The sequence below is a fragment of the Rhinolophus sinicus genome, linkage group LG15 (genome assembly GCF_036562045.2).
Source record: "Rhinolophus sinicus isolate RSC01 linkage group LG15, ASM3656204v1, whole genome shotgun sequence".
Classification (NCBI taxonomy): domain Eukaryota; kingdom Metazoa; phylum Chordata; class Mammalia; order Chiroptera; family Rhinolophidae; genus Rhinolophus; species Rhinolophus sinicus.
In genome coordinates, this window is record NC_133764.1 from 11,407,934 (window position 1) to 11,529,815 (window position 121,882).

Sequence of the window (121,882 nt, forward strand, 5' to 3'; positions counted from 1 at the left end):
CAAAGGGCAAAAGTTCTCAAAGACCGGCACTCATTTGCTGAGCAGCAGGACAGGGTTACCCCTATAAGCCACCGGTTCCTCCTCCGGACAGTGGAGACAACAGGACAGATATGGAGGCACTCGGGGAATGCTACGAATACCTTGAAAAGCCCCAGACAGTGAGGCTTCTGGCTGGGGACACAGTCGTGGCAAAAGGCAGAAGCAGCAGTCGATATCCAAGGACATAACTTTATTGAAAACGAGGCGCGCGGGGTGTAGGAGAGGGCTAGGAATCAGGCTCTGTGGCCGGTGGTGGCTTCTCGTCATCAGGGGGACAATCGATGAAGTCAGCCAGCATGGCAGCTGTGTCATCCTGCTCCTTTTAAGGACAAAGACATAAGATTCAAGTCACACACAATGACCAATCATCCCAATAATTTAAAAAACGCCCCCCACACACACACATACACACGAGTGGGTAAGGCTGCGGACAAACCCCTTTCCTCTCCTGGCCCCCCCAGCACAGCCCCTAGCTGCCCTGCCGGCCTGGCCCACTCACCTTTTCCTGGAGAGCTGTGGCATCTTCCTCCGTCTCCATTTCTTCTGTTGCAGATGTCTCTGGTGGGGGTAGTAACTTGTCACCCCCAACTTCAGTCTCCTCTTCCAGAAGGGTTGGTGGAGCACAGGGGTCCTCTTCCATAAGCTCCTGAGGGGGTGGCCCTGCTGGGGGGCTCCCCGCTTCCTTCTCCAGCTCCCCCTGGGAGGGGAGCACCTCAGGGGCCAGTGTGGGTGCCGTCTCAGCCCCATGCTCCTCCTCCTCCACCCCGGGCTCCTCCACTTCCAATAGCAGCCCGGGCTCCGGCTCTGGCTCTGGCTCCAGCTCCGGCTCCGGCTCCGGCTCCGGCTCCGGCTCTGGCTGCACCTTGGGGGACTCAGCGGGGGGCAGGGCTGGAGGCAGGCTGGGGGGTGCAGGGCCTCCTTCTTCTACCTCCCCCACTGCTGAGCCAAATTCCAACTCTTCCACCTCTTCCAACTCTTCTTCCTCCTCCTCGTCCTCCTCCTCTTCTTCTTCCTCTAGCTCACCTTCCTCTTCCTCAAATTCCTCCTCAAACTCTTCTTCCTCTTCTTCCTCTTCAAAATATTCTTCTTCATCCTCTTCTTCCTCAAAATCTTCCTCCTCCTCTTCTTCCTCTTCTTCCTCTTCTTCCTCCTCTTCCTCCTCCTCATCACTGCTATTGATATTAATAACTGTCAAATCTTCTTCCAGGGCTGGGGGTCCTCCCCCACCGGGAGTCCCTTCAGGGACCAACTGGGGTGGTGGGAGTGTCACAGGGCCGGGGACAGGAGGGGGTGGGGGTGGAGGGAGAGGCCCCGGGGTGGCAGGAAGTTCTTCAGGCTCTTCCTTGGCTGGCAGAGGAGGGGAGGCTACTGGCGGCCCAGCTGGGGCTACAGGGGGTGGTGTGGTGCCTGAGGGGGGTGGGGGCGGCAGAGGCGGAAGCCCCTCAGGCACGATCACCACACTGTCATCAGAGTCGCTTTCCAAGGAGATTTCCACATCGGACGCCTCCTCCTTATCATAGTGAACGAAGGCTGGCCTGGGCACTCTCCCCCCAAAAGTTTCATCTGGAGGTATAGTAGGTGGAGGAGTGCCACTAGGGGCAAGGATGGGGTCCTCATTTGAGCCTGCCTGGTGGTTCTCAGGGCCAGGAAGGAGCCGGGGCGGTACAGACACCAGGCCTGGGACAGAGAGGCCTAAGTGGTTGGTTGTGGCTGGAGGTCCAGGGCGTGCTGGGGGCATAGGGCCTGCGGAGGGCATCGAGCCCGCTGAAGGCATGGGGCCCGCTGAGGGCATGGGGCCCACTGAGGGCATGGGGCCCACTGAGGGCACGGGGCTGGCTGAGGGCATGGTGCCTGCTGAGGACATGGGGCCCGGGGGATGGAACGGAGGGGCCCTGAATGGAGATGGGGCCTCAGGAGGTGGAACTGGAGCAGGGGTGGGGCAGGTGGGGCCCATGGACTGCAGAGGAGGAACCCGGGGATGGATCAAAGCAGCACAGGTCACCAGGGCCTCTGAGCAGAAAGAAGAGACCTGGGGAAGGAAGAAAAAGCAAGTGTGAGCATCAGCATTGCAGGGTTTCATGGTACCAGACAGGAGAGCCTGCCAGGATCAGAAATGAGAATCCTGAAACCCAAGAGGTGGACTTAGCCCTGGTCGGCAGTTACCTCAATGCTGTCTTCTCTCTGGCCAAGGGAGAAGGCTTGCAGGGCACAGGTAAGAGGAGGTGGGCAGCGAGGAGAAGGTGCCAGCAACAGAGCCAGCAGCAGGCGGTAGAGCTCACGGCGGCAGCGGGAGCTGGTGTATGGGGAGCTGCCTATGACCTCGCCCTGCTGGACACCCATGACCAGGGGCAAGACCAGATCGTGCAGCCTCTGAAAAGGACACAGGGCACACCTAGAGACACCACTGAGACTACCCCGCCCTTGTCCAGGGCCTCCTCCCAGGGAGGATGGAGGCCCTCTGGGGGCCCCACCCCAATCTCCATGGGCGCCAGGTCCCACTGACCCTGTGAGTCTCCTCCTTGATGAGAGGTCCGCACATGAGGATGGTCTGGCTGAGGCCTGGGGAAGGAGAATGGTTTGTAAGAGGCAGGCTACTGGCAAGACAGAGCGAGGGCTTCTCAGCACACAAGCCGAGGTGAGCACCCAGCTCTGCCTCTGCCTGACTCGCGGAAGTCACTTAGCGGCTCTAAACTTGTTTTCTCCACTATGAAAAGGGGATCATTCAAGTACCTCTACTGCACAGGGCTGATGATGACTCAAGTGCACATGAGAAGTGTGCATTTATATACTTGGGGAGCACTGGCTCGCCTCTTCACACAGGGTGGGGTGGCAGGCAGTGACAGACAGGGGACCCAAAGGAGTCACCCATCAACTGCACCACCGATTATACATTTGCTTCCAGATTAGTGAGCATGTTGGAAGCAGGAAAGCCCACTGAGCAGCCTGCCAGGGGACCATGTAAACTCCACAGGCAGGATTCTCCCCGTGCTGTAACAGTACCTGGCATGTAAAGAGGATGTGCAAACAAGATAACTGAGGGTCTGGGGAGGGGGCAGTGAAAATGACCAGAGCCACGCCACCTATCAGCAGGATTCAAGATTCCAGCCGCAGTCTTGGTAGCTGCATGCCTGCTTCTGCTCCTTTTGGCCTTTCTGCAGGCTTTTACCCGGTTCCGCATTTTATCTAAGCCCTCCACTTCAACAACTGGTTTGGGCTATGGCCCCAGGCCATCCCAGCGCCCCGAGGCCTCACCTACCTCTCAGCGCAGCTGCACACACATCGCTGTTGGCATTGCTATCTCCTTTCCGGTGGCTGGGCGGGGCCACAGCCTCCCCCACGTCCAGTTTTAGCTTCTTGGGGGCGCTGGGCTTCCCTATATGCAAACTCCCATCAGGGCTCCCCCGGGGACTGCGCAGCTGATGGTAAAGGGAAATAAAAATCACATTCTCAGGCAAACATGAAGGCAGGACAGAGTCAGGACACGGTGTCTGGTGAGGAGGTGCACTTGGGTAAGGGGTGCAGGACGAGAGTCCTGCCATAGGAGAGGAGGAGCAGAGGCCACACTCACCTTAAGGGCATCAGCCGACGGGGAGATGTCACTGAGCAGGTGGGTGAGCAGGGCCTCTCCTGAGGCTCCTCCCTGCAGCACACCTGCCGAGGTGCCACACACCTGCACCCACAGCTCTAGTATCGCGTACACCTTGGTCCGCATGGCGCTGTGGAGTGAGCAGAGGGCAGCTGGGGAGGGGAGTCAACATGCCCGATCCTGCCCTCTCCTCCCTCAGTACTCCCAGCCCACCTGCATCCCCTCACCCACCCTCTCCTCTTTATTCCCATCCTTAATGGTCACCTGTAAGGCTTCTCCTGGCCTGGAGACAAAGTATCCCTACCAATGCTCCACGCATTGAGGACCTGGGGAAGCAGGCGGCTGATCAGGGCACCAAAGCGCAAAAGCCGGCCTCTACACCTGAGGGCGAAGACACAACGGTGAGCCCCATTCCCAGCACGTCCCAGTCCCGTCACCCCACGCTGCCCAGTCCTACTCACGCGAGGATGAGCGCAGAGAGCAGGTCCAAGGCTTCAAGGTGGATAGAGGGCAGCAGCAGCAACCGCAGGGGGCCATCTCCAAGTAAGCTCTGCAAAAACGTTGGCAAAAGAAAGAAGTGGGGGAAGAAAGTGAGACAGAGAGTGAGAAATGGAGAGAGTAGATGTGTGTGACTAAATACGTATGTACACACAGGTAAGGAACCCCTACCCCAGCTCTCCCAACAAAATCAAATCCCTATCATGTAAAAAAGACCCTGGAAGGAGGATGAGGGGAGGGATGGCTGAACCTCCCAGCAATGACTCAGTTGACCCTCTAGTTCATTGTCCCCTAGGGAAGCACGTGCACTACATGAGCGAATCCACTCTGACCTGCATGTGTGTGGGGAGAAGCACAGGGAATAATGGCATTTGGATAAAAGGAAGGAGCTATTCAGGACAAGCTCAGGGATGACAATCGTTCTGGGAGCTTCAGATCCCACACTACTTTCCTGGTGGCCCTGGGTCCTGAAGAAGGACTATAACCAGAGGACAAACTCTACTTACAATATTCTTGGCACTGATGCTCAGGGTCCGGCAGACGATATCCAGGATTTCCTGCACAGGGACGGACACGGGAGCCCCAAACTCAGAGCTAAAGAGAATCAGAGCAGGGGAACCCTCAGCGTAGGTTACCCCGTGTGACTCCACACCCACCCTCAGTCTCCTTCCTCATGATGAAGACGATACCCCAGTCTCAACCCCTCACTGCAGGCGCATGCTCCCTCCAACATTCACTCACACACCTGAGCATGAGCCCCAGGCAGCGGGCCAGGCCAGAAAACCTCTGCCAGAGCCGGAGAAGGACATGGGCATCACCATCTTCTGAGGGGGAAAGCAGCATTTCCACTCCAGGGCCTTCATACTGCATAGGAGCTGAACAGAAACACAACCACCTTCACTCTCTAGGGCTTTCTTCCATCCCCTCCTTTTTCATTTGTGGTGGATGACCCGTCTATATTCTAATCCATTCTGCCTAGAAATCAACTGCCCCGCCTCTCTGGGCCAACCTCCTTTCCCTCCCACCATGTTCCCCAACCACTCTGCCACTGATTACCAGCCGTGGCCCCTACCCGGTTCTGCGCCCTCGTACAGGGCCCCTAGCAGGCTGTGCAGTGAGGCCAGCAGGCTGTGCAGCTCCTGCTCCCAGCTCTCGGTGTGCTTCAGGCCCTGGGAAAAGCCAGCCCCTAGAGAGGGTACCCGGGAATAACACTCACAGGCCAACTGCAGAAGAAAGGTCAGAAAGCTGGTCAAATGAGAATCCAGCCCAGCCACAGAATCCTCCAGCCCCACCAATGCCAAGAAAGATGGCCGTCACAGAGAGCTCTTAGGGAACACAGAAAGGGACAGTGGAGCCGAAGGACACAGATGGACACACGGAGACGGAAGTCATGCCTTGTGCACCTTATGTGTGTTAACAGGGAAGGAAGTGAGAACATGGTCCAAAAGCATTAACAAGAGAAACGCTAAGAATGAGACATAAGTGAAGCTCCAACTCAGATCCCCAGGCTCTCCATCCCCCTCCTTTCCCTTTACCTGCTGGAGCTGAGGGCTCAAGGCATCCACCCGAGACAGGAAAAATGAGGCCAACTTGCCCTGGGTTAGGGGGAAAGAGAGGAAAAGCTGGTGGGTCAGCTCCAAGGGCCACAGATATACACCCTGTCCATTCCCAGCAGCGGAACCTAAGCCCTGGCCTGTTTCTTGACTGCAGACACAGGAAGCAAAGCCCTCTAGGGGGCAGCACGCCTGGAAGCCAACATGTTCTCTTGGGTAGAAAGACATGCTGAATGTCAGCTCTCATCCTTAGCTTCCCTGTTTGGTGGGGAAAGGGTCTGGCCTGTGCCCGACACTGGGCTCCCTGCTGCCAATTTTGCAAAATGATGGTCATCTCCCTCAAGCCAAAAGGACACATAGTACTGAAAAGCAGCAATCCCCACAACCAACTCCCTACCAGCTTAGACAAGAAACGAGGGTTCAAGCTGGGAGTTGAGGCACTAGCCAGAGGGGTGAGGGCAGTCCAAGGTCAGACCACAGGGCAAAACTAAGACAGCACACCTCAGAGCCGTGACCTGTCAGCCAGCAGACATTTACTCTGCTTGCTGCGTGAAGGTACCAGCCCAGGAATGTTTCAACTGGGCCACAATTTACTTGGGGGTAGAATCAAAGGGGCCTATGAAGTGGCTGGGGGGTGGGGAGGGAAATGATGTCATTTCCACTCACCTGTAAGTGAAATGTAGTGTTTCTTTCAATTATAAATGTCAACAGAAGCCACAGTAGTGTTAGCAGTACCTCTACTGTCACCAATAAAAACCACTCACTTTTATTTCACATTATAACAGGTACCTGAAACATCATTCACATGTATCACTAATCTGAAATTCAGTAGTTTATAGACCCACTACGAGATCTTGTGATTTAACACATTAATGAAGAAACACACACTACTCTATCATAACTTTAAAAAATACATTATTTTGACAAAATCGGTTTCCCTTAGAATTTCACATATTTTATTTTATAAATTTAAAAACATTCTGAGAAGGGGTTCATGGCATAAAAAAGGGTAAGACACTGAAGCAGACCTATACAAAGTAATGAGACGGAGTTCACCTTCAGTGCATTGTGAGTTAGGCAGGAAGACAGGTGTACGGGAAACACAGCCTCCAACCAACAGTGGCACTGTACCCTGAGGGGACAGAGGGAGGGTCAAGAGGGACTGCTGCTGGCAGGCAGGACTAGGGAGGGCAGGACCGAGCTGGGCTAAGAAGCACGGAGAGAATCCCCATAAAACCAGAGAGGGGGAAACACTGTGGAAAGCTACAGCCCCAGGAGATACCATGGAGAAGCAGGCTGAGACCCTAAATCCCAGCCTAGCAAGGATGGACTCTATCTAGGGGGCAGCGGCATTGCATGCACAAAGGAAACTTTCAGAAGACAAATCAGCAATGGTACCAGACACATGGCAGCGGTCTTACGGGGGCAAAGTAGGAACAGAAGCCTGTCAGTGTGTAGTTCAGAAAAACCCTCCAAGGACTCCCTCCCACCTACCCTGTGGCAGGAACCATTTAGTTGCCCACGTTACACTTCAGGATTCTCACTGACCATGAGACGAGCACTGTTACCTAGCGGATGCCAGGATAGGAGAAGACCAGGAACCATTTCCCTTGGGACTTGGACAGCACTTTCATGTCCGATGTGGCAGAACTCAGAACACTTCAACCTGAATACAGTAACCACCCACAGGTCTCCTGATTCACCAGCTTCTCCAAAGGTGAGATTTCTTAGAGAGCTGCCAAGCCCCAACTACAGAGGCACTCAGCCCTTTTGGCCAACTAACTGTTCACACTTTTCCTGAGACTCTGGCTCCACACGCTGGGCTGAGGCCAACAGAAGTGTGTTTATGTGACTGCAGTACAGTAGAGCACAGAGACATGGCTCTGACGACAGGTCCGCCCAGGTGACCCACAGGCCCCCTTGAACATTGTACTTCAAATGCAAAGCATGTGTACGGCACACACACACACACACACACACACACGGCATGTCCTGGGTATTTCTCAAGAATGGGATTAGTCTTTCCACTCCTTCCAAGGAACTCCTAATCAATTTGGCCAGAAGCAGGAGGTAAAGCCTGTATCGGAGAGACTTCACGGGCTCAGAATGCTAGAGATAGATCATTTGGGAGGAGGAATTCTGAGCAACTGTCCTGGGAGCTTCTGGGGATGGTACAGAGAACAGATAAACACTCCAAAACGGCAATTATCGGTTTCCTAAGCACTGGTCTGCAAGTACAAATTGCCCCTTGGGACCTTTGTACAAAACAGATTCTTAACTGACATGTTGGCAACAGAAAAAGCCGAAATCCTGAACAGCTGGACATTCTCCAGATGACACTTCATTCTTAAGAGAAATAAAGGCATATGCACCCTGTTAACAACGTATGAAAGCTCTGTTGTTTGGTTTGAAAAAGATACTCAAAACACGAGCCCTAAGTTCAAAAGCTACACGTCTGACAAAAGGTTGTGAATTATGAATGAATTCTCCTGGTCACTCACAATGAACATTTTAGAAGAAAGGCAATTTTTACTAAACTTAGTAAAACTTTAGTTACAAAAGAAACTTTTTGAAACTTTCATAAAATCCATGAGTTACTCCAAATGTCTTCTTAACAAAAGTCTTGCACTGCCTATTCAAAGCTTCTATGATCTGTCATTAGTGGCGTTCATATGAAAACAAAGAATCAACAAGGACACGACCCCACATTCACTGAGAAATGTCATCTGCAAGGGGACTTTTCAGATATTGCAAGTAACCAGTTACTAGCGCCACTGCAGACAGCACCCCCAGATCACAGCACGTGTGCTCAGAGCTCCGCATCTGGCTCACAATCCTCAAGCCACTAACAATTGATCAGAGGTGGCGTTAGTGAAGCCTATCTGCCAATCCTGTCTATGTTCTTAGAAGTTTATAGGGAGTTTGGTTAAGTGGAAAAAACACAGGCTTTCAGGGCAAACAGATCTGGCCCACACTCTGGTTTCACAACTACCAGATATGCAACCTTGGGTTACGTTAGTTAAACCCCTCTGGGCCTGTTTTCTCTGTATAGTTCGGTGACACCAACTCCACACAATTTACTATAACAACAAAATGACATGTCTCAGTCAGAAGGGTGCCTGTCACATTGTGGATACCTACTAAATACCAGTTCCCTTTTCCTTTCTTGATTTAATCATAGAACCATGCAATCTCACTTCCAAGACAATTTGAATCGCAAATGGCCCATACAGTTAACCACATCAGTTATACAAAAAAATTACTAATTTGTCACTAATTCCAGTTCTCTGTGTAGATTTGCTTCCATCTGAGCAAGGGGATGCCCAATGGTTTGTCAAGCAATGATGAGTATAACAAAACAAGAGAAAACTTAATCTACGGGAGAATGCCTATTTATTCTTAGGTACTAGTTATATTACAAACAACAGATGTGCCAATTACAAGGGGCCCTATTTAAGTGTTACTACCTTGGCAGAATTTAACCATTCGTATCTGTTATCATATCTCCTTGAAAACAACTAATTCTTTCCCTGACCTCCTCCCTCACCTGACCCACATACACCCTACCTGACCCACATACACCCTACCTGCTGACCTAATAAGGCTCTGCTGTACCTGCTGACCTAATAGGGCTCGCTGTACGGTCTCTAGAGGTGCAGAGAAGGCAGGGCAGAAAGAGGAAAGAGCCCTGGTTAAGAGCCTGGGCTTTGGCATCAGGTTTGGTTTCTGTCTCTATGGATCTCAGGCAAGTGATTTAATTTCAATTTCTTCACCTGTGAGGATTAAATAAGATAATGCACAGAAAGTGCTACAAGTTGGTATAATTATAGCTGTGGACACTGGCGATAGAACAATCAGAAGACAGGTGCTTGGAAGTCTCAGCAACAGAATCTGAATCAAGACAGCTAAAAGGCTTATGTTGGCGGGAAGAAGAATTTCCATGGATACTTACTTTGAGAGACCCACAAGCCCGAGGAAAATAGGTCATACACGCCTTCATTCCCTCCAGTGCCGAGAGCTCACACTGTGGGAAAAACAGAAAGGAAGAGGTAAGAGCCCACTGCCCCCCGAGACTCCATCTACACCCTACCACCCCTCGAGGCCCCTCCTCCATACATTTTCTCTTGGCTTTCCCCTCTTCTCACTTCTTGGATCCTATTCCCCAACCACTTCCCATCACATTCTTTAATCCCAGTGTCTGAGGGAGGCAGGCACTGCGAGGGGCCCAGGGGTGGGGGCTGGGGAGGTGTCTCACCTCTGGTCGGAGGCCCAGCAGAGAGGTGAGAAGGCCAGGGAGGTGGTTCATAGAGATGTCCCGGAAGAGTGTAGGGAGTTGGGCTGCATATCGAAGCAGGTCCCTCAGAACAGCCACAGCCAGCTCCATTGTGGGGGGTGGGTCCTGGGACTAAAGAGCAACAACACGTCAGCCTTCCAATCTCACTCTCATGGTCACCAAGAGGAGGAGGAATGAGAGGTATGACAACATGGGGTTTCTGAGAAACACCTCAGTAATGTCAATATTACCCTCAGATCCACTAGGAGTAGAGTGCATTAAAGATATGGAGTATCCATAAGTAACGTATCTGCCTACAGAAAGGACATGTGTTTACATTTTAGTATTAGGGGATCTCGGGGGTCCTAGGAACCTGATTGGGGGGGAGACAGTAACAAAGCCACACCTTAAAGATCTAACTGGAAGAGCTCAAGAGCTGGACTCCCCCATACTCTATTTCCCTAGAATGGAATGGAGAAGCGTACTCTCAGACTGAAAAAAAAAAGTCTCAGCCACAACTAAACTACTCCATCTCTCCAAGCTGGCTGAAACCTACCCTTGAACTCACAGAGAAAAAAGGTTCAGATTTAGAAAAACTTCGGAAAATTACCATATATCTAAGGAAAAAGCATTCAGCACTTATCCCCTGCTAGACCAGCGGCGGCCGTATGTCAAAGAGACAAATAAGAATGCTTATTAAGAAAGTAAGACTAGGTGGGCCTACCGACTACAAATGGGTCCTCAACGCCGTCCAGTGATCCTACTGCTCTCCTCTCTGGTTAACTCTCCATGCTACTCAAACCTTCTCCCACCACTGTCATCTCTGCATAACCTAACCTACAGCTTCAGAGAAAACTGAAGCCCAAAGACGGGCACTCCCTCAGCTTCCCACTACCAAACTGAACACTATCTTCATCCTCACCCACCTTCTTCCCGCCTCCTGTCACACTAGAGGAGGTAGGTCCTCTTCTATCCAAGACAATCCCTCCACTGTGCTTTAGAGACAATCCCCTCCCTTCTTCTCAGAACCCTACACCATTAACTAGGCCCCTCTCCAGTCTCTCTTAAATGGATTCTTCCCACTGACATTTATGACATTTATGCTCAAGTCTCTCCCATCTTGAAATCCTTCTTGCAAGCCCATGCTCCACTCTTCCTGTTATTTCTCTTCCTTACCAGTCGAGCCAAACATCTGGAAAGGATTGCCTATCTTCCCTATTTCCATTCCTCCTCCCACTCACTTCTCATTCCAGGCAATCTGACCTCAGCGCAGACTGCTCCACCAAAAACACTTTGACTACAGTCCTATAACCGTTTGAGTTGCTGAATCTGATAAACAATTTTCAGTCCTCGTCTTGTTCCACCTCAGAGGGGCATAAACAGAAAGGACTTCTCCCTCTTCCCGTGGAGTCCATCCAACCCACAAGCCTCGTTGTCTCCCTTCTGCTGCTCTGTCTCGTTTTCCTCGGTAAGCTCACTGTCCTCTATCTGACCGTTAAAGGCGGAGTGCCTCAAAATCCAGTCCGTATAAGGACTCATCTTGATCATCCTGTCCTCATCCTCACCTCCAACTGTCATCTAAATGCTGAAGACGCTTCCCCTTTATAAACGTACTGACTAAAGTCCCCCCACCCACTGAACCCTCAAGGTTAATACTCTGAGACACCTGGCCACTTCCGCTCACACCGGATCAGGGGTATGCTTACGAAGGGGGCTTCTACTGAATTCCCAAGGCTACGCTTGTGGTATTTGTACCCCTCGCCTCTGACCCTGGCTGTCTCCCAATGTTCTGAATCCAGAAGTCCTCCTGGACACGTCCTCTCCCTGCCCGCACTCCAGCATCAGGACCTGTCCGCTTGGCCTCTAAATCTCCCTCACACTCATCTACTTCTCATTTCTGCTACCACCACCCGAATACAAGCTACTGTGCCTGTCCCTAGATTCCTTCAGCAGCCTTCTGTGTGGTCTTTCTGCTTCCATTCTGGCTCCTCTTTAGTCCTTTCTCCACAGAGCAGCCAGAGTGGTATTTTCAAATGAAAACTTGATCATGTCCCCACCACCACCGCCTCTTCCTCACCCCTACTTAAAACCTTCCATGAATTCTCCCAGTTTCAAGAATAAAAACCAAACTTCTTAACATGCCTACCACACCACAGATGGTCCCATCCATCTACCTCCCAGGTCACCTGCCATCAGCCCCAGCCGCAAGAGCATGCTTACCATTCTTCAAATGGGCCAAACTCCTCTTCTCTTGGGGCTTTTGCACACTTAGAACACTTTCTTAGCCCACTTTATTCCTACTCATCAGTTCAGAAAAGCCCTCTCTGAAACACGGACCCTGCTCACCGCCACCCACACCACTCCAGTCTGGGTCAGAGTCTCCCGTTACATGTTCTCAGACGACTATATTCTTTACCTCCATAGCACCTACCTCGGTTTATCATTTCACACTCATCTGTATAATAATTCAATTAAAGCCTCTTCCACTACAATAGGGATCAGCAAACTATGGTCTGTGGGTGCCTGTTTTTGCATGGCCTACAAGCTACATGTTTAAAGGGCTGGAAAACTAACAAAGAAAATAATATGCAATAGAAACCATATATGGTTCACAAAATCTAAAACATTTACTATCTGTAAACATTTACTTCATAGAAAGTTTCCCAACCCATGCGCTAGACTCTAAGCACCATGAAAGCAGGGTCCAAGTCCATCTTACCACTGACTCCCCAGAACTTAGCACATGTCCTCAGAATGTTCTTGTTGAAGAACTAAATGGAGAGGTCATCAAAGAATGTAAAAGTAAAAAAAAAAAAAAAAAAAAAATAGTTAAAATGTTAAAAAAAAAGAAGTAGGCAAAAATATATAAATCAAACAGCTAGAAAAAGGAACTTTAGAGATGTCACTCGTTAGAAAAGCTAACGAGAAGTGAAACAGTCAGAGGTTACAGTGTGTGAAAGTGAGTTAAAATAACCCAGTAGATAAAAATATCAAAAAGTTGAAAAGGATTTCTATTTGAAGCTTATCCTCCCTGCTATCAGGAAACTGCTTCTAATTATTCTGTCCTCAGTTAAATGTCCAAGCCGCAGAATATACCACATCCAGAATGGAGAATAAGGGATGGTTGGGGGGGAGGGGTAGCCGCTAAATCCTTACCTGCAAGACCTGCTGAATGCTCCGGAGCCACGAGACACAGTGCTGCTGGAACATCTCCGTGGAGCTCTCCCCCACCAGCAGGGACAGCAGACAGAGGCCATCAAACCTCATAAAAAGAAGTGAGTGACAACAAGTGGGTAGAGGCTCGACTTCAGAGAAAGCTACCTACGACTCTTTTCCTCTCACTGGACTATAACAAGCCTTCACCTCCAGGTCACGGCGGTTTCTAACTCCTGAAATACTTGGAGGACTTGGCGTGAGGTGCCAGCAGCAAGGAAAGAAGGGAACAGGGGTAATCCCAGGTGGAGCATGGGAGACTTGGGAGCTGGAATAGGAGCTGGAAGCTTGCTTCAACTCAAGCAAGCTTATGAAAAGAATGACTCTTCAGCCTCTTGAGAATGGAGAAATCTCTTGAATCTATGGGGTGGTGAAAATGGATGGACAGATGTATAGATCACTTCCTAAGGGAACGTCCCCCTGGACAAATAAATGGTTAAAAACTTACCGAGTTTTGATAGAACCGAGACGTGCATTACTGAGACCCACTAACGCCCCAACAGCTGAAAGGTTCTGGAGGAAAGAAAACAGGGAAGCAAAGTCAGGAACAGGATGCTAAAGATGCAGAATTTCTCCAAACCCTTCCCTGTCCCAAGACGATGAAGCCTTTTCTGAAGTCACACCTCCTTTGAGGCCAAAAGACCATTCCTCTTGAGGCCTTCAGCCTTTGCCCTATTTTCAGGAGGTGGCAGACACACTGCCTGTTCCACAGGCTTTCCTCATGTTACGTCTCGCCTGACCCCCTCTCCCACTTCCCACCCAACAAATTAGTGCTATACAGAGGACAGCCCAACCTATCCCAGCTAGCAGACCTCAAAGACAGGTCTGTTTCACCTGTGCATCCCTGAGCAGCACCTAGCACAGAGGAGTCTTCCACGTATGCTTGCTGAATGGACACGGAATAGACTCATCTGTTACCCTTCCTCCTTCACCCCCACACAAACCCCCTCCTCCTGTCCCTGGCTGCCACAGAGCTGTGAAGAATGCCAACGTAGACCTAGCTAATCAGAGCCTCCTTCCAACCCTCTCTCCTCACATTCTGAGAGCCCCAAAAGTGGTTTCCTCCTCAGCCCTCCCACAAGAAACCTCCCCATCCACTGAGTGGTCAGACTCCTCCCAGGGACTCTGTATCACCCCAACGGCACTGACTCATTCTTCCAACAAATAAATACCATGTACTGAGTCAAGTGAAGGAACACAGAGATAAATAAAATAAATAAGGTCTCTGCTCTCATGAAGGGAAATGTTCATTTACTCAAAAAGTATTTATTTAACATCTACTTTGTGTGAAACATTGTTTCAAATGCTGGGGAGCTTATATTCTAGTTAGAGGAGACAAAAAATAAGCAAATGGCCAAATATAAATAGCATGTTGGATGGTGTGAAGTGCCTTGGGAAAGAATAAAGCAGACTAAGGAAAGGAAGGAACGGCTGGAATAAGGGAGACAATACTGTATGTACAGTGGGCATAAAAGCCCTCTCTAAAAAGGCCACTGGAGCAGAGACCTAAAGCAAAGTGAGAGCAAGAAACACTGATACCCTCATACACTGCTAATTAGAACGTAAAATGATGCAGCTTATTTGGAAAATAGTCAGTCTAAGGTTGCCAGTTCAACTCCTCGAGTCCCGCAAGGGATGGTGGGCAGCGCCCCCTGAAACTAAGATTGAACACAGCACCTTGAGCTGAGCTGCCTCCCAGATGGCTCAGTTGGTTGGAGCGCATCCTCTCAACCACAAGGTTGCTGGTTCGACTCCTGCAAGGGATGGTGGGCTGCGGCCCCTGCAACTAGCAACGGCAACTGGACCTGGAGCTGAGCTGCGCCCTCCACAACTAAGACTGAAAGGACAACAACTTGACTTGGAAAAAAAAGCCTGGAAGTACACACAGTTCCCCAATTAAGTCCTGTAAAATCCTTGGGGAAAATGAAGTCCTTCCCCAATAAAAATCTTTTAAAAAAAAGAAAAAAAAGAAAAGAAAATAGTCAGTCTAGCAGTTCTCAAAAGGTTATAAATAGTTACCCATATGACCCAGCAATTCCACCCTAGGAATATGCCCAAGAGAAATGAAAACACATTCTCACAAGAACTTGTATACAAACACTCAGAGCAGCATTATTCATAATAGCCAAAAAGGGGAAACAACCCCAATGTCCATCAACTGATGACTGGATAAACAGAATTTAGTACATTCATACAATGAAATATTCAGACATAAAAAGAATGACGTTCTGAGACATGGATGAACCTTAGCTAAGTGAAAGAAGCCAGACCCAAAAAGCCTCATATTGTATGATTCATTTATATGAAATGGTCAAACCTATAGAGACAAAAAGTAGATCAATGGTCACTTAAGTCTGAAGGGCAGAGAGGGGGTGAGGGGAAATGGGGAGTGACTACCAATGAGTAGTTTCCTTTTGGAGTGATGAAAACGTTCCAAAACTGATCATAGTAATGGCTGCACAACTCCACAAATATACTTAAAAATCACTGAATTGTATACTTTAAATGGGTGAATTGTATGGTAGTGAATTACATTTAATAAAACTTTTTTTTTAAAGACATACTGAAGAAAAGATTGTTCTAGGCAGAGAGAAAAAGAGCAAAGGCTGTGAGATGACAGCACACTTGGCATATCTGAAGACTGACAAGGAGGTGAATTGTCACTGGAGAAAAGTAAGATAGGGAGAGGGGAGTAACAAAAATGAAGGTTCCAGTAGCAGGGCCAGACCTTGTGGAGCTGTATAGGCAACTGTTGACTTTTACTCTGAATAAAAGTCATGGGGGGAGAGGGGAATGGGGCAAAGGTACTGTTTGACTTATGATTGATTGATTGATTGATTGATTTTTAAACTTTTATTTATTTAAGTGTGTTTTTGCAGGACCCGTCAGCTCCAAGTCAAGTAGTTGTTTCAATCTAGTTGTGGAGGGCGCAGCTCACAGTGGCCCACGCAGAGATTGAACGGGCAACCCTGGTGTTATGAGCACCGCACTCTAACCAACTGAGCTAACTGGCCACCCCCACGATTTATTTTTTAAAACACGTCAACAACACTTGACTTGCCTTCTTGAGAAGGCAGAAGCAGACAGAATTGTAACAGGCTGTTGTAATAATCCAGGAAAGAGACGATGCAGCTAAAAGAGCATGGTAATAGTGGGGATACAAAGCATCAAATTCTGTGTATATATTGTAAAGGTAGAGCCCAAAAACTGGATATGGGTGTGAGATAGAGGCAAGGATAACAAGGTTTCTCACTTCAGCAATTAACATTTACTAAGAAGAGGAATACTGCAGGAAGAGCAAGTTTTGGGGGTGAGAATCAGGAATTCAGTTTCAGTTATGTTAAATCTGGGATGTCTACTTAACATTAAAATGTAGAGGCCAAATAAATGTTGGGTAAATGAGTCTGGCGATAAGAGAAATCCTGGTTAGAGTATGAATTTGGGAGTTGTCAGTCACGAAGTTCAATCAGCTCACCAAGGGAGTGAAAAAAAGCACTACAAGAACTGGATTTTTAGGCACGCAAACATTTAGCAGTCAAAGAAGTGAGGAGGAACCAGCAAAGACCAAAAGGCCTGGAGGTGGGAGATGAGGGTAAGGGGGATCAAATATATGGTGATGGAAGGAGAACTGACTCTAGGTGGTGAACACACAATGGGATTTATAGATGATGTAATACAGAATTGCACACCTGAAATCTATGTAATTTCACTAACAATTGTCACCCCAATAAATTTAAAAAAAAAATGACCAAAAGGCCAAGGGAGACTGGTAAGAGGAGAATCAAGAGAGAGTGGTATCACACAAGGCAAGTGAAGAAAATTTTGCAAGGAAGGAGTGACCAGCTCTATAATGCTACAGATAGGTCAGGTAATATGAGGACCCAAATTTGACCTTTGAATTTAATATTTGGATGCTCACTGATGATCTTCAAGAATTACCACATGACCCAACAAAGGGGTGTTTGGGTGAATGGTTAAGTTGAAAGCCTAACTGGAATGAGTTCTATAGGACAACCATTATAGTATAAGTCATTCAAGGAAGAAACAATCTTTAATGGATGCTAAAAGAACTGGGTGAAAAGTTGACAAAACGTAAGACATTTTATATATCTCACTACAGAGCATTTATTAATTAAAATGGAAAAATTCTAACTTTACAATGAAGAAACCTGGCAGATACCAACTTATGCCAGTTATCAAAGTTAACATCACCACTAATGGGACAAAGAGACATCATGTGCCTCCTAAAATGAGGTACCAAGAATGTCATTTCTCTAGTGTTACTGCCAAAAATGTACAACCTGAATCAACAGGAAACAACAAACAAACCAAACTGAGGGACATCCTATAAAATAACTATCCTGTACTCTTGAAAAATGTCAAGATCATAAGACAAACACTGAGGAATTACTTCAGATTAAAGACTAAACAGACATGACAAATAAATGCAATGTGTGATTTTCACATTGAATCCTGGACTAGAAATTTTTCTTTTGCTATAAAAGACACTTTTAGGACAATTTACAAAACTTAAATAAGATCTACAGATTAAATCATGTATTGCATCAATGTTAATTTTCTGATTTAAAATGTCCTATTTTTAAGGAAATACACACTGAAGTATTTAGAGGTAAAAGGCATTATGTCTGCAACTTACTGCTACATGGACCCAGAAAAAATATATACAGAGAATGATAAAATAAATAATGCACTTAAAATGTTAACATTTGGGGAAAGTGAGTGAACGGTATACAGGAATTCTTTAAACTATTCTTTCAAATATTCTATAAATTTTAAATTATTTCAAAGTAATGTTATTTAAAAAAATATGGGAGAATAAGCAAAGGCAGCAAGTACAAACAAGAATCAAAGACAGCAAGTTTCTCCATAAAGAAATGGGGCAGGAGCCAGAGTGGGATTTTTTTAAAGCAGCTTTGAGCTGTATGCTGATAAAAATGACCCAAAAGAGAGGGAAAATCTGATGATGGAAAAGTGGCGGAGAACTACTGAAGCAATGAACTTGTGTAAAGAGACGGGACAGACCTGGGGCACGAGCAGAAGGATGACCTTAGATCGTAGCATGGATCCGTTCATCCCTCGTAATGGGAGAGAACACAGAGCACATGGACACGGATGCAGTAAAGCTGGCAGATAAGGTGGTGGAAGCCTATGGGAATTTCCATCTTACTGTTTCTACTTTCTCAGTGAAATGGGAAGTGAGGTCATCAGCTAAGAGCAAGGATGGAGAGAAGTAACCAGAGGTTTCTGGGAAAATGGAGATGTAACAGGATTGCTAGGCAACATTAAGGGTCCACCAGAGGTGATGATGGCCATGAATTTAAAGTGAGACCAGTCAGCAAGGATACATGTTTTTCTCAAGCTATACTGAGCTGTGCAGGTGCAAGCAAGAATGAACAGAGTTGGATTTAACACAGACAGGGTATTGCCCGGCAAGTTCAATGAAGGGAGAGGGATAAGGAAGTGATTGTAATGGAATTTAAACTGAATAAGAAAGGGAAGACAGAACACGACAGATAATAAATGAGTTAATTTCTTTCAAATAGTGATAAATGCTAAGAAAGAAACAAAACGGTAATGTGAAAGAGAATGAACTGGAATAGGAAATAGTTTTATTTTAAGAAGGGGTGGTCAGAAAAGACTTCTCTGAAATGGTGACATGTAAGTTGAAATATAAATGAGCTCACCTTCCCATGAGTTTCCCAGCAAAGAGTAAAGGAACTAATGAGCAGTGGCCTCGGCACGCTCAAGAGATTAGCTTGGGTGACGAGTACAGTTAAGACAGGCAGGGAGTCATATGAGAGGAGGTCAAGAGGTAAATACAGGCCACATTATGTAGGCCCTGGTGCAGTGCTAAGTTACTGTATGGTTTTAAGCAGGAAAATGCTGCAATCTTATTGATATTTTTTAAAAGATCACTGGCTACTGGCTGGAGAATGGGACAGTACAAAGCCCCAGATACAAGGGAGAACAAGACACTCCATCCCTCAAAGCACATGCAGTTATAGGGGAAATGAGATCTAGATTTGCTTTAAAATGCTACAGGGGAAAAAATAAAAGCAGAGGTGGGATGAAACAAGCCTGGTAAAATGTTCATTGTTAAATCTGGGTGATAGTGTGGCTGGGGTGGTTCAAAATACTATTTTCTCTACTTTTGTATCAGCTGAAATTTTCCGTAAGTTTTTCTTCTAGTTACACACAAATCAAATCAAAGCCAAGTTGTGTGGCTGTGGAGGAGGGAGGCTGTATGTACACATAAAATGAATAGATACTTTCAATATGGTGCAGTAAAGAGCAGTTAATCATAGCTGATTTGGAAAGGTTTCCCGAAGGCAGAGACAAATAAGCAGAGAATTGAAGATTTTTGGAGGCAGGCAGCACAGGAAGCAATTCCAACCACAACAGTAAATATAAAGGCCCAGAGGCAAGAAAGCCCAAGTATTGAAGGATTTTAAAATTAAAAGGCGGCAAACATGATCAGAATTTTCCTTCAGAAACCTCACTCTAGCTGCTGTGTGGGAAATAGATTAAAAAGAGCAAAGAGTGAAGGCGAGGAAACCAGTTAGGAGGTTGTTGCTATAAACCAAGCCAGAAACTGTGAACTGTGCTGAGGTAGCTGCGTTTTGGAACTTGAGTGTGTAGTACCTGTGGGAAAGCAAAGTTGGTGATTAAGCCTAGATGGATGGACCAATCAATCAATGGACCTCTTTTTCTCTCAAGCTCCAAGATATTTACTTACCTTCATTACTCATCTAAACTAGAAATTCTCTGAGGGAAAAGACTATGTCTTATGTATCTACCTAGAGATGAGGAATAGTAGGTAGTAACACATAACAGATACTCAATAAATGTTTATTGAATGCAAATCTATGGGGAAGCAAAAACTATACAGTTCCATGTATTGAGGACCAAATACAAGAGACGCAGGTAGAAAAAAATTCAAGGCAGGATATACCCAAAAATGTGGTAGAGGTAACATTAAAGGGGAGTCTAGTTTCGCACATCACCTTAGCTTCTTTACTCAAAATTCGACTAGACTTTTAGACCCTTGGAGAAAATAAGCAAGACATTAAGTTCATGTAGTTCACCTTGAGGAAGACTCCAAAGAGATGATGAAAGAAATCACACATTTACAGGCAGAATAGATAATATTTAAGAAATATTTAGGAACCACATGAATCAGAAGAGGAAGATTTAGAAGGAAGAGAAAATATATAATTAGCTCTTGCTTCTGAAACTGGGCTGAGACTACAGAGGCACAGTTTTGTCACCCTCAACAATGAGGAGTGATGTTAATATAAATAGCGAGGTCATCCCTCATAAATTTGGGGCTAATTGAACCACCCAGTACTTGTGACAACCCTCTTCCCGGAAGGAAACATGGAGCTCGGAAGGTCTCAGTAACAAAGCCTGGACAAGAAGGACCTCAGGCACATACTCGTAGATCTTCAAGGATGGGTGGAATCTGGGGGAGTGTTGAGAGGATGGAGGGCAAGAGATATTAAAGGAGCACTTACTTAGACATGTTATATCTTCATAGAATTAGTACCTTCACTTGGGCAAGATGGGGGTTCAAGCTAGGATGGGGTCAATGACAAAGATACAGCAATGAGTGGACGGATCTAAAACTACTCAGAGGATAAAATCAACAGAACTTGAGAAGGCTGCATATGGAAGTGTGTGAGCAAGAAAGTGTTTAGGACGGATAATACCTGGGTTTCTAGCTTGCAAAACTGAATGCGTGTAAGATTCTACTCTTAGTATAATCGAAAGAACCCTGCTAAGCCAATCTATTAAGCTCTGCACGATCTGTCCACTACCTACCCACTTCACCAGCCTCATGGCACCCACTCTCTTCCCTTCCACCTCTAAGCACAATGCCCTTCTTTTCAGTTCCTTCCTACCAAAGGGTCTTCCCACGACCTTTCCACTGACTGAACCGTTCCTCTCATTTTCTTTCCCTACCCAAACACTACTCATCTTTGGGGGGGGGGGAGCCTCATCTTAAACTCCAGTGCCTCAGGTAAATGTCCACAACTCTCCAAATTAGGTTAGTGGTCCCTACTATACAATGCTCATAGTGTTTTATAACATATTGTTCAACACCATTGTATCTGCAAGTAACAAGCATCCAGCACCTGACTCTCAGCACTTGGCTTTCAGTAAGAGCTCTGTAAATATTTGTTGAATACGTGCGTTCACTCAGTATCCAAAAAGCGATACCTCCGGAGGGAAAAGAAGCTAAAGATCATAGATCTAGTGAGTGACCGGACCTGGAATCGAACCCATTCGTGTGTGACTACCGATAGGCCAGCAATAGAGAAATGAGGCCCATCCTTTCTTCTGAGTTCCTACCCGTGGCTGATAAAGAAGAAATGCGTGAATCTCGACCAGACTGATACCCGGATACTCCGTGCCCCCATCTCTCCTTCCCTCCACCTCCCTACTGCAGCTACAGTTCACCGTGAACCTGACGCACAGGTGTTGTGCCAACCTTCCAACAGGGCCGCAGGCACGCAGGCCACAGACTCACCTGGGCCCCGCCCACCGTCCCATGCAGCCGCAACAGACACATGAGTCCGGGTAAATGTGAGGCCGAGCGGACATGGTGATGCACAGGAGCAATGGCAGACCCCGCTCGCGGCTGCAGCAACCCGGACACGCTCTCTAGCAGCAGCAGGCGGAGACGCGGGACCGAGCCCACCGCCGAAAGACCCCCGGTCCCGCCAGGAACCCCAGCCGCGGAGCCCGCAGAGGGCCCACTGAGAACGGCTGCCGCCATCTTCACCGGGGCTCTAATGGTGGCGTGGCGCGATGACGCAAACACACTGCGCCTGACGCCGCGTTCGGAAGGGACGTGGGGAGGGGGCTATACCCCTGCGCATTGGGCGAACAAACGTTGGACTCCAGGATCTGGCTAGGAGGGAGCATGCGCGGGGTGGAAGGCTGGTGCGGGGGCGCCGCGTTTAGTTCCGGGGGTGGGAGCGGCTGGCGGGTGGGCCGGGAGGGCTGGTGGCGCTTAAAGAACACGTGGTCAAGACAAAAGGCGCCGAAGTCCGAAAACTGTCGGTTACAGTAAGGGAGCCTCCGGACACTTTCGCTTTAGGCAGCACTGCTATCTAAGGAACTGGCCCCCTTGTCAGAAACCATAGACATTTTTAACTACGTTTACAACTACAGAAATGATACAACACACGAGCCCTGCAAATTTAAAAAGATAAATAAGTCTAGTATCGGGATGATGTATAAAGTATAGAGTACTATTCTACATGGTTGGCAGGGAAGTTGACACAACTTTTCTAGACAGCATTTTGCCAGTTCCCGTCAAAATTAAGACATTCTCTTTCATCCTACAAGCATTCATTTGTTCACTCAACAAATATTTATTGAGCACCTTTTATGTGCCAGGCACTGTTCTCAGTGATAAGAATAAGACAGTGAAGAAGACAAGAACCTCCTTAAGTGATTTGTACTTTAGACGGAAGAGATAGTCAAATAAAATAAATGAATTTTGGATAGCAGTATGAGTTACTTAAAAAAAAAAAATTAAGCAGGGTAATATGATAAAGGGTGATGTGGGTTGGAGTGGGGACTTCTTAAAAAGAAGCCCAAGCTGAGGATGGCAGGATGGTGTCAGTCATACAGAAGCAAAGGAAGGTTTCTCCAGACAGAAGCAGCAGCATGAACAAAGGCTCTGAGGTGGGAATGTGCTTGCTGGAGGGTAGAAAGAGGGCTAATTTGGCTCTAGGATAGAGAAAGAGTTGGAGAGTGATAACATGTGGTATGTGTTGAGGTTAGAGAGGTGGGTATAGATCAGATCATGTGGATTCTAGTAGGCCAAGGTGAAAAAATGGGATTTTATTCGCATCACATTTGGAAGCTGCTTGAAGGGCTTTAAGCAGGGAGTGACAAGAACTGACTTACATTTGAAAAGACCACTCTGGTTCCTGTGTGGCGAAGAGGCTAGAAGGCCAGGAGGGAAGCAAGGAGAGCAATGAAGAAGAGGTGATGGTAAGAGACTATCACAACAGGCCAGGTGAGAGAGAATGGTGGATTGGGACCACAGTGTCACTGAAGATGGAGAAATAGAGAAAAAAATAACGCAATGGGTTAATGTATTTTGGAGGCAGAATGCCAGGACTTGGAAAAAGATTAGATAGAGGACAGTACAAGAGGATAAAAGATGACCCTTGGATTTGACTTTTATTCAAATTATTAGATTATCTTTGTGTGCAAAAAATTCTTTATTATTTTGATATGGAGTTAAATTTACAGACAATTTTCAGAGAAATTGATGATGGTTTTTCTCACCTAGAATATGGTATATCTCACTCTTTCTGGCCTTCTTTAATACTTTTCTAAACTTGTCTTTCTGTTAGTATACTTTAATACAGTAGTTTTAATTCCATGCAGACCACTTACCTTTCAGTTCCAAAAGCACTTTAGATAGGTAACAATACAGATCTCATTACCTTCTGGTCATGACCCTTTAACAAAAGTGATTCATGAGTCTAATAGAAATCGTTGAATCTTGAAATGGGTGAAGAGTGAGCTTAGAAAGTAGTGATAGAACTGAGGGGTGGGGAGGTGGTAGCTGGTGAGCACGGCCTGTATTTGAACCTTAAGGATATCAGAAAATGTCTTAGGTGCTTATTACTTTTTTTTACATAAGAAAGTGGAAGGGGGAGTGTGAAGTTAGTTCATCTGGGGAAAGCAGGAGGAGTGTGGGGAAAAAATGGAAGAAGAAATACTTTAGCTTCTTACATCCGAAATGTCAGTCATCCATCAACCTTCCCAAGTCCAGTCAATTTTGCCCTAGAAATGGCTCTTCAGCCTGGCCCTTCTCCCTTCCACTCTGGTTCATCATCTCCCCTGACTAGTTTTAGTCTACAACAGCCTTGCCCCACTCCCTCCACCCATCACATTGCTCAGAATTATCTTCCTAAAAGAGAGATCTCATCATGCCACTCCTTTGCTTAAAAAACTACTACTGGATCCATGTCCTCCAGGGAAGGGCATCAGTCTCATACCTTCACCTGCTATACAAAATCCTTCACATTCTGTTCCAGTCTTCCTCTTCAGCCTTATCTCTCGTGCTGTCTAATCCCACAAACACTTCAGAACAGAATGTTCCTCCCCCTTCTCCCTCTTGGGGATACCCTTTCTCATCCTCTGCTCACCATTCGGAAAGATTGTCCTCAAATGTCCCCCTCTTTAGACAGCCTGCACTCCGCCACCCCCATCCCAGCCAAATGCTGGTAGTTGCTTTGTCTTCTGAGTCTTACCTCCATTTGTAGCACTCCTGGGATCTTAATACCTATTTATGCGTCTCCTCAACTAAACTAGGAAGGCAGGGTCTATGTTAATTCATGTCTGTGTCCCCATCGTCCAGTGTAGTGACTAGCACAAAATAGGCATGGAAGGATGGATGGATGGACGGACGGATGGATGTTAGCCGCAATGAGTGGATGGAGGCGATGGGTAATCAGAGAAATTAGGAAAGGTAACCCTGCAGAGATCTAAGACAGACACCAGGGGGAGCTGACACACCACAATAAAGAAGCAGGAGGACGGGCCAGAGGCCGGGGCAAGCACTTGGATGAGCGGCGCGCACTAAAACAAGCATCACGCAACTGGAACCGCTCACCCACGTGTGCATCCCCTCACCCTCCTTCCCAGACTTCGCTCGAGCTCGTTCCACCGCCCCTACCACCCCCATCGCCTCCGCCGCCACAGAGAAAGCAAACAAAGAGGAGGGGACCCCCCCTTCATGCAAGGAGCCAATCAGAGGACTCTAATTCTGGAAGGCGGGCTTCTTCGTTTAAGGAAGCCCAATCAGTTCTTAAATGGGGTGAGGATGGGTGGAGAGATGGGCGGGAATTGCAGGGAGTTGGGATCCCCGGGGAGAGGAGGGGCTGGAGTACGGGGGCGGAGCCAATCATGGCGCGTGTCTGTGAGAAGAGGGCGGGCAGCGTGGCGGCGCGCGCGATCCGGGCTGACGCATCTGGCCCGGGCTCCCGAGGATTCGAGGGAGGGGGGGCGGGGAGGGGGGCGGGAGGGGGGCGGGGAGGGGGGAAGAGGAGAAAGAGCGGAGGGCGCGCGTGCGCAGTGGTGCGGGGAGGAGCAGGGACCTGGCTGCGGGCTAGGAGGCTGCGAGCGTGCCGCGAACCGGGCGGGCGGCGGGCGCGCGCACCATGGGGGAGAAACCCGGGACCAGGTAAGGGAGGTGGGGCCACGCGGCGGGACGTGGGCGGCGGCTCGGGGCGGGTATCGGGATCGTCTCCAGACAAGGACACCGCAGAGAGAATCGGGAGCCGGACGCCTGGGTCCCTAGGGGGCAGCCATCTGGAGCCGCACGCCTAGGTCCTCCAGTATAATGAGGGGGACGCATGCCAGGGCCCCTGCAGAAAGCGAGTGCTGAAGAGGATTGGGACACCGGCGTCTGGGTTCTCGCAGGGATGTGGGAGCCGGACGACTGGGTTCTCCCGTGCAGGCTGCGATGCAGGGGCGGAGTAAGGAGGAGCAGGTGGCCGGCCCCTAGGGGTTGGGTATGGGCAAGCTGGATACCCGGAGAGGGATTCCCCCCTTTGACTCGTTGCCCAGCCACCGGAAAGCCTCCTGTCCAATATCCCACAGGCAGTGGGGCTGCCCCCACCTGTCCTTAAGGCCGGGTAGCACCGCTCCCAAACTTCTGCCTTCCTTGAGGTTGCTAGGAGCAACAGCCTAATTTTGGGGGAGTAGAGTGCGTGGCGACCCTCCCCGAGTCTGAGTCTTATCGTTCTTACCGAGGGTGAGAGGAGGCAATATCTGCCTTGGGCACGCCATCCACTCCCCGGATGTTTTCTGTGCAATCGAGTCTCCTTCCTTCCACTGACACCCGAGTTCTCTTTTTTGGTCTCTAGCAAAATCCACTTCCTGTTGTGACCCAACACCCCCAAGGAGGCAATAGGTGAATGCCTAAGTCCCTGGGGGAGCTGGAGCAAAAGAGGAAAAAATGAGGCTGTATATCTCTATCCACAGTGAAACAGGAATGGGGGCCTGGTCCTGAGCTGTCACTTGTTCTGCAAAACATGATCATATCAGCCTCACCACTCCCCACCCCCGTAGAATAGGAGAACCCAGGTTTCTGAGCACCAAGTCAACCAGTATTAGAGAGATGATCAGAGGAAGGAATGGTGTCCTGGATTAGGGGTTAAACACCCCAGAGAAAGGGGAAGTCACTTGAGGGAGGCCCCGATTTCCGTTATGTGGTTCAGGGAGGAGGAAGGATGGACCAAAGGGGGACTGCTGACTTGGCACAATTCCCCCAACCCCCATCAAATTCTGGGCCACAGGAAATGGAGAGAATAGCAGGAAGTGTGAGGGGGCATCTGCTTCTGTGTCCATCCCCCCCCCCCCCAGGCACCTCCCTGTCACCCCTACACTCCGCCTCCTTGACCAGCCTCAGTATATTCAGGCTACTCCTCCCTAGTGTGTCAGGAGGTTGGCTGGGTTAGGATCCAGAGGGCAGGTGCCCTGCAGTTGCTCCAGGGAAATTACCCCAAAGCCACATTCCAGTTGGCCAACTGATTATGGCAGTCATAGCCCTCTGCCAGGGTTCCTAATAGAAACAAACACTGGGACAAAGAGGAAAACCAAAACAGAGGATGGAGAGCTGTATGATGCCATAGCAATCAGCCCCCAAGCTAGTGTAAGAGGTGGGGTGCTTATTCTAGCTGCCACCGTATCAGTGTTTACTCTCCTTTATTGGATGGGGATATATTGGGACCTTCATACCCTTTGCTTAATGGCCTTTGAATAGCTTGGCCTTCTGGAAAGAAGGGACAGGTAAAGTTAACAGCAGAAACCGGTGGTAGGGTTGGAGGAGGCATGGGCCAGTTGGCAGGATTTCAGTTTCTATCTGGCGACCCTTCCCAGGGATTACTGCTGAGGCAGAATGGATTGGGAGGTGGTACAGCAAAACACAAGCCCACAAGTGGCCAGAGCATTGGAGTTGCCAGACACTTCCCTGCTCTTTCAGCAGTAGGTAGAGTCTAGCCTTAGTTGTCTCAGCAACTAGGAAGTGAATCCCCCTCAATTTAACAAACTTGATTCCAATTGCAGAGGCAGGGTTGTATAATTGGTGACTAGGAGCATGGATTTGGAGTCAGACTGCCTGTTTGTCCACTATTTATACTGTAACCTTAGGCAAAATACTTGATCTCTCCTGTGCCTCAGTTTCCTCACCTATAAAATAGGAATATTAGGACGTCCATCATTGGGTTATGAAGAGTAGTAAAACACACATGAAACACTTTAAACCGTGCTGGGCGTGGAGTATTCACCCGATAGATGTTAGTTAGCCTCGTCCTCGTTGTATGGCTGGCATTGTGCTGGGCCTGCCTAAGTGAATAAGGCCTCTGATGCTCATTATCCATCTAGTGCAGTACACAGTACACAGCTAACTGCCCTTGCTTGGTATCACACAAGTAAAACATAAACGAGGCATGACAAGAACCCCCCAAAAAGGAGCGACTTTCTAAAGGAGGTGATATCTGAGCTGGGCCTTGAAAGACAGGCTTTTAAGCTAGAGATCAGAGATGGGGACAGTAGGAAGTTAATGGAGTAGGGTCCCAACTTAGTGCCTATAGTATAAACCATGTTAGAGGCAAAGGCCAGGGCCGTTACTCTTCCAAGTACTCCAGCTGTCTTTGGAGCTGCAGACCAGAGAAGATGGGAAGAGTGTTAGGTCTTACAGATAATACTGCAACCTGCCCATTCAGGTCCCCCTCGGGGAGGTCCCTGGGAAGAGCCAGGGTGGTTCCTGTGGCAACCAGTGGCCATTGCCATGGGAGGAGTGGAACTAGTGATGGGAGGGGGATTTGACATGACAACCAGCTTTAGGGGATGCCATGTTGGGAACATTTAGGACCTGTGGTTACCTTTCCTTCTGGGAAACAGTGGGAGGGGGGTAGTGCTGGGCAAAGCCCCAAAGCCTCCAGGCAGGAATCCTGGGTGAGCTCTGTTTCTCAGGCTGGGGAGGGACAAGGTCCTGGTGCTGGGGTCCCTGCTGAATCTGAGGGAGGCAGTGGGGTTTCCCTTTCTGTTTTGTTAGGGTCTTCAAGAAGTCGAGCCCTAACTGCAAGGTGAGTGTCCCAACAGTGCTTCTCTTCCTGACCCTCCCTGGGCCCTTACAAAGCCCAGCTTACCCCAAGACGATCCCCAACCCCTAGCTCCCCACTTCCTGTGACAGCTAAGAGCCGACTTCCTTCCCTCCCGAAGCCCCTTGCCGCAAAGGCTGCTCTGCCTGAGCCAGCCACACGGCTGGGTGGGGACAGGCCTGGGTCCCTAAGCAAGACCAAAGGGGAGGAGCCAAAAGCCCATGCCTATAGCCCTCTTAGGAACCGACCCAGGGTGCCTGGGGCTGGGAACAATTAACAGCCCCCCCAGGCTATGGCCTATTTAGCTTAGAGCCCCTAGAGGGCTGCCCCCACTCCACCCACAGCCCCTCCCTAACTGGCAGTTGACCCACAAACCCACACACACCCAACTGGTAGGCAGAGGTGTGAAAAGATATTAGGGAACAGCTAACAAGTCTCATGGTTGGGTAGTCTGGGAAGCCCCATCACCCTCCCTTTCTAGCCCTACTGTGAGGAAACCAGGAAAAACTCCTGGACACCCCAGCCTGGGAAGACCAGGGGTAGGGAAGCCCCCTGTGAGGCTCTGATGCCCTGCCACCCTCCTACCCAATCTTCCCTGTGACCCTCTCCATCCTCAGCTCACTGTGTACTTGGGCAAGCGGGACTTTGTAGATCACCTGGACAAAGTGGATCCTGTAGGTAAGTGTACCCAGAAAGGGGCGTCTCATCCCCCAGGAGGGAAGAAGTTCCTGGGCCCAGCCACAGAGGAGAGGCCCTGACAGGAAATGAGCTCATGTGTCCCTTTCCTAGATGGCGTGGTGCTTGTGGACCCTGACTACTTGAAGGACCGCAAAGGTACTGGCCCCAACTCCACGTGTCCCAGGGGGTGTGGGGAGGTGGGGAAGTGAAATGGGCTGGCATTGAGAGGGGCCCCAGAGACATGGAGGGCTGAGGCAGAAGCCAGGAGTAGGATCCAGGCAAGTCTTTTGCTGCCGAGGAAAAGCAGCTGCTGCTAGGTACTGGAGGGACTGGGGAAGGGGGGGGCTCCTGACCACCCCACCTTGCCCTCCCTTGCCAGTGTTTGTGACCCTCACCTGCGCCTTCCGCTATGGCCGTGAAGACCTGGATGTGCTGGGCTTGTCCTTCCGCAAAGACCTGTTCATCGCCACCTACCAGGCCTTCCCCCCAATGCCCAACCCACCCCGGCCCCCCACCCGCCTGCAGGACCGGCTGCTGAGGAAGCTGGGCCAGCATGCCCACCCCTTTTTTTTCACAGTGAGGATGCCCCCCACCCTCTGCAAAGCAAGGGGTTTGGGACTGTGTTTGGGGGGTAAAGCACCTGTTACAGGCAGATTTGGTAAAAACAGTAAGGAGGGTGCTCTAGACCCACCTCCCTTCAGGGTCACCCTGCATTCAGGAAGCCCTTGCCTCTCTGTCTCCTCCCTGGGGCCCCTTCTTCATGTCTCATCCCCAGAACTTCTCCAGCCTTTTAAGTTGAGGTTGGAAGGAAGATTTGGGGGCTTGCGGAGGAACTGAAGCCTCTCCTTTCCTCTGCCACAGATCCCACAGAATTTGCCCTGCTCCGTCACCCTGCAACCAGGCCCAGAGGACACAGGGAAGGTATGGGAGGAACAGTTCTGAGGGCTTATGGGGCAGAGCGGGGTCCAGCAGGAGTTGGAAGCACCTGAGATGGGAGTGGGCTGTCGAGGAGAAGCCAGGGTGGGACAAAAGGTAGGTAATGTCCCCAGTAGATGTGGGGTGTGTATGGGATGGTCACTGCTCACGTGTGACACTGCTTCCTGCTCTTAACCTGCATGTACCTGGGTACAAAGGCTCCCCTTGCTCAGCTAGGACCAAGCTTCTGCCAGATGCCAAGCCTCAGGGAGGCAGAGGAGGAAGGGCCAGGCCCTATGCTCCTCAAACCAGGATGGGGCAAGCATCCCTGCCCAAGACCAAAGAAGAGGGAAGGAAGGGAGTGGTGGTGGTGGCAGGGGCCTTGTATAAGACGTGACCTTTTCTCCCCCTCCCGAGGCCTGTGGGGTAGACTTTGAGATTCGAGCCTTCTGTGCCAAATCACTAGAAGAGAAAAGCCACAAAAGGTGAGGGAAGCCATCTCCCCTGTGGTTTGCCCATTCCCTCCACGCTCCAGGAGCCCCAGCCCCTGTGGGAGGTGGAAGTGGGTGTTTGGTGTCTAAGGACTGACCCCTCCCACTCCCAGGAACTCTGTGCGTCTCGTGATCCGAAAAGTGCAGTTTGCCCCAGAGAAACCTGGCCCCCAGCCTTCAGCTGAAACCACACGCCACTTCCTCATGTCTGACCGGTCCCTGCACCTTGAGGCTTCCCTGGACAAGGAGGTGGGGTGTGAGAGGGTGATGTAGGCGCTGCAGTGCACGCCAGGCCCTGGGGGAGGTCACGCTGGTATCTTCAACGGAAGCTGTCTTAGCTGGCTGTGGAGAGTTGCTGTGGGCTTGGGTTTAGAGGGAGGCGGCCAAGCGGTGTGTGTCCCCGACACACTGATAATAGAACCTGTGAAAACAACCAATTAACTTGATCCTCTTCCCCTCAAAAGCTGTACTACCATGGGGAGCCCCTTAATATCAATGTCCACGTCACCAACAACTCCACCAAGACCGTCAAGAAGATCAGAGTCTCTGGTAGGAGGTGGGGGTTGGAAGGAGGTCTTGTGGGAGGGAGTTGCCCCCTTGTCCAGCCTGGCCATGCCTCTGTGGCTTGGGCAGGATCTCAGCCCAAGGACATACCCCAGTGCGTGAGACCCACCAGGGCATAAAGAATTTAGGCTGGCCCACAATGAGATACAGGCCAGGCGATTATGGCTACGGGGAGGGCCGCAGGTCAGGGAGTGGGAGGAGTGTGGGCCTGGGGCCCTTGCCACGTGGTCTGGAGTGGGGCGGGATTCTGTGCTCTGGCCGAGCTGCTTGATCCCACCCCATTCCACAGTGAGACAGTATGCCGACATCTGCCTCTTCAGCACCGCCCAGTACAAGTGTCCTGTGGCTCAGATCGAACAAGAGTGAGTATCAGTCAGCACAGCCCTGGGTCCCAGTCTCAGGGGAGAAGATTGTAACATTCAAATATACCCTCTACCCCGTTTCTTTCTGTTTTTTGGGGGGGGAGGGATGGTTAAAGCATCAAATCAATGATAACTTTGTGAGCTTAGTTACATTTTAGGGGAGGGAAGACAGACAAATCGGATAAATGATAAAATATATAGCGTGTTTCGTGACCAGTGTTATACCTATTATACGGCCCCTTCCTGCAAATAACTGCAGTTCCACTGCCGAGAAAAGTAGGCCCAGGAGAATGTGAGGTGAGGGTGGAATTCTTCCCAAACTGTCTCCACTTTCAAGGGCATTCCCTCCACAGTTGGTTGTGTCTGAGCTATTAATTTCCTTGAACGGGTTGAGCCAAAACCTATTCCCTTGTGACCTGTGCCCAAAGAGAGAAGGGGCAAGTGATGGGGGTAGGAGCTGCCCCCTTGCCCAGCCTGGCCCCTCCAAGAGTCTCGTTCTCCTGTCCCCACCACCCAGTGACCAGGTATCTCCCAGTTCCACGTTCTGCAAGGTGTACACCGTCACCCCACTGCTCAGCGACAACCGGGAGAAGCGTGGTCTTGCCCTGGATGGGAAGCTCAAGCACGAGGACACCAACCTGGCTTCCAGCACCATGTGAGGGTGGGGCTGGGTGTGGAGCAGGGGGTCTCCTGCAGCCCAGGAGACAGACATTCATTCAGTGCCAGCTGTGTGCCAGGCTCGTCCTAGGTGCCAGGGCTCTATCATTGAACAGAAGAGACGAAAAGTAGCTTACATTTTAGGGGAGGGAAGACAGACAAATCGGATAAATGATAAAGTATATAGCGTGTTTCGTGACCAGTGTTAAGGAGAAAAACTGAGGCAGAGAAGGGAGATAGAAAGTAGAGAGAAGGGCAGGGCAAGGCATAACCCAGAGGTGAGTTTTGAGTAAGGACCCAAAGGAAGTAGGCATGTGGACATGCAGGGAGACTGTTCGAGGCAGAGAGAGCTGCAAACACAGACCCGGATGTGGACTGGGCCAGTGTGTCTGAGGCAGTGCGAGGAGGCCAGCAGAGCCGCTGCTGGCCGCTTTGGTGCCATTGTGTCTTTGGGCAGGAGCAGCCCCGGCGTAAGGGCTTCACAAAGTAAGGGCTGGATTTCTCCCCTACTGGTGCCTTCGTCCAGGGTACACACTGCATGACCACACACAGCAGGCCTGGACGCCAGCGTGGTGAGAATAAACTACAAGAAGAGTAGGAGGTGGGGTCGGAGGGCTAATGAAGAGCAAGACAGTACAGGGCTGTTAGGTAACCAGGACTTCAGCTTTGACTGAGCAAGATGAGAAGCCACGGGAGGCTTCCATGCAGGGATGGTGTGGGGTGCTTTACTATGACGACAGAACAGTCTATGCCGCTGGAGCCTCGGGGGCTGGTGCAAATTTGTGCTGCTCAGGGTCCTGATGGGAGCTCCAAGGGTGGGTTAGGGTGCAGGCAATGGGCCCTGGTCCAGCTTCTCCCCCCAATTGTAGCGTGAAAGAGGGTGCCAACAAGGAGGTGCTGGGGATCCTGGTGTCGTACAGGGTCAAGGTGAAGCTGGTGGTATCTCGCGGCGGGTAAGTATGGTGGGGCAGCCTGGGGTAGGGTTCGCAGTGGTTTCCTTCGGCTCTGCACTGTCGGCATCTCTTCATGCTGCCGCTTCCCTCCCCAGGGATGTCTCTGTGGAGCTGCCTTTTGTTCTTATGCACCCCAAGCCCCATGACCACATCATCACCCCCAGGCCCCAGTCAGGTGAGCGTGCCACCGACCCCAAGCCCCCAAAGGGAGGGCCTGAAACCAGGCCAATGGAGAAAAGCTGGTGCTTCCTGCAACCACCCACCCACCCACTTTCCTCCTCCCTTTAGCTGCTCCTGAAACAGATGCCCCTGTGGACACCAACCTCATTGAATTTGATACCAAGTAAGAGCCTCATCCCCTCCCTACCTTTGACTCTGGACAAAGATTCCTGTAACGTTCTCTACCCTATTTCTTTCTTCTGGGGGAGGGGTGGTTGAAGCATCAAATCCGTGATACCTTGTGAGCTGCTTATTACTGCCCCTTCCTGCAAATACCTGCAGTCCCACTGCCACTCTAATACCTGTCTCTGGAGGGGGGTGGGAGGTCAAGAAGAGGGTCTGAAGCGCTCACCTCACCTCCCTCCTTTCTACCACGAAGCTATGCCACAGATGACGACATCGTGTTTGAGGACTTTGCCCGGCTCCGGCTGAAGGGGATGAAGGACGAGGACTACGACGACCAGTTCTGCTAGGAAGGGGGGCTGGAGGAAGGGAGTGGATGGTGCTGGGAGAGGTAGGGGCAGGACCAAGATCCCCACTGTCATTGGCGGTGGGTCCCAGCCTCTTCCCTTCCCCTCCATCCAGCAACTTCCTCAATGAACCCCCTCCCTTTCTCCTTCTCCCATCCCCATCAGATACGCACTGGATCCATCTCTTGTTGAACGTGGGCATTAATTTTTTTATTACAGCTGTGCTTCCCCAACCCCCCAATGGGTGGCAAGCTGTGTTCATACCTACATTTCTTGGAGGGGGACACTGAAAAGTGGATAGTAGGAAAAGGGGGGAGAAAAAACTCCCACATTCAGTCTCACACCAACACCCTCTCCTGTCATTATCTCTGCCTCCCATTCCTTCAAGATGACACCCTTTTTGGGGGGAAGGCCACTTCTTTGTTTCTGAGCGTAAAGAATAAACCTCCTAATAGGCATGAGCGTGTGTGTTTTCTATGTAGCGTTTAAGGAGTATACATTGTGCTCATCCCCGAGTGTGTTAGCTTGTGGGTGAGGACCTCGTCTCCTCTGCACCCACATGGCACCTGACGCACAGGCTGTCAATAAATGTTTATTGAATGACTGGGCTGTACCTGTTCCAAGGTAAACATCGAAACTTGATTTGGTCCGTCCAAACACAAGGGTACAGTTTAGTAAAGCAACAAACTAATTCATTCATTTATGGGGGGGGAAAATAACCCACTTCCCTGAAGGTTAGAAGCTCGGGAGCTGGGCAGGGCAGGCCCTTCCCTGTTGCGGCTGACACACATGACCGCGTGGTGACCTGTTGTGACAGAGTGTGTTCCTTTCCACTGCATCTTATGGTTGCTCAAGCAGTCCATTCCTGGGGCTCAGTGAGACCTCAGCTGCAGGCCTCCCCAGACACAAGTCACACAGCATCTCCGTGGAAGCTGGTACTTAGATTCCAACACAAGCCAAGGCTTTAGGTAGCCAAAGAGTCATGCTGCTGTGGGCGTGTCCAAGAAACTCCATCCAACTGCTGCCCCTCTGCCCTTCCTCAGAGGCTCCCTGGCCCAAGCCCCAGGCGGAGCTGACTTTCCTCACCACCACGCACTCCTGCTCCTGTAGCCCAGCCTTTCTCTCCTTTTCCTCTTAAGGCTCGTTCTTTCATTCCATGAACAATCTTGATTTTAAGTCCCTATTATGTGCCAGGCATAGTATAGAGACATAGTAGTGACTAAAACAAACATTAAATCATTCCCCAATTATTTAATTACAATAGCTGTGCTTCAAAGGAGAAGTACAGGAGCTATCAGAACATATGACAGGGAGTTCTGACCTAGGCTGGGGTTTGGGGATGATTTCCCTGGAGGAAGTGACCTTTGAGCACAGAACTGGAAGACAGAGAGGCATTCCAGCATTCCGGGTGATAGCAACACTACCAGGTGACCCGTGAAGGCAGGAAGGAACAGCAGTATTTCAGGGGCCAGAAGGACTGCAACAAAGACAGCCAGGGGTAAAGTAGTTCCAGATGAGGCTGGTAAGGCAGACGGGACAGTCCATACAAGACTTTAGTCTATGTTACAGCTCATGACATCTAATTAAATCATTAGTTACCCACAAGCTTTAAGTACTGTCACAATGCCAATGACCTTGCTTACCCCTCCACAGTAGCAGCCTACGCTGCACCCCAGTCCTTATCTCATGGAGCATCCCTCTAACTCCTGTGAACCTGCTCCTTGACCACTGAGCTCTTGGCCGATGGACCTCAAACTTTTTCAGATGAATCAGAATCCTCTGGGAGGCAAGACACAGAGACCCTGGCTCTATTTGCCCAGATTCTGACTCAGTAGTATCAGGAAGAATCCATGAAATATGGATTTTGAATTAGCACACACTTTAAGAAACAATGCCTTTTTTATGTTTTTAATAAAGTACAATGTGCACATGGCTTAAAAAAAAAATTCATTTCACTGTTTGGGTGAAATGAAGGCTCTCTCCTGTCTCTGATCCCCAGCCTCCCATTTCTCAGTCCCACAGGCAACCTCTCTCACCAGTTCCTTGATTATTCTTCCAAAGATATTCTTCAGACTCGGTCATATTCATGACTATATTTCCCCCCTTTAAATACAGGTAGTAGCATACTATGAATATTCTTCTACACTCTGCTTTTTTCCCTTAATAATACAGCTTGGAGAGCATTCCTCTAACAACACATATAGATCTACCTCATTCTTTTAAAGAGCTGCATAGCTTTCCATCACCTAAATATCATTTATTTTTACCAGTTTCCTACCAATGGACATGAAGGATGTCCACTGTTTTGCTAATTCAAACAGTATTACAACAATTATCCTTGAAGTTATGTCCTTTTGCCCAAGTATATCTGCAGGGCAAATTCTCAAACGTAGAATTGGTGGGTCAAAGAGGGTGAGCGTCTTTGATCATGGCCGGTCAAGCAGGTGACATGTTTTACTATCCTAGTTTTAATTTGCATTTCTTTGTTTAGGAGTTCAGATGAACCGAATTTATTGGGCTGATGTTATCTTCTTAATGTAAGAGCTCTTTATGTAGTAAAGAAATCAGCCCTGTCATATAGTTTGCAAATATTTTTCCCAGTTTGTTGTCTTTTGAATTTGTTTCTAGTTTTGTTTTGTTTTGCTTTTTACTGAGGTCAAATTCATGACATAAAGTTAACCATTTTTTAAAGTGTACAATTGGCCAGCCCGGTGGCTCAGGTGGTTGGAGCACCTGCTCCTAACGCCCAGGTCGCCAGTTCAATTCCCATATGGGCCAGTGAGCTGCGCCCTCTACAGCTAAGATTGTGAATAACGGCTCTCGCTGGAGCTGGGCTGTGGTGAGCAGCCGGAGGTTGGCGTGAGCTGCGGTGGGCTGTGTGCTGCTGCCGGCTGTGTGCTGCCATGAGCAGGTGCTGTGAGCTGGCAACCGACTGCCTCAGCCGGGGGAGCACAAGGCTCATAACACCAGCATGGGTCAGGGAGCTGTGTCCTACACAACTAGACTGAGAAACAACAGCTTGAACTGGAGGTGGGGGGAGGCGACAGAGAGGGGGGAGGTGGGAGAAAGGGGGAAATAAATAAAAATAAAATAAAATGAAGTGTACAATTCAGTGGCATAACATTCAGTACATTCACATTGTGTAACAGTCACTTCTAGTTTCAAAGTGTTTTACTTCTGGTATTTTTAATAATTCATAAGTTTTATTTTAATGTAGTCTAATATAATCATGTTTTTTATGGCTTCTTGATTTTTTTGTCACAAAGCTCTTGGCCTTTCTATTTCCTCACAATTTCACACTTCCTTTTAATTCCAAACTAAACTTTAAGATCGTATCAATCACTATCTTATCAGCACCATCAACTTCTCCTTTCATAAGACCTGCTCTCAAACCCCACCCTTCTCCACTCCAACCCTGGGCTGCTGAGCACTGCCAGAGAAAAATCACACAACCGTATTTATTCGTTCATTCTTCAAATATTTTTTAACACATCCTATGTGCCAACACTGTGCTGGGTATGGATTTGAGGCCACTACAAACTTATGGTCCCTAACCTCAGCTGGGCCCTCAGTACCTGATAACCCTGTCTGCCCCTCTCTATGTCCCCGGTCACCTCCCTCTCCTGCTCCCATCCTATTCACTAATTTTTTAAACCTTCCTCACACTCATAGTGACCGCCTTCTGTTTTTCACAGAGATTAAGCTGAGGGATGAGTGATTTCAATTTCCCACCTCCTACTGACAAACACTGATGTCTATACCAAGTCTCCTAGATAACCAAGGTAAAATGCCTTCTCCGGTTCAAGCTAATCCCTCCACCTGTCCTCAGATTGCTCCCCTCCCACCTCCTCTGAGACCTTGATTCATCAAACCACTCCCATCTCTTCAACCTCTGCCTCTCTCTGCTGGTTCTTCCTCCATGGTAAATAACCCACGCAAGTCTCTTCCACTAAAGGAAGAGAGAAAGGGAGGGAGCATTGAGCGAAGAAGGGAAGGAGGGAAGGAGGGCAGGAGAAAGCAAACCAAAGAAAAAACACCCTTCCAATGCTTAAGTCTCTTTCACAGTAAAGTATATCTTTATTTCCCCTCTCACTTTTCATTTTTATTGTATTTATTTTCAAAGCTATATATGCACATAGTTTAAGGAGTCAGATAGTAGGACTACAAGGCCAATAAAGAATACATCCTCTCCCTCTCCAGTTTCCTTCTTAGAGGCAACTACTTTCACCTCATTTAGATGTTTCCTTTGGTTAGTTCCCTCTATATCTCTAAACAACATGCTCATTCTGCTACTTCTTGGTTTTTGTTTTAAGCACCATATACTGGCTTCCCTTCATGTAAGGTGAAAACTGAGCCCCCTTTCTTCCCTCTGCCCCACCATGACTCACTTTCTATCTCACCCCTGCATCCCACACTGCCAAGAGAATTACATCAGTTGGGGTTAGGTCAATATTCACTATTTACATTACTATGCTTATGCAAATGTCATTCATCGCTAAGTCATGTGATATCGATCATCTTTCTCTTCTTGCACAACTTTATTTTCCCTAAATAACTGTCACTTAAAAATTTGCAGGCGACCAGATGGCTAAGTTGGTTAGAGTGAGAGCTCTTAACAACAAGGTTGCCAGTTTGATTCCCACATGGGCTAGTGAACTGCGTCCTCCACTAGATTGAAAACAACAGCTTGAGCTTGAAGCTGAGCCACTGATGGGCAACCGGTTGGCTCAGTGGTGAGAGCATGGTGCTCATACCACCAAGGTCGCCGGTTCAATCCCCACATGGGCCTGTGAGAGACAACGGCTTGAGCTCGGAGCTGAGACATAGTGGGTGGCCAGTTGGCTCAGTGGTTGGAGCGCAGTGCTCATAACACCAAGGTCACCAGTTCAAGTCCCACATGGGCCAGTGAGCTGCACCCTCCACAACGAGACTGAAAACAACGACTTGACATCCTGGAAAAACACTGTTCCCCAATACTCCCCAATAATAATAAAAAATTTTTTAATTTGCTTATTCTCTGAATTTATCACTAATTCTGCCCTGTACTCTCTTCCAAAAGTTATCGTCTCAATTCATTCAAAAACAAAACAGATGTTTATCTCTTTCATCTCCTTGAAGAAATCGCTCGAAGAGCCTTCTAATCTGGGTCTAACTCTACTAACCTGAGAAAAAGTACTTAGGAGAAAATTTTGAGACTCTGTACATATCAAAATGTCTTTATTCTATCTTCTTTATTGATAGTTTTGCTGTTGTGAGAGTCTAGATACCCACTAAAATCTACTCTTCTGTAGTGCTAGAACAATAGCTGGCCACCTAGGTAAAGACTGGATTGCCCAGAACCCCAGAGTTGGTTGAGACCATATGACTAAGTTTTCTTCAATGGAATGTGAGCAGAACTTATATGGGCCACTTCCTAGCCAGAAGCACAAGTCCTTTTTTCCTCTTCATTTTCTCTGATCTCTTATAGAATTTAAGCTTCTTGGACTGATACTCTTATTTTCTGTCTCTCTTCTCCCCCCCCCCCCATATGTGCCATCTCTTTTCTTTTGTTTAGTTGCTGGGAATGTTCCTCAATTTCTCTTTTAACCCTTTGCTAGATTTTTCATGGTTTTATTTTTCAAGTGTGTTTTCTTGGATTCAATCCTTTATTACAGTACCTCTTATCTGAAAGTGTCAATAGGTTTTTTTTTTCCTTAAGTTTTACTTTACTCTGTCTAAAGTGTTGTGTGTGTTTTTTCCTGTTTATTTTGGTCTATGCCTTTCATGTTAGAAAGTTTCTTCAAATATCTAGAAATCCTTTGCCTTATGTCTGCTCAGATGTAAGGATGAGGTGCTAAGAAGTCAACTAGAAGATCTAGGGACACAGTTGGGATTTACCAACTGTGCGTTGTCACTATGGGGCGATCTGGCTAACTGCTTTATTGGAGGACCTCTAACATTAAGACCCATAGGTCTTTTTTCTGACTAGTCAAATTCCCCAGATAAGAGCCTTCCCGTCTCTAATTGGAAGGTATAAGCCTGGCTGGAAGAGTTGTAGAAACCACTACTCAGCAAATAAGTTCATTTCTGTTTTCAATACAAAACAATGCCCAGGTGCCCCCCATTCTAAAGCCCTTCTGTTGTTTTCCATCTCCAACAAAGAAAGTTCCAGTATTACGACGGATTAGGGGTGAGGAGTTGCTGAGATATATGGAGTAAAGGAGAAGATGGGGGGGGTGTCAAAGAATCTTCCTTATTTTAGTACCACCTACACCCCAGTTGTACATGATGCCACTAATTTAAGGGTATATCAAGTTTCTAAGCTTCTAAGCTTTCTTCGCTGCTGGCTTAGTTACCACTTCACTGCTAAATCAGTTCCGCTTATCCTTCTATTTTCCAGTCTCTATCTAAAGTTTTGCTATTAACTCCTCTTTTTTTCTTGTTGACCCCTTTATAAAATCCCCTATTGTTATTTTATTAGGATTTAGGAAAGGAATGAAATTAAATGCCAGATCCCTCAACTTTAACTGAAAGTCTCCATTCATTTGCCAACTCTATGCAAACTGGCTTCATTCTCAATCATCCTGAGCTGTCAACATTGGTCTTTCCAAAAGGGTCAATATGGTCATAACACACATCTTGAAAATCCTTCAAAGGCTCCCAAATGCCTTCTCAACAAAGTTCAATTTACTTAGTTTGCAAGCCTTTTCCGAACCTGTCTCCCCATTCCTCTCACTAGTCAAACCTAACCACCTACATTCACTCCAAACTGAATCCCTTAGCGCACTTCAAATGTGCTGGACCCCTTCACAGCACTATCTGCTTGCCTATGCTAGTTCCTTTTACCTCCCCAACCAGGTAGACAGATACCTGTTAACCCTGAAGACTCAATTCAAGCAGCACTTCCTCTCAGAATCCTTTCTCTGTGCTCTTGGCGATACACCACCCTGGGCATATCTCTACAAAACGCCTATCCCACCAACGCGTTAAGAGTCCATCTCACTCATCTTTGTATCCCCCAAAGATCCCATCACATAATAGACAACCAGAAAGGGGGAAAGGCTCAAATAAGCCGCTTCCGAGAACATATAGTCTATGTTTCAGTTGGTCTCCAGTTCAGGGGAATCGCTAGGGCGAATAATTTAACACTCACCAAATCAGTTTTTCCCCTGGCCCCGATAGATGGCGGAGCGGGGTTGGCAGAGAGATTCCATGGCTGTGTAGTCTGGAGGAATACCCCAGAACTCCCACCATCATCACCTAGCACCAGCACACGCTCATTAAATTCTTGTAGAAGGAATTAACTATAGACCACAAGATAAGTGTCATGAAGATGGACAGGTCAGAATAGCCTCTTGCTAGGGAATGTTCCGATACTGCCTCTTACACAGGTAGTCCAGTAGCGGTGGGGCAAACCTGGGCATGCGCAAGACTCCCTGGGAATTACAGTTCACCAAGTGAACCGAGAAAGCAGAGATTGCGCTGAGCATCCTGGGAATTGTAGTGTCAACTAGAGGGTGCTCTCTGCGCAGGTGCAAACCGACAGTCCCTTCCGGGCTTAAGCGTCGCATTTCGCAATAGGAGAATATCCGGTGGATTCCCGGAGTGATGATGGCTACCTACAGCCTGGCCAACGAGAGACTACGCGCCCTGGAAGACATCGAACGGGAAATAGGCGCCATTCTTCAAAATGCAGGTTCAGGATAAGACGACTGGAGACAAGGGAGCGAACGAAGTCGAGCCCCCTGCAATGCGCCCGCCCGACTGGGAGCGGGTTAGGGAGGGATCCTAAATGCCCCGGCGGCGCCTGCGGGGGTGGGAGGGGCTGGCCCTTGGGCGGGGCTGTACTGGTGGTGTCTGAGTAACCCTGCCCTTTCTCCGCCCCCGCAGGTACCGTGATCCTGGAACTCTCCAAGGAAAAAACCAATGAGCGGCTGCTAGACCGACAGGCGGCGGCCTTCACCGCGTCGGTGCAACACGTGGAGGCGGAGCTGTCGGCTCAGATCCGCTACCTCACTCAGGTGTGTGGCTGGTGAGAGGTGCGGTACACCCCATGCAGCTCTCTGCCTTAACCTGAGCCTTGAGAGGTCCCGGGCGGAGCCTTGGGACCAGGCCGGCTAAGCTGGCACCAGACGCACGACTCTGGCGGGACCCCTCGCTTCCAAGGTCGATTTCTTCCTCAGAGAATTAAAGGCGGCCCCGCCCACTTTACTGGGCTGCATCATATGAGCCACTAGATGGGGAACTCCTTGGAGAGGGCTTCTAAACAATCCATAGCCACAAGACTTGGCCCCTAGAAATTTGACCTGACCTCAGGGGCATGAAGCCCCAGATGGCTACATCCTGAGAAAAGGGACAGGATTGAGAGGATTCTGAAGCTATAACAACCACCATTTACCAAATTTTTTTACAATGTGCCAGACACTCTGCATTATCTTATTAATTTGTACCTACAACAACCTCCATTTTCCAGATAAGGTTAACAGAGGTTAAATGATTTGCCCCAGGTCATCCAGCTACCATTTGGCATAATGGATTCAAACTCAGGGAAGAAATGAGACAAGAGACCTGATGCCTGGTTGGGGAGATGGGTGAGGGAGGGCATGCTTCATTGACCAATTGAAATGTCCTGTAGGTGGCCACAGGGCAGCCCCATGAGGGCTCCAGCTACTCTTCAAGGAAGGACTGTCAGATGGCCCTGAAGCGAGTGGACTATGCTCGCCTCAAGCTCAGTGATGTGGCCCGAACCTGTGAGCAGATGCTGGAGAACTAGACCAAGTAGGTAGAAAGCTTGGAGGGAGACCACCACCTGCACCCCGGGACAGACCTGAAGACCTGTAGGATGGGGAGCACAGGCTGCTGCATACATGCTGGTCAGAATATATGAGGACAAAGTGTGTGAGGGCAAAGGGTGTGAACGGAGAAACTTAAAGACCAAGCCTACCTACAACTATGCACTGGCTCCTCCAGCACGGTCTCCTGCTCGGCACTTCGAAAAAGTGCTGACAAGCTCACACAGCAGATGGAGATTCAGACACCTTACCCACTTCCTCACATACTTCATGTCCCTGTCCCAGACTTCCACAAACTTGGGCCAATGAAAATACATTCTTCTTCATTGGAAGAAACAAAACAAGAACTAAAGGTTTTAATAATAAAGAACAATAATAATAAAAACAAGGAGCGCAGACTTTCACTGGGGCATATGTGGGGGATGATGCAAAGGATTAAAGAAGTAAAACTAGCCTGTATGGCGTCTGCTGAGGAAAGTCCAGGCCTTCATTGTGGCGTCGGGAGGAAGCAGAAGAGGGCTGAAGTTGGGGAGGAACAGCTGGTGTCGTGTGAAGAGAGACTTGGAGTGGGGGTGGGCAGAACGGGATCGTCAGCAGTGGAGCTGAAGCCAGGAATCATGGTAAGGGGACAAGGGCATGAGGTGAATATATGCAGAAAGAAGAGCCATAATTATAAAAATAATTTTTAGTAAAAAAAACATAATTTGTCCAAGATTTCATCCTCTGTAACAAAGATTTTATGCAGTGAAAAAGGTGGGTTTTGTAGCATAGAGACCTCTACCCTCACAAGCTTCCATTCTTAGCTCAAATGTTGGAGTCTGTTGCCATTGGTGTATAATGAAGCCGCAAATCTGAAAAAGAGAAAGAAATTGAGACATGAGCTCTAAGAGCAAAGAAAGTTTGGGGTGAGGGGGCAGTAATAGCTTGAACTGGGAAATCAGACTCCAAAACATCAACCATACAACCTGGTATACAGTAGTTGCTCAGTAAAGATTTTTTGATTCAATGGATGGCTCCCACTTCCCACTAGCTTGCTCTAGCTGCCATCTTGATGTTGCTCCAAGCACTGCCTGGCTTTGAAGGCCAAGCACTGGTCCCTGACCCAATGGTGGCTTCCCTCCCCATTCTGTAGTCTGGCTAACTCTTCTCTTACGACCTATGGTGCACGGTGCAGACAGTCTTCATATTTGTCTGCCTGGGTTAGTTTTCCAGCCACATAGGAGCTACTGGGGTCAGGATTCCTGCTCGTCCCTGGGGGAGGGCTTCAGAGGCCCAGTTTACCTGGAGAGCGCTGCAGTGACTGCTCCCTTCTCCTCTTGCACAGCACAAACAGGAGCACTCCAGTGAGGAGGAAGACAATGCCCAAGAGGGACAGCACTGGTACCATAGTTGATGTCTGAGCTGTAGGACCCACATTTTCTTCCAGCTGCTTCTGATTCACTCCAGCCTCAGGACCAGCCTCCAGATTGTGGCCCACAGAGGAAATAGTGGTTTCATTGGCGTGGGTGAGGTTTTTGTTCAAGGACAGTACTCCCGCTGGAAGGGTGGGCTGCTGGGTATGCTGCAGCAGGATGGGTGGCAGGTATGGCTGGGCGGAGGTGCCCACGTCTGAAGGTGCCCTTTCAGTGGGCTTAGGAGCTTGGGTGCTGGGGGAAGGTAAATGCTCTTGGTGAACCATTCCCTTGGAGTTAGCACGTCCACATTCTGGAGAGGCAAGAAATGAGGAATCAGGGCTATGAGGGAACAAGGTGGAGAAATAGACAGAGGGAAGGGTGGTGGGTCAAGGAGAATATCAAGAGAACAGCTGAAGGCCAGGAGAGGAAGGCAGGGGGTTGGGGAAAGGTAGGAGAAGAAGGAAGTGAGCCAACCACAACATGAAACCACTGAGACAAGCGTGGATTCTCATCTGGGAAGTAAAGAGACCTAGGTTGGCACCCTGGCTCTGCTGCAAAATAGCTGTGTGACCTTAGCTCTTGTTTCTTAACCTCTCTGGAACTCATTTCTTTCAGTTATGAAGTGTGGATAATTTTAGTACCAAGGCCCAGGGTAGCTGGGAGGATTACATGAAATTATGTACATTTGTGAAGCCCAAAGGGCAGTAAGCATACCACTAATGCTACACCAGACAACTTTAGGTGAAACATGGAAAACATTTTGTTTTTTAAGGGTTGTATATTTATTTTAGGAGAAAAATACAACCAGTGCATGAAATTTGTGATTTCACAGGTATTATTGCTTAGAATCAGTGCTATTTAAGTTTTCCCAAAGTGGACTGTGTATATGTAAGATTTATTCATTTTATTGTGTGTAAATTTTACCTCAAAAGAAAAAAGTAACAATAAAATATTGAGCTCTACTCAATAATATGCTTGTTGAAATGTATGCGGATGAAGTATAGTCATGCCTGAACTTGGAAATGCATCAAAAACTAAGGTGAATTGATGATGGATAGAGGGATGGATAGTCAGATGGAGGTGCAATAAAGCAAATGTAGTTAAAATGCCATAAACTTGACATTGTAAATTATAAAATATATTTGCTTTATGTACATATGCAAAATATATAAGATATAAACAAAAATCAAATATTGTAGAATCTCGGTGGTGGGTATATGCATGTTCACTACAATTCTTTCTACTTTTGTATACTGTATGTCTTTAAATTTCCATAATAAAATATTGGAAAACAAACATAGTGCCTTGATTTCAAGGAAAATATTAAGCAAATTGTTGTCACGCAGCAGCCTAGCCGACTGTCCCCTCGTTCCTGTCCCTAAGGAAAGAAGAGTCTGTGAGACTGTGCCTTTCTGGGACTTTGCTTTACCCTTGTGCTTGCACCTCAGGTCTCTCTGCTTGGCCCCCAAAAGATGGTTTGTCAGCCAAAGACGCGTAAGATTTCTCACGGGAGAGACAACCTAAGCCAGGTGGAACCATGTGGGGACCCCCATGAGTTACCATGAAAAATATGGAAAGGGGCATTGTCTCTTTCCCCTGTTCAAAGAGAGCCACTGCTGACACTGGCTTTCCCTCTCACCTGATTGTGAGAAGTTAGGAGAGCGATAATATCAGCTCTCCCTGTTTAGCTCAGCAACAACGTTTTATCATGAGAGACTTCTCCCCAGGAGGGTACATACCTTAAGTAAGCCATCATGGGACTTTCTATATCAGCTGCTTGCCTCCTGGGATAATTGGTTTGAGTCACCTTTGTGACATAATGTATGAGTTTCACAGACCATGGATAAAATCATTTTTACTTCCTTGTATAATCATAAAAGCCACCAGTCGGCCTGATTCTGCGCTCCAGTCTTTCACGACTGCGAGACCCTTGGCTCTCTGTGATTTAACTGCATTAAGTCTCTGTTTCTTTCTTTCTTAAAACTTAACCTAATGCCGCCCCTTCTCATTCCGTCACTGCCTGTGTTGCGCTGGACGCGACAGCAAATAATAGCACAGCACAGGTGATAGGATGAATTGGCAAAAATCATGAAAGTAGTGGTGAATGATGTTTGGTAAACAGGGGCTTAAGTGAAAGTACTTTGGCCAGCCTCAGAATAGGAATGTGAACTGTCACAAGGGAAATGGATGAGGCAAAGAAAATTGAAAGGTGGGGGCCTCTGAGCCCTGGAGACAGCTGGGGAGGAGGGGCAAAGCTCTCACCTTTGTGATCAAAGCAGCTCACCAGTTTAGTGACCCATGGGTCTTTGCTACCCCCACATACAGTCCGCTGAGGTAGGCGGAACCTGTGGAGGAAGGACCTGGTTTCAGCTTCTCCTTCGTCCGCACCCGGGTCTTCCCCAGCTCTTTCCTCATTCCAAAGACCTGAGGTCACCACCCAGTGTGATCCATATCAGAAAGGTCTGGGAAATTCCCAAGTAGATGGAAAAGGGAAATGGCTGGGGAATTGAGGCAAACATCACCTATAGAGGGGGTAGGGCCTCCCAGAGGGAGTTAAAGTTTGATCAGTGGGGGTCCTGGAGGCACCTGGCAGGGACAGATTGTGCAGGCGCTGCCCTCCCAGGGGTCGGTGAGATTACCTGATGAAGAAAGGACAGCGATCATAACCTTTCAGCTGTTCTCGTAGATGTTTCACAATTTGAGCCCTTGGAGGGGATTCGGAAGAATACGTTGTGGTACAGGAACAACTTCCAGCGCTGCTGCCCTCGTTGCCATCCCCTGAGTGGGACAGAGGCGGTCAGCAGTCAGCACAGGTTCCCAGGCCAAGGGGCTCTCCTAGCTATGATTTAGCCTCCAACCCACTGCCCTATTACAGCCTCTCCTCGAGACCCCGAGACCCCGTGGTCTGACCCCCAGTCTCAACGCATACATCACACACACACACAAAGACGTTCATAATCGTACCTGGACCCAGATGTTCCCCCACCCTGACCCCAACGCCAGGCAGCTAACCCTCCCCCTGCCCCGGCTGCCTTGGGGACGCTGGGACGGCTGGTCCACACTTACTCAACTCAATCCCGCAGCCCTAACAGCTCCCGCATACACACAATCTCTTTCCCAGATTGGAGTATCTGGGCCCCAGCCCAACCCCTGACGAACCTTGCAGAGCCAGACACGCAAGCAGAAGAAGTAGGAGCGCGAGAGACTGGGGTCCCGAACCCCGCCTCATCTCGGGCCGCCTGGCCGGTCAGACTCCTGGACAGGCTCCGGAGGGTGACGTCCGCCTGGTTTATCTAAGGCTTCTTTCCCCGGCTCCACCTGAGATTCCTGGGGAGACAGCGGCCGTGGGAGTCCAATCCCACCGAGAAGGAGGCGCGAGGTGGCAGCGCCCTCCCTCCCTACCCGCGCTCGCAGCGGGTCGAACTGACAGCGTGATCAGTACGGTCCACCCCGCGCGGCCGCCAGCCTCCGGCGACGAGGAAACCCCCAGAGGCGGAGCTCCTTCGCCCGCTTCTCTGGGATGGGCCCGGCGCCTTCGTCGAGGAGTTAGCCAGAAATGTTTGAAGAAAGCGAAAGAAAACTCGGGTGGCGAGGCGAGGCAAGAGGGCAGTCAGGGATGCCAGCCATGCCCAACCACCATCACCCACCCCAGGTCAGTCCGCGGGAGCTGTGACACGGGTGAGCAGCTACACCCGCTTCTTACTCCAAGATGCTTTCACTTTCCCAGCCGGTGTCCTGGCTCAGCTGTGTTCAGTCACATGGCCGGGGTGATGCCCTCAGGAGAGTCCGCGCGCCCAGACGCACGGACGCTGGCCAGGGCCAACCTGGGCACACGCTGCCGACTCGCGGGGCCCTGGCCACCCGAGGGGCTGGCGGTGGGCTCGGCAGTCCTGACGTCACGACCGCCCCCTCCCCCAGGTGTTTACCTTCGAAAAGTGGTGGCCGCTGCAGGTACTGGAGTAGTGTAGTGGAGCGGCCCGGAGGGGCTAGGTCTACTGGGGCTCACGGATCCACGAAGAAGGGATGCTCTGGTTCCTTGTCCCTCCTCCCACACCCCACAGATGGATCCAAAATTCTTCGCTCCTTGCCAAATCCTTCCCGATAGGATTCGCCCTCCCTCACCTCTATCCCAACTCAAACCCTGCTTTTGAAGGTCTGAGCCTCAAATTTTGAGCCTCAAATACCATCTCACTCCTGAGTACATCTTTAATCCTAATAGCCCACTTTCAAGTCTAGCCCCCCAATTCTCATCCCTGGACTCCCATCCTCAGGCCTGAAAACCCTTTTCTCAGCTCCTGACACTCATCCATAGATCCCACTCTAGGTGACCCTCAAACCCACCCTCCCCTATTTTGTGACCCAGCCCCAGTTTTCACCACCACCCTCTCTCCCTGACCATATATCCCTTTCTCTGCTTAGTCTGGGCCCAGGCCCTGTGCCCCTGAAGACATGGAGTTTGTGTCTGGATACCGGGATGAGTTCCTTGATTTTGCTGCCCTCCTCTTTGGCTGGTTTCACAAGTTCGTGGCCGAGCGAGGGGCTGTGGGCGCCAGTGTTGAGGGCCACTGGCAACAGTTGGAGGCCCAGATCAGAAGCCTGCCCCAGGACCCTGCCCTTTGGGTGCTCCATGTCCTGCCCAACCGTAGTGTGGGCATCAGCCTGGGGCAAGGGACAGAGCCAGGCCCTGGACCAGGCCTGGGGGCTGCCAGGCTCCTGGGAGACGAACCTCTACTCCACCTGCGAGACCTAAGTCCCTATGTCAGCTTTGTCAGCCTGGAGGAAGGGGAGGAGGAGGAAGAGGAAGAGAATGGAGAGGAGGAGGGTGCAGGTATGGAGAAGGTAGAACCTGAAGAGGATGGGGAGCCAGCCCATAACAGCAGGGAGTCCCCCCAGGAAGCAAATCCTCCAGGGGAGCCAGAGGAGGCTGAGCAGGAGGCAGGAGGTGGCGTGGATGGCTGCCGAGAGGACAAGGCAGAAGACGAAATGGGGCCTGAGAGGAGGAAGGGACAAAGAAGTGGTAAGAACCCAGGGCTGGCCCTGTTCTGTCCCCTGCTCAGGCATGCTCACCCTCTGAAGCCCTGCTCTGCCACTCAACCCAGCTAGGAGTCACAAACAAAAGTGTGGCTTCAGGCCAATCTGACCGGAAAAGTTGTTTGCATTGACTCACGATTTTTTGGTTTTTCAATTTGAGCCAATATTTAAACATTGAAAGAAAAAGACTCCTGAAGTCTGGAGTTATACCTTCTCAAGAAAAATCTAAAGTTCTGACAGCAGACCCACATTTATTCGGGGCAGCAAATGCTGGTACTATGCAGTACCTCTCCCCTTCATGTGAGGCATACCTTCTTTACCTTTACTCACTTCGTTTACTTGCCTAGCCCCTGAAGGCATTTGAGTTTGGTACCCCTGACCCCGATCATCTTTCCCACCCCCACCCTTGACTTTTCCCTTCTTCACAGAAGCTGTCCCCCTGCACCTTTCCTGCCTCTTACTGGTGACAGATGAACATGGCACCCTCTTGGGCATTGACCTGCTAATTGATGGAGCCCAGGGGAGTGCAAGCAGAGGCTCAGGGACAGAGAATCTGGCTCCTCGGGCCTATACTCTCCTCTGCCACAGCATGGCCTGCCCCATGGGCTCTGGAGACCCTCGAAGGCCCCGACGGCTTACTGTGGGAGACGCCCAGCTACATCGGTACAGAAATGTAGTATCTGAGAGTGGGGAGGCCTGGGGGGCCTGGACTTCTGAGCCCCTTAGCCTGATGCCCTTTTTACCCCCATTCAGAGAGCTGGAGAGTCTGATCCCAAGGCTGGGTGTGAAGTTAGCCAAGACCCCAATGCGGACATGGGGTCCCCGGCCAGACTTCACCTTTGCCTCTCTTCGAGCTCGAACCTGCCATGTTTGCCACCGGCACAGCTTTGAAGTGAAGCTGACACCTTGGTAAGCAGCCTGCAAAGATGGAGTGAGAGGGAGGAAGACCCCAACAGTCAGGCAAATAGAGAGAAAGCAGGTCGGTGGGGTACCCTGCATATAGACAGAGGAGAGAAATAAGACAAAGAAAACAACAAGCTGTTACAGGCAGAGAGAATACAGACAAAAAGACCAGTGACATCTGGGCAGCTGCAGGGCAGATGGACAGCGGACAGGACTTAACAGAGATTAATACTGAGTGCCTACCATCCCCTGTGACCCAGCCCCCAATGTAGTGCTGTCTTGTACTGTGGAGAGGCCTGTCTCCGGGCCGACTGGCGGCGATGCCCAGATGATGTGAGCCACCGATTTTGGTGCTCAAGGCTTGCAGCCTTCATGGAGCGGGCAGGAGAACTGGCAACTCTGCCTTTTACCTACACTGCAGGTACCACAAGGAGGTCAAGATGGGGAGGGGAAGCTGGGACCAGGTCTTTGCATCTGGGGCCTGGGTGTCTGGAAACAAGGTCCTGGGGTTGAAGGTTAAGTACTGGAGCTGGAGTCTGGATCCCTGGAAGAAGGGCCGGGTACTGGGTATTTGGTTTGGGGACAAGACCCCTAGGAGACAGGGTCTCTGGAGCTGAGAACTGAGCATCCAGGTCCCTGGGAGAGCTTGGGGGATTTGGGAGTAGGGATTTATACACTTTCTTCGCAGATCTACCACTAACTGGTGACCGTAAACATATCGCTTTATTTCTTAGCACCTTCCTTTCCTCATCTGTAAAATAGGGGTACCAACAAAATGTTCCCAGGGAACTGTTATAAGAATTCTATAGGCTGGATGCCTACTATACTACAGACATTCAGAAATGTTAGCTCTCTCCCTGAGTAGACTCAGACCCAGGGTCCTTGGGAGAGGCTGAGGAGAGCTAAAGTCACTAGGCCCTCAACCACTCTCCTCCTCCTCCAGAGGTGACCAGTGAAACCTTCAACAAGGAGGCCTTCCTGGCTGCGCGGGGCCTCACTCGTGGCTACTGGACCCAGATAAGCATGCTGATTCCAGGCCCTGGCACCCCCAGGCACCCCCGGGGTAGCACACCATCCCTCAGCCTTCTTCTCAATGGTGTGTGGGGCCTCTCTTCAGGAATGGGCCTCTCAGACTAGAGGAAAGGATGGGAGAGAAAAAAGTTGTCCGGGTCCCAGATAACCCCTCTATATACACACACGAAAACCCACTACCACCACCAGGGTCATTTCAGTCCCTTCCCCAACCCTCTAAGAAGTCACCCTGTCCAGAAACTCCATCCCTAGGAACTGCCCCATTCCTCTTGCTGCAGTTCCAGGTTCTCTCTCAGGGAAAACAGCACCTTTGGAAGGGAGAAGGGATGGGCCAGGTGGGGGGTCTCCCTGACACCAGGCCCCTCTTCCTTTCTTCCTCTCAGGAGATCCCTACCAGCTTCTCTCAGGAGATCCCCACCAGGGGGACGGGCCTGCCTTGATGCCTCCTGTGCCCCCAGATCCACCCAGGGGCCTCTTTGGTGAGCTGGAGGGGCCCTGAAGGAACTGGCGGTAGGGACAGGGACTGAAGAGCCAGCAGTCTGGGCGGCTGAGATAAAGGGGGCTGTCAGACTAAAGGGGTTGGGGTCCAGGCCTAGGGCCAGGTCCCCCACTAACCTACTCTTCCCAGGCTCATGGCAGGATTACTACACATGGAGGGGCCTCAGCTTGGACTCCCCCATGGCTGTGCTTCTCACCTACCCACTGACTGTATACTACGTCATCACCCACCTGGTACCGCAGTCCTGTAAGGAGGGCAGAGGCAGCGGGAGGGGTGCCTGGAGCAGGGGGACAGGAAGCTGGTAGGGGACAGGAGGGAAGAGGAGGGAAACCATATCATTAAACAGCTAGCTTCTCACCCAGTCCCTGAGCTCAACATCCAGAACAAACAGTCGCTGAAAATCCATGTGGTGGAGGCCGGGAAGGAATTTGACCTTGTTATGGTCTTTTGGGTAAGCCTCTCTAGACCTGAAGTTTGGGCATACAGGTGTGAAGGTGGATTGGGGGTGGGGAGGACCCAGATCTGTCCTCTCTATCCTTTAGGAGCTCTTGGTCTTGCTCCCCCACATGGCCCTAGAGCTGCAGTTTGTGGGTGATGGTCTGCCTCCTGAGAGTGACGAGCAGCACTTTACCCTGCAGAGGGTAAGGACTGAGGGGGCTCCTGCTTTTCAGCCCTGATCCTCTTCCTGTCCCGATTGGGACCTGCCTTTCTGCTCCTTCCTCCTCTTTCCCCTGTCTTGCTTCCTCCAGTACCCTAATTTCCAGTGGTTTCTCCACCCCATTTGTGGCTCCCCAGGATGGCCCTGAAGTATCTGTCCGTCCTGGTTCTGGGGTATCAGCACGGCTCAGCTCTGGGACTAAGGAGAAGGGAGGCCGCAGGGACCTGCAGATCAAAGTGTCTGCAAGGCCCTACCACCTGCTGCAGGGACCCAAGCCTGACTTGGTTATCGGTAAGAGCCTGGGATAGGCGTGTGGGGAAGGTGGGAGAAGAAAACCATGGGAGCCCACTTCTCCCTGCTCCCCCTCTATCCACAGGATTTAACTCTGGCTTTGGTCTCAAGGACACTTGGCTGAGCTCACTGCCCAGGTTACAGGTGGGTAATGAGGCAAAAGGGAACTTCTCCCTCCCCCCCCCCCCCCCCCGGCCCCCAGCCCGCGTCCAGTCCCTCCTCTTTTCGTGAAAGACTCTGCTTTTTCCACAGATCTGGGGAGGCCCACGGGTTCTCTGGCCCTCTGTGTGTCTGCCTCCTGCCTCTCCCCCATCATGGTCAATCTAGGTCCTCAGTTTTCAACCCAGTCTACGACCCTTCCTGCTCGGGATGTCCCTGGGGAAAGGAGCCTCTACGAGAGTGTCTGAGACCGCCCCCCCCCCCGCGCCCCCCCCCCAGTCTCTCCGAGTGCCAGCCTTCTTCACCGAGAGTAGCGAGTATGGCTGTGTAATGGATGAGCAGACCATGGCAGTGGCCACAGGAGGGGGCACCAGCCTTCCACAGCCCAACCCCTTCCGCTCCCCTTTTCGCCTCAGAGCAGCCGACAATTGCATGCCCTGGTAAGGGCCTGCCACCCTCCCTATTTTCTTCCCTGACCCCTAACTTCTTACTCTCTGGCTGTGCATACTAAATGGCCCACCCCAACCCTCACCTCTGATCTCCTGGGACCCTCCTTGCCCCAGCCTTACCACCCACCTTCTTTGTCCCCACTACTCACCACCCCCCTGGTGGGTCTCGACAACCCTAACACACGCCTCTTTAGTTAGGTCCAGCTCAGAAAATCTCTCCATCTCCTCGCCCATCCCCAAAAGACTCCTATCCTCTGGCTGGCTGAGCCCTAAGTCTAGCCCCACTCCTCGGAACTTGGGGAGCACAAAACCCGCAGTTGACCGTGCCACGCCCCCCTCAGGTACTGCAATGCCTTCGTCTTCCACCTGGTCTACAAACCTCCGCAAGGGAGTGGGGCTCGCCCAGCACCCGGGCCCGGCCTTGCAGTCCCAACTCCTGCCTCTCCTCCCGCCCCGGCCCGAAGGCGCCGAGGAGAAAAGAAACCTGGGCGGGGGCCCCGCCGGCGGAGGTGAGGGCTGAGAGGTAGCAGTCCACCCTCTTCCCCAGCACCCCTCCGAAAGACACTCAAAACACCCAAGGCCGAGGGTGATGCGGGTTGGCAGAACACAGAAAAGATAAATAAAATTGCTTGTTTGAAACCACTGAGTCTAACGCTTATAATTGGGTCACTAATCGGGGAGGGGAGAAAAGGATTTAGAGAGGACTTATTTTCCTCCAGCTTCTTTCAGTCCCTCAGTGGCTGTCCCCTCTTACTTGGGACTCTGACCCTCCTTGGTATTCCCAAGCTATTTCTAGTGGATATGTGAATAAGTCATTTTCAGACTTTAGGAACCCTCAGGGACCTGCCCAAGGCAAGACAAAAAGCAGAAAGTAGCTTCTCACTGAGGGTCAAGGGAAGCATGGAGCCTCCGAGGGGCACACAGACCCCTAGGTTTAGATTAAGTGAAAGGCCCCAGCCACCCAACTGTCCAAGTTAGAAACCTGGAGGCCATCCCTTCTCTCATTACTCATATTCAATGAAGAACCAACTCCTGCTGAGTCAGACTGCTAGTCAGTCAGTCCACCAGTTTATGTCCAATCCCACTGCAAACTCCACCACAAGCTCATCTCCACATTTCAGCCAGCATATTGCATCTAAAACAGACATTCGAACACATTACACCCCCTCCCCAAATCCCTTCAGTGACTTCACTCTGCTTTTAAAGTCCCCTAGAATGTGGGCTGGAGTTAGTGACTCTCACTAAGTATAGAAAGGGAAAAATGGTGGAGAAACCTGACAGACACCACCTAAACCAAGTGATTAAGGTTAAATAAATAATAAGTCATGATAATATAATGTGCTCCCTGACATGATGCAATGAGAAGGCCACATCACCTTTGTAGTAGTCTTCTTAAAAATCCATCATCTCAGTCTAATTGTTGCAGTCACAAGGTCTGTGTGCTCGGCACATCAAATAATCAATATCCGATAGATGAGAGTTTGGAATAAGGAAAGGTTTTATTTATTATGGGAATGGTGATACGGAGATTTCTGGTTTTCTCAAATCCACTTTAAGAGAGTCCAGAATTCAGGCTTCTCTTATGTCAAGAGAAGGGAGAACAGGCAGTGCAAGAGGTGCAATCCAAGGAAAGGGTGGGGGGAATCTCCAAATCTCTTTGTTCCCAGACCGTCTGACCAGAAGTTACTCAATTCTCTGGCAGAACTCCTTCAGTTAAGTAGAGTATCTAGAAATTCAAGCTGGAATTAAGGTGGATTCAGGGAAAGAAGTGTTACTGTTACATAATCATGAGAAAACATCAGAGAAATCCAAATTGCGGGACAGTCTACTAAATATCTAACCGCTATTCTTCAGAAGCCCTAATTTCCAACAACAGCAACAGCAACGACAACAGCAGCAACATTCTTGGGGACTAGCAAGCAGCAGTGGGAGACACCTCAAAAGTCATGAGAGGCAAGGAAAGACCAAGAAACTGACAGATTGAAAGAGACTAAGGAGACATGATTAAATACAATGCAGTATCCTGGATTGGACCCTGGAACAGAAAAAGGACATTAGTGGAAAAACTGGACAAATCTGAATAAAGTCTGCAGTTTAGCTAATGGTATTTATCAATGTTAATTTCTTAGTTTTGATAAATATGCCATGATTATATAAGAGGTAACATTAAAGAAAGATGGGTGAAGGATATATGGGAATGTTCTAATATCTTTGCAATTCATCTATAAATCTAAAATAATTTCAAAATAGAAAGTTAAAAATCATGTTCAGACTCCTTAGTATGGCTTATAAGGTGCCTCTTTCTCTTTCTGCCGTTCTCTTATTATCTAAGTTCCCAAATATTCACAAAAGCCCAGAGACTTAGTATAATGAGTCCTATGTACCCATCACTCAGCTTCAACTATTATCAACATTTTCCCCATTTTGGTATTATCAGTGATACTGTGATGTAATAAGAAATACAGAGGGTGCCAAAAAAATGTATACACATTTTAGAAAGGAAAAAAACTATTAAAATTGTAATACTCAATATATACCAATAACAAAAGATGACTACAAATCACGTTTGACTTCTGCAATTACAGGAGGTGCTCAAAGTGGTTATCCAGACACTTCTGATTATGGCGAACTACTGCTCAAGCAACACTGACCAAAGTGTCCGCTTACATACATTTTTTTTGGCACCCCGGGTATATATTTGGTCTTTCCAGGTTTCTGGCACAAGAGCTTCTAAAACCCTTGGAATTTCCTGAGTGATAGGAGTGTCTTTTGTTATTCATAAATTCCTTTCAACAGTACCTGTGTTTATGCTAATGAGTGACCCTAGCTAAGCCCTTATTTAACTTCAGGATGGGGGAGCTTGTTGCCAGAGGAACCAGTCATATGATTATATGGCTGGAAATTTCAGCCCCACCCGTCAATCCTCTCTCCCCAAGAGGTGAAGGGCTGGAGATTGAGTTAATAACCAAGATTTAATCAATCATGCCTCCATAATGGAACAGCCATAAAAACCTCTACCCACCCAATGGGGTGCAGAGAGTTTCTGGGTTGGTGAACACACTGAAGTGCTGAGGATGGTTGTAGGGAAGATGTTGAGGAAAATTTGCCTTCATTGGCTGATGTGAGTTTTTGTTAGTTTTTGTTCCTTTGTTTCCCCACATGAGAGACTGCATGTGGGGTACCCTCATGTGAGAGACTGCACATGAGGTATTAGTTTTCAGTTGGCTTTCTGTTAACCCACATGAGAAACTACATGTGGGGTTCCCTCCCATGAGAGACTGCATGTGAGGTATTGGTTAGCTTAGGTACAAGAAAATTGCTCCCTCATCTTGTTCCCAGCAGAAGAGATATAGGAGGATGTTGTTTTCTGTCTGTTTTGCCCACATCAGCAGATGATGTGGAGACGTGACTAAATTATATCAGAATGACGCGACAGGCACGTTGCCAGGCTTTGGAAGGCCTTGGGCTGATGGTCCCAGGCGAGAACAGTAGGTGTTGTTTGTCCTAATTAACTGACCCTTCAGCTGGACAAGCAATATTCTTATCACAGTAACTGCCGGATCCTCCCGGAACCGGCCATTTCCTGAGTGGGAGGCAGGAACAAGGAGCTTGGCTCTAAGGTACATCTGAAAAAATACATAAGAGAGACCTCAGTTGGCAGTGTAATTTCATCATTTTGTCTTTTGTCATTGGTAAATCTTCATCATTCTAACACTTTGAAAACTCATATACAACATGCAGTTTACAATACCAGGAGATGCCCCTGACTTCCACCCACGGACCTGTGAGGTCTGGCTGGTTCCCGGCCTCTCCAGTGTTGTGCCCTACAGTTAGCCTTCTTGAGAACTGGTTAGCATTTAGAAAATTTGTATGCCGCTTGCAGCATCAGAAAATGCCCTAATTTCCAACAACAACAGCAACAGCAACGACAACAGCAGCAACATTCTTGAGAACTAGCAAGCAGCAGTGGGAGACACTCACCTTTCCCAGCTGCAGACCTGGCAAGGTTTTGATTCCTGACCTTTCCACTGTTGTTTTTCCTAAGGTTTGGTGAGCTTTTGGCATCTACTGTAATAGTTGCTATCCTATAGCATTTATTACTGCTTTTGGATACTCCTTATTGATGTTATTTGTGTATTTAGCCAAGTGATTTTTGATCAATAGTAAACATATGTTGGGATCTCTTAAACCTGTATGTATGCTCCTCCTTTTCTTTTCCCCACTTGTCATTACAATGGTGCACCTAGAAAGAGCATGGAAGCTCCACACCACCCTTGCTCCCTATACCTTGACCTATGCATCTCTTTCATTTGGTTCTTCCTGAGTTGTATCATATATATATATATATATATATATATATATATATATATATATAAAACAGTAATAGTGATACCATGCTAAGGTCCAGCTGCATGCTGCTTGAAAAAGTTAAAAATCGAGAGACAAATTTGGTGGAAAGAAAAGTAGGTTTATTCAGAATTCTGGCATCTGGGAGGATGGCAGACTCCTGCCCAAAGGCCACCTCCCCGTTCCTAGACCTAGACCGGGCAGAAGGTTTTATATATTCACAAGAAGAACAAAGGAAAGGGAGAGTCAGTCAGGCAGGTCTAGAGGGCTGACATCCTTCCTGGGGTCTGGTCTGTTTTAGGATAATGTTATCTCTGGAATCCACTTGACTGGACCACCATGGCCTAGGGCTTTATGTGTATTCTGGTGTATGGTCACCTGAAGATTAAGAAATTGTCCTTTCCAGGTTAGGATTCTGTTGATTAATTGGAATAACGAAGTATAGGTAGTCTTGAAAAAGGGGAAAAACCAGAGTTCTTTCATTAATCAGTGAGGGGAGAAACAAAGAGAAAGTAGCTGAATATCAGGGTGGATCTATCTGCCAACTGGCTAGGTTTAATTACAGGTGGCTAGATAGCAGGCTATGTGGTAAGTTAAACTGCAAACTAGCTAAGTCTAACTACAGTATTGATTCCCGAATAGTAAACTATTTTCCTGAGTTCTGTGAGCTATGTTAATAAATTATCGAACCTGAAGGGGGGGCGTCATCGTAACCCCCAATTTATAGTCAGTTGTTCAGAATTACGGGAGGCTGAGGATTTAGGATTGCATCTGAAGTGGGGGCAGTCTTGTAGGATTAAGCTCACTCTGTGTATTTATTGTCAGAACTGATTAAATTGTAGGACACTCAGGTGGTGTCTGGGTAGTTGAAGAATTGGTTGCTATGGGGAAAAAATAACCCATAAATTTGGTGTAAGACGTGCTGGTAGTAAAAACAGCTAATAGCTGATGTCAGAAGTGAGATTTGCTAGACTGATACTGGCTCAGAAATAAGTGGTTTGGGAAGAGAAAGAATGAAAGGGTGGGAAATAAGGAACCTTTGGTTCTTGGGTGGTCACATGGTCACCATGATATGGAACAGCAGTTGTGCTGCAATCAGTTACTGCAAATAAAAGTTACAAATGTAATTTGGAATTGGATCCAACTCCCAGGAGTCGGTTCACTGGTAAGGAAATGCAAACTACTAAGAAAGAAGTGAAACATACAACCAACCCCTTGGTTATTATCTGTAATAACTAAAATGCAATTAAAAAATAGTTCTGGTTTGGATTTTGATACTAGACTAAGTTCAGATTTTGATCAGTCTAAGCTTTGGCCACTAGCCTCAAAGCTGTCCACAAAATGAAACATGATGCCGGGACAACAGAAAGTACCTCTAAGGTCTTTGGTCACCAAGGAGGTAGTCAACGTGGGAGGAGGGCAAAACCAAGAAAGCACTGAAACCAGGAGATATAGTGTGAAGGAGCTGCTTCATTTAGTATCATCAGCTTCCTGAAGAACCTTTACTAAAATGGACTAATTTAGGAGCAATAGCTTTGGTGTTAAATGCTGCAGGGTAGAAGGGCATGTTTGGGTTAATACAGGACCTACAGATCCCTATTAAATAATCACAGCTGGCCGTAAACAATCCAGACACACAGGAGGTTATTCCTGAGACATATTCCTGAAGCTATCTAGGGCCTCACTAGGAGTCCCCTCATTAGCATAAAGGCAGGTAGGGTTGAAAGGGTCTTATTATGAATAACAAAAGATACTCCTCTCATCCCTATCACTTAAGATACTCCAAGGGTTTTAGAAGCACTTGTGCCAGGAAACTGGGACGAAGACCAAATATGTATTTTTATAATATGACAATATCACACACTCCCAGCTTTTTCCCAGAGTGTTTTAAAGCACGCCCCAGACAACAGCCCTCTCACTTATGTGCATCTATAACTAATAAGGGCTTTTAAAAAATATATAACTGTAACCAGAGGCCAAATGAGTCCGGGGCTCGTGTTGCCTGCGCCGCTCAGCCAATAGACTGACACAGGAGCTGGGCCGTGGAATAAGTGTTTATTATCAGAGCACTGGTGGTCCAAGAAGGCAGCGGGTTAGAAAAACTGTTCTACATTCTCAGACCGGCTGGGGGTATTTAAGGGAAAATCAAGGTACTCTCCCAGAGGCTGCATGACATCCCGCAGGTCTGTTCTCCTTTCATGATGCCTCCCTCTGTCGTTGGATCTCTTGTGGCACCAGTGGTCCGGGAACAGTGGGGGAGTAACCTGGGAAAATGTTAAGCAATAGAGTTTATAATTAGCAAACATCTACAAGGGTGATCTTCTAAGATAAGGAGAGGGAACACGGCATCCCTGAGGCATTCTGAGCTCAGCTACAGGGGTGTGAAGCCTACCTGGATGGGGGCAGGGCATCCCAGAGGTATTCTGAGTACAGGGGGGCCACCTGGGCCCTGCTTCAGAACCACCATGCCATTATCATACCCAGTAAAATTAATCATTATTCTTTAATATCTTATAATACCTAGTTCATATTTAAATTTCTTCAATTTCTCAAAGAAGTCTTTTACAGCTGGTTTGTTCCAATCAACAAATAAACAAGATCTACATATGACTTTTGGTTGTTTTGTCTCTTAAGTCGCTTTTATTCTATAACAGACCAATCTCCCTTTTCTTCCTTCCTTCCTTCCTTCCTTCCTTTCTTTCTTCCTTCCTTTCTTTTTTCAGTGGCAAAATTTTATTAAAAATTGAAATGGGGGACATCAGTTTATGGTTCCACATGTAAGGAGCTTAGAAGTTGCCATTCTGTCCTAACCAATCTCCCTTTTCTTTTGTATGCCACTGATTCAATAAGAAATTGAATTGTTTGTCCTAGAGAGTGTTCCTCATTATGGAACACTGATTACTTCCTCGGAGTGTTTTTTAATTTGTTCATTTATCATCTTTAGTTCCTGTAAACTGGTAGTTAGATCTAGATGACAAGGCTCTTTTAATGTGGTCCCTGCCAACCTCCACAGGCTGATCTCATGTCACTTCCCGCCCCCGCTCTGCCCTCCAGCCAGACGCCACTAAATGAATACACAACATTCTCTCATTGTGGAACTTCCCATTTTGCTCAACTAATGCTTTCGCAGCTTCCTGTCACTTCCTTAAAGAGGGAGGACTTTCTTGACCCCCTAGATGAGGGTAGAGCCCCTGCTAAGTCCTCCGGTAGCCTTGTAAATTCCCTACAGCCATAAAAGGGAAATCTAGGTCCCTGGTGGACAGAGGGGAAATGAAACTTTTCACCACTCGCTTGGCCAGAAAAATAACCTTTCCCTAAATTCCTGCCATCTACTGCATAAAAGTATGAAAGGATATGATTCTCCCCGAGGAGCGGGATTACTAAAAATGTGTTTACTCATTTTGTTTAGCTGTACTGCTCATTTTCCCTCCATGAACACATAGTACGTTTGTAATAAAAATGTTTAATTCAGATAACGGTCCCTACCTCCATGAAGCTTACTTACAGTCCATAGCAGGGGTCCGTAACTATGGCCTCTGGCCAATTCCAGTCCCCTGCCTGTTTCCACATGGCCTGCAAGCTAAACAAAATCAAAAGAAGAATATTTCATGATGTGAAAATTATGTGAAATTCAAATCGCAGTGTTCATAAATGTGTATTGAAATAGACCCACAACCATCTTTTTGTGTATTTTATCTGTGGCTACTTTCATGATATAAACTGCAGGGTTTGAGCACTATACTTGTGACAGAAACCATATGGCCTGCAAAGCCTAAAATATTTATTAATACTAATAGGCCCTTCAGAGAAAAAGTTTGCTGACCCCTGGTCTAAGGCAAGATTTTCAAAATGCAGGTTAATGAGATTTTGTGTGGGTCATGAAGTCAATTTAGTGGGCCTTAAATAGCATTACTTTTTAAAATGAAATAGAATAGAATAAAAATATTAGGTATATCACATGTAGTAAGAGTAAATATCATTTTGTTGAAATATTTGTTTCTCTTGTATGTACAATATATGCTGATATGTGTGTATATATGTTGCATCATAATATAAAATTTATTTCTTACTGTAGGCCATGGTCAAAACATCTGAAAGTCACCAATTGGAGGGAGGCTTGGAAGAAACAGAGAAGTAACAGGAAAACCACAGTACAGGGGCGGCTGGATGGCTCAGTTGTTTAGAGCGCGAGCACTTAACAACAAGGTTGCTGGTTCAATTCCCGCTATGGAATGGTGGGCTGTACCCCCTGCAACTAGATTTAAAACGATGACTGGACTTGGAGCTCAACTGTGCCCTCCACAACTAGACTGAAGGACAATGACTTGACTTGGAGCTGATGGGCCCTGGAAAATCACGCTGTTACCCAACAAAAAAGAAAAGAAAAGAAAACCACAGCACAATGTGATTGGTGTGATAATAAGAGTTACAGACTCTTACAGACATAGAGGAGGCATTTAAGACACCTCTACAGTGTCAGGGAGGGCTTCCTGGAAGAAATGACATCTAAGCAGTGACCTGAAGAACAACTTAGCCAGGTAAAAAAGAAAAGAAAGAAGAGAATAAAAAGAATAATGGCATGTGCAAAAGGCCCTGGGGCAAAAGTGAGCAAGGCTCTGGGAAAAAACTACAAGAAGTTCAGTACGATTAGAGTTTAGAATGAAATGAGGGACTCCCTTACCCCCATCACTCTCTATCACATTACTCTTTTCTTTTCTTTTTTTCTTTCTTTTTCTTTTTCTTTTTTTGTTTTTTTAAAGATTTGATTGGGGAAGGAGAACAGGACTTCACTGGGGAACAGTGTGCACTTCCAGGACTTTTTTTTCCCCAAGTCAAGTTGTTGTCCCTTCAATCCTAGTTCAGCTTCATGTTGTTGTCCTTTCAGTGCTAGCCCTGGAGGGCGCAGCTCAGCTCCAGGTCCAGTCTCCGCCGCTAGTTGCAGGGGGCGCAGCCCACCATCCCTTGCGGGATTCGAGGAATCCAGTTGGCAACCTTGTGGTGGAGAGCCCACATTCCAACCAACTGAACCATCCGGGAGCTCAGCGGCAGCTCAGCTCAAGGTGCCCTGTTCAATCTTAGTTGCAGGGGGCAGAGCCCACCATCCCTTGCGGGACTCGAGGAATCGAACTGGCAACCTTGTGGCCAAGAGCCCACTGGCCCATGTGGGAACTGAACTGGCAGCCTTCGGAGTCAGGAGCACGGAGCTCCAACTGCCGGAGCCACCGGGCCGGCCTCTTTTATTTTCTTTGAGCACTTGGCACAGTTATTTTATCTCATTCATTTACTTGTGTTTATTACTCCCTCCCCTTTCAACACACTAAAAAGTAAATTCCATGAAAGGGAAGACCTTGTCTGCCTTGTTTATAACTATGTCCTAGCACAATACCTAGGATATAATAGCCACTCAGCATTTACTAAAGGAATTTTAGAAAGAAATTCCTGCTCTACTGGGGTGGGGTGAAGGAAATAGACTATGAGAGGGTAAGACTTGAGGAAACAGATCAGCTAGGAGGTTTTGGTAATAATAATACAGGCAAGAGGTGATGGTGCCTTGATGTTGGAGTAAAAATGGATTCCAGAGCTAATGAGAAGGTAGAAATAACAAGTGGTGATCAATGAATAGATATTGGGGCAAGGGGAGGGCAGGGCAGGAGCTGAGAAATGAAGGATGACTCCCTGGTTCCTAGCTAGGGCAACTAGATAGAACAAGTGCCATCTGCCCACAGTGGAAAGAGGAGTGAAGGTACAGTAGTTGGAAGGGCGTGGGAAAGGTAATAAATTCAGGATGTAATTTGTTCAGTGTGAGATGTTTGTGGGGCCTCCTGGTGGAGATTCTGTTGATCTATGAGATGGAACACAACGAGGAGAGTGAATGAGAGCACCTGGAGAGAATGAGAAGAGGCCTTAAAACCAGAATCCTGGTGAAAGCCAAAATACCAGGATGGTCAGAGGAAGGGAGCGAGGAAGGAGAAGGAGAAATCCTGAGGGTAGCAGGAAAGCCAGGAGAGTTCAGAAACAAAAGAAAGGGTGGTCAGCTGTGTCAGATGCTGCTTAGGTCAGGTAAGATCAAGGTAAAGAAGTAACCCCTGTCTCTTTTCATGGATGGCTATATATTACTTTATTTTATAAATGTAGCATGCCCAATCGGGACATTTAGGCCGTTCTTAACTTTTCTCTATTATAAATGAAGGAGGAAGTAGCTGTCCCACTTGGAACCAAACCGAAATCCAAGATAGTCTGGGACTGCCTGGTGGGTGGGAGTTGATTTGCCTGAGATGCTTTGCATGGAGATGCTTTTCTGGTGAAGACAGGAGAAAGGCAGTTTGTAGGTACTCAGGTAGAAGTGTGGGATGAGGAAGGCAACATGAGTCTGTGTGGGGTGCTAGTCCCAACCCAGCCTTATGGACTCAGATCTGAGCCTGAAAGAGAGGAACCATAGGCAAAGGCCAACAAAGCCACTGTAAAGCCACCAGACACATAGAGCATAGCACCTGGATCCCAGGACACAAAGTCAAACTCAGAAGGGGCTTCCACTTCTTGGGAAGGTAAGTGAAAGGGAGGTACGTGAGAGGAAGGCTAATTGGAGGCAAAAATACAGAAAGTGTTCTCTAAGTGTAACATTGGGGGCACTGAGACTCCAACAAAAGAATGGCCCCAGCACATGATGACTGGCAGGTATGGAAGCTTTCACTTTCATATTAGGAGCATTACACAGGTGAGACAAGAGCCAGAAAGCCATAGGCTGTTACCATTTATGGCCCTGTTAGTACCCACATGCTAATGAGGCCATGAGTTTTGTTTAGTTTCCAAGTGTTAGGAGACTTTCCTGTTAACTTTCTGTTAATGATTTCTAGTTTGAGTCCATTGTGGTCAGAGGACACACTTTGCATGATTTCAATTCTTTTAAATATGTTGAGGTTTGTTTTATAGCCCAGTGTACAGTCTATCTTCGTATATGTTCTGTGGGTGTTTAAAAAGAACGTGCATTCTGCTATTGTTGGGTAAAGTGATCTATAAGTATCCACTATATCCTGTTGGTTGATGGTGTTGAGTTCTTCTATATCCTTGCTGATTTTCTAATTGTTGAATCAGTTGCTGAGAGGTAAGCCATGGGTTATGGATTTAGACAAATCTGGTCTGAACCCAAGCTGATTCAGATCCAGAACCCTGGAGAAACTCTTCTGAGATTCACTCAGTTGACATAAGTATGGAAAGTACAAAGAGCAAATATGCATACAGTGCTTACTCTGTGCCAGACTGTTTTAAGCACTTTATATATGTATATGTATCTCACTTCAATCCTCACAATAAACCTACAGGTTAGGCATTACTACTACAACTACTACTACTACTACTACTATTTCTACTACTATTTTACAGATGAGAAAACCAAGGCACAGGGAGATAAGCAACTTAACCAAGACTAAGTAGGGTAGCCTGGAAATAAACCCAGGTAATCTGGCTCCTGAATAGGTGCTTTAACCTCTGTACCATACTGCTTCTTGGAAAATGACCCAATTTCCCAGGACAAATAAGAAAGACTTATTATGAAAGCCCTTTTTTCCTTGATGATTGGATGGGCAATCAGAAACACTTCTGTCAAGTTTTCTTTGAAATACATGGAAGGATTGAAGGGAGACCCACAGAGATAGATTCATGAGCTCCTGGTAAGATGACTACTTCCCTGTCCTGACACTGCCCATCTCACCACTACAATGAGAAGTAGAATGATGAAAGCCAAGGCTTAGAAATGAATACAGTACCATCAGTCACTTGTGGCTATTGAACACAAGAAATGTGGCAAGTCTGATATGAGATGTGACTCAAGTGTAAAATAAAAACCAGATTTTGAAGACTTAATATGAAGAAAAGAATGTAAAATATCCCACTAATAACTTTTATATTGATTACATGTTGAAATTATAACATTGTAGATGCATTAGGTTAAATAAAATATACTCTTAAAATTAAAAAAAAAAAGAAAAAAGACAAGGCCTACGGGGTCAGACAGCCTGAGTCTAAATCCAGGCTCCCCACTTACTAGCTTCATGACTTTGGGAAAGTTATCCAACCTCTGTGTCTATTCCCTACCTGTAAAATGGGGATAGTAATAAGGTTGTTGTGAGGATGAAGGAAATGAATAAATGTAAAAGCTTAGAAGAGTCTTCAGCATAGTTTAATAGATGTTATATGTTGTTATTTTTTATCATTGCAAACTGCCTATGAGACCAATCCCAAAACAGAGACTATAACTAATACTAACTTCTTGCCTTTCACAAAGAGAAGAGCATGCCTTACATTCCTATTCATTGGAGGCACCCTTGCCAGAAGTCTACAGTTGCCAGGGCATCCATTGTCATGTTGACTTATTCCCAAATGACATTGTTCCCTCGCTCTTGGGTTCAGTCTCCTACTTCTTCCCCACACTGCCCCAAATCCTTTCACTGGACCCTCTGGAACAAAATCCCCAAATCATCACCTCTTCTCTCAGTTTCCCTTTGTCTTCTTGCTCTCATAAAAACTTGGCTGTCCTCTGAAGTCACTGCTCCCTGGCAAACCTTTGAGGAGGTAGTTTTTTTCTCCCACACTCCACATACCCTGAGGTGAGGCACGTGTCTTTCTTACTCACTTTGCTGTTTCCGAAAGCTTTCTCTTCCCTTCAAAACCTCAGCCTCTTTGAAGCACATGCCAATAGACAATATACCACCCATTACCCATCCTTGTTGCAATCACTTTTCACCATCAACCAACTTCATCAAAGGCTTAAACATTTGGCTTATGTTGACTTCTCCATTAATCATTTCATTCATGTAGTCTAAGACAACCCACTTAGACAACCCATCCAACACCCCAACTTCTCAGTGCCTTGTCCTCTGCAATCTAGTATAATCTCTTCCACCTCACCTCAGCCACATACTCCCACAGCCAAACCCTAGTACCCTGTTATTATCAGTAACTGCACCATTTCCAATATCCTGATTTCAAGCATCCATCTTTCCAGTCTACGCTCTGGTACCCTCAGTTCAACAATCCTTCAACGCTTCAGGCTCTTTAGTCCATTGACCAGTCCACATGTTTATTGTCCACACCCTCTTCATGTCTTCACATTCCATCTCAGCCAGTTTAGATCCAATTGTTCATTACTATAATCATTCCTTTGCACACACTCTTAATTCTCTTGTCCTTCTCCCTCCATCTTACTTGCAAAACTGAAAGCATGATTAAACCAAACTTACAAACAATGAGACTTTCCTTGAGCTACTGAGCATAGCTGGAGATAAACAACTATGCTGACAGATCTCACTTTGAATTTATAATGAGAAGTCACAAGTAGGCTCTTAGTACTGCCCAACAATCCCACTGTGTCCCTATGCAATTCTCTTTCCTACTCTCTGACATGATGACTTCATACCCCTTCTCTCCTCAAATGGCAACCGCCTCCCATCCTCAGCTAATGATCTTAATTTTTATTTTATAGAGAAAAGAGAAATAACCAGAGAAGAACTTCCTCATCTTTCCGCCAGTGATTCTTACGTCTATTCCCTGCAAGTTCCTTTTTTTTTCTATTGTTTTTAGGTCTTTTGTGTTGAATGTGTTCCTCAAATGTCTAGACATCCTTTCTTCCCCGTTCACATCCTCACCACTCCAATGAAAGCACCTTTGTTGAGATAATAGCAAATCACACAGACAGTACTCACCCTCTTAGCAGTGTTTAATGAAGTTGTCACTTCCTCCCTGAAATACTATCTTGGCCTGGAGAACAGCACACTCTCCTGGGTTTCCTCCTACCTTGCCAGGGGATTACTTGCTGGCTTCTCCTCTTACCAGTTTCTCTATGTCTACCCTTTTCTCTGACTACACTCACTCTCCCACTCCTGCCTCATACGCCATCTTCCCTGTGTTCCTCATGTTCATAAATGAGGAACATGATGGTTCCTCATGCCATCACTGGGTCCAAATCTTAGGGTTTGCCCGTACATGCAGACCCTCAGCAGGTCTCAACGTCTCTATCTTCAAACTGTATCTCCTATCTGATCACTCTTCACCGTCGCTACCACTATCCCTCACCTCAGCTGCTGCAATAACCTCCTTACTGATCTCCCAACTTCTGTCTTGCCCTTCTATGATCCATTCTCCTCATAACAAAAGATAACAGTATGCCAGATCATGTCAACCACTGCTCCAAACTCTCTCCAGTTGGCTTCCCCATGACAACTATGACAACACTCAAACTCTTAGCATGACCAATATGGATTAGAGCCCTACATCACCTCTCCACTCTTTTGTTCTCACTCACCATGCTCTAACCACTCAGTCATTCTTTGTGAGCCTACAGCAGGCCAAGCTCATTCCCTCAGCCTTTGCACTTGCTATTGCCTTCACTGAAACACTCTTCCTCTTAAATCTCACTTCCTGAATGTCACTCCTCAGAAACACCTTCCCTGACCTCCTGAGCTAAAATAGACCTCAATATCTGTAAGTCTATCTTCTTACTTTGTTTTGTCTTCATAACACTTATTACCACCTAAAGTTGTGTATTGATTTGTTTATTTATTTGTCATCCTCTCCTAACTGAATCCCCAGCATGTTGAACAATGCCTGGTATAAAGTAAGTACTCAGTAAATCTTTGGGGTGGTAGGTTTGCTCAGTGGTTAGAGCACGGTGCTCATAACACCAAGCTCACCGGTTAGATTCCCACATGGGCCAGTGAGCTGCGCCCTCCACAACTAGAATGAAAACAACGTCTTGACAAGGAGCTGATGGGTCCTGGAAAAACACATTGTTTCCCAATATTCCCCAATAAAAAAATTTAAAAAATAGAATAAAATAAATCTTTGTTGTATGAAAGAAAGAAAAGGAAAAAGGGAAGAAAGAGAGAAATAACAAGCAGATATGCAAAAAGCCTTGAAAAACTGGTTTTGTCTAAAGCCAGCTTAAATATCAGCTCTTCCCTCTGCATATTTTATCAGTTGTGTTGATCGCGCAGCACAGCAATGACAAGCACAGGAATTAGAGTTTGACAGGCCTGATTACAAGTCCCAGATTGACTAGTTTTAGCTGGGTGGTCTTAAGGAGGTTAGTTCATCTGTCTGGGCCTCATACACTCACTCAGCAAGTATTCACTGAGTGCCTACTTTGTAACAGGGCCACTAAGCTATGCCTGTTGTGAGAATTATATAGGGTAATATATGCTAACTCTCTAACACCAAGCCTGGCTAATCATTAAGTACTCAATAATCTGGTGTTATTTATGCCCATTTTTCAAGTTCTGCCAGGATACATTCTCATTGTCTGCTTATAATCATCTACGTTTGCAATTTGGATGTTCTTGTCGATCGAAGAATTATTTAGGACTGTTTTGGGGGTTTTAAGAGGTTGGGTTTTGTTACTTAAACATTTGTGAATTTCTGGTTTATTGTATTGTGGTCAGAGAATGTGACCAGTGCAATTTCAGGTTTGGGGAATTTGGTATTTCTTTTAGAGCCTAATATTGGACCAATATTTGTAAATGTGTTATTGGCATTGAAAAAGGTGTGTTCTCCATTTATGAGATACAAAGTTTAACAAATATCATTTGAATGCAAGCTCTAGGAGGGAGACTTTATGGTCACTGCTGTATTCCTGGTATCCACCAAAAGGGCCTGGCACACATCACAGACATTCAATAAATATTTGTTGAATGACTGGCTAATTAATCAATCAACCTTATTCTCATTTAGATTCTCAATATCTCTGTATATTTTTTCTTATTTCATCTGCCAAAGACAGATGAGTTATGTTATAATTTCCCACTACTATTATATTTCTGAGAGTTTCCCTGTGTATTTATAACTGTTTTGGCTTCACATATTTTAATACAATATGATTTACTACCTGAAGGTTTATGGCTGTTATATCACCACTGTAAATATACTCTATGTCAATATAAAGTGATTGTTTAACAAAACATTATCTATACAATATGGTTTAATTTTATTATGCATTCTTTTTTTTTAAATAACACATAATAATGAAATTCAAAAGATACAAAGTGAAAAGTAATTTCCCTTCCTGTCTTTTCTCCCATCACCCCATTCCCCTCTTCTGAGGCAACCAATGTTAACCGAATTTTGCTGATTAGCTCAATCTGAAAACTTTAATTTTTTCATAGAGTTTAAAATATTTACATGAATTGTTCTGAATCATATATTTAATATAATTAGTCATCTTATTTTATGCTTTCTGTGTTTTATGCTTCCTTGATGCTTTATCTTCTGCTATGTGGATTGTTTTCTTCCATTTTATCTTCTTTGGTGTTTGGAAGACATATACCCCATCTTTCAATTTCTCCAATGTTTTCCTTTAACATTTTCAAAACTATACCTAACTTGTATTTCCTGACTTGGAGTCAAGAATAAAACAACATGCTATGAATCTACCCAATTAAATCCAGAAGTTAGGCATATCCCTTTTTCCCCTCCTCAGATAATATTGATTAAATTAGGGGGGTACAGATATAGATTATTATAGTTCTAATCTGGCCCTATGGTTGTAAGGAAGATTTATCCACCTATTGTGGGCTCAGCTGTGGCTCCCCAAAATTCCTATGTTGAAGTCCTAACCCCTAATACCTCAGAATGTGACTGTATTTGGAGATAAGGCCTTTAAATAAACTAAAGGGAGGTCAGTACAGTGGGCCCTAATCCAAAATGACTGGTGTCCTTAGAAAAAGAGGAAATTTGAACACAGACATGTACAGAGGGAAGATCACGTGAAGACACAAGGAGAAGGAAGCTCTCTATCTATAAGCTGAAGAAACCAACCCTGCTGACATCTCAATCTCGGCCTTCTGGCCTCCAGAACTGTGAGAATATATTTCTTTTGTTTAAGCCACCCAGTCCATATTGTGGCAGCCCTAGTAAACTAATACATCACCCAAAATATCTCAAAGAAAAGGGACCATGTGGCAAGCCCCCTCTCATCTTCCCGCAGGGTGTCTCTAATGACACCCTAGAGAGGAAACTATGGAGAGAACAGAGCATCATGCGCTCCCTGCTGGGCTACCATTTGCTGGTAGTTCTTCCTTGATACTTGGTGGTCCCTAATGAGGACATAGTGACTAACACCTCTTAGATGACATTGACCAGAGAGTGCCCTCCCATGCTCAGGATTCCTCCTTGCTAGCCCCTCCTGAAGTGAATATACACTACATTAATAAGGAATTAAGCAGTCTTGACTGCAATGTTTAGATATCTTCTCCTGGGGGTAATGAGGAGAGACACTGAGCAAGGAGTCCTGCTCTAGCAACTTTGTTCCTTGCACCGCAGCCAATATTGTGACTCACTCGTAGATAATCATAGATGGTTCCCTATTCCTGATTCTCCACCTTTGCCTATAATCCTCTCTTAATCCTGCTGAGTTGGGAAACACAACCCCTTCCTGCCTATGGAAAAAACCTATTTCCATACCTTGTTGGACCTTGCAAATATTACAGTCAAATGCATTCATTCCCCCTCACCCCCGCTCCTGGTATCTCAGTATCTACTCACCACAAACATATAGTAAAATGTGAGGGGGGACAGTCAGCTCTGGTCCCATGGTCTCCATTGGTCTCAGCTGTGACAGGGAAGAGGAGAGAAATGTTGAGGGGTTATATTCACAAGTTTTCTACTGAAAAATCTGAATTCAAACACTCTTCATCACCTGAGAATTACTTCCCTTCTAAAGACTCCATCTGGTCCTCATTTGGACCTTCTCGGAGATGATAACCCAGGCCTTCCCGTGCTAGGAGAGCATTCCACCCCCACCGCCACCCAAGGTTACATTACAAAATAGCCTTAATGACAATTCACAGGGTGCTCTAAAAAGCTTCTTTCTTATCCCTGGGTCTCCCTTCACATTTTTCACTTCCATGCTTTTGACTTCCTCACTTCAGGAAACAAAATCACTGTTCAATCAGTTACCCAAGCCCAAGATTTAGAAACCATCGTTGGTTTCCTTTTTTCTTTCCATTACCTCCACATTCAATGTATCAGTAACCCAGTGCCCTCCCTACACATCCCCCTGGTCCACACCTACATAATTTCTCACCTGAACCACTGTGATAGTCCCTAACACCTGGTCTCCCTGCTTCTACCCTTCCCCTCTACAATCCACTCTCTAGATACTACCAGAACAGTCTTTTAAAAAATAAATAAAATCATGTCACTCCCTTGTTTAAAACCCCCCAAAAGTTTCAAAAGGCTCTGTATGATCTAACCCTTGCCTACCCCTCTGCCCTCATCTTGGACCTCTCTCCCCCACCCTAATCACACTGGCTTCCTCTTAGTCCCTTAATGCAACTCTTCTCTCCCAGAGCCTTTACCTATTCTCTCAACCCAGAACATGCTCTGCCTCCAGCTCACCACATGGCTCTCTCCTCCTGGTTTTCGGGCCTCCTCTAAGAGGCTCCCCTCCTAAGTGGAGGCAGCAGAGCGTCATGGTCAAGAGCACAGATCCTGGAGCCAAACTGCCTGGATTTGTATCTAGGCACTTCCAGTTTCCTCATCTGCAAAACAGGGATGAAAATAATCATTCCCATTCCTCATAGGTTTGTTATGAGAATTATGGGAGTTAATACAGGTTAAATACTTAGAACAGAGCCTGGCATACAGGTTAGCCATTATTATTATGTTTGTTGTTATTGTTATCCTGCAGGCCCACTAATACCATTTGTAAGGCCCAGGATAGTGGCTCAAACGGAGACCCACACATACCATAAATCTGAATATTTTAATGTATTTTGATCAAGCTATGCCCAAGGCCTGGCCCACAGTCACATCATAGCCTGCTCACCTCCTCACAGTCCAGAGGCTAACGGAGCCAAACTCTTCCTTGAATAACAACTGCCACCTGCAAGCCTGAGGGTTAACCTAGAACAGTTGGGCAGGGTGAGCTGATGCTGCTTAGACCCCTATGTGGTAGATGAGACCCACCCACTGACACACACACACACACCTGCAGACTCAGCCTCCCATCCACTTCAGTTGACACACTGCTCTCTCATAATTCCTATTTGCTCAGTCAGTTACTGAACTTTCCAAAACTTCCTACCAAGGCCAAAAGAGGGGGAAAGGACTTTGCGTTTCAGTATTTGTGATATGCAGGGCTCCCCACAGCCTTGCTACCCATAGTGCAGTCCTTAGAACAGGAGCATCAGCTATCAGCTGGGAGCGTGTTAGAAATGCATCCTCTCTGGTCCCTTCTCAGCCCTCCTGAATTCTAATCTGCTCCTAACAGATCCCCAGGAGATATGTATGAAGGTAAAGTGAGAAGCACTGAACTAAGCAGAGAACCAGGTGGGGGCCCCTCTTGCCCATGTGTCAGTGTGGTTCTGACTCCCTAACCACTGAATCTAGATTGGCCACCCTCCCAGTCACTCTCTATCACATCCTCCTGTTTATTTCCTTCATAAAATTTAGTAAAGTTTCTAATTCCTAGTTGATTGCGTGTCTCCCCAAACTATAATATGAACTATAATACAGGGAGGAACCCTGTCAAATTTAGTGCTGCATCCACTGGGTCCAGAACTGGGCCTATAAAGAGAGGGTACTCAGTACTGAATTCACTAAATCTAATACACCTTCAATTGTAACACACACTATTTTTTTATGTACCACAAAGAAAAAAATGCTGCCAGTGAAATTATAACACACTGCTTTCTTAACACTTAAAGTTTTTATTTTATGCTAATTAAAAGCGCTTTTAGACCCTTTAAAAAATTATTCTGGTACATACAGGAAAAGAACACTCTAAATAAAATAAGCTAGTTAAAATATTCCAAGTTTCTTAGGGTTTGACTCTTCTGAATCACTTTCTGACTGAGTTATCAATGTCTGTGCTTTCCCACACAATACTGTCCTCCGTGCCATCAAGGGCACTGGCGATAGATACAGCATTTCTCAGGAGTGTACCACTATTGTCTCCAAGATTTTCTCCCAAATTGCTGGTACTTTCTTGTTTTTACCAGATGGGGTCAACAGAATTGACCTCTTCGCTCATGTCAAATTTTGTCCCACTATTTTGTGTCCGTGACTTCCTAAATACATCATTAGCTTTTTGTCTCAATTTTAAAACACAACATAATTTTTTGGAGATTTTTAAAAAATTGAGTGTAATGACGAGTGGGGAAAAGATGGAAGAGGGACACACGCTAGAATGGGGCTAATTAGCCTATTTAGCAATATCTAATCAATTTATTTAGTAATATACAATAGCAAAAGACAAAGGCAATGAATAGAATGTGCTAATGACAGAAAATAAGGGTGGTTAAGACTAAACTATATACATTGATAACGATGTCATGTCAAAGGAGTATACATACATATAAGTTTAAGAGATCTCAACATATGTTTACTATTGATCAAAGATCACTTGGCTAAATATACAAACGACATCAGTAAGGAGTATCCAAAAGCAATAATAAACTTTATAGGATAGTAACTATTACAGTAGATGTCAAAAGCTCACCGAACTGGGGGAGAACAGCACTGGAAAAGTCATGAACCAAAATCTTGTCAGGTCTGTAGCTGAGAGAAACTCAGGCGCCTCCCACACCACTGTTTGTTAGTTCCCAAGGATGCTGCTGCTGCTGTTGTTGTTAGAAGTCAAGGCGTCCTCTAATGCTATAAGCTGCAAGCTGCATGTAATTTTCAAGGTGTTAATCTGAAGAATGTTGCTGTTGTCGTTGCTATTATTGTTGTTAGAAGTTAGGATGTCTTCTGATGCTGTAAGCTGCAAGCTGCATACGAGTTTTCAAGATGCTAACAAGTTCTCAAGAAGGCTAACGGTGGGGAACAACACTGGAGAGGCCGGGAACCAGCTCGCCCTCACTGGGTTAGTGGCTGGAAGCCAGGATATCCCCTGGTGTTGTGAGCTGCATGTTGCTGGAAGTCTTCAAAATGATGAAAAATCACCAATGACAAATGACCAAATGACGAAATAATAATAATAATTACACTGCCAACTGAGGTCAGTCTTATATATTTTCTCAGATGTACCTTAGAGTCAAGTTCTTTGTTCCTGCTTCCCCCTCGGGGAATGGCCAGTTCCAGGAGGGTCTGGCTGTTACTGATATGAATGTTGCCCATCCGGCCAGAGGGCCAATTCATCCGGATAAGCAATTTCTACTGTTCCTGCTTGGGACCATCAGCCCAAGGTCTTCCAAAGCCTGGCACGTGCCTGTCACGTCGTCCTGATATAACTTAGCTACTTCTTCACTTCATCTGCTGATGTGGGCGAAACAGACAGAACAAAAAGGAAATTCTCTCGACCCCCCGATCAAGAATTTCTTTAACCCTAAGTTAACCATCATTTCACAACATGGACAGAACAACAAACATCATCTCATAGCTTCTCTACTTGAGAGAATGAGACTAAACAGAAAACCTCATCTCATGTCTCCCCTGCTCGGGAGAGTGAGACCAAAGGGGGAATTTACTCAACCCCTGATCACAGTACAGAAATCACCTCACATACATGAACAGATTAAAAACTAACAGACAAAAGCTCACATCAACCAATGAAGGCAAATTTTCTTCAACATCTTCCCTACAATTCAGCTTCAAAATTTGTATTCATTGGTAATCACATGTAATCTCTTACATGAGAGAACAAAGAGTCAACAGACAAAACTTAACCATCACCTCGCATGAGATCTCTCATGTGAGGGAACAAAAAGCAAACAGACAAAAGCTCACATTATCCAATGAAGGCAAATTTTCCTCAACATCCATCCTACATTGAGTTATAATTGACACATAATATTGCATAGGTTTTAAGTGTACAACATAATGATTTGATATATGTATATATTGCAAAATGATACCACAGTAAGTTTAGTTAACATCCATCAATTCACATAATTATAATTTTTGTTTCTTGTGATAAGAACTTTTAAAATCTACTTTCTTAGGTTGGAGACTTTTTTTAAAAAATAGACTTTTTTAGAGCAGTTTTAGGGTCACAGCAAAATTGAGTAGACAGTACAAAGAGTTCTGGATACCCCCTGCCTCACACACCCACAGACTCTTCCACTATCAACATCCCCTACCAGAGTGGTACATTTGTTATTATCAATGAACCTACATGGACATCATTATCACCTAAAGTCCATAGTTTACATTAGGGTTCACTCTTGGTGTTGTACGTTCCATGGTTTTTTTTAATTTAATTTTTTATTGGGGAATATTGGGGAACAGTGTGTTTCTCCAGGGCCCATCAGCTCCAAGCCATTGTCCTTCAATCTTAGTTGCAGGGGGCGCAGCCCACCATCCCATGAGGGAATTGACCTGGCAACTTTGTTGTTGAGAGCTCACACTCTAACCAACTGAGCCATCCAGCCGCCCCCATTCTATGGGTTTTGACAAATGTATAGTGACTCTGTGTTCTGCCCATTCATCCCTGCCCTAGGCCCCCAACCCCTGGAAATCACTGACCTTTTTACTCTCTCCAGAGTTTTGCCTTTTAAGAATATCATATAGTTGGAATCACATAGTGTGTAGCCTTTTCAGATTGGCTTCTTTTCACCTAATAATGCATTTAAGTTTCCACTCTGTCTTTTCATGATTTGAGAGCTCATTTCTTTTTAGTGTTGAACAATATTTTATTGTCTAAAATTAACTGTTCTGTACCACAGTTTATTTCCCCTTCACCTAATAAGGACATCTTGGTTGCTTCTAACTATTGGCAATCAAAAACAAAGCTTCTATAAACATCTGTGTGCAAGGTTTTTGTGTAGACATAAGTTTTCAGCTCATTTGGGTAAACACCTAGAAGCACAATTGCTACATCATATGGCAAGAGTATGTTTAGTTTTATAAGAAACTGCCAAACCTTCCAAAGTGGTTGTGCCATTTTTCATTTTCATCAGCGATGAATGAGAGTTCCTGTTGTTCCACATCTTCATTAGTATTTGATTTTTGTCAGTGTTTTTGGATTTTGGCCATTCTAACAGGCATGCTCGTATAATGGTATCTCATTTGTATAAGGAAATCTGAATTCCCCCAATGAAATATGATGTTGAGCATCTTTCCAGATGCTTATTTGCCATCTATATATCTTCTTTGGTGACGTGTCTATTCAATTCTTTTGCACAATATTTTAATGAGGTTGTTATTTTTTTCTTACTGTTAAGTTTTAAGAGTTCTTTGTATGTTTTGGATAATAATCCTTTATCAAGATATGTCTTTTGCAAATATTTTCTCCCAGTCTGTGGCTTGTCTTCTCATTCTCTTGACAATGTCTTTCACAGAACAGAAGTTTTTAATTTTAATTAAGTCCAGCATATCAATTATTTTTTCATGGATCAGGCCTGAAACTTAGTTCTGCCTTTGGACATTTTGATTACCTGAACCAATAAATTCACTTTTTGTTTTGGTAGAGTTGGGTTTCCTGATAAATTTCCTTAAAATGGACTCTGGGCATGGCAGGCAAAAAAATGATTGACATCTTTACTACTATTAATATAATTTTTAGAATTTACATTATATATTTTCTCTTTAAAAGGAGTTTTTGAAACTCACATTCAATTTCATAGCCAGATGTATAAAAGTTATTTATAGTTATTCCAAGACTTCCCCATTGTGGAGTTTTTATATTACTTCATCTCTTAGCGAGTTAAAAAACACACAAATAAAAAACAAAAAAGGAGAAGAAGGAGACAGTGGTATTTCCAAACCCAAGTATTCTCAGAAATACAATTCTGTTGCTCTTCACACACAAAAAGTAACTTAAATGCATACACAATAATTGAGTCATAGCTTTTTTTTTTTTTCTTTCATAACTGTAGATGTTGCTCATTTGTCTTCTGCTGTTTCATACTGCAAAATAGTCTCAGGCCAGACAGACTTTTGTTCCTTTCTAGGTAGCCTTTGAATTCTACTGAGATATATCTTTTAATTCACATATTTTGTCAGGATGAATCTTGGTTCAGTTCACTTTTAATATTTTACCTGGGATATTTTAAATATTTTACTTGAATTAGTAGACCAACCTGCTAACTCAAGCGGATCTATGCCCAGGGAAGCTTCTTCTAGGACAGATTTGTTAACTGTTGCATCACTTCTACTAGTTCCATCCTTGTCTTAGGGAACAGCTGGTTTCCTTACCTGACATCTCTGTTTTCTCTATTCTCTTCTCTTGTACTGTTTTAATTGCTGGTGCTTTTTTCTAATCTTTGGTCCTCTTCCTGTGAATTCAAGAGTTTTCTCAAGTGTGTCCTCTATATCTCTCATTTACTTTGTCTCAGCTTTAGTTCTGTTCTTTATTGCTTCTGATGTGGATTTTAATTCTCTTTGTATATTTTGAATTTCTATGTAATTCTTCCTCCCCCTCCCCCCCATACATGCTGGCACTTTTTCACCTCAGCCTTTTCTTTCTTTTTTTTTCTTTCTTTCTTTCTCTCTCTCTCTCTCTCTCTCTCTCTCTCTCTCTCTCTCTCTCTCTCTCTTTCTTTTTTTAGGAGGGCACAGCTCACAGTGGCCCATGTGGGGATCAAACCAGCAACTTTGGTGTTATTGGCACCACGTTCTAACCAACTGAGCTAACCAGCCACCCCAGCCTTTTCTTTCTTAAAGTACTCTGCTCCTACTTCCAGGAGAGGTCTAGTGAAAACCTTCCTGAAAATTCCCTTCAAATCCTACAGTAAATATTTCTCCAGAGTTCTGTTTCTTTCTCTTAGTTTTCAGGATGATGTGCCCCTTCCCTTGTTTAGAGAATAATTTTCAGAAACCCTATAATGTTTTTAACATGATTTCATGCATATAGACTGTATAAAATGTAACATAATGAATACCTGTGGACCACTCCACACACACAAGTTTTTTTTCTCTTCATGTATCCTAAAAAGCAATACCATTGCTCAGACTCAGTGTTGATGAACTTGTAAACAAATGTGTGGCTTGGTCTTGGCCCCACTCTCTGTCCATTGGGACAATGGCTGAACCCCCTCCAGGCCCACGGTAGCTCAACATTACTTCTGCTGATTCAGCTGAACTTCTTGTCACCTGCCTCACCCAGGATCCAGATTCTCTACGTCTACTCCCCAGTCCTTGTGCTTCTTCCTCCTTCACTGTTTCCGTACAACTTCTCTCTACACAATTCTCTGTCTTATGGCTTCTGCTTATTTATGGTTTCAGTTGTCTCGTGGCTTTTGCTCACTCCCTGCTTTCTCATTTCTCTCAGTTTTGGGCCACGCTTCCCTCTGATGAATCTCATAGTCAAGTTTCCCAAGAATAAAGATCTAATTCATTGATCAGTCATCATTCAGTGAGGGTACCTCTACTGGGCAAAGCTCTTGCCTCAAGTTACCTCAAAGGTCTCTGGCTATGGGTCAGCTACTCATTCCTGGATCAATCAGCTGTGGCCTGGATCATGAGGTCTGTGTCAGTCAACTATTGTTGTGGAACAAAAAATCCCCACAAAGTCTTAGTGACACATAAATATAAGCATTTGTTTCATTCATACATGTATGGGTTGGTTGGAGGTCAGCTGATAATAGGCTGGGATCTGATCTGGGCCTTTTCCTTATATCTTACCCCTTCATTTTACCAGTGAGCTAACTTGGACATGTTTTTCCCATGGCAGTGATGGGCAACGAGATGTCACACAGCAACACACAATGCCTCTTAAGGCCTAGGCTAAGAACTGGGATATTATCGCTTCTGCCCACATTCCATTGCGCCCATATGGTAGGAGGTACAGTCTACCTCTAGTGGGAGGGACTACAAAATGTCATAGCAAAAAGCATGAAGGATTGAAGAACTGGAACAAACAATTCAAGTTTTACCACAGGATCACACGGTCGTATAGCTATAAGCTGTAAATCTAATAAGCACAGTAAACCATCTGTACAGACCCCTCAAAGGAGGCTGCAGGGATGACAGGCAACCTGAGGCTTTTCAGAGAGAGGTAGGGTAAAAAGTTAAAGGGTAATTGTACAATACTTGCAAGCAACCACCACCAGGATTTAAATTATGCCTTCTAAAACACAAGAGAATGTAAAAACCGTGATGATAAGAGATAGAAAAATTAATGAAAAGAGACATCAGAAACAATATGGAAATATTTAAAAAGCATTTAAACAATACAATAGAAGCAGAACAAAATATGAGTTATTACCATAACTGTGTATGAATCAGAGGCAGACAGTTGGGGGAGGTTCATTTTCTTTTTTCAGGAAATCTCTGACTCAAGAGGTAGATTCTTCATAGATTTTTCTCCATCTAGCTACCCTGTCTCAAAAATAGTAGGAATTCCTCTAAGAATCTGGCATTCATTTTGAGGGGTTTGTTTCCTCAATTTTCCATGTCTCTGTAGTGCTTCGAGTGGGCTGCTGGGACAAGCTACATCAGAGGCCACTGTCCGGATTCCCCTTTGTGGGTGACAACTTCATCGTGTGCCCTCTGAAGTCTTGCAACACTTCCTCATCTCTTCCATGGTACTGCCACATCCCACTCGGGCCTTCACTCATTTTTGCTCCTGAGACCCATACCTGGGTCTCATGCACAACTTTATTTTTATTTTTTTATTTTTTATTTTTTTAAAGATTTTATTGGGGAAGGGGAACAGGACTTTATTGGGGAACACTGTGTACTTCCAGGCCTTTTTTTCCAGGTCAAGTTGTTGTCCTTTCAATCTCAGTTGTGGAGGGTGCCGTTCAGCTTCAAGTTGTTCTTTCAGTCTTAGTTGTGGAGGGCGCAGCTCAGCTCCAGGCCCAGTTGCTGTTTTCTAGTTGCAGGGGGTACAGCCCACCATCCCTTGCGGGAGTCAAACCCGCAACCTTGTGGTTGAGAGGACATGCTCCAACCAACTGAGCCATCCGGGAGGCAGCTCAGCTCAAGGTGCCGTGTTCAACCTTAGTTGCAGGGGGCAGAGCCCACTATCCCTTGCGGGACTCGAAGAGTTGAACTGGCAACCTTGTGGTTGAGAGCCCACTGGCCCATGTGGGAATCGAACCGGCAGCCTTCGGAGTTAGGAGCATGGAGCTCTAACCGCTTGAGCCACCGGGTTGGCCCCTCATGTACAACTTTAAATGCCCCAGGCTCCAGAGCAAGGTCCTGTCCACAGCAAGGGTGTGATGAATTTATCTTTGTATCAAAAAAGACTCTTGACGTTGTAGTTGACAGAAACAACTCAAACTGATTCACGTAACCAAAACTTGCAAGTGATGATCAGGCTTCAGGCAGAGCTGGATCTGCACATTCAAATAAATGCCATCAAGACTTGGTGCCTCTCCATCCTTTGACTGTTCTTTCCTCTGGACTGACTTCACTCTCCAACACGCAATATGCCACCAGCCACTTCAGGACCCCAACAAAAACAAAGCTTCTTTGACCTCAGATTGCCAACAACAAAACCCAGAAATTGATTCTTAAGGGATTGGCTTGGATCATGCGGCCATCACTGAGTCAAACTCTGAGGCTGGAGGATGGAAAGCTTTAATGAGGGCCCACCCTGAGATACACGTGGCGACTTCAACAGGAAGAGGGTTTGGGAAACAAATACGGAGAAGAAATGAAAGAACAACGAATGTCCACTACCCTCTTCTTAATTTCTTTCCAGAAGGAGCCCTCCCTGTGGGACTAATAGAAAGGATGAGGTGACCATATATCTGCTTAGTGCCTCCTAGTTTACAAAGTCCTTTTCACATTGTCCCATTTAATCTTTACAACCAGCCCATAAGCCTGGTGGCATCACTATACCCTTGATACAGAAGAGGCAACTGAGACTTAAAGACGTTAAGGGGTTTGACTAAGTCACAGAGCAGGTAAGTAGCAAATGGAGGGGCTGTGCAGAGATGTGTGCACAAAAAGAGGAAAAGCACACTGAGTTCTCGTCCCCCGTGTTCGGCTCCCCCACCTCTTGCACCACATCCGACCCTTCTCCTCACCTCACAGGAAGCAGCCACTCCACCTCCACCTTCTCTTTGCATGTGTCTCCGGCCTCTCTCCCTTATCATCTGATTTTGCCAGTGCAGTTTCTGCCACACCTCTTCCCTGACCTTTGCTCCTTGCTCCAGGCTTGTTTTCCTTTTGACTGGGTAGCCTCGGGCTCACTCACTCACTGCCTGTTCTTCCCAGCCGTTTCACCATGTGCACAGGAAAGTGTGCCCGCTTCGTAGGGCTTTCCCTCATCTCTCTCTCCCTGGTCTGCATCGTGGCCAACGCCCTCCTGCTGGTGCCTAATGGGAAGACGACCTGGACCAACTTCAACCAACTCAGCTTGCAAGTCAAGCTCCTGGCTGGCTTCATTGGCGGGGGTCTGATGGTGAGAAGGCTGGGGAGGGAGCACAGGCCAGAGGGCTTGGTGCTACTCTAGGGAATTCCAAACGAGAGGGAGAGGGAGAGGGAGAGGGAGAGAGGGAAAAGGACGGGTCCCTGGGGAGGAATGGCAGTGGCATAGTGGGGACCTGGAGCCTTCTCAATCTGCTCCCAAACACTGAGCACTTTGTAAAGATCCTGGAGGAGCTCCAGGGTCCTGAATGTCTGAGGGGAACAAAAAGAAAGGGAGCCTCACTGCTCTAAGCAGCTTCTCTTCTGGGAAAGGGACTGTGTCCTACCTGTCCCTCCCCTTCCCCACTGCTGAGCAGATGCTGGGAACACCTCAATACAAGGGTTGAGGCAGAAGGAGCAGATGGTTGTGTGGGAGTTTATCAGAGCAAGCTAATAATGGGCATAGAGAGGGAGGGGTGCAGTGACAATGTCTGGAGACAGGGAGCAATGTCACTGATCAGTCATTCTACCTCTCAGCTTGGTGTCACCCTCTCTGGCTTCCATGTCTCTTCACTCTCAGCCCACATTTCTGGATGCCCCCTCTGGGCTCCGGGCTAAGGATAAATTCAGAACCTAGGTCAGTGTGGTGGAGAAGGTGCCCCCACATTCTTCCTGGAGACTAGAGTCTATCAGGAAAAGTGGAGAAAGGGGAGACAGAGATTTCCTGGACTTCCTAACCCCCATCCTCCAACTCCCTCCACATTTAGAGGAACTTTTGGTTTCAGGTAGTTTAAGTCTTCATGGGATGAAGACCAAAGATCTACCCAGCACAGTCCCACACTTCTCAGGATTCTCCTTCATCTCTTTCATGGGTCCCACTTCTTCTCCTTTACCCAACAATCCCTGCTTACCCTCTGGGGTCTTTTCTCCTATTCTCCCTCCTACATGGATTAATGGCTGTTGGACTCTACTCCATCCGTCTGATCTCAACTCTCTCTAAGGTGTCACATTCTTCGCAGGGCTACACACTCACCCAGTGTCACATCTCACCCTCCTCCAGCCTAAACCACCTCCCCCTTCCCACAATCATGCTTCAGGGGAGATCCCAGAGGATATCCTCCCAATATGCTCATTCCCAGCTGCCTTCCTCCCACATCCATACCCTGAGCCACTCTTGAGGTCTTCTCAAATGTATTCACGTAGTCTGTGCTGTGCCACAGGGACACAGACATATTCCCTGCTCTCCCTGAAGCTGGTGTTCCCACTGGGGAGACACACTGTATCAAGGAAGGAAGAATGCAAGGCCCATTACGTTAGGTACATTACATTACCCGGGCTGCTGTGTGCCAGGTGCCAAGACCAGTGCCTTGTACTTAAGAGGCACTCAATTAATAGACAGTGAATGAACAAAGTAAACACATGAGAAAGATGAATTCATATAGGAGTAGGTATCATCAAGAAAACAAAGCAGGGTGCTGTCATAGAGAGCTCCTAGGGCAAGGTTAGGGGTCACTTCTGATAGTGTTTTCAAAAAAAGACTCAATGAGGTGATGTCTGAACTGAGACCCAGAAGACGAAAGGAAGGAAGGAAGGAAGGAAGGAAGGAAGGAAGGAAGGAAGGAAGGAAGGAAGGAAGGGAAAAGAAAAAAGGAAGAAAGAGAGAGCGAGAGATCAGCATTGCAGACAGGGGCACTGACAAGTATAAAGCCTAAGGCAGGAACAGGCTGACACAGCTGACGATTAGCTCCGCAGGCAGTGCAGCTGAGGTTTAATGAGACAAGATGTGGGGCGGGCAGTGGCCAGAGCATGTAGACTCTTGAAAGCCACAGTGGGGAATCTATACTTACTGTAAGTGCAACAGAAAATGTTTGAAGGACTTGTTACCCTGTATTTTTTTTTAACTTCTTGAACATTTTTTTTTTGAACTTTTATTTAAGTCATACTGACAAATGCCCAGATTCTTAGTATACAGCTCAGTGAATTTTTACAAAGTGAACACACCCACATACTCAGCACCCAGATTAAGATACAGGTCATTATCAGAATCCTAGATGTACCTCCCAACAGGCACTACCCCCCCACACACCGACAAGGGTCCCCACTATCCTGACTTCTACTCCATGGGTAAGCACTTTATATAAATGGAATCATACAGTATTTGCACTTTTGAGTCTGGCTTTTTGAGCTTAACATTATGTTTGTGAGGTTGATCCATATTATTACATATAGTTGTAGTTTATTATTTTTTATGCATTCCATTGTGTGCATATACCACAATTTATTTAAACATTCTACTGTTGATGGACATTTGGATAGTTCCTAACTTGGGTTTATCACAAATAACACTGCCATAAACATTCCTGTAAATGTGTTTAGGTGATTGTGTTTGTATTTCTGTTGGACATATACCTAGGAGTAAAGCTGCTTGATTCTTAAGGTGTGCACATATTCAGTGCTACTAGATATTACCAAAGACTTTTCTGAAGCTTTTATACTAATTTCATTCCCATCAGCAAAGTATGAAGAGTTCTAGTCACTCCATACCCTAATGGATTTACAAAGATCGCTCTGGCTGCTATGTGGAGAACGGGCTATAAGAAATCAGCAGTGGATACAGAAAGAGCAGATTGAGGTCACGCAGTTGTCCAGGAGAGATGGTAGTGGCTTGGACTAGGCCAGTGGCCATGGAGATGGAGAAAAGTAAGCAGATTTGAGCTATAAACTCAGTGTTTCCTCCTGCATTTACCATTACTCTTTTCTTTTCGTTAAGATGAATAGATAGAGAGCAAGAAAAAGAAACTCAGATAACAAAAGGAAACAAACACTTTGACTAAAAAAAGTTTTAAAAATCTCAACTATGTAGGTCATTCAAAATTGGGAAATCCAAAAGGCAATTCTAGGTATCTTTTGATCCAGGAGCTTCCCAGTAAGTGACCTAATCAGAGAGGCTAAGCCAGAGGGTCGGAACTGGCCCTAGATTTGTCATGAGACGTGGAAGAGGGGAGAGTATCTGATGAAAAGTCCATTCAACTCTGCAGCTGTTTCTGTGAGGGTGCTGTGGGTGATATAACAGAACTAAAACACTCAGCCCCTCCCCTGGAAGAGAACAAAACATTGCTTTGTGTAGTGTAGGCCAGACAGGATACACAAAGAGGCAAAGATCAAGACAGCTGTGGAATTCCAAACATGGGAGATAGGCAGAGAACTTTGCCTGGTGCAAGGAAGATAAGGGTGGAGCTAAAGTGAGGAGCCTCCAATGCCTTGCCAGAGTTGAGTCTTGACGGGCTACTCTTTGAGGAGACCCTAAAGGATGTGAGCAGACAAAGACCAGTTGAAAATTAAATTTAATCTGAGTGGTGGTATGTAGGATGGACTGTGGGGTGGCATGGGGCAAGAGATATGGGAAACCAGTAGGGAGGCTGAGAACATCCTCATGGGAGGTGATTAGGGAAGAAGAAAAGACTGACAGATTCAACAGCCATTGAAGAAAAAGTTAAGAGGACTTGAGGTCTGGCTGGGTGTGGAGGATTCAAGTTTTGCAGCCTGGGGTGACCTGGAGAACATCTCCACTGATGGAGACAAGTCAAAGGAAAATGAATTTGGGGAATAAATTGTGAGGTCAGTATGAAGCTAGCTGAATTTGAGCTAAAATCAAGACATTCAAATGAACATGTACTTTGGGCAGTTAGATTTTAATTTGGAAGCATGATGTAGGAGGCAGAGGGAATGCTGATGTCCTGGGAGGGGATGGGCTCTGCGAGGAAGGCCACAGGGAGAAAGACAAACATGTCCAGGGCTGTATCCTGGAGATTCTTGCACTCCCCATCAGTGACTCCACTAACATTCTCCTCCACCCTCCACACACTCCAACACCACTATTCCTTCCTGAGGGAATTTCTAGTTACTGAGCATTTACTTTGAGCCAGTCTTGACATCAAGCCAACCTGTCATTTCATTAAACCATGAGAACAGCCCTGTGAGGTAGGTCTTGCAGACCCATTTTACAGAGGACAAAACTGAGACCCAGAGAGGTAAATCAATTCATGAAGTGTGAAGTGAGCACAGGGTTGACATTAAATCTAGGCCTCCTGACCCATGTTCAATTGGGCACCTACCATGGGATTTATAGATGATGTAATACAGAATTGTACACCTGAAATCTATGTAATTTTACTAACAATTGTCACCCCAATAAATTAAAAAAAAAAAAATTGGGCACCTACCATGTGCCACGAATTATGGGGAATATAATGATACTGGGCCCTACCCTCCTGGAGGCTACAATCTTACAATCTGGACAGCAATAAGTTGGTTACATAAATAATGATAAATTAAGATAGAGACTGACAGTGCTCCAGGAAAAATACAGATAAAGTCTTCCTGCAGTGCAAAGGGCTGAGGTCATCACAGTCCGGTTCCAGGAGGAGGCAAGCACTGATGCAAGTATATCTTGCAGATCTGGGGTGTACTCGCTATCACACTGACTCTTGTTCCACAGATACTGTGCCCGGGAATTTCAGCCGTTCGGGCAGGGGGCAAGGGCTGTTGCGGTGCAGGCTGCTGTGGAAATCGCTTCAGGGTAAGATCCAAAGGAAGGCGGAATTCAGGATCAGCCTTTGAACAGATCTTCGAAGAGCCAACCTAAAGCCACGGCCTCCACTACAGAATTCCTAACTACATGAGCTCCTCTACAGAGTCCCAGGATCCATCCCACCCCACTCCACCCCCGCCCCCCCAATCTCGGCCTCAGCGGGCCTGACCAGCGGGGACTACAACCCCCAGGAACCTCTGCAGCCACCGGCTCTTAGGGTTAGCCTAACTCCAAGCCGCGGGGTTTGATGGGAAATGCATTTTAACACGACTAGAGAAGAGCATGGTAACAGAGGGGCGGAGCTAGGCGCGGCTAACCCGCGCTTGGGAACGGGTGGCCCTACTCGCTCTCCTTCTACTCTGCATGCAGATGCTGAGCTCGATCTTCTCCTCGGCGTTTGGGTTGCTTGGTGCCATGTATTGCCTCTCAGTATCAGGAGCTGGGCTCCGAATTGGACCCAAATGCTTAAAGGACGACAAGTGGGACTACCACTTCAAAGAGACCTCGTAAGGCTTAGCCTGTATGCGCGCCCTCCCTACCCCATTCTGTGCCTCTCCTCACCTACCTTTCCCACGTGGACTCGGAAACCTGGGCAGGACTTACCTTCGAGAGATCTTCCTCCACGTGGGCCAAATTAGCCCTTTGCGAATCCCGTCGGCCCGTGCGAGGGAAAGGGACCTCGAGGTGGGGCTCTCCCCGTGACTACCTTCTCTCCTGTGATCCTGCCCCACCCACAGAGGCTCTTACTTGCTCAACCGAACCCAGTGGAGTTTGTGCGAGGAGCCGCCTAATATAGTCTCTTGGAACGTGACGCTCTTCTCACTGCTGGTGGCCGCCTCGTGCTTGGAGTTCCTGCTGTGTGGGATGCAGGTGGTGAACGCGTCCATTGGTGTCTTCTGTGGTGACTGCAGGAAGAAGCAGGTGGGACGGCGTGGGGAGGAGCTGCAGAGGGAGCCTACTTGCTCCCTGGCTGCGCCCTCACGTTCTCTTTTCCGCAGGGCGCCCCTCACTGAGGCTCCACTGACCGCCCTGCCGGCTCCTGGACAGCCACCTGGCCCGCCCGGACCCTGCAATAAACTGTTTGGAGCTCTCATGAGCGTCTCAGATTGTGGCCTATGCGACGAAGTGTCTGAAGACCTCCAGATACACCGGGGTTTGAGGCTCTTCTGTTTGGGGCCCCTGCACCCCGCTTGTTACTTTCTTAACAAATGGTGATTGAGCTGTTAGTGTGCGCTGGAAATGAAAGAGTAGTTAACAAGACAGGCAAATTCTATGCTCTCAAAGAATTGAACATTCCAGGAGTGGAAGATGGGCAATTTTTAAGAGGCAATACAAGATTACTTCAATTGGTGATAAGCACTTTAAAAAACACACACATGTAGATAATGGGATAGATACTGACTGACGGAGGGACTTTTTAAAATAAGTCCGAGAAAGTGAAATTGGAGCTGAAATCTGGTGGATGAACTAACCATCACAGCAAGGACAAATCCTAAATGGGAATCAGCATATAGAAAAGCCACTGTTTTGAGTTTTGTCCAGTGTGTGACGGTGAGGGTGGGGATGGGGGAGGAGATTATGGAAAAGACACGTTAGCCAATTAAGCTCTAGAAAATGAAGCCTGAAGGTTTTATAACCTGTCACCTCCTAATTCGGCAGAAGTTTCTTAATCTGAGGTGGTTCAGAGTGGGGATGGTGTGTCTGCAGACGCCCTCAGGAAGCCAGGGACTTCCTTAACTTGTACGCAAAATTGTGTTTAAGAGTTTTTCTGGACTATGAGTCGGTAACTTTCAGTGGGAGACCTGCCATGGACTGCTGAGACCAAACCTGAATTTCAGCTTGGCCCAATGCTAGGTTAGAAGGAAGACAAGGAAATGCAGTTTTCTACCCCTAAAATAAGTGAGACCAAAGCCAAGACGGAGAAGCTTTAATAGCTGGGAGTGGGACAAGCCTGAGGTGGGGCCGGGGAGAGGACAGCGAAGGGTCAACTGCTGCAGCAGAAAAAACGCACGTCATTAACTGCGGTGTCATCGCGAAGACCTCTAGGCTGCTCGATCTTGATCTGCAAACCGCACATGCCTTTAGAACACGGCTCACTCCAGTCTCCAAACTCTCCCCAGGCCAGGCCAGGCCCCTCTAGCTCTGTGCCGTCAGAGCAGCGGAAGCGCACATTGTTCGCAGCCGTGTTGTCCCCAGGGGTCACGGGTGCCTCCACACGAAGCGAGAAAGCCACGAGGAAGCCTCCATCAGGACACCACAGCGGCTCGCTCCACGCGCCCCACCTACGAGGGAAGGGGAGACGCGTTGGCTCTGCGGACTCCTCCTACCCACCTCCAGCCTGACCTAGCTCTTGGGACTTTCCAGCCAGATGCTACAAGGCCCGGGTGGGTTGGGTGTAGTCACCTGACATCCACCGAGGTGCGGAGGGGGAGGTCTTCCACCTACCGTACTCCCCAGGTCTAAACTGCCCCACAGCTCTGGAGGGACCTGCTAGCTGAGAGTGGGTGTGTGTAACAGAAGGTAAGGGGCATACCCCCGCCCTAAGGGATCCTTGGCCCCTGCCCCCCACCTTCCAGACTGAGACTCCACCACGCGAGTGTTGCGTTCCGCATGCCCCCTCGCGCAGTGCAGCCGGATCCCGTTCATTGCGGTGTCGTCTCTAGGAATGCCTTGTGGGGGCTCCACCTGGGCAGCGAGGATAGAAGGGGTAAGGACGCGTTAGAAGACTACACATCCTCAGTTCTGGGGTCTTGAGCATCTCCGTCCCCTTTGAGACCTAGTTCTGAGCCCTCACCTTGAGCGAGAACCCGCTGGCGAAGAATCCGTCGGGACACATGTCGGGCCAGGCCCAGTCGCCCCAGGGGCCCCCGTTAGTCACCTCGATGACTGACGTGCGGCCACTCGACTCAAATGCTTGTGCGTGTCCGAAGCACGTAGCCCACAACAGCAGCAGCTTGGCTCCCGCACCCCACTCCATCCTGCAGTCTCTGTGAGCCCCGGCCCCTTAAAGAGGTTTATACCACTTCTTCCCCTAGGAGGGCTCCGATTGCGGAAGGGCCACCCGGATTAAGTGACACCAAATACTAATCCGCTCCCGGAACCCTGCAGACTGTATTCTCTTCTCTGAGAGACAGAGGCTTCCAGTGCCAGGGGAGGAGGGGTAGAGGGAGCCGACACGTTGAAATCTCCATCACCTACTGAATGTTTACTATGGGCCACAAATTGTGGCCAGCATTTTGCAGGCGTGTTTTATTTAAATCCTCACAACAATCTTAGGAGGTGAGAATTACCCTTCCTATTCTGCAGATGAGGGAACTGGGACAAGCGACTTGCCTAAGGTCACAGTCAGCAAGCCTGAGAAATATTCCAACACTGGGAAATGGGAAGCCCAAAGCTAGGGATAGAAGTGACGGCTCTGGAATCCCACCAGACAGGATTGGTCAGGAATAAACTCAGGGACTGCCAGGCCGTGAGGGAGCATCAGAGTGAGAGATGGAGCAAGAATTCATGAACTGTGGGAACTAGGAAGTGTCTTCTTAGCAATTGGGGCCCTGACTCCTTGAGAATCTGGGATACTCCTCCCCCGAAAAAAGAAAATATATAGAGAGACAGCAACAATTCTATTAAGTTTATGGACAAGGAACTAACAACAGGAGATGCTGTTTCTTTCATTGAATGCCATATCCTTTCCCCAGTGACCACTAGGTGGACTCCTAATTTGCAAAAACCCAAACCAACCAAACAAACAAAAAAATGGCTTAAATTTGTCTTGGGGAGAACCACCCCTGATTTGCCTGCCCCTCATACACATTCCTTTGTTTATTCAACACACATTTATTTAGCAATAATGTATTTTGGTCCAGGCAATATTCTAAGTGCTGTAAATAGAGCAGCAACCAGGAAACAAGGCCCCTGTCTTCATCAGAACTCACATTCCAGTGGGGGAAACAAATGATAAATAAATTCTCCAATGGACGTTGAGCTCTGTGAAGACACCTTTGTCTTCTTGAGGCCTAATAAAGGTTGGTTTTATAAATAATTGAGGAACCAACCTGGAGTTTAAAAAATTAAACCACAAAAATGTAAAAGGATAAAACCTAAAGTATGTAATCAAGAGATCATGTATCCAGAGCAAGACAAGGTCCCCTGGGGACAGGCTAGAGAATGTAGATGTGGGTGTGCCCTGGATCCCAGGTGCCCCATGCTTGAACTTGATAGGTAAGATTTATGGAGCAATTGTGGTAAGCTTTTCCATTCACAGTGTTTGCACATACATTATCATTCAATCCTTGCAAAGTACCTATTATTATCTTCAATTTACAGTGGAGGGAACTCGAGCCCAGAGTGAATTTAGGGCCCACACCCCGTTGCTCAGTGGGCAAGCTGGTTCTGACCTCATGGCTCTTCCCAATCCCTAGGCTGCCTCTTACCACGACCTGGCCCTACAGGGAAGGGAAATGCAGGGACGTGTCACTGCTACCCAACCTCCCAAATCCTCTTACTCGGGTTTCTCACACCTGGGATGCTGCCCTCTGGGGCAAAGAGCACAGGGGAAGGGGACTTAGTAGGTTAATTATCAACCCTTGCACCTCAGGGCACCGCAGGCTTCTTTCCCCTCCCAGAGGCTGAGGGACCAGGACTGGCTAGGGTTTGGTGAGGGGACGGTGGTCCCAGCAGCAGCCATGGGGGTCGCGCTGCCTTCACAGGTCCCGCGGCGCTGGTTCCGCCATGCAATTCTTCTTGCCATCTTCGCGTTGTTGCTTTTTTATCTCTGTGCTTGGAGCCTACGTGAGTGGCCTCACCTGCTCTGGGAGGAACCCAGGAATCCAGTTCCTTGGGACCTAAGACCCCTCTTCTAGCCCTCACCGCTCCGCCTTGCCTCTCCCCAGGCGCGCTCTCAGGCTGCGGATCCGAGGCACAGTCCTGCATTCCCAAGGGATTGCAGCCTTTACAGGTATGCTCGGGGCAGGGCGGGGACTGGGAGCTCCAGGTGGGACCCTAAACAGGGGGAAGTGGAGCCAGGCCGAGGCTCTGGTGAAGGGTGGGTCCTCCTTCCTGTATCCCCTCTCCCGCCAGAAGCTGAGAGTACAGCAGGAAGGACACCAGCTAGACCTTAGGAATAATTTCTTCAGAGCCCGACTGCGCTGCTAGGCAAAGGAGGCCTAGGGGTTCTGCTCCCGCCCCCTTCCCCTCCTATCTACCCTCTCCAGATCCAGCAACAGTCGGGAACCCCGGAGGCCCCGGAGCGGGAAGAGCCTCAGTGTCTGGGCCCCCAGGGGATGTTGAGCCGCATGATGAAGCCGTTCCACGCCAGTCTGAACCCCGAAGGGGATGTGGAGTTGTCGCAGTACCTGGCGGGATGGAGGGAGCTGATTAGGTGAGTGGTCTTCCTCCCCTAATCTAGCCCCCGCTTCGTGTGCCTCCACAGCTATCTCTCGAACCATCCCACCCTTCCCACCACCAAACACACAGGTTCCTAACTCCCTTTGGCTCCATCTTCGCTTTCGCTACAAGCGAGGCCTTCACCAAAGTGAAACACCTCGAGGCTCGGGTGCACGGCCCAGATGCCGCGCATTACACGTCGCTGGTGGGCATGGTGGCGTGGGAGCGGCGGGCGGGACTGCTGGAGCGGCCCGGGATCGCCCCTGAAGACTCGGCCAGGGCCTCAGGGTCACGAACGATGCTCTTGCTGCACCGTGCGCTACGCTGGTCTCAGCTCTGCCTCCACCGGGTGGCGACAGGGTCGTGGGGAGGCCCGGACGCCGGCGAGCAGTGCAGCGACGCCTACAACACAGCCCTGGGTCCGCACCACCCGTGGCTGGTCCGTCAGGCCGCCCACCTCGCATTCCTCGCCTTCCCCGGTCGCGGCCGCCTGCTCGAGCTGGCGTGTCCGGGAACCAGAGAGGCGGAGGCGCGGGCCGCGCTGGCCCGGGCTGCGGGCACCCTGGAGGATGTCTACAACCGGACTCAGGGATTACTGGCCGAGCGCGGCCTGCTCCAGCTGGCCTGAGGCCAGCAACCTCTAGGACCCATTAGGAACCGAACACACTGGGGTAGGGTCAGCGGAGCTCAGGGTTCAGGGTGGAGTCCTCAGCTCCAGTTTCCGGCGCCGTGGGGCGGGGCACCCGTTGTCCCTCCTTTTTGGTGACGCCACTGTCTTCAAAGCCCGCCCCTGGCGGGGTGGGTATTTTAGACCCTACCTCTATTCGCAGTCTCTGGAAAAAGGGAGGAGCTGTGGGGAATAAAAAGTATTCTTTGGCAGCCGACGATTTAGGGAGTTTTGCGTGATGCCAGCAGGCGTTTAAGGGAAATAGAAAAAAAAAAAGGATGTATGAAGATGTGTCATCCCCATTCCCGGCAGCGGAGACTCACGCTCCCGCGTGGTTATCTCACCCACTCCTATGGCTTCAGTTGCCAACTGCATGCTAAGTCTCCAGCCCAAACCTGTCCTTTGAGGTCCAGCCCCCCTAAAGCCAATTCTTTCCTGGACACCTCCACAAACACCGCAAATGCAACACGTCCAACTCGAATCCAACCGCCTCCTCCCAGAACTGCACCTCTTCTTGTCTTCCCTGTCTCTGAATGCATTTGGCACCCTCTTCTGTCAACTATCCAAGCCTAAAACCAGTGCATCATACTTCACACCAAGCAGGTGCTCAGCTCAATAATGTATGTTTATTAAATGACTCTTTGGCCACTCCCACAACTATAGTAAACATGAAAGACCTTGGCCATTTCATACACAGATAACTCCCAAATTATAACTCCAACGCACTTTCCCATATGACTCCAGAAAGCTATCTATACACCTCCTTATTCAACATCTCCACTTGGATTTCAACTAGGCAGAGCAAACATAACATGCCCCAAACTGAGCTTCTAATACCCTTTCCTTCCAAAACACTTCCTTCATAGTCTTTGCTATCTTAATGAATGACAATTCCATTCTTCCAGGTCCTTAAGCCAAAAACCTGACTCTTCCTTGTTTCTCTTTCATCGTACCACATCCAAACTGTCAGAATCTGACAAGTTACCACCATCTTCACTGCTACCACACTTGTCAAGCCAACTTTATCTAACACCTGAGTTATTGCAGTAGCCTCCTGTCTCTCTGTTCCATACTTGGCCTCCCTACAGTGCATATTCAATAGAGCCAAAATAATCCTTTAAAATGTAGATCATATCATGTCATTCCCTGCTCAAAACTTTCCAATGGTCTCCTATTGAACTCAAATGAAAAAAAAAATAAATTTAAGCAAGAAATTTTCTGGATCATGTTTGCAGTTGATAATAATGAAAAGCTTCATAAAGGTCCTACCTGATCTGACTGCACTAGCCAAATTGATCTCCTCAATATTCATTGAATATGTCAGATTTGATCCTGACTCAGGACCTTTGCATTTGCTCATTCTTCTGTCTAGAATGTTTATTCCCCAAAAAGACCGATAACTTTCTTCCTTCTTCCTTTCTGGTTTTTATTCAAATGTATTCTCAGTGAGACCTTTCCCGATTATTTTTCAAAATTTCAGCACACATACTTCCCATCTTCCATCCTTGCTTTGTTTTTCTTATATTATTCACTCAAACACACTATGTATTATAATTATTTGTTTTGTTTTGTTGTCTCCCCAATAGATATATGCTCCATGGGGCTAGAAATTTCTATTTTGCTCCCTGATGTACCTTTAGTGCCTCAAAGAGTGTCTGCTACCTAGTAGATAGTCAATAGCTTTTTGTTGAATGAATGTACGAGCACTGAAAATAGTTCAGATGGCTAGAGCCAAAAGTATCACAAAGAAAAGGGGGTGGCACAACAGTGTAAATGTACTTGACGCTATTAAGTTGTACACCAAAAATGGTTAAAATGCTAAATTGTATGTTACGTTACTTATATTTTACTAAAATAAAATAATTAAAAACAGGAGATACCTTCTAGTGGACATGTGCATCCATATGTTCATTGCAGCCTGGATGTCCATTGATGGATGAATGGATAAAGAGTAGGTGGTACATATATACAGTGGAATATTGCTTGGGCATGGAAGGGAATGGATTCTTGCCATCTGTGGGGGCATGGATGGACTTCGAGGGTATTGTGCTGAGTGGAGTATGTCAGACCGAGAAAGACAGATGCAATGTGATTTCACTTATATGTGGAATCTAACAAGCAAAATAAACAAAACAGAAACAAATGAAAAAAGAAGAGATGTGATTCTGGAGAGGTGGGCAGGAGCAAGTTCATGAAGGGCCTTATAAACTATGTTACAGACATGGGATTTTATCTCAAGCATTAATTTGAAGCAGAGAATTATCTGGATCATAGTTTCAATTAAAAAAACCAGCTCCAGCTGCAGTATGTAGAAAAAGTATGGCAGATTCGTAGGAGCACCACTCTACACAACAGCAAAATACACATTCTTCTCAGGAGGTCGGATGGCTCAGTTGTTCAGAGCATGAGCTGGTTCAATTCCCGCATAGGATGATGTGCTGCGTCTTTGAAAACGGCGACTGGACTTGGAGCTGAGCTGCGCCCTCCACAACTAGATTGAAGGACAACGACTTGGAGCTGATGGGCCCTGGAGAAACACACTGTTCTCCAATATTCTCCAATAAAATAAAAAATACACATTATTCTCAAGTGCTCATGTGACATTCTCCAGGATAGATCACGTTAGGCCACAAAAAAATCTCAATAAATTTAAAAAGCCCAAAGTCACAAAACATTCTCCAACTAGGAAAATATTTTGAGGTTAGTGAAAATGAAAAAAAAAAACATACCAAAATTTAGGGATGCAGCATAAGCAGTGCTCAAAGGGAAATCTGTAGCTATAAATGCCTATATTAAAAATGAGAAAAGAGGGGGCCGGCCTGGTGGCTCAGGTGGTTGGAGCACCGTGCTCCTAACGCCGAGGTTTCTGATTCCCACAGGAGCTGCCGCTGGCTGCTGTGTGCCGCCATGGGCTACCGTGTGCTGCCGTGAGTGGCCGGCAGCCATCGTGAGCAGCGGCTGGCAGCCATCGTTGAGCGGCTGGCAGCCATCGTGAATAGCCGGGAGCCTGTGAGAGCTGCCGTGAGCTGCTGTGAGCAGCTGACAGATGACTGGTGACCAATTACCTCAGCCAGGGGGAGCGCAAGACTCATAATACCAGAATGGGCCAAGGAGCTGTGTCCTACACAACTAGAGTGAGAAACAACGGCTTTAATCAAAGTGTGGCGGGGAGGCGGAAGAAAGGGGGAAGAAAAAAAATAAGTTTAAAAAAAAAAAGAAAAAAGACCTTAAATTAATACCTGAACATTCCACCTTAGAAACAAAAAAGAAAAGGAAACCAAACCTAAAGAAAAGTAGAAGGAAGGAGGGGCCGGCCCGGTGGCTCGGGTGGTTAGAGCTCTGTGCTCCTAACTCTGAAGGCTGCTGGTTGGATTCCCACATGGGCCAGTGGACTCTCAAGCACAAGGTTGCCGGTTCAATTGCTGGAGTCACGCAAGGGCTGGTGGGCAGCGCCCCCTGCAACTAAGATTGAACACAGCACCTTGAGCTGAGCTGTCTCCCGGATGGCTCAGTTGGTTGGAGCCAGTCCTCCCAACCACAAAGTTGCAGGTTCGGAAACTCCCTCAAGGGATGGTGGGCTGTGCCCCCTGCAACTAGAAACGGCAACTGGACCTGGAGCTGAGCTGCACCCTCCACAACTAAGACTGAAAGAACAACAACTTGAAGCTGAACGGCACCCTCCACAACTAAGATTGAAAGGATAACAACTTAACTTGGAAAAAAGTCCTGGAAGTACACTGTTCCCCAATAAAGTCCTGTTCCCCTTCCCCAATAAAAATCTTAAAAAAAAAAAAAAAAAAAATAGAAGGAAGGAAATAATAAAGATCAGAGTGGAAATAAATGAAATAGAAAATAGAAAAACAATAGAGAGAATCAACTAAACCAGAAGTTGGCTCTTTGAAAAGATCAAGAAAATTGACAAACTTTTAGCTAGACTAACCAAGAAAAAAAAAGAGAAGACTCAGATTACTAAGATCAAGAATGAAAGAGGGACATTATTACTGATGTTACAGAAATAAAAGGGATTATAAGGGGATACTATAAACAACTGTAGGCCAACAAATTAGATAACCTGAAAGAAGTAGACAAATACCTAGAAAGACATAAACTACCAAAATTGACTCAAGAATAAATAGAAAATCTGACTAGACCTATAACTAAGAGATCGAGTTAGTAATAAAAAAATTTCCCACAAAGAAAAGCCCAGGACCCAATGTTTTCACTGATAAATTATACTAAACATTTTAAAAAATTAATGCCAATCCTTCACAAACTCTTACAAAAATAAAACAGTCACTACTTCCCTACTCATTCTATGAGGACAGTATTACCCTGATAGCAAAGATATAAAAAACAAAAAACAACAGCAACAACAAAAAACACAGACCAATATATTGTATGAATGGAAATACAAAAAATTTTCAACAAAATACTAGCAAACCACATATAAAAAGTATAATACATCATGGTTAATTGATTTTCGACAAGGGTTCCAAGGCTATTCAAAAGGGAAAGGATATTCTTTTCAACAAATGGTGCTGAAGCAACTGGATATCCACATGCAAAAGAATGAATTTGGGCCCCTACTTCACATTACATACAAAAATTAAGGAAATTAATCATAGAACTAAAAATATAAGAATTAAAAGTAGAAGAATTTTATAGATATAAATCTTTGTGGCCTTGGATTTGGCAACAGTTTTTAGGACATCAAAAGCACAATCAAAGGAAAAACAGACAAATTGGACTTCACCAAAATTTAAAACTTTTGTGCTTCAAACGACACCAATGAAGAAATTGAAAAGACAAGCCATAGAACGGGAGAAAATATTTGCAAATCATATATCTGATAAAGGTCTAATATCTAGACTATAAAAAAGAACTCTTAAGAACGCAACATTAAAAAGATAATCCAATTTAAAAATGGGCAAAGGGCAAAGGACTTCAAAAGACATTTCTCCAAAGAAGATATACAAATGGTCAATTAACACATGAAAATAGGCTCAACAACACTAATCATTAGGGAAATGCAAAAAACAATCAAAACCCCACAAGATACCGATTCACAACCACTAGGCTGGCTAAGGTATAAAATGCACAATTCGTGAAGATATGGAGGAATTGGAATCCTCATACATGGCTGGGGGGATGTAAAACAGGGCCGCTGTTGTGGAAAACAGTTCTCACTTCCGCAAAATGTTCAACAGTTACTAGTATATGACCCAGCAATTGCACTCCTAGTACTGTATATACTCTTAGGTGTATATCTAAGAGAAATGAAAACATAGTGTGGTAACTGTAAAACCAAGGCTGCAACTCCGATCAAATACGCAAGTCCTGCGCAGTCCCACAGGAAACGATAGTCCTTGCAGACTGTTTTTGGGGTATTTTTATGTGCCTATCTGCCGGCCACGCTGCCATCAAGCACTCACTGTCGCAAACAAAACAAAACAAAAACCTTACACATCCCTTTCCTCTTCTGCCGTCAACCGTGGCCTAGCTTCGCCCCAAAGGGCCTCAGAGCACGACTAAAGAGAGTGACGGAGCGCTTTACGACAGTTGCTTTGCGGCAGTACCGGAGGAGGAAGATGGCGGCCACCTTAGTAGCTGCTGGAAGAGCGGGGCCAGCACCAGCCTGGGGGCCGGAGGCCATTAATCCCGACTGGGAAAACCGGGAAGTCTCCACAGGGGTGAGGAAGGACTCGGGGTTCAGGAGATGTGCACAAAGCTTGATGCGATGGAAAGATAAGGCCTGAGTGCGTTGGGAGAATTTGGGGGTGGGGGCGGGAGGTGGTCTTTAATGTGCTGGAGGCAGGGGTAGAAGTATCCTGAGGATGCGGCGTGGTATTTTCGTGGTGGGAGGTCAGCCTGGAATTCTGGAATCTTGAAGGACGCAGGCTTAAGGCTGGGATGGGCCTTTGGGGATTTGAGGATTGGAATTCTGGTCTTCTGGGTGTTGAGGCCCCTATGAGATTTGACCACAGGTCAGTGGCACACGACTTTCTTTAGGCTTGGGACTGGATCAAGGGATCATTGAGATTTGTGTGTATTGGAGAATGTGGACAGGCCCAGACTCACTCACCCCTTTCCTTTTTCCCAGACCACTATCATGGCCGTGCAATTTGACGGGGGCGTGGTTCTGGGCGCCGACTCCAGAACAACCACTGGGTGAGCTCCGGACAGATATGTGAAAGGTCTTCCCATCTTCCCATCTTCCTCTTGCTTCCTTGCTTGACAGTCTGTCTTTACCCTCCACAGACCCCAGTGGGAGGGAGGTTTCTCCCCTCCTTGGAGATAAAGATTTGTTCCAGCTGCTACTACTTCCCAGTTCCCCTCACCCTTAGGTGAAATTCTTGCAAAAAGTCTGTTCTCCAGCCTGCTTCAGTTTGGATGAGAACTGATAGGGAATAATGGAATTCCTAGTCCTGAGCCCTGAGGGAGTGGACAGTAATGGGATGGAGGTGGGAGACAAGAGAGGTCCTTTCCTCACTATTCTGTCATTCTGCAGGTCCTACATCGCCAATCGAGTGACTGACAAGCTGACCCCTATTCATGATCGTATTTTCTGCTGCCGCTCAGGCTCTGCAGCTGATACCCAGGCAGTAGCTGATGCTGTTACCTATCAACTTGGCTTCCACAGGTGCTTGTGGGCAGGGGAGAAACAAATATCTAAAGGAAGTTGGGACCTGAGGAGCTAAATGGTCTGACTCCCAGATCCTGACACTGCCTTCCCTATGACTCCCCTCATCCTCTAGCATTGAGCTGAATGAGCCTCCACTGGTACACACAGCAGCCAGCCTCTTTAAGGAGATGTGTTACCGATACCGGGAAGACCTAATGGCAGGAATCATCATTGCAGGCTGGGACCCCCAAGAAGGAGGACAGGTTAGACACCCCCACCAATCCCCCCAGAGCATTGGAGCCATGCCTTTGATTCTCACCACACCCAGCCATTTTTTCTTTCCAGTCTCTGCCTCACTTACTATTAACTCTTCCCAAATCGATCCCACAATGGACGGGTGAATATACCTGTATTGTGAGGAGGGTACAACTGATGACTCTTCTCTTCCCTACACCTGGCAGGTATACTCAGTGCCCATGGGGGGTATGATGGTAAGGCAGTCCTTTGCCATTGGAGGCTCCGGGAGCTCCTATATCTATGGCTATGTTGATGCTACTTACCGGGAAGGCATGACTAAGGAAGAGTGTCTGCAATTCACTGCCAATGGTGAGACCTTGGGCTTCTTGTCCTGTGAGCTTCAACCCCCAAACCCAAGCCATGCCAATTTTCATCATTGCTTCCAGCGATCCTAGCATCTGACTCTGACCTACAACTTTCTTCTTTTATCCACAGCTCTCGCTTTGGCCATGGAGCGGGACGGCTCCAGTGGAGGGGTAATCCGCCTCGCAGCCATTGCAGAATCAGGGGTAGAGCGGCAGGTACTTTTGGGAGACAAGATCCCCAAATTCACTATTGCCACTTTACCACCTCCCTGAATCCTGGGATTCTAGGGCACAATGAGAGACATCCCATACTGATGCAAAATTCAATAAACAGTTTGTCAAAGAGAGTCTTTGTGCTCTGGGGTTTTTGTTTTTGACTCCAAGCCTGAACTCGTCTGGTCTACTGCTGTTTGGACAAACCACTGCTCTAAGCCCTGAGAGTCAGAGAGAAGCCTTTATAAGGGTGATTTTCAAACTTCTTTCTCCAGGCTACCTTCTCCATTTCCTTTCCTCTACCATATTCAGGTCCTTGTGACACCAGAGTGTGGTTGATATGAGGGTTACCACCCATGTTCAAGCCCGAGGTAGAACTCAGAATTCTGAGTGAGACTGAGGTCACCTCCCATTAGCCTGCCTCCTGCCTATCATAGGTGGCTACTAGCCCTAAAGCCAGGACTCTCGACCTCCTCTGACCCAGGCTCATGATCCCCTCTCTCCACACTCACCTCTATCACCTCATCTTGTTAGGAGCAGCAGTGTGACTTCCTTGGCTTTTGGGAGAAAGGTGGACCTTGTTGGCAAATGGTAGAGGGCAGCCACTGGGAGTGCTGTGGGCCAGCTCTGGAAGCCACCATTCCCATGGGTCTTCAGCCCCTTGGATGGGAGGCAGAGAGTGAACTCTGGACCCCTCAAGGCTGTCCCCACTCAAGCCAGGGACCTAAATGAGCTCAGTGGTACTCATTGACAATAACCAACATTCTCAATTTTGCCTCAATCTTCTTCCTTCTCCCCTCACCCTATGGATCAGGGAACTATATAAACCATATTTGAAAACCTTGTTCTAGAATATAATCCTGCCCTGGAGGATTTCAGAGGGTACGGCGAAGCTTCCTAAGGAGTTGGGGTAGGGGAGAAATAAAGAAGAGCATTAAATATATGGTGATGGAAAGAGAACTGACTTTGGGTGGTGAACACACAATGGGATTTATAGATGATGTAATACAGAATTGTACACCTGAAATCTATGTAATTCATAGACACTAACAATTGTCACCCCAATAAATTAAAAAAAAAAAAAAAAAAAGAGCAGAGAAGGATCTCTGTCCACAAACGTGTACCTCAAAATAACCAACACACTTTCCTGTAAAACCTGTTCTCCCAGTCCTCCCTATCAAGGCATCTTTCATTCCTCTCTGCCTTGACTCCACATTCAGTCTAATAGTAAGTTCTAAAAACTCCAAAAGTATACCTAGAAGCCATCTACTCTCCCCATTTCCACAGCACTGTCTTGAGCCAAGCCACCATCATCTCTTGCCTGGAGGATGGCAACACCCCCTGCTACATGGCCTTACTGCTTCCATACTTGATCTACAATCTTTTCCCATTCAGCAACCAAAGTGATCTTTCAATGTAAATGAGATCATGTTGTTTCCTTGCTTAACATTCTGCAGTGTCTTACCATTCCATCTAAAATGATATTTTACCCCCTTACCATGGCTTAGAAGACCAAACACTTCCCCTCATCCTTGACACTCTAGTCACTGTTTTTTTCTGTTTCCTAGAATCTAAGGGGTTTTGTACTTAACACTTGCTGGTTTTTCTGCCTGGGACTGTTCTTCCCTGATTTAAAAAAGAAACTCTTTAGAGCAGTTTCACATTCACAACCAAATTGAGTGGAAAGTACAGAGATTTCCCTTATACTTGCTTGCCCCCACATATACGGAGCCTCTCCCACTATCAACATCCTGCACCAGAGTGGTACATTTGTTACAATCAGCAACCCTCCGTTTGACACATCGTTCAGGTCTCAGCTCCAATGTCACCTCATCAGAAAGGCCTTTCCTAACTACCTGAAATTTAAGAAACACCACCTTCCCCTCCTCCATCTTGCTCTCACATTACCCTGTTTAATTTTCTTCATAGCAGCACTTAAGCCTTATCTCATAATATCATGCTTATTTGTTTATTTATTGTCTAGCTCCTCTGCTAGAAAGGTCAGTGAGAGGAGAGAATTCTTTCTACTTGGTTCACTAATATATCTCCAATGCCTGGATACATGTATATATTTATTGAGTGAATATGTTCCCTAGTCCTATCTGCTGTCCTGCCTAGCCCCCAACCTTTCCAAACTGCAATCACCACACTCAACTCTGAAGCTTGATTTCAGCAAACTTCTGGCTAGCACACCTGGGCTCTGCATTACATATTCACCACTCCAGTGTCCCCTTTCCCACCCAATGCTGTGTTTCCCACCTCAGCTCCATAACCCAGTCTAGTGCTAGGCCCCATCTACTCCCCCACCCCAACACCCAAGCACATCCACACAACGCTTGGCAACTCTGAATATATTTAATGAGAAGGTTATGAGAGATTTGGGGAAGCCAGAGACTGAGAATTGTAGGGAAGGAAGGTTGCCAAGGCTTCCTGGAAGTTCAGCCCCTGGTTGTCCCTTCAAATGGTGGAGTCATTGGCCGATGCTATGTCATGCAGCTGGTGGCGGAAGGAGAGTCGGGCTTTCCTGCTAAAGTAGGCACCAGACCCTAGGGAGGGTATCCCTCCCTCAGCCACGATGGGTGCTATAACTGGGCTGGGATCTGGATCTGTAGGGGCAGCTGGAGCCAGACCTAAAAGGGAGATTGGAGGAAAAAGGGAGTGGTGGGTCTGGGTCCTCCTTCCCTCCGCCATGCCCATCCCCAACCCTATGAGTAGGAAAGAGGCCAGGGAAGATACTGGGCGTCTTGGGAGGGCTGAGTGTTGGTGGCATCAGCAGGAAGAGGGAGAGGGTATCTTGGGAGAGCAGCGCTGGCTTCACTGCCCTTCAACCTGTGCATTGGCCCCACACTCAGGACCCCCATGCTGGATGTAACGCTCTGCTGTCACCGACTTGAACTTCTTAATCATTTTTTAACAAGGGGCCCCACTTCTTCATTTTGCATTCCTGCAAATTTGGCTGTCCAGCAAATTATTTAGCTAGCTCTGTGGGGGAAGCAATAGATCCACCAGGGAGACAGACTGTCCTTTTCCCTTCACCGGTTTAAGAATTTACCTTTCTCCCAGTGTAGCTTACCAGTCTGCCTGACAACCCCCCTTTCCCCTCAGTCTCCCCATACCTGCTCCTCTTTCAGTCCCCCGCTGTCTTCGGCACCCACACCATGGGAAACACCATGCCCCCTTGAGACCCATCTCAACAATGGAGACAGGGTGCTGACAATGGCCAGGAGGGCCCCAGGAGGAGGGGTGTGGTTTCCAAGCCCCCCCACTGTGGGCAAAACTACCACTTAGCTTCAGACCGCCTGGTGATTACAGGCGCCAGGGGACGGAAGGGGGAGAAAAGGGAGGAGGGAAGAGGTGGAAGGATTCCCTACTCAAACACCTATCCATTTGTGCCCCCTTAATGTGAGGGCTCTCTTGATCCTCATGGAGAAGCAGAAGGAGACTGGGACAGGTGTCATGGCAGAGACAAACACAGAAGTGCTGGGACATACAGGTGCAGTGAAAATTCACTACAGCGTTGCTGGGCCACTTGGTGCCAGCCTGGACACTGCTGGGGAGTCATTTGTATTTTAGAATGACAATTTAGAATTCCCAAAACGTGAAAATTTAAAGAATAGTCTATTTTTTTAGAACAGGAAACTTTACTAGTCAGGGAAATGTTATGCTCTCATTAAATGGTCTGGTAGCTCTTGTCCCCTTTTAGGAAGACAGTTGTAATTGATTAATAACGCTGTGCCAGGTAAATTCTAGGGATTTTACATGTTATCTCATGTCATTTAATCATGTCAATGACCCTTTGAGGCGAGTGTTATTACTATCCTGATTTTACAGATGAGGAATTGGAGGCTCTGAGAGTTTGGGTAACTTGCCCAAGGTCCCACAGGCAGTTATCAGCAGAGCAGGAACTCACCCCACTCCCATCAGAGTGACCCCAGAGTCTACTCTGTTTGCAACCACACTGAGCTTCCCAAGCATGTCCCTAGTAGGCACTGATGCCCCTGGCTAGGTCTGGGAGGGGTGGTGACCTGAGCCTGGGCTGGGAACCTAAGGTGCAGAGGCCCCTAGCCAAGGACTCTAAATGCCCTCCAGTAAAGCTGCACAAATGTTATATTATTCCCTATGGGTGCCATGATGTGTGTGGAAAGGTTGGGAAGCACTGCTGACTATACTGCCTGACTTAGAAATCTGTTTTTTGCTTTTAAATTAATTTTATAGAAGTAAACATTTACATATAATGTAATGCACACATCTCAGTGTACAGTCTATGAGTTTTGACAAGTGTATATACCATGTAATCACCACCCCAATCAAGATATAGGACATTTCCATCACCAAGTTCCCTTGTGTACCCTTTCACAGTCAATCTTTCCCCACCCCCGCCACAGGCAACTACTGATCTGATTTTCATCACTACCGATTGGTTTTGCCTGTTTCAGAACTTTATATAAATGGAATCATATAATATTACTCTTTTGTGCCTGGCTTCTTTCAGCGTAATGGTGTTGAAATGCATCCATGTTACATGTATTAAATTTGTTTTTTGTGTTTTTTTTTTTTGTAATAACAGCTTTATTAAGAGATAATTCACATATCACATAATTCATCCTTTTAAAGTATACAATTCAGGGCAGACAGGTGGCTCAGTTGGTTAGAGTGCGAACTCTGGGCAACAGGGCTGCCAGTTTGATTCCCACATGGGCCAGTGAGCTACGCCCTCTGCAACAAGAATGAAGTCAATGAGCTGCCACTCAGCTCCTGGGCGGCCAGATGGCTCAATGGGTTTGAGTGCGGGCTCTCAACCACAAGGTTTCCAGTTGGACTCCTCGACTCCTGCAAGGGATAGTGGGCTGCGCCCCTGGAACTAACAGCAACTGGACCTGGAGCTGAGCTGTGCCTTCCCCAACTAAGACTGAAAGGACAACAATTTGACTTGGAAAAGTCCCGGAAGTACACACTGTTCCTCAATAAAGTCCTGTTCCTTTTCCCCAATAGAATCTTTAAAATAAATAAATAAATAAATAAATAAATAAATAAAATATACAATTCAGTGATTTTTAAATGTCTTTTTTTTTTCCTTAAGTGTGTTTTTCCAGGACCCATCAGCTCCAAGTTAAGTAGTTGTTTGAATCTAGTTGTGGAGGGCGCAGCTCACAGTGGCCTATGTGGGGATCGAACCGGCAACCTTGTTGTTAAGAGCACCACACTCTAACCAACTGAGCTAACCAGCTGCCCCAATTCAGTGATTTTTACTGTATTCACAGAGCTGTGCAAATGTCCCGACCAATTTTATAACATATTCATACCCTCAAAAGAAACTCTGTATCCATTAGCAGTCACTCATCTATCCTCCTTTTCTTCAGCTACTAATCTAATCTATTTTCTGTCTATGGATTTACCTATTCTGGACATTTTATATGAATGGAATCATACAAAATGTGGTCCTTTGTGTCTGGCTTCTTTCAATCAGCATGTTCTCAAGGTTTATCCATGGTGTAGCTAGTGTATCAGTACATCATTCCTTTTCATGGCTGAATAATATTCTGTTGTAGAGATAAACCACATTTTGTTTATTCATCAGATGATAGACATTTGGGTTGCTTCTACTCTTTGGCTATTTGACTATTACTACTATGGACATCCATGTACAAGTTTTTGGACATATCTAGCAGTGGAATTGCTGGGCCATATGATAACTCTATGCATAACATTTTGAGGAACTGTTTTCCAAGGTGACTGAATCATTTTATACTTTATTCATTTTTCTTGCTGAGTAATAGTTTATATACCACAAATTAATCAAAATAGAAAATTTCTCTTCAAAAGGCATCATTATTCTACAAGGACAAGCCACATTCTGGGAGAAAATATTTGCAATACATATTTGTGATAAAGGATTTGTACATGTGTACAAATATATGCATGTATGAATCACAATACCACAATAGACAACATGGTTTTTTAAAAAGTTAGCAAAAGACTTGAACAGACACTTTATAAAAGATCTACAAATGGCTAATAAGCACATGAAACATGGTCAACATCATTAATAATCAGAGAAATACAAATAAAACTATAGTGATGTACTATTTTACTTATTAGAATGGCTAATAAGTAAAGACCGTAAAGATTGACAGTATCAAATGTTGGCCATGCTGTGGAACAACTGAAAATGTAAGAAGGAACAATTGTTTTGGAAAACAGTTTGGCAGTTTCTTCTAAAGTTAAAGAACACTTATATGACCCAGCAACTCCACTCCTAGCTATTTGCCCAAGAGAAATGAAAACATATATCCACACAAAGACTTATACCAGAATGTTTACAGGAGCCTTATTCACAACAGACAAAAACTTGAAACACCCGAATGTCCATCCAAAGAAGAGATAAATAAATCTGCTTTAAATAAATTTTGCATTATATTACCTTTTAGAACCTGAAAATGTTCCAGTTTCCCCCTAGGATGTGTTTCAGGACACCAGTTTCCTTGACTATCTTGTTCACTACAGTAAGTACACTCAATGTCTGGCACCGAGCAAGTGCGCAATAGATGGTGAATGAATGAAAGAATGCAAGCTTACGTACGTTAATGAATTTGTGGCCACCATCCATCAGGCCTTTTATCATGCCTTCCATCTACAAACGCTGGCCAGGACAGGCCCAGTGTGGCTCACAGCCAGCCTGGGAAGGGGACACCCACAGGTACCATCGCCGAAGCGCATCTCCACAAGGGCCGAAAAGGCCCCAGGGGCCGGGCCGGAGGGGGGTAAAGTGTGCGGCGTCGAGCATCCACAGGGTGGCGGCAAGGCACACTTGGACCGACGGCGCGGGACAGACGGACGGACCTGTTGACTGCGCCCGCCGGGTACAGGGAGCGGGCCACTCAGACGCGCAGCCCCGCATCGCAGAGGAGACCCTCCCGGCCAAGGGCGGTGCGCAAGACCGCGGGGCGGGACGAGGACGGCGGGGGCGGGACAGGACAGACGAGAATCCCGCGGAGGTGAGGCGGGGGGCCGTCCCGCCCTCGAGGGCTGGCCCTGAGGCCGCCCCGCCCCAGCTTGCTGGGGTGTGGGCTCCGGCTCAGCTGGGCTCTGTCTGCGCGCGACCCCGCGTCGGCGCTGGTTCGGGCTGCCCAGGTGAGGGGACCGGGGAGGGGGTGCCGCGGAGGGCCGGGACCCAGGAAGTCGGGCGGGGACAGGAATGGGCCCAGGCTGCGGGGCCTCCTGATTCAGCTGCACGCTCAGATTTTGGGTTTTCCCTCCAGGGCGGGGAGAGCACAACTTCCTCTTTTCCCGCCTGGACCCCTCTCCCAGCCAGCCTGGCCTAGCTTGAGTCCCGGCGGCTCCCGGCCCCTTGCGACCCGCGGGGCCCCTTCCCCTTGCTTTTGCTCTGCCCCAGTTCTGGGCCATCGGAGCCTGGCTTGGTGTTCCTGGCTGGGCGCCCTGGTTACGGGACTGGCGTTCAAGGGTTCTGGATGAAGGACTGAGGTGGGGGATGAAGTTAGAGGTGGGTTGGCAGGGCGTTGCAGATGATGGGGCTATCATCAGAGAGTGGGAGTTAGCAGGAGACAGGCGGATGGGGAAGAGGGAGGTGGAGGATATGGTGGAATGGGGGGCAGAGTTCTGCAGGGCAGATCACCTCTCTGAGGCTTCCCCTTATTCCTAGGATGACGGCGAGCCCAGAGAGCCCCTTCCCCTCTGGGAGCGACCTGGACTCCAGCCAGTTACAGATGGAACCCGATGAGGTGGACACTCTGAAGGAGGGAGAGGACCCAGGTATGCAGGGAGGATGGCCCTCAGGGAGAGGAGGACTTGGGCTGAGATCTCCTGGCATCTACACTCTTCCACTTTCTTTCCTCCTAGCTGACCGGATGCACCCCTTTCTGGCCATCTATGACCTTCAGCCTCTGAAAATGCACCCCTTGGTGTTTGCCCCTGGGGTTCCTGTCACAGCCCAGGTGGTGGGCACTGAAAGATATACCAGTGGATCCAAGGTGGCTGGGCTGGCATCAAGGGTGGGAGTAAAGGGAAGACTGACCAGAGTGGGGGCTGCAACCCAACCAGGGGACATCCATTCAGTTCCTCACACCCTCAGGTGGGAACCTGCACTCTGTATTCTGTCCGCTTGACTCATGGTGACTTTACCTGGACAACCAAGAAGAAGTTCCGTCATTTCCAGGAGCTGCATCGGGACCTACTGAGACACAAAGTCTTGATGAGTCTGCTCCCTCTAGCTCGGTGAGGGGAACCAGACTGCTTCCTGTGAAGGGCCCCTCACCCTGTGGCATGAGATGTCACTGCCTCAGCCCCCATCTCTCCTTTCTGCTCACCTTACCCCCATACTGCAGCCATTCCTCCCCCAACTTCCCCTGCCACTGGCCCCCCTCTTCTGACCCTGGTTACCAGGAAACCTTCCCTGTTCAGCTCTCCCTGTCCATGGTTCTGTGCCAGTATCTTAGCCGGGCTAGATGCCCAAAATGCCCTTGGCAGCCTCCTCCATTTCTTGTCTCTATTCTCAGCGTAGGAGGCCTTCCTTCCGCCAGCCTCTAGGCCTCCTTCCTTGCTCCAAGACCCTCTCTCCAGTGCTTCAAGAACACAAGCACTCAGCCTCCCACCTCTTACTTGACCCTCAACCCATCCCTTTCACAGCTTTGCTGTCCCCTATCCTCCAGCCCGAGAGGCAGCCGACAGAGAGATGCCCTCTCTACCCCGAACAGGTCCTGAGGGCTCCACCAGACAGGCATCCAGCAAACAGGTGCGACCAGACACCAGGTACTCTGGGAAGGCGTTTGGTTTGCAAATGGTTCTGGTCCCATCTATCTCTGTTTCCTATTCCTACTTCAGAAATACCTGGAGAATTACCTCAACCGCCTCCTGACCATGTCTTTCTACCGCAACTACCACGCCATGGTAAGGTTCAGGTGCTGGATGCCTGGGTCTTTTAAGGTGGAGCAGAGTAAGCAGGTCCCCAAGGGGCAGAGGACCAGGGTCAGTAGAGTCTGAGGGGCTGAAAGCCTGAGACTCCCCTGAGCCTTTGTTTTCCTCTGCAGACAGAGTTCCTAGAAGTCAGTCAGCTGTCCTTTATCCCAGACCTTGGATCCAAAGGACTGTAAGTGTCCAACACCCTTCACCCAGCCACCTGCAAACATCTGGATCTCTCCCTGCCTGATGATGGGGAATGCAGTGCAGGGCGGGCTGGGGGTCTAGATTCCTCATCCAGTATCTCTTCCTGACTTTTCCCACAGGGAAGGGGTGATCCGGAAGCGTTCAGGTGGCCACCGCGTTCCTGGCCTTACCTGCTGTGGCCGAGACCAAGTTTGTTATCGCTGGTCCAAGAGGTGAAGCCTAGAGTGGGGCAGGTGGGCCATGGGTGGGGGGGTGAGGAAGGAGATCATGAGGGCAGAGGAACAGACAGAGCCCTTCTGCTCCAGGTGGCTAGTGGTGAAGGACTCCTTCCTGCTGTACATGTGCCTCGAGACTGGTGCCATTTCATTTGTTCAGCTCTTTGACCCTGGCTTCGAGGTGCAGGTGGGGAAAAGGAGCACGGAGGCACGATACGGGGTCCGAATTGACACCTCCCATAGGTAAGGCCTCCTGGTATGGACAGACACTTGGTGAGTAAAGAGCCAGCCTAAGGCCCTGAGGAGAGTTGCATGGAAGAGCCCATGGAAGAAGGGAAGGCATTTCCACCCCCCTGGAGCTGGCCGTGATTTGGAACTAGGGAACTATTCTAGCCAGATGCTTGGGACTGCTCCTAGAGTTCTGGGCCCAGAGAAAGGGGGTTGAGTATAAGCTTGGGGGAGGGACTCTTCATGTAAAAGAAATGCACTCCATTCATTCATTCATTTATTCATTTAACAAACCTGAGTGCCTGGTACAATACTAGGTGCCAGGAACCCAACTGAATAAGGCAGATATATACCCTGTCCCTGTGAAGTTACAATTCAGGGACTAAGGGAAGTGGGAAAGAGGTGACAGCTAAAGAGGGAGAGCTTCTGGCTCAGACCAGAAGTACTGAGGGTGAGGGTTGTGGTCTCTATTGTTCTTGTCTAGATCCCTGATTCTCAAGTGCAGCAGCTACCGGCAGGCGCGGTGGTGGGGCCAGGAAATCACTGAGCTGGCCCAGGGCCCGGGCAGAGACTTCCTGCAGCTGCACCGGCATGACAGCTACGCTCCGCCCCGGCCTGGTACTTTGGCCCGGTGGTAAGACATTGAGGTCCCTTCTGAGCTTGTCTGTGGCCTTCTTGATCGACTCCCTTGGTGTTCTCTGAGTCCTTGATCCCCTTTTATCTCCTCTGACCCCTTCTGATCTCAATAAGCCCCCCCCTTTGACTTCTCAAATCTCCTGACCCCTGACCTCTTTATCCACATCTATCTCTGATTCTCCTCTGATTTTTCTCACCCTCAAACTCAGTAATCTCTTCTGACCCCTGAATTCTCTGACCTCCTGTGACCTTTTGAACCCCCTTTTACCACACTGACCATCCTCTCTGTTCTCTATGATCTCCTCAAATCTCTGATTTATTCGTTCATTTAATGAACATTTTCTAAGCACTGCTATCTGCCAGGTCCAGTGGCAGGAATAAGACACAGTCCAGCAGGTGATTAAATCACAAAACAATGGGAACTTGCCATGTTGGTGGTAGATACAATGTACCGAGCACAAAAGAGCAGCATTTGCCCCAGCGTGGGGATGTCAGGACTGGATTCCAGAAGGCAGTAACCTTGATGTTTGCCTTAACAAGATAGAGAAAATGGAGAAGGGCGGTCCATGCAGAGAAGCTAGAAATAGCCTGGTGTGTTTGGGAACCACGGGACTGACTGTTGTTGCAGAGTGAGGAGGAGTGGTCAGAGAAGAGTATGGGAGTCGGCAGCCCCTGATCTGTGCCCTGCGTGCTAGGCTGAGAAGGTTGACCTTTATCATAGGCAGAGGGGAGTCATGGAAGGTGGTGTTGAGATTTCCTTTTAACATAAGGACAATAATAGCTAATACTTATGTAGCAAATACTATGTGCCCGGAAGTGTTCTAAGAGTTTTACATGTTTTAACTTACCGAATCCTCACAACAACCCTCTGAGGCAGGTATAGTTATCTCCATTTTATAGATGAGAAAACTGAGGCAAAGAGAAGTTAAGTAACTTGCCCAGGGTCACACCTTGTAAACAGTGGAACCAGGATTCAAATCTAGGCAGGTTGGGTCAAGACCCTGCTCTTACCCATCACACTAAACTGTTGGTTATTAAAAAGTCAAACAATATGAAAACACATTAAAAATGAAAAGTTCCCACTCATTGCACAACCCTTTATCTCCTAGCCCTTACTTCTTCCCCACGCTTCTTCCCAACAATCCCATTTCTGTTCCCAGAAGTAATCCTGGCAACAGTTTGGTATTTACCCTCCCAGGTCTTTTTTTGCATTTTTTCTTACACTTATGCCTATAGTCTGTTACTTTTTGTTTTAACATAAATAAGATCATATACTCTCTTTTGTGACTTACTTTTTCATTTAATACGTGTGTTAAAGATTACGCATTAGGTTATTTCCCATTTATCACTCTTATAAACGATGCTGCAATGAATAGTCTTTGCCTAAGCCTTTAATAGGATGTATTGCTAGAAATAGAATTACTATGTGCATTTCATGGTATTAAGGGTATATGCATTTAATATGCTAATAGATACTGCCAAAGTGTCCTCTGAAAAGGCTATAACCAATGTATATTTTCATGGTCTATGAGAATATTCACTTCCCTATGTGCTGATACTGAGTGTTACCAGTGACTTTAATTTTTGCCAATCTAGTGAATTTAATGTTATTTCATTTTAATATCACTTTCCTTGTTTGCTAGTAAAATTGATCATCTTTTCCTATGGTTGACCATTTTGAGTTCCTTCTCTAAACTGTCAGTTCTTATTCTTTGCTCACTTTTCAGTTAGCTTATATGTCTTATTGATTTGTTGGAACTCTTTATGTATGATGTATTAATCCTTCCAATCTTTAGTCATTTTCCTTTTTTTTTTTTTCCATTGGGGAATATTGGGGGACAGTGTGTTTCTCCAGGGTCCATCAGCTCCAAGTCGTTGTCCTTCAATCTGGTTGTGGAGGGCGCAGCTCAGCTCCAAGTCCAGTCGCCGTTTTCAATCTTTAGTTGCAGGGGGCGCAACCCACGATCCCATGTGGGAATTGAATCGGCAACCTTGTTGTTGAGAGCTTGCGCTCTAACCAACTGAGCCATCCGGCTGCCCCTCCAAAAGCTCAGTGGCAGCTTGTTGTCTTCAATCTAGTTGTGGAGGGCGCAGGTCACTGGCTCATGTGGGAATCGAACCGGCAACCCTGTTGTTCAGAGCTCTCGCTCTAACCAACTGAGCCATCGGGCCGTCCTCTTTAGTCATTTTCGTTAGTTTATTGTATCTTTTGTAATTTTTAATTTTATTTAGCTCATGCTAGCAAATTTATCCCACTTTGATATATCTGATAACACCTAACCTCTCTGATCACTCTTGATCTTTGACCCTGCTGTCACCTCTGACCCATGACGTCCTCCAGTCTTCACTCTCCAGAGCTTTCTCACTTCTGACTCTCCTGACTTCCTTGGCTTGGCCTCCCCTCAGGTTTGTGAATGGGGCAGGTTACTTTGCTGCTGTGGCGGATGCCATCCTGCAAGCTCAAGAGGAGATTTTCATCACAGACTGGTGGTAAGTGGGGGGAAAGAAGGCCAAGCAAGAAAGGGTGGAATGGGGCCTACTGCAGATCAGCTTATAGGTCAGAGGAGGGAGTGGAAGGAAAGGAATGGCTGATTATCTAGGGCTTAGCTTACCATCCTCACCCCCTGCCCTGAATCCCAGGTTGAGTCCTGAGATTTACCTGAAACGTCCGGCCCATTCAGACGAGTGGAGACTGGACATTATGCTCAAGAAGAAGGCGGTGAGGAGAGTGGTCAGCCTGGAGGGGAGGTGTGAGGGGGGGTTGTCTGTGGGTGGAGGTTGGTTAGAAGGGACTACAGCATGGGGTACCGTAAGGAATCTGAGGCTTCAGGGGAGGAAACGTGCCCATCCTGGCTCATGTCCAGCAAACATCACCTCCTCCTCTTCCCTAAGGAGAAGTGACACCTCCCTCTTCATGTGCTTCCTCTACCTGGTATAGACCTCCCTCCCAGTACCCATTGCACTTTATTGTATTACCTTGGGGTGTACGTGTCTATCTCTCACTGGATAGATTAATATCATGAGTTTTAGTACAAGGTACAGTGTCTGCCATGTTGGAGGCATCCATAGACATTGATGGATAGGAGGAAAGATACGTAGATGATGGAGAGTGGGTGGGTATATAGATGGATAGATGATGGAAAGGGAGATAGATGAAAGGCTATGAGGTTGGAAAGGTGGATCAAAGAAGGGTAGGTGGGTAGATGGATGAATGATAGATGGCATATTAGGGGATGAGTAAATGGTTGGGACGGTGGAAGGATAGATACCGTGTTTCCCCAAAAATAAGACCTAGCCAGACCATCAGCTCTAATGTGTCTCTTGGAGCAAAAATTAATATAAGACCTGTTATTATATTATGTTATATTATACCCAGTCTTATATTAAAATAAGACTGGGTCTTATGTTAATTTTTGCTCCAAAAGACGCATTAGAGCTGATGGTCCAGCTAGGTCTTATTTTCGGGGAACTATGGTAATGATAGGTAGGTGGGTAGATGTGTGGATGGATGAATAGGTGAACGGATTGCTCACCCATTACTAAGTGTGCTGCAGGCATCAAAGCAGCATGTAACTGACAGCGTGAAAGATCTCCAGCTGGGGGGAAGGATATCCAGGAATCCTGAGCATGGGAAGGGCTTGGGAGGGTGGAAAGGGGCCATTCTGAAAGAGACATTAGATCTGATACCCTACTTACCACAGGAGGAGGGTGTCCGTGTGTCTGTACTGCTGTTTAAGGAAGTGGAGTTGGCCTTGGGCATCAACAGTGGCTATAGCAAGAGGGCTCTGATGCTGCTGCACCCCAACATAAAGGTGACTCAGACCTCAGAGACCCCTCCCACACTACAGCCCTCCTCACCACACGTCCCCATTTCCTCAACTCTCCCCTTCCTTAAACATCTCATCTGTCCATCTTCCCTTGCAACGCAGCCTCTGTCTTTCTCTCACCTAAGCCCTCCCTTCATGAACGCCCCCTACCTGCTCCAGGTGATGCGCCACCCAGATCACGTGACACTGTGGGCCCATCATGAGAAGCTGCTGGTGGTGGACCAAGTAGTGGCCTTCTTGGGGGGGTTGGACCTCGCCTATGGCCGCTGGGATGACCTGCACTACCGACTGACTGACCTTGGAGACTCCTCCGAATCAGCTGCCCCACAGGTAATCCCCCCAAGGCCTTCCTGAGCTCCTCCAAACTCAGCTAATCTAAATCCACACCTCTTCCTAGCTCTAGCCTTCCCCCTCCAATCATTCCAAGCACTGCCCACATTCAGAGTTCCTCAGACTTTCTGGGACCCCAAGAACCCACTTTGAAGATACAATGACCCAGTCTCTTCCCCATTTCTACTAAGTCCCCTACCCTGCAATTTCTCTAGGAAGTGCAGGTGAGGGGCTGGGCTGGGGAATCAGGTTCTCTCTGTTTCATTCTTACTCTCGGTGTCTCTGTCTCTCTGTCTCACACTCTTTCAGTGTTCCTATCTTCTCTTTGGCCCTGACTCTGTATGGTGCCTATGACCTCTCCTTGCCTATGGCTTGGGTGTGTTCCTCTCACAGCCTCCCACCTCGTGCTCAGACTCTCCAGCCACCCCAGACTTGTCTCACAACCAACTCTTCTGGCTGGGCAAAGACTACAGCAATCTTATCACTAAGGACTGGGTGCAACTGGACCGGCCTTTTGAGGGTGAGGGTCCTCTCAAAGTCCCCAAGAGCTGGGAGCACGGGCAGAAGTTGGGGCTGGGACTGAGAATGGGACAAGCTGGGTCAAGGATAATGCAGCCTTCCTTCCAGTCAGCGCCTCCTCCCTGCCCCAAGTATCTCCAAGAGACCGTCCCTGACCTCTCTCCTAACTCTCCTGGGACCCCCAGATTTCATCGACAGGGAGACCACACCTCGGATGCCATGGCGGGATGTGGGGGTGGTTGTCCACGGCCCACCCGCCCGGGACCTGGCCCGGCATTTCATCCAGCGCTGGAACTTCAACAAGGTGCTCACTCCCTCCTGTGGAGAGTAGAGATTGAGAGGGAGCCGGGGGCAGCTTGCCACCTCCCACTGACTTTGCCATCCCTCCACCTCAGACTACCAAGGCCAAGTACAAGACACCCATGTACCCCTACCTGCTACCCAAGTCCACCAGCACCTCAAACCAGCTCCCCTTCATACTCCCAGGGGGGCAGTGTGCCACTGTGCAGGTGAGGCCCTGACTTCAGCTTGCCCCTTTCCCTCCCTCCTGTCAGCCCACTGTCCTTGACCTGAGAGCGTCCCAGACGTCTCCTCTCCTGGGGTCAGGAACCACATCATATTTGCCATCCCCTCAGGTCTTGCGGTCAGTGGACCGCTGGTCAGCGGGGACTTTGGAGAACTCCATCCTCAATGCCTACCTGCACACCATCAAGGAGAGCCAGCATTTCCTGTACATTGAGGTCTGACTGGGGGCAGGAGGGGAGAAAATAGAGGGAATGTCCCAGGAGAGAGCCTTAGGACATCAGCAAGATCAGTGTTTTGGGCTGGCATAGCTGGGCCTGGCAAGAAGCTGAAACCTGGGGCCCAGGCCTGGAGCCTGGAGGTGGGGATGGTGGCTGGGAGCTGAGGGCAGGGACAGTGGCCTGGCTGCTGATGTCTGTCTTTGGTCCATGCCCCAGAATCAGTTCTTCATTAGCTGCTCAGATGGACGGACGGTTCTGAACAAGGTGGGCGATGAGATTGTGGACAGAATCCTGAAGGCCCACAAGTAAGGTGGACTGGCAGGAGGGTGGGGATTATGGGTGTGGTTTAAATCTAACTGGAGGGGTAGGGCTTTGGGGAGAGGTCACACTTCTGACTCTACCTCCTTCCCAGGCAGGGTCAGTGCTTCCGAGTCTATGTGCTTCTGCCCCTGCTCCCTGGTTTTGAAGGTGACATCTCCACAGGTGGCGGTAACTCCATCCAGGCCATTCTGCACTTCACTTACAGGTGACCTCCTGTGGGGTCTCCACGGCCCCATTCCACCTGTGCTCCTATCCTGACTCTATCCTGACCCCTTCCTGCTGGACTTTTGAGGTCCATCTCTCTCCTGACATCCCCTGTCCCCTTCTCCAGGCTTCATTTCCCTCACCCATTCTTTTTCTTCAGGACCCTGTGTCGTGGGGAATATTCAATCCTGCATCGCCTCAAAGCAGCCAGTGAGTGCTGAGGACGGGGAGTTCAAGCCCTGGATCCCTGGGGAAGGGGAGATTGGGGACCTGGACCTGGGTGGAGGGAAGGAGGCTATCATTCCTGCATGCTTCTGGGGCTACTGCCCTGAGACCACAGGTGGTCTTTCCCTGCAGAGAGAAGTATACAGACTGGGCTCTAAAAGGCTTCTGAAGTGAGGGGGTGGATGGGACAGGGCTCCCTCTGCACATGGAGGGCACTTCTCACCTCACTCTCCCCTCTCCCTGTCTCTCTCACTTGTAGTGGGGACAGCGTGGCGGGACTATATGTCCATCTGTGGGCTCCGCACCCATGGAGAGCTGGGCGGGCACCCGGTCTCAGAGCTTGTCTACATCCACAGCAAGATGCTCATTGCAGATGACCGGACAGTCATCATTGGTCAGTGCTGGATCTGGGCCCCTGGCAGCAAGATGGGTAGGGAGGGGTGGGGAGAGGTGGAGCAGGGCCCAGCCGGGGACAATGGGGTGAAGGGACGTGACAGACTGCCATGGAAGCCCAATTGGGGATGGAGGCCAAAGAAGGTGTGTTGCCCACTGGCAGGTGTTCTGTAGGAGTGATGGGGTTGGAGGGGGTCCCCCTGGGCTCAGGCAGACATCGTGTGTTCTGCACCCACTCTAGGCTCTGCGAACATCAATGACCGGAGCCTGCTGGGGAGGCGGGACAGTGAGCTGGCTGTGCTGATTGAGGACACAGAGATGGAACCATCTCTCATGGATGGTGTGGAATATCAGGCGGGCCGGTTTGCCTTGAGTTTGCGGAAGCACTGCTTCAGGTATTGCCGGGGCCGGTTCTATAAGGTGTGGCAGGGAGGTGGAGGGGGTCTACCTTTTAAGCAGGTGGGAGGATTGCTTAGATGTAGTACTGGGTTTTACAATAGGCAGACTAATCCAGTTTGGGGTACCAGCAAAGTAGGGACACCAAAACCATGAGAGAAAAAAAGACTTGCAAAATAATTTGGTATTTTTTTTTAGAGCACCAAAGTAGTTGCCAAAGTAGAGACAAATGAAGGCTCTGTTGGACTCGTTGATACTAACTTACTGTTTAGCATTGCATCCATTTTGAATGAGCTGGGTAGGCACAGCATAACTTTCCTGGTATTCGGGTTTTCTAAGGACCTTAATCTGGCCCTGCTGGGACCCCTTTCTCCCATAGCGTGGTTCTTGGGGCAGATGCCCGGCCAGAACTGGATCTCCGAGATCCTGTCTGTGATGACTTCTTCCAGTTGTGGCAAGACATAGCTGAGAGCAATGCTAACATCTATGAGCAGGTGGGTGCTGAGAGGGGCAGGCCAGGGAGCAATTCATGGATTATCCTGTTCAAGGTGGGGTGGAGAGAAGCCCCACCACACAGCCATTCTCAGAAGGGGCATGAGGGTCTGAGGGCATATCATGGGCTTCAGTGGCTCAGGGTCAGTGTGGGGGGAGATGATCTGGGGATGGAGGTGTCCAGCTCAGTTAGGCTTGACTCTTGGCAAAGTGTCCCCAAGCTTTATTGGCTTCAATGCCCCCCACCCACAGATCTTCCGCTGCTTGCCGTCCAACGCCACACGTTCTCTGAGAGCACTCCGGGAGTATGTGGCAGTGGAGCCCCTAGCCACGGTCAGCCCTCCTTTGGCCCGGTCTGAGCTCACCCAGGTCCAGGGCCACCTGGTCCACTTCCCCCTGAAGTTCCTGGAGGATGAGTCTTTGCTGCCCTCTTTGGGTAGCAAGGAGGGCGTGATGCCCCTAGAAGTATGGACATAGCTGTGGCTTCAGTCAGAAGAGGTCACCAGCCGCTGGGCTCCACTGAGTCTGGCTCCCTGCCCCCTGACCCTGAGGACTGAGGGCAGTGCCCTTTGCCTTTGAGACCTGGGGGAGGCAGCATCTCTGAAGGGGATGAGTGAGGTCACAGAGGACCCTTTCTTGAGAAGCAGCCAAAAAGGACACTCCCAACCCTGGGCTGGGGTGGCTGGCGGGGGTCCCAGAGAAGTTCATTCTTCCTGCCTCCCAGTTCAAACCACTGCTACAAAGGAGAAGTAAAACTTCTGCCAGGACGCCTGGAGCAAGCCTTCCCATCTCTCCTTTCCTCCTCCTGCCCCCAGGGCCTCTCCCAGCCCATTGCTGCCAAGGCGGAGGGAAAGATGAAGCCAGTCCTGGCTTCAGCCCCCACAGCAGGGAGGGGTGGGGAGTACACACTAACTCCGCCACCAGCCTGCGCACAGACACTAACTTTGTATCAGTTCAATAAGCATTTCATAAATAAAAGTGTAGAAAAAAATCTGTGCCTCTTCCTTAGCGGAACTGAGTACTTGCCTCAGCCACCACTTCCTGTCTACACATATGTAGTACCAGGCCCCTTCACTTTCTCGCCACCCCATTTCTTCTTTCTGCTGTCTCCAGCTCCACTGTAATTGTCTGTGGCTTCTGGAGCTTAGTCACCTAGCTGCGAGGAGGAGGTGTTCACCCAGTGCTTGCTGCCTAGGTATAGGGAATGGCAGGGCCAAACCAGGAGACCTGGAGAGCAGTGGAGCTGATGTTGCAGCTGCAGGTGAGGGAGATACACAGAAAAGGGGCTGCCTCCTGTTCCGTAAGTGACCGTACTGGGAGAGGCTCAGGGAAGCCCCTTTGGGAGTGGTTAAGGGTATAGGCTTAAGATCAGAAGAACTGGGCCCAAATCCTGGACTTGTCACTTACTACCTAGGTACCTTCTCAAGTCACATCACTTCTGGGCCTCAGTGGTCCTATCTGGGAAATGGGAATAATACATAACTGGCTTGCTGTAAAGATTCAGTCCTTGACTAAAATACTTACTGAGCCCTTGCTACTGGCCAGAAATTGTAGACTCACAGAAGTGAGTACAACGCCCCACCTGTGTGGAGCACTTAGGCACACCTTTCCTGGAGCTTCACTAATAAGTAGTCACTAGGCAGATTCGGCCATTTACATTTAAATTAAAATCAAATCATTAAAAATTTAGTTCCCCACTTGCACTAGCCACATTTCAAGGGCTCACTTGTTGCTGTAAGTGGCTAGCATATTGGACAGTGCAGGTATAGACCATTTCTATCATTGCACAAAGTGCTATTGGATGGCACTGCTCCGAAGAAGGAAAGAGAAAATACATGGTATAGCCTATAAGAGAGTATAGCACACACCAGATTGAGAAGGGTTACCTCCTATGGCGGTGGAGAAAAAGGGGTTAACAGGTATACAGAGAGACCTCTTCAAGTGAATCTGTGACTTATTTCTTAAGCTTAGTGATGGATATATGAGCTTTTATATATATTCATATCTTTTTATATATCTGAAATATTTTGCAATTAGAAAAAAGTTTAGGACAGGTCCTGGCTCTTTCTTGTCCTTCATTCCCCCAGCCTCACTCCACAGTTTCAGAATTGACTACAGGAATGGGAGTCGAGTGAGGAGTTTAGGAAGCCTTCCTGGAAGGGGTATGCTGGTGAATGATGGTTCGGAGAGAGAAGATGCTGTTCCCTTGCTCCCATCCTTTCGAATCCCCCCTCTGTTCCTCTGAAGAAGCCACTTCGGAACATGAAATTCCCCATCCCACATTTAGCGGTCCCCTGGTACTAATTGGTAGTCTGCTAATTAGCCTCATTGTCAGCACTAAGTGCCTCTTTCCCTAGGGGCCCATTACCTCATTAACTGTAGAGTGGGGTGGAGGCAGCAGCTGGATGAGCCAGGGGCTTGGTGGGCTCCTGCTTCACATTGTTGGTCTATCTGCCCCCCACCCCACATTAGTCCTGGAGTTTCTTCATTGGAGGGCATGACAGTGCAGGGAAAAGAGCAGTGGGCTTGGAATCAGAAGAGTTGGCTCTACACCCAGGATGAAGAGAAGGAATCCAGCCTCCTAAAGTGGATGGGAAATCTTTTTCGTGGCGCCTCAGAGGCCGTCAGCTGCTTCAGGATGAAGCTGAACATCTCTTTCCCTGCCAGAAACTCATTAAAGTGGACGATGAACGCAAACTTCGTATGTTTTATGAGAAGTATATGGCCACAGAAGTTGCTGCTGATGCTCTGGGTGAAGAATGGAAGGGTTATGTGGTTCAAATCAGTGGTAGGAACGACAAACAAGGTTTCCCCATGAAGCAGGGTGTCGTGACCCATGGCCGTGTCCGCCTGCTCCTGAGTAAGGGGCATTCCTGTTAATAGACCAAGGAGGACTGGAGAAAGAAAGCGCAAATCGGTTCGGGGTTGCATTGTGGATGCCAATCTGAGTGTTCTCAACTTGGTCATTGTTAAAAAAGGGGAGAAAGATATTCCTGGTCTCACTGATACTACTGTGCCTCGTCGCCTGAGGCCCAAAAGTGCGAGCAGAATTCGCAAACTTGTCAATCTCTCTAAAGAAGATGATGTTCGCCAGTATGTTGTGAGAAAGCCCCTAAACAAAGAAGGTAAGAAACCTAGAACCATAGCACCCAAGATTCAGCGTCTTGTTACTCCAGGAGTCCTGCAACACAAACGTCGGCGTATTGCTCTGAAGAAACAGCAATAAAATAAGGAAGAGGCTGCAGAATATGCTAAACTTTTGGCCAAGAGAATGAAGGAGGCCAAAGAAAACACCAGGAACAGATTGCCAAGAGACGCAGGCTATCTTCTCTGAGAGCTTCTACCTCTAAGTCTGAGTCCAGTCAAAAATGAGATTTTCTAAGAGTAACAAATAAATAAGATCAGACATAAAAAAAAAAAAAAAAAGTGGATGGGAGACCGTGAGGGTGACTGAGCTTGTGCAAAATGTTCACTCATCCCCCAGGGGTTCCACAATTTGTCTTTTTTCATTTTAAACACATTTTTTTTTTCAATTTTTATTGGGGAATATTGGGGAACAGTGTGTTTCTCCAGGTCCTATCAACTCCAAGTCATCGTTCCTCAATCTAGCTGTGGAGGGCGCAGCCCTGCTCCAAGGCCAGTCACTGTCCTCAATCTTTAGTTGCAGGGGGCACAGCCCACCATCCCATGCAGGAATCGAACCGGCAACCTTGTTGAGAGCTTGCGCTCCAACCAACTGAGCCATCCGGCCACCCCAATTTGTCTTATTTTTAATATATTAACTTTTCTTCATGCCTAATCCAGGACTTCTTCCACCTCATTGACTTTCTTTAAGATTTTATTATGGATATATACATATATACATATATATGAGATATATATATATATATATATATATATATATATATATATATATAGTCAGCATGGGGCCAATCTTGTTTTTCTACCCTCCACACCCCCCTGATTACACTGTCTCTTGAGGTTTGGAGGTTTAGCCTGTCCCTATGATCTTAATTTGCTCATTCAATTCAATATCTCTTTATTAAACACTGCTTATGAGTCAGGCATTATTAGTAAGTTTATTAAGGAACTAGTATATGCCTAGTGCTTTACATACCTAATTTTATTTTATCCTACCCTCCCTGTTATTATCTCTATTTTACAGATGATAGAATTGAGCCTCAGAGAGATTTAATGACTTGTCCAAAGCACTAACTTCAAATTCAACGTTTTTTCCTACCATCCCATGGTCTTGACCTTGAATTTCTATATATCACTATACCTACCCGGACAACAGAGGGCTTCATTCACTTATGTGTTACTGAACCTCTAGTGGGTGCCAGGCCCTGTGCTGAACATAACTGGCATAATTTCTGCCTTTTCTTTTTTAAGTGTTTTTCCAGGACCCATCAGTTCCAGGTCTAGTAGTTTCAATCTAGCTGTGGAGGGTGCAGCTCACAGTGGCCCACATGGGGCTCGGACTGGCAACCTTGTTGCTAAACACTCCAACCAACTGAGCTAACCAGTGGCCCCATAATTTCTGTCTTTAAGGAGATTTAATAGACATTTATAATTTAAAGCGATAAATGTTACCATGGGTTTAAGACAGGCAAAAAACAGAAGAGCCAAACAGTCTTAGTGAGTCAAGAAAGGCTTCATAGAGGCGGTGATTTAGACACGTAGGACAAAGCAAAGGACAGTGAGAGTGGCCATGGTTAGACTTCCAGGAAGAAGAAACAGAAAGTGCAAAGGCTGGAGGAGG

The 121,882-nt window shown here is 47.5% G+C and overlaps 11 protein-coding genes, 1 long non-coding RNA gene and 1 pseudogene across 32 annotated transcripts; 8 read left to right on the forward strand and 5 right to left on the reverse strand.

Annotated features, from left to right (window-relative positions):
- Nucleotides 1-214: 214 nt before the first annotated feature.
- Nucleotides 215-22,022, reverse strand: PELP1 (proline, glutamate and leucine rich protein 1). Of its 3 annotated transcripts, none has more exons than XM_019715131.2 (17): nt 21,714-22,022; nt 13,611-13,675; nt 13,106-13,211; nt 9,932-10,081; nt 9,629-9,700; nt 5,659-5,718; nt 5,196-5,346; nt 4,869-4,998; nt 4,630-4,717; nt 4,087-4,175; nt 3,890-4,006; nt 3,608-3,755; nt 3,296-3,455; nt 2,543-2,598; nt 2,203-2,409; nt 539-2,068; nt 215-358 (listed from the first exon to the last, which is right to left on the reverse strand). In XM_019715131.2, the coding sequence occupies exons 1-17, from the start codon at nt 21,960-21,962 to the stop codon at nt 266-268; spliced, it is 3,471 nt and encodes a 1,156-aa protein (XP_019570690.2). In that variant the 5' UTR covers nt 21,963-22,022; the 3' UTR covers nt 215-265. The 3 variants fall into 3 exon arrangements, with proteins under 3 accessions (XP_019570690.2, XP_019570691.2, XP_074175645.1); XM_019715132.2 differs by lacking the exon at nt 21,714-22,022 and adding an exon at nt 13,997-14,218; XM_074319544.1 differs by lacking the exons at nt 13,611-13,675; nt 21,714-22,022 and adding an exon at nt 12,669-12,720.
- A 3,225-nt stretch (nt 22,023-25,247) lies between these two features.
- ARRB2 (arrestin beta 2) lies at nt 25,248-34,087 on the forward strand. Of its 6 annotated transcripts, none has more exons than XM_019715127.2 (15): nt 25,250-25,397; nt 28,275-28,305; nt 28,938-28,998; nt 29,110-29,154; nt 29,378-29,574; nt 29,860-29,919; nt 30,331-30,398; nt 30,518-30,653; nt 30,869-30,953; nt 31,258-31,330; nt 31,848-31,985; nt 32,857-32,940; nt 33,036-33,115; nt 33,229-33,283; nt 33,539-34,087. In XM_019715127.2, the coding sequence occupies exons 1-15, from the start codon at nt 25,375-25,377 to the stop codon at nt 33,630-33,632; spliced, it is 1,230 nt and encodes a 409-aa protein (XP_019570686.2). In that variant the 5' UTR covers nt 25,250-25,374; the 3' UTR covers nt 33,633-34,087. The 6 variants fall into 6 exon arrangements, with proteins under 6 accessions (XP_074175560.1, XP_019570686.2, XP_074175563.1 ...); XM_074319460.1 differs by having other exon boundaries at nt 25,320-25,397; nt 28,249-28,305; XM_074319462.1 differs by lacking the exon at nt 29,378-29,574 and having other exon boundaries at nt 25,296-25,397.
- A 7,059-nt stretch (nt 34,088-41,146) lies between these two features.
- Nucleotides 41,147-45,090, forward strand: MED11 (mediator complex subunit 11). Its single transcript, XM_019715140.2, has 3 exons — nt 41,147-41,304; nt 41,499-41,629; nt 42,244-45,090. The coding sequence occupies exons 1-3, from the start codon at nt 41,217-41,219 to the stop codon at nt 42,379-42,381; spliced, it is 357 nt and encodes a 118-aa protein (XP_019570699.1). The 5' UTR covers nt 41,147-41,216; the 3' UTR covers nt 42,382-45,090.
- CXCL16 (C-X-C motif chemokine ligand 16) lies at nt 42,743-47,345 on the reverse strand. The gene is made up of 5 exons (XM_019715138.2): nt 46,954-47,345; nt 46,434-46,572; nt 46,057-46,139; nt 43,682-44,104; nt 42,743-43,251 (listed from the first exon to the last, which is right to left on the reverse strand). Exons 1-5 carry the CDS (start codon nt 47,021-47,023, stop codon nt 43,205-43,207), a joined length of 762 nt encoding a protein of 253 aa, XP_019570697.2. The 5' UTR covers nt 47,024-47,345; the 3' UTR covers nt 42,743-43,204.
- ZMYND15 (zinc finger MYND-type containing 15) lies at nt 47,310-53,449 on the forward strand. 5 transcript variants are annotated; one of them, XM_019715142.2, is made up of 14 exons: nt 47,310-47,446; nt 47,713-48,811; nt 49,254-49,488; nt 49,579-49,734; nt 49,989-50,149; nt 50,672-50,824; nt 51,144-51,239; nt 51,389-51,505; nt 51,622-51,710; nt 51,802-51,900; nt 52,055-52,208; nt 52,294-52,352; nt 52,647-52,807; nt 53,158-53,449. In XM_019715142.2, exons 2-14 carry the CDS (start codon nt 48,244-48,246, stop codon nt 53,327-53,329), a joined length of 2,220 nt encoding a protein of 739 aa, XP_019570701.2. In that variant the 5' UTR covers nt 47,310-47,446; nt 47,713-48,243; the 3' UTR covers nt 53,330-53,449. The 5 variants fall into 5 exon arrangements, with proteins under 5 accessions (XP_019570701.2, XP_019570702.2, XP_074175714.1 ...); XM_074319615.1 differs by having other exon boundaries at nt 47,322-47,446; nt 48,688-48,811; XM_019715143.2 differs by lacking the exon at nt 52,647-52,807.
- A 5,750-nt stretch (nt 53,450-59,199) lies between these two features.
- LOC109436493 (uncharacterized) lies at nt 59,200-74,386 on the reverse strand. Of its 2 annotated transcripts, none has more exons than XR_002136118.2 (5): nt 73,653-74,386; nt 71,509-71,691; nt 70,694-70,760; nt 60,669-60,743; nt 59,200-59,427 (listed from the first exon to the last, which is right to left on the reverse strand). It is a non-coding gene; the product is annotated as an uncharacterized LOC109436493 (long non-coding RNA). The 2 variants fall into 2 exon arrangements; XR_002136119.2 differs by having other exon boundaries at nt 71,549-71,691; nt 73,653-74,371.
- Nucleotides 74,387-81,113: 6,727 nt separating this feature from the next.
- Nucleotides 81,114-87,078, forward strand: TM4SF5 (transmembrane 4 L six family member 5). The gene is made up of 5 exons (XM_019715136.2): nt 81,114-81,449; nt 85,893-85,973; nt 86,355-86,491; nt 86,723-86,906; nt 86,984-87,078. Exons 1-5 carry the CDS (start codon nt 81,273-81,275, stop codon nt 86,996-86,998), a joined length of 594 nt encoding a protein of 197 aa, XP_019570695.1. The 5' UTR covers nt 81,114-81,272; the 3' UTR covers nt 86,999-87,078.
- Nucleotides 87,079-87,896: 818 nt separating this feature from the next.
- On the reverse strand, nt 87,897-90,605 carry VMO1 (vitelline membrane outer layer 1 homolog). The gene is made up of 3 exons (XM_019715135.2): nt 88,780-90,605; nt 88,555-88,670; nt 87,897-88,267 (listed from the first exon to the last, which is right to left on the reverse strand). Exons 1-3 carry the CDS (start codon nt 88,960-88,962, stop codon nt 87,970-87,972), a joined length of 597 nt encoding a protein of 198 aa, XP_019570694.1. The 5' UTR covers nt 88,963-90,605; the 3' UTR covers nt 87,897-87,969.
- A 62-nt stretch (nt 90,606-90,667) lies between these two features.
- On the forward strand, nt 90,668-93,904 carry GLTPD2 (glycolipid transfer protein domain containing 2). The gene is given in 4 exon segments (XM_074319467.1): nt 90,668-90,782; nt 90,785-90,939; nt 91,196-91,362; nt 91,458-93,904. Coding segments are annotated over 4 exon segments (975 nt in total). The 3' UTR covers nt 91,996-93,904.
- Nucleotides 93,905-97,567: 3,663 nt separating this feature from the next.
- Nucleotides 97,568-99,605, forward strand: PSMB6 (proteasome 20S subunit beta 6). 2 transcript variants are annotated; one of them, XM_019715134.2, is made up of 6 exons: nt 97,568-97,724; nt 98,135-98,202; nt 98,543-98,674; nt 98,790-98,919; nt 99,118-99,262; nt 99,369-99,605. In XM_019715134.2, exons 1-6 carry the CDS (start codon nt 97,623-97,625, stop codon nt 99,431-99,433), a joined length of 642 nt encoding a protein of 213 aa, XP_019570693.1. In that variant the 5' UTR covers nt 97,568-97,622; the 3' UTR covers nt 99,434-99,605. The 2 variants fall into 2 exon arrangements, with proteins under 2 accessions (XP_019570693.1, XP_019570692.1); XM_019715133.2 differs by having other exon boundaries at nt 99,389-99,605.
- Nucleotides 99,606-101,830: 2,225 nt separating this feature from the next.
- Nucleotides 101,831-106,188, reverse strand: LG15H17orf114 (linkage group 15 C17orf114 homolog). 4 transcript variants are annotated; one of them, XM_074319619.1, is made up of 2 exons: nt 102,588-102,660; nt 101,831-102,101 (listed from the first exon to the last, which is right to left on the reverse strand). In XM_074319619.1, exons 1-2 carry the CDS (start codon nt 102,658-102,660, stop codon nt 101,929-101,931), a joined length of 246 nt encoding a protein of 81 aa, XP_074175720.1. In that variant the 3' UTR covers nt 101,831-101,928. The 4 variants fall into 4 exon arrangements, 1 of the variants encoding a protein (XP_074175720.1); XR_012492048.1 differs by lacking the exon at nt 102,588-102,660 and adding an exon at nt 106,052-106,188 and having other exon boundaries at nt 101,967-102,101; XR_012492049.1 differs by lacking the exon at nt 102,588-102,660 and adding an exon at nt 104,868-105,000 and having other exon boundaries at nt 101,973-102,101.
- Nucleotides 106,189-106,263: 75 nt separating this feature from the next.
- PLD2 (phospholipase D2) lies at nt 106,264-118,111 on the forward strand. Of its 5 annotated transcripts, none has more exons than XM_019715129.2 (25): nt 106,333-106,466; nt 107,132-107,241; nt 107,329-107,459; nt 107,561-107,703; nt 108,115-108,220; nt 108,310-108,375; nt 108,516-108,574; nt 108,711-108,803; nt 108,897-109,049; nt 109,519-109,668; nt 112,077-112,160; nt 112,311-112,389; nt 113,372-113,482; nt 113,657-113,827; nt 114,221-114,347; nt 114,532-114,650; nt 114,742-114,855; nt 114,982-115,086; nt 115,306-115,394; nt 115,502-115,615; nt 115,775-115,824; nt 116,099-116,233; nt 116,474-116,627; nt 117,008-117,122; nt 117,373-118,111. In XM_019715129.2, exons 2-25 carry the CDS (start codon nt 107,133-107,135, stop codon nt 117,595-117,597), a joined length of 2,802 nt encoding a protein of 933 aa, XP_019570688.1. In that variant the 5' UTR covers nt 106,333-106,466; nt 107,132; the 3' UTR covers nt 117,598-118,111. The 5 variants fall into 5 exon arrangements, with proteins under 5 accessions (XP_074175718.1, XP_019570688.1, XP_019570687.1 ...); XM_019715128.2 differs by having other exon boundaries at nt 106,465-106,602; XM_074319618.1 differs by lacking the exon at nt 106,333-106,466 and adding an exon at nt 106,522-106,602 and having other exon boundaries at nt 108,183-108,220.
- Nucleotides 118,112-119,112: 1,001 nt separating this feature from the next.
- On the forward strand, nt 119,113-120,546 carry LOC109436492 (small ribosomal subunit protein eS6; annotated as a pseudogene).
- Nucleotides 120,547-121,882: the final 1,336 nt, after the last annotated feature.

What these genes read in the sequence shown, in the direction of transcription:
- PELP1 (XM_019715131.2), bottom strand. Translation starts at nt 21,962, where the DNA reads ATGGCGGCAGCCGTTCTCAGTGGGCCCTCTGCGGGCTCCGCGGCTGGG. An exon ending in GTGTGCAGCTGCGCTGAGAG is followed by an intron (nt 2,599 to 3,295) that starts GTAGGTGAGGCC and finishes CTCCTTCCCCAG; the next exon opens with GCCTCAGCCAGACCATCCTC. An exon ending in AGAGAGAAGACAGCATTGAG is followed by an intron (nt 2,069 to 2,202) that starts GTAACTGCCGAC and finishes TTCCTTCCCCAG; the next exon opens with GTCTCTTCTTTCTGCTCAGA.
- ARRB2 (XM_019715127.2), top strand. Translation starts at nt 25,375, where the DNA reads ATGGGGGAGAAACCCGGGACCAG. An exon ending in AACCTGGCTTCCAGCACCAT is followed by an intron (nt 31,986 to 32,856) that starts GTGAGGGTGGGG and finishes CCCCAATTGTAG; the next exon opens with CGTGAAAGAGGGTGCCAACA. An exon ending in CACCCCCAGGCCCCAGTCAG is followed by an intron (nt 33,116 to 33,228) that starts GTGAGCGTGCCA and finishes TCCTCCCTTTAG; the next exon opens with CTGCTCCTGAAACAGATGCC.
- MED11 (XM_019715140.2), top strand. Translation starts at nt 41,217, where the DNA reads ATGATGGCTACCTACAGCCTGGCCAACGAGAGACTACGCGCCCTGGAA. An exon ending in CGCCATTCTTCAAAATGCAG is followed by an intron (nt 41,305 to 41,498) that starts GTTCAGGATAAG and finishes CCGCCCCCGCAG; the next exon opens with GTACCGTGATCCTGGAACTC. An exon ending in AGATCCGCTACCTCACTCAG is followed by an intron (nt 41,630 to 42,243) that starts GTGTGTGGCTGG and finishes AATGTCCTGTAG; the next exon opens with GTGGCCACAGGGCAGCCCCA.
- CXCL16 (XM_019715138.2), bottom strand. Translation starts at nt 47,023, where the DNA reads ATGAGGCGGGGTTCGGGACCCCAGTCTCTCGCGCTCCTACTTCTTCTG. An exon ending in CGCTGTCCTTTCTTCATCAG is followed by an intron (nt 46,140 to 46,433) that starts GTAATCTCACCG and finishes CTTCCTCCACAG; the next exon opens with GTTCCGCCTACCTCAGCGGA. An exon ending in GAGCTGCTTTGATCACAAAG is followed by an intron (nt 44,105 to 46,056) that starts GTGAGAGCTTTG and finishes TTGCCTCTCCAG; the next exon opens with AATGTGGACGTGCTAACTCC.
- ZMYND15 (XM_019715142.2), top strand. Translation starts at nt 48,244, where the DNA reads ATGGAGTTTGTGTCTGGATACCGGGATGAGTTCCTTGATTTTGCTGCC. An exon ending in GAGGAAGGGACAAAGAAGTG is followed by an intron (nt 48,812 to 49,253) that starts GTAAGAACCCAG and finishes CCTTCTTCACAG; the next exon opens with AAGCTGTCCCCCTGCACCTT. An exon ending in GCCGACAATTGCATGCCCTG is followed by an intron (nt 52,808 to 53,157) that starts GTAAGGGCCTGC and finishes CGCCCCCCTCAG; the next exon opens with GTACTGCAATGCCTTCGTCT.
- TM4SF5 (XM_019715136.2), top strand. Translation starts at nt 81,273, where the DNA reads ATGTGCACAGGAAAGTGTGCCCGCTTCGTAGGGCTTTCCCTCATCTCT. An exon ending in GCTGTGGAAATCGCTTCAGG is followed by an intron (nt 85,974 to 86,354) that starts GTAAGATCCAAA and finishes CTCTGCATGCAG; the next exon opens with ATGCTGAGCTCGATCTTCTC. An exon ending in TACCACTTCAAAGAGACCTC is followed by an intron (nt 86,492 to 86,722) that starts GTAAGGCTTAGC and finishes CCCCACCCACAG; the next exon opens with AGGCTCTTACTTGCTCAACC.
- VMO1 (XM_019715135.2), bottom strand. Translation starts at nt 88,962, where the DNA reads ATGGAGTGGGGTGCGGGAGCCAAGCTGCTGCTGTTGTGGGCTACGTGC. An exon ending in CCAGCGGGTTCTCGCTCAAG is followed by an intron (nt 88,671 to 88,779) that starts GTGAGGGCTCAG and finishes CTCGCTGCCCAG; the next exon opens with GTGGAGCCCCCACAAGGCAT. An exon ending in GTGGAGTCTCAGTCTGGAAG is followed by an intron (nt 88,268 to 88,554) that starts GTGGGGGGCAGG and finishes CTTCCCTCGTAG; the next exon opens with GTGGGGCGCGTGGAGCGAGC.
- PSMB6 (XM_019715133.2), top strand. Translation starts at nt 97,623, where the DNA reads ATGGCGGCCACCTTAGTAGCTGCTGGAAGAGCGGGGCCAGCACCAGCC. An exon ending in ACCGGGAAGTCTCCACAGGG is followed by an intron (nt 97,725 to 98,134) that starts GTGAGGAAGGAC and finishes CCTTTTTCCCAG; the next exon opens with ACCACTATCATGGCCGTGCA. An exon ending in TATCAACTTGGCTTCCACAG is followed by an intron (nt 98,675 to 98,789) that starts GTGCTTGTGGGC and finishes CTCATCCTCTAG; the next exon opens with CATTGAGCTGAATGAGCCTC.
- LG15H17orf114 (XM_074319619.1), bottom strand. Translation starts at nt 102,660, where the DNA reads ATGGGTCTCAAGGGGGCATGGTGTTTCCCATGGTGTGGGTGCCGAAGA. An exon ending in GGGGACTGAAAGAGGAGCAG is followed by an intron (nt 102,102 to 102,587) that starts GTATGGGGAGAC and finishes TCTCCCTTTTAG; the next exon opens with GTCTGGCTCCAGCTGCCCCT.
- PLD2 (XM_074319617.1), top strand. Translation starts at nt 107,133, where the DNA reads ATGACGGCGAGCCCAGAGAGCCCCTTCCCCTCTGGGAGCGACCTGGAC. An exon ending in CCGAATCAGCTGCCCCACAG is followed by an intron (nt 113,828 to 114,220) that starts GTAATCCCCCCA and finishes TTCCTCTCACAG; the next exon opens with CCTCCCACCTCGTGCTCAGA. An exon ending in ACTGGACCGGCCTTTTGAGG is followed by an intron (nt 114,348 to 114,531) that starts GTGAGGGTCCTC and finishes TGGGACCCCCAG; the next exon opens with ATTTCATCGACAGGGAGACC.